This window comes from Hypomesus nipponensis, chromosome 3, assembly GCF_054491055.1.
Source record: "Hypomesus nipponensis isolate SF chromosome 3, ASM5449105v1, whole genome shotgun sequence".
NCBI classification, from domain to species: Eukaryota; Metazoa; Chordata; class Actinopteri; order Osmeriformes; family Osmeridae; genus Hypomesus; species Hypomesus nipponensis.
The window spans coordinates 10,871,994-11,016,172 of NC_140363.1; the positions used below are offsets into that span (position 1 = coordinate 10,871,994).

Below are 144,179 nucleotides of genomic sequence, written 5' to 3' on the forward strand. Positions count from 1 at the left end.
TAATGAAGTCTGGATTTGGATGACGTGCCCCGCGATGGTGTCTCCCCCCTTAGCGCTCTGCTCACTCTTTCACACACACGCGCACACACACCTCCAGTGAGTCTGGCAACCCTCCCTAGACAGGACAAGGGGTAGGGGGGAAGGGGTGACAATGACAAATCGTCACTAAATTACAATAACTCCAGGCAAGAAGGAGAAAAAGACCGAACGGGAAAACCAAGAAAAGGTACGAAGAAAAGGAGAAGTTAACTAAAATTAGAGCTAAAGAAAAGCAAATCACTCATTTGATCTGTTGTGGGGGGATACACCAGAGCATACTGTAGCCGATACTGAACATGAACCCAGCCTCATCCCTCCTTTTCTGCTGAGAGGAGAAAGAGAAAGTAGAGGAAGAAAAGGGTGAGTGGGAGTGTTCATTAAAGGGATACTGCGGTCGTTACCGAGTGACGCACTTACATATTAGAAACCTCATGTCTTCATAATGGAGGAAGAGCTTTTCACAACATTTACACGTCATGGAAAAACCTGTATCCACACTGTGGTGATGGTCAACTTGACAATTAGGCCTTATTCAACCATGATCATAAAATAGGGTTGGTATCGTTCCAATGGAGGTTGTAGGTTTAAAGGACATGCGCTGTAGAATGCTTTGGATGAACGTGTCCAGTAAATGAAAGCATTCCTGTAAAACTATATAAAAAGTGGATATATAACACAATCTTAATACATATTTTAAAGATCAAGATATAATTTGCATGACATGAAAGCATAAAGGGATTTCATTGGAAGAATTACATTAATATCAGTCAGGTGAGGAAATGTTGCCCATACAGTGCAGTGAGCTTGTTTTCCTGAAATAGGTTTTAGTGAGGTCTCTGCGCATGGTTTCCAAGGGGATGGTATCCAGGGCTGGGTCACACATGGGGATGGGGGGGGGGGGAACGGGGGGCCAGAGAGAAAGAGGAATAGAAGACAGAGAAAGGAAGGGAGCAAGAGAGAAATAGAGAGATCACCTCATCAGTCTCGACGCCACCTATTGAACAGAGGAACTAGTTGGACAGGTTGGCATTTTTCACCTTTTTACACATGTAGTCCATAAGCTGGTGAGACTGTGGCGTTGGATGAGCATCTTCCCAGCGGGGCCTTAGGTGGTCCTTCTCCTCACAGGACGGCACTCCTTCACGCGTCAGACACAGAACTGAACCTGCTAATGTGTCAGATCAGCATGTCTATCACATGAAGATGTTATGATGAATATGAGAGGGGTGCGTATGGCCATAGACGGCCAACAGGGGCCACATCAGATGAACTCTATACACCCGAGAAAAGAAACGTATAGGAAGCGTCACGACTCAGTGCTGAGGACAAACAAGTCATGCAAAAAAAATACAGAGAAATCCAGCCCCCGTTTGTTTGACACAATAACCAGTGACACTGAGACACACACATGCAGCGCAAAGGCTTGCTTCAGACATGCAGACAGAGCATATTTGTAGATCAGGCACACAGACAGAGCATATCTTTGGTTCGAGGCCTAGGACAATCGTTCACCCTCTTGCTCCCACCTGCTCCTGCTGCAATATGCGATGCCCTCCAGGTGGATTGCGTGACATGCAATGGACAGTGAAATAGGAAATTCGGGGGGAAATGGGATGCCTGTGGATGGCCTTTCCCGAACCTTTGTGCCCTGCTCTTGACCCTTTGCTAGGGTGCACAGTCTGACTGTTGAATCCATTACCTGTATCCAGCCTCCCTTCTCTCACCTCCTGTCTCAACCTCTCTCTCAACCCCATTCCACCATCGCAGGCTTCTCCCTGGGTGTGTAAGTGGGTTAACACTCCCGGTGTTCTACCTGTGTATACGCTTAATTCTGCGCAACGGAAGTCAGTTGGGGAAGCGCTATATGTTTGAATGACACCGATATTAGTTTAGTACTGTGGGGTTGGGGTGAGTAGGCAAAGGGGGTGGGGGGCAGGGCAGGGGGGTAGAGAGTGGTGAGAGAAAGTGCAGTCCTTCGGACTTGAACTTCAACTTGACCTCTGACCCCCGTTCCCCGGCTTGGATATCAAAACACGGTGCCATCTGGCCCCTGAGTGGCTGTCCCCCTTACCAGGAGGCCAGCGGGAAGCGTGGGGTTAATATCATACGGTTAGGAGAGCGGGGAATAGAGACTGCAATTATCTTCAATTCCTAGACAGAAAATCCCATTATTTGATCCCAGTCTCTCGACAGATGGAGAGGGGGCAGTCACTTCCTTTTTTCCTCGGCCCCCCATTCCTGAGCAAGCCAATCGGAAGGGGGCTGAGGAGGGGGGGGGAGTAGGACACAATGGTGGGAGAGGGCATAAAGGGCAGTTAGGTTGTTGAGGGGAGGGTGGGAGGAGGAGGAAGGGGGGTGCTTGAGACGGGCATGGTAGCGGCTGGTGGAGGGGAGGAGGGGTGGGTGGGGGTGGGGGGCATGAAACCTGAGACCTGGAGAGGTTCGGATCCCCCCCAACACCCTAACCCCCCACTCCCCCTGGCTCTCAGTTCCTCTCGCCTCCTGTGCCCTCCTCCTCCTCCTGCTCCTCCTCCTCTCTGGCCCCTGGCTGTGTCTCAGTCACAATGGGACACTTAGGGTTGTTTGATACCCCCCTCCACCCTCCCTTCTCTCTCAGCTGTTGGAGAGGTGGGAGCGACAGATGAAGACATCCAGTCCGGGGGAAAAAAGGCGGAGGAGGAGAAAAGGAGCAGTGACAGAGAAAGAAAAGAACTAAATCTGACAAGGTTTCTGTGCCGGCTGTATTGCAACTACAGTACTGTATGTCGCGTTACATAAAACTTGATTACATGTGATCATTCGTAAAACATTCTTCCTTTAATCAAGTGTACTTTGGAATCATTTTGAATATTGTCCAGTCATCACGTAAATGCTCATGACAATTTTAAAACACAGAAGCCCCCCTATCAAGTACATCATCGAAATGAATAAATGATAACCATCCCGCTATCCACATCAAAACACAGCTCGTGTACGTCACATAAAGTCACGTGGTAAAATATGGAGATTAAAAGATTAATTAGGCCCCAATCCCTACACCAGTATGGGGCACTGTGAGACACACAGAAGACTCCATCATCTCTGCACACTAAGGCATGTTTTTGTCCCTCCCAGAAATCGAAGCGTACATTCTCAGAGATGAACTTCGATGTAGCGTGGGACCCAGGAGATTGGGTTTTTACAGGCCAACAACCAGTGGCAAACTCATTAAATGACAGTCCATCAGCAGAGTCAGACTGTTCCGATTTTAAGAAAGAAAGTGGGGCAAATCAAACGTGAATGCATTAATGCCCCTGAGTGAGTTAAGATGCATGATAGAATGTTGTTGGATATTGTAGCAACTGTTTATCAGTGGCCACTGAGCAAATAGGAAAATTAGCATTTGGGGAGGCTGATTTGGGAATCAATTAAAAGTGTACAAAGTGGAGATTACCTTATTGTTCACAAACTAGTCCAACTGGAAGGGACACTATAAAGGAATTTCAAGTCCATGCAGCAGGCTAAAAAGAGATAGGTGTCTTCTGGATATGCGTCTCCAGGTTTTCCTGCTGCCAATGAACTCACTGAAGCAGATGCTGCTGGATGGGTCAACAAAGCAGAACAGGCAGGGAAAGCCAGTGACACAGGGCGTTCCTTCCTCAGACCACTCTCTCTGACCACAAGGCTGTTGTGGCAGACCCAGAAAAGGCCTACCGCAACAATGTTCTGTAGCCCATGTGTGGGTACATTGCCCAGGGCAGCCTGCTGGCCCTATGTGTTAGCTGAAAGAGCACAGCTCCACCAACCACCGCCGCCACAGCACTCTATGCCTGGACAGAGAGAGTAGTGCCTGGGGCCAGTCTATAGTACGGACAGTGTTACCACTCCCAGACATCCAGGAGAACAAAACTGGGTTCCAGTCCCTCAGGATCCCCCCTCCCCTTCCTCCCCCAAGATGAAGGAAGGTGGAAAGACAAGGGAACATCTGGAGAATAGCAACCTTGGAAAACTGCGCAAAACGGAGCGGTTTTGCAATCTATGCGCCGGCAATTTGGGAAGATGCCCACGAGTCTATGTTCTAACAGTCCTGTAATGTCAAGTGAATGTTCCCTCTGCCTCCTCGTCTTCACAGCCCTTTCAGTGCAGCCAATCTTGGATTCCAGGCGTCCATGTGCATCGAGAGGAAGGCCAGGAGTAGGAAAACAACAGGAGTCAGCAGCCACACAGTCCAAAAACCTCCCTGATTATCTACTAATAGATGCTTCTCGGCCCCTAAGATGTAAATTGCTTAATAAATATGTCCACATAGGTTTATTTCCTCTTAATGGCGCTCCCAGCGTGATGTCCATTAGACACTGTGACCCAATTTGGGAGCCATCGCTCACCAGTTAGCATCGGGGGCTAGCGTCTCTGTGCTGCCTGATGATGTAGCCTGGGCACTAATGTTGATCCCCGCTGACTACGCCAACCACAAGACAATGATCCAGGGTGGGGTGGGTAGGGGGTTGAGGGGAGAGGGAAGGAGAGTGTGTGTGTGTGTGTGTGTAACATGGGAGAACGCGGGTTTGAGCCTCCTCTCCAGCCCCCCCCCCCCCCCCCCTTTCTTTCAGAGTCCATTAGAACCACGGCCGACACTTCATTAGGACAGCACTCTCTCTCTCTCTCTGCTCGTGTAAGATACGCGTCCCGCGTCAACGTAATTAAGACTGCCCTGTCACGACGCTGCCTCCTGTGTTGACGGCAATGTGCCACTAACATCCCCCCCCCCCGACACCCATCCCCCCTTGCCCTAACCACCACCACTGCGGTTGGCACAGTCTTCAGTTGTCCGAGAGCTTGAGGAAGAGTGAAGGTGGGTGGGGAAGTGGCGGTGAGGTTGGGGAGGAGGGGTCATGGGCGAAAGGGTATTCAGTGAGGGGAAGTGAGGAGGTGGGGGGGTTGGATGTTAAGCACGGACAGCTTGGAGTCAGGCAGCGTGCCGCACACTGATGAACATGTCTTTTTGATGACCGCTAAGCCCACTCAACGCCGCTGCCAGGGCTAAATCGAATTAAAGCCTTTCAAAATTTGGCCTGCGGACCAAGCTCTACTTTCTTCTTGGAGCGACTCTTTCTCCCTGCAGCTTCTGAAGCTCTTAGTGGAGGCAACTCAGCCCTGGTAAACATACAAGTGTTCAAAAAAAGAACACACACACAAACAAAACAAGATTAGAGAGACACAAACAAAAAAGCACCAAACAAAAACACATCTGTTTATTTTGCCGCTTTTTTGGGGGCTCGGGTTGCCTTTTCTCTGTCGTCTCGCCCTCCCTTAAAAACATTGAATTAAGCGTGTATCTACATTTTATCATGTCTGGTATCGCCTTTGAAATTGCAGGTACTGGAGTGTTTAACATTCTCTTGTCAAGCGTTCCCCCGCTGAGACAATAAATGCCTGTCCAGTTTTGCTCACAGCGGCAACTGCAGATTAGAAACAGCAGGAAGAGCGTGTAGTGTGAATACAATACCGATAAGAACGCATGTCTTAGGCCCCTCTCTTTGGCTGGCTTCTCCCAATACGAGGAACCCGCTGATTTCTAATATTTACACACAACTAGAATGCCAAATGTACCGTTACTGCATTGAAAAAGAATCTTTTTTTTTAGGGCTCCCCCTCCTCCAAAACTAGACACCTTCCCCCCCCCCCCCCCCCCCCCCCGCACCTGGAATGTGTGTGTAGTTCCATTGTTCTGTTGGTGTATGCGTGTGATGATGGTTCTGTTTTTGCCTTTTTGGAGTGGTTTGTGTGTAGTGGGTGGGTGGGGGAGTTATCAAGGGGGACAGGAGTGTAAATCGTAACATAATAAGAGTGAAATTTCTGTCATTCCTTTTCATCAGACGCTCGGGCAGAGATCGGTGTGGACGATTACAGTGTAAGCCAAACAAGTGTGTGCAAAGTCTTAAAACAGAGTTGGAGCTCATAATGTGCTCCAAGGGGGACAATGGTATACAGTACAATCACTCACATCTTCAGCACAGAACATTCTGGCTCCTGGGGACATTACCAACATTGTCTTTCATACACTTTGCCATGAAACACAGAATTTGCCACAAAGTCTCACATGAATACATTTTCTTCCGATTCTTTCGATATACCTTGCTCATCGGGAGAAACTAAAACTCATCACAAAAAAAGTTCAACAGGCCAGCTTGGATAAAAACCACTATCGCCTCTGACCTCCATTTAAATGAGTGTGAAAATATGAACACACAAAAGTGGAAACCAACACATTAGTAAATGCAGTACACATCTACAAACATTCAGGCATGCACACGCAAACATTGCAGTGTCTTCTCATACATACAAACCTGTACACGTGCACATACACACAGCAGGCAAACACAAGAAAGGGAATACCTGCGAGGCAGGTTGCACGCTGAAGCACACATCCCGTGTTCCACTTCCTCTGGCATCTGTTCCACGCTACATCAGAGCACACAAACATGCAAATAAACCCTTCACACTCAGATGAAAAATAACACTCGCCTCACCCTTCTCTTCCACTCTCTCTCTGTTCCACTCTTTCGCGGGAAACTTTCAACACACTGCATGAAGCCTTTTTAAACATCGGCCTTGCAGGGCTCTGAAAACTTAGAAACACTTTAGTTTTTTAGCACCAAAATAGTGACAATTGGCACAAACTGCAGGGTCCCTAACGGTGTGCTATTGAGTTTTTGAACGTGGTGGCAGGCTGGGGCAGTTGACATCCATATCATGGTGTCACCCACGGTTTAGGCAGGTGCGCTTAACAGGCCACTGCTGGGAAGCATTCACGCTCCACCGTGCCGCCCTCGGCCCCAGCCTGGTGGGCAAGCAGCAAGCGGGGGTGTACAGCCAGCACACGAGCGCTGGGGGAAAATATTCCGGTCAATCGATGACCGCAGTAGTGGGTCGTGGGTGGAATTATGGCATCTCCCATCGTTTAGTGTGTTGGCCAGGAAGAGGAAACAGGTGGTGGTGTTATGTTTAAGTGCCCTCCTCTGTCCTTCCCTCCCCTGGACCCACCCCCCTCTGATGTGTCTATCATTATGTGCTACTGCCCCCTACTGAGGAGCAATGGCTATGCGCCCCCAAGGTCAGTGTGTGGTTGAGAAGGTGGTGGTGCGCTGGTTGGGTGTATGCTTGTGTGTGTGTGGGCTTCAGGCAGGGGGGCACTTCATGCTCCTGCGGCTGGAGGGATCGATGCCACCTTCAGTCATAGGGGCCCCCCCAAACACAAACATTAGGAGTGCCATCTTCCTGTGTGTGTGTGTGTGTGTCAGAAGCCCCAACAAGTTAATAATGGAGATTAGAGACTTGTGGCCGGCCCTAACAGCAGCATCAGGGTCTGAGGAGTGACGAGGCCTGGGCTCACTGTGACAGTAGGGGCCTCATATACTAAACATGACCGAACCAGGAACACAGACCACAGGCTTAATACAGCCTCTCATCACAGGATAGTTTCCTAAGGATGTTATCAACCAAGAACATTTTAAACCAAGACGACACCAATTTCTATAATGACCCATTTGAACGTCCTAAGACTCGTAGCCAAATATATTTACATACATCATGTGCCCAACTTAATTGTTGTTCAATGTTTGTCAAATGTTTTCCTCTGATACTAATACACAATAGTCCCCTTGACCTACACTTGGCTGGAATCATCCATTTCCAACCGGGTCTTTTAAAGACAAATCGCTCTAATTTGCAGCAGTTTCTCAAATGATGTTGACCAATTTGTGTCCCTACATATCAGCTCCACTGACTTGCCCTGTTTGGCCAGGGGTCTACGGTGGAGGAAGAAGGCGGTGGGGGAGTGGGGGCTGACTTGTCCTGTTTGGCCAGGGGTCTACGGTGGAGGAAGAAGGCGGTGGGGGAGTGGGGGCTGACTTGTCCTGTTTGGCCAGGGGTCTACGGTGGAGGAAGAAGGCGGTGGGGGAGTGGGGGCTGACTTGTCCTGTTTGACCAGGGGTCTACGGTGGAGGAAGAAGGCGGTGGGGGAGTGGGGGCTGACTTGTCCTGTTTGGCCAGGGGTCTACGGTGGAGGAAGAAGGCGGTGGGGGAGTGGGGGCTGACTTGTCCTGTTTGGCCAGGGGTCTACGGTGGAGGAAGAAGGCGGTGGGGGAGTGGGGGCTGACTTGTCCTGTTTGACCAGGGGTCTACGGTGGAGGAAGAAGGCGGTGGGGGAGTGGGGGCTGACTTGTCCTGTTTGACCAGGGGTCTACGGTGGAGGAAGGTGGTGGGGGAGTGGGGGCTGACTTGTCCTGTTTGACCAGGGGTCTACGGTGGAGGAAGGTGGTGGGGGAGTGGGGGCAGCAGGGCCTGAAACAGGGCCACATCACAAGCTCCGGGCCAAACTGTACACCAACAACTTGAATCCCCATCAGACCTTCATTTGGAAATGGTGCTCCAATGAACTTTGCAGTACAGAAAGATGACCAGCTCTACTTAAAACCCTGTTTAAATACTTATGAAACATCTCATCTCCATTCCCAAACACCTCTCTGATGTAACCTGACTGGATAGGGGAAAGAAAGTGCTGCCCAGCTAATATCCACGCTGTCACAGCATGTCAGAGATTCACAGAGGGAGGACAGACGCATTTTTGGAGAACTCAAGAGCAAACTTGAGCTGAAGAGTTTAACCAGACAGTAGGAGTCAAAACCTCCTCTGTATCTTCCCCTCACAGTTGAAATGTCATAACTAAAAAGAGGTAGATAAAACAAGTATAGGTAAATAAATAATACTCACAACAATCATAAAATGTATTTATTATCCAACCAGTGGCAGCATCATCTGATTATTCAGGTGTGCTAATAAAGGCCAATGACAAAAACAACAGCAGAACAGACAGACAGTTACAAACCAGACTTTACAAAAATCCAAAAAAGTACATTTCTTAAAATCAGTGAAAAGAGGTTAGAAGATAGAGAGAGAGAGAGAGAGAGAGAGAGAGAGAGAGAGAGAGAGAGAGAGAAGGAATGGATGAGGGGTAGACTAGGGGTTTTTCTTGGGTCTTCCTCTGCCCTTCTTGACTTGTGGTTCTGGGGACTCTACTTTGGCACTGACAGCAGCTTTCCTCTTGGGAGGGGCCTTCTTTGGACTCACTGCCTCCTCAGCACTGCTGCTGGTACTTTTCTTGACCCCATTGACCGCTGCCATGACAGACAGCAGTTAGGTCTCATGGAGCTCTTTACAGTGCTCCTCCACATTAGTCAAAAAGGATTACATGGAATTGTTCCAAAGGTTGTGGCCCCCCCAGGTCTGGGGTCTATGGGATCAGTGGATTTTGGAACCCTAAAACAGCCTGGCAATTTAAAGAGAACAGAAAAACTAAAAGGAGGAGAAGTTTACCTTTCTTCCTCGCGACAGCCCTTTTCTTGGCTGGCATGCTGTCAGTCTCTTCTTCCTCTTTCGCCACCCCTTTCTTTCGCTTGGTGGTCTTCTGTGAACATGAAGAGAAACAAGAAAGAGTGAACAGATGATCTCAGAGCGATGAAGACGTGATGAAGTCCGAGTTCCCCACTGACTGGGTGGCTTGAAGGAGCCTAGAAGAAGGTGAAGCTAGGTCATCAGGGCTTCCACATTGAAACAAATATGACCCGCTTGTTTGAACGGCTGAAGGCTTGCAACCACTGATGTTCGAGCAGATATAATTATTGCTGTGTAGCAAACAAGGATGGCCCCTTGGCACATCTAAACACATTAAAATGACCCATTAGGACATTTTGACCGGCACAATCTAAATAGCCGCATTTGGCAGAGGATCATTCTGGTGTCTCACAGATGTTGTAAAGACGTCAGGGAGCCGATTTCAGGATTTTTCACCGATTTGAACACTGGAAAAAAAGGTAGACGTATCCTTTTAGCATTTCCATGAAACACAACTTTAATTTGGCTCTCTGAAACGAGAAAAAAAGAAGATAGAAAATAATTCGGCCCTGCGATCATTGCCGCCATCATCCTCATTGTACCAGGGCCTTGCCGTTACAGGAAGGAGAGGTGCACTTAGCGACAGCAATCAAAATCCCTCCCTTTTTCCTTTTTCTTTCTCCCTGTAATGAACCCCCCCACCCCCCCACCTGGACTTGAACTATCGCTCACCCAGCGCCCCCCTCCACCCCCCCCCCCCCCCGCCCCACACACTCCTACCCCCCCCCCCCACACCCCCCCCTACTCTCTCCTCTTTTAGCCGCCTTCCATTTTTGCCCAATTTCTTCCTCATGATTACCATGCGGACCCCGCTGAGGTGAACAGATTGGCTGGATAATTACATACAATAACGGCGGCGGGAGCAGGTAACCCCTCCGCTGGCACGGGCCAGCTCCCCGGTGGCACCTTCCATATGCAGACGTGCGGGCGAGCGCCACTGACGAAGGGCGGGGAGGGAAAGGGAAGGAACGGGAGCGTGACAGAGGTACCGGGCGGAGGGGGGGGGGAGTAAGGGAGAACGAGAGACAATGAGGAGTGGCGGACGGAACGGATGAGGGAAAGAGACAGAGGAGGGGATGGAGGAGAGGAGTTAGGAACAAAAGGAAAAAAGAAAGATGGACGGATGGAGGGAGGGAGGGAGGGGGGACGTTGATTGCGGGAGGTACGGCAGATCTCGTAAGGTTAGCGTGTCAGCACATTTGTGGAACATTAGCCGAGGGATAAACACAGGTAGAGTACCTCGCAGACCTGTCCCAGGGACGGAGGGCAGCGGGAGAGAGAGAGACAGAGAGAGAGGAGAGGGTGAGGTAGAGGGGAGATGGCCAGAGAAAGAAATGGGAGGGAGGAACGCATAGGAAAAAGTGAGACGGCAAAAAGTGAAAGAAGGAGAGGCAGAAGAGGAGAGCATAGAGTTGAGGGGAAAAGGTGGATGATGAAGATGAAGCAGAGACATGTCCGTGACAGTAAGGAAGGAATGGGTAAGGGGTGGCAGACACATCGTGCTCTTGAGCCCTCTCAAACTACCCAGGAGAAAAATGCAACCAGGTCTAGGAACACAAACTGGCCTGACGATTAGGGTAGCCCTCATCGTGTATATGTGTGTGTGTGTGTTTGTGTCATGCATTCGGGGATGGGAGGGGGGGTAACACGTCAATAACAAACGCTCAAGGCATCATCTGTTAAAAGCATTGTGCTTTAATTGTATTTGAAAATCAATGCGCTCTGCGTTGGCTGTGCTAACCTGCTCAATTAGCCGCGGCTCGTGAGCGTGCATTTTTACATTTCAAAATGGCTTCGACAGGTAAACAAATTAAATGGGGTTGAAACCGGATCCTTTTTAAGGGTCTTGGATTAAGATGCAAGGTTTTTGAAAATGTAGAGGCACGTGGGGAAGTGCATGACTGTGTATCATACACACACACACACACCTCTTACAGCTTGGTGTGTGTGTGAGTGTGTGTGGATACTGACCTTGACAGGAGACGAGGGCCCAGCACCGTTGACCTGAGTTGAGAAATCCAGCTTATCATCATCTTTGGCACCAATGGACTTTAGCCCCGCTTGCAGGATGGAACGCAGCTTCTGATAGGCCGGTTTGTCCGTATAGCTCAGGGACTTGACCTCTTCCATAAACCTCTGAAGTTCATCTGATGTTTGAACCAAAATTGCATGGAAAACACAATTAGGCTTTCACGCGTGGTTTCAGAGGTATAATAACACTGAAAGTGATTTCTTGAATTTGAAGATCAAAGACTCTGTTGGGAAAACATCCAATTCATCACACATTCTTTTCTTCTAGTCGCTTCACAGTAAACAGAATGGAAACTCGGAGGGCCCTTAAAGACGCAACAAGCCGCCGCGTGGCGGCGGGCCGGGTTGACGCGTGAACGCAAGCGCTCGCAGCGCCGGTGCTGAACACGCCACATTGTCCCAAAAGCTTTTGCCAAATAAGCTGCTAGTTCCTGTTTGCAATCCCTCTTCATGGCGCCATGCTCGGAAACTGACCCAGGGGCTATGCAGTGAGAGCGCGAGAGAGAAAGAGAGAGAGGTGACGGACAGGGAACGGAAAGAGAAATGTGTGTGTGTGTGTGTGTGTGGGGGGGGGAGGGTGTACACCACATGTGGCGTTTCCTTCCCTCCTTCTGCTCTGACGCTCCTTCTCATCACCCCTTCCCTCTTTCCGTTCCCCCGAAAACCAGACTGTTGTTTACCCTCGCCTGGCACTAAGAGCAGTCGCACCAAACAGAATGAGACATCGTGATGATGACGATGATTAGGATGGCGGCCATGACGGTACAGGTCCATCTCTCCCCTGGCTGATTGCGATGCACGCCGTGACAACAGCCTGTGGCGGTTGTGGCGTCGAATGCGGCCCTTCTGTCACGCTGGCTGCCGGCCGCCAAGCTGAGCAGGAGCGCCGGTGACCGCGTCGGGCGGGTACGGCAGGGTTTGGCGGTACTGTGTGTGTTGTGTGCGTTGTGAAAGCAGGGTTTGGCGGTACGGTGTGTGTTGTGAACGTTGCGAAAGCAGGGAGAGGGATTTCAAATGTACTTTCCAATTTAAAAGCAAAAAGGGTTCAAACTCATGGAACTCTGTCTCACTCTAAAGCAAATCAACTTTGCTCAGCCCCTCTCCCCCCGCTCGCCTGTGCTTTGCGTTAATGCACCCTTCATGGGAGAGGAGTTTGCCGCCTCGCCGCAAAGTTAAAGTGGAAAGTTTTTGGCCGAGGGGAATTAGCAGCGGTGCTAATGAATTAGCGCTCATTACGAGCATGAATCAACAGGTCCCTCTGCTCATTATGAGAGAGAACAGACATTACGAGGTAAAGAAGAAGCGTGCGTGCGCCGTATATGAGCACATGTCAAAATGAGCGCGTGTGCGAGTCAAACCAGGAGGTGCTTCAGTTCAATTAGCGCCCTGGCTGTAAACAGAAGCAGGAGTTTCATCTGTTGGTAACACAGGTGTTTCTCAAGGACCAAATCCACAGCACATCGTTTCACTTGCAAACACTGTGAGGAGCAAGTGTATGAATTTTTTGTTTTTGTTCAATACAAATAATTCTATACATCTATATACGAGTCATGCATTTTCGTTGATGCCCTTACCTGGTTTGTCTTCAGAGGGGAAACATTTGGAGATGAACTCTGAGACATTCTCTTGGTATCTGTTGGAGCAAGTCAACAAGTTAGAATCTCAGCACATCAAATGGAAAGGCAGCACACACACAAACATAACAAGAGCTTGTTTAATGTTGACGGCTTTTACAAGCTCCTTGGGCCTTTCAATGGCATACAGTTAATTACTGGCACATACCATTAACTAATCCTCAGTGTGACATGGTTTACAACTGCTGTCTGTGCGCTGTCACGGACAGCTTCCACGCTGGCTGAAGTTCACACAAACAGCCACGAGGGTAAACAAATATGTCCTGAAATATCTCTTTGGATGTTGTTTTACCCCATTTGTGAGAAGTGTTTGTACTTGTAAGTAGGGGTGTCTGTGTAAGCCCGAGTAAAACAGGAGTTTGTGAGCACACGAATGTGTGTGGTACATGCTCTCTGTGCAGGTTTTCCCGCAGAAGGTTTGTAGGTTCAGGCGTTAGGGTGGGGTTTGCTGTCAGACTGGGGGGGGGGGGGGGGTAATGCGTGTCCCTTCTGCAGAGTAGGGGGACTGGCATTGGTCATGATTTGGAATGGAAGGGAGAAAACAGGACCATGGCAGATATCACTATAATAAAAAAATATTTTTTTTAGGAAGTAGTTAAGGCGTGTGTGCTTAGGCCGCCTTAACTGAAAAGTGCTGCGGAAAACCATGCTGTGTGTGTGTGTGGTATATATTCTCTGTGTGTGTGGTACATGTTCTGTGTGTGTGTGTGTGTGTGTGTGTGTGTGTGTGTGTGGTACATGTTCTCAGGTTGCACGCCTGTGAGTGTGTGTTTGTGTGTGTCATCTCACTTGATCTTGGAGTCCCTGACGTAGACAGGGTCCTGGAGCTTGTCCTCCCAGGGCAGCCGGCCACACAGCCACTGCACCATGCAGTAGCCCAGGATCTCCAGGTCTCCTCTCCTGCACGGGGCTGCAGGGAACCACACACACGGCCTTACACCTTCACCACACACTGAGGCATAGGGGGATCCCTCAGTACCACACACTGAGGCATAGGGGGACCCCTCAGTACCACACACTGAGGCATAGGGGGATCCCTCAGTACCACACACTGAGGCATAGGGGGATCCCTCAGTACCACACACTGAGGCATAGGGGGATCCCTCAGTACCACACACTGAGGCATAGGGGGACCCCTCAGTACCACACACTGAGGCATAGGGGGACCCCTCAGTACCACACACTGAGGCATAGGGGGATCCCTCAGTACCACACACTGAGGCATAGGGGGATCCCTCAGTACCACACACTGAGGCATAGGGGGATCCCTCAGTACCACACACTGAGGCATAGGGGGACCCCTCAGTACCACACACTGAGGCATAGGGGGATCCCTCAGTACCACACACTGAGGCATAGGGGGACCCCTCAGTACCACACACTGAGGCATAGGGGGATCCCTCAGTACCACACACTGAGGCATAGGGGGACCCCTCAGTACCACACACTGAGGCATAGGGGGACCCCTCAGTACCACACACTGCCCTGAGAGTCCTGATCCATGGGAAACATCCTAACAACTGGCTCTGCCGCCGTGTCATGATGGTCCAGTGTGGTACTTACACACTCCTTTGTGTGCGTCGATGCTGGTGAACTCGATGGTGCCGTCGTGGCACCTCTTGGGGTCCTCCTTGTAATCCTTCAGGACGCCCTCGGGACAGTACCTATAGGCTAGTCCATAATCTACTAAGTAAACCTACAGGTTCACAAACAAAACAAGACCAATTCATGCACACACACACGCAAACAGCAAATTCAATTCAAGCTAAAGCATGCCTTAACAATACATCCACCCTATGTGTGTATGCATATGCATACTGTGTATGTATACATATACAAATAAGGTATTGCCTGCAGCCTGCTCCAAAAAGAAAACTTTAATACAATTTCACAATAAATACATCTTTGTGAGTCCCAAACAAGTGTTTCCAATAACTCTGTAGGCCAGTGGCAGAGAGCTAGCGGCCACACTGTACCGCTAACCCCCCTCCAAATCCCCAGGGCTTGATTTTCTAAATTGTAATTTTAAAAATAGCACTTTTAATAACACACCACTGATACATTATTAATCCCCAAATTAAATATTTGCCCCATGTCCCCCCACCTTGTTTGCTCAAAAGAGCTCTTAGCTGCAGTCTAATCTCTCCCTGTGTTTAGAGACACACAATCAAAGCACCCCGCTCGCCTGCCCTGCTCTCCTCCTTCTCACACACACACTTAATTGAATCTAATGAAGCAGCACAAGAGCATTATAATCAAAATAAATATCAAGCCCGTTTTTTTTTTTTCTTTCTTTTTCTTTCTTACATATCTCGGGGTCAAAGAGGCTTGGCTTGTTTTGAGGGTAGGAGGGTGGGTAGGTGGACTTTGTAGGAAAATTTCCCCATTCCACGCAATTCTGTGACATTAATTCAGTTAAGTGTTAACAGTAGCCTAAGCCTTCAATTTTTTTCTGAAATAACTATCTGACCTGCTTCAAATATATGAATGTATCAGGCATGTTGAATTGTTCTGGCAGAGTGGGCCTTGTGATACTGTTTATTTGGGTTGATTGCACTGTGTGAACTAAACCATGCGCTCTTCAAGTTGGGGGGGTGTTTTTCAAATGGCACTTCAACCGGGTTTATGGAGGCTGATGTGTGTGGCGGTGGTTGGTGATTAGTGCCCTCTGAGGGGGAGGGGGTGTACTGACCTGGTCGGGGTTGCTGTGGCTGAGGAGGAGGTTGGACGCTTTGATGTCAGCATGAACATACTCATGCTCGTGGATGTACTCCAGTATATCCAGCTAAGGAAAGGAGGGATTGAAAAATAAAAAAAAATGATATATTATTGGTAAAGCATTGGAACAGAGTTAAAGTTTTTAAAAGTTATTAGCTCTATTAAGTACTGCGAGTCCCAAATTGAGGGACGTGAAGAACACAACTGGCGTGGATTGAAGGAACTATGGTTCATATCTTACGAGTTTCAGCCCAAGCTGTAGGACCAGCTTTCGGGAGAACCTCTTTCCACACTCCTCAAACTTCTTCTGCAGGTCTGTCCCAAAGCGGTCCATCACCATGAACCTATACCTGAGAATACAAGAGAGAGCAGAAATGATTTAGATACCTTTCCTGATGTGTCAGCCAATTTAACGGCATGAGGTATGTTTGGGTGTGGCTAAAGCATGCTAGATATTGTCTGCATAGCTTTGTGCTTGCTGGCTTCACCACAAATGTCGTCTGACTTGGCTTGAAGCAAGTTAATGCTACAAAGAACAAAGCCATCTACCTTAGTGTATGGGAGAAAGATTATTGTCAAGAAATTGGAAAAGCTATCCAATGACTCACCGTCTCCCTCCATTCTCATGAAGACCTGACCCCCAGTACTTTGGAACGCCTAGATACTTTATCTTGTGAGACTTCATCCAGGTTTGAACTAAAATGTCAAAAAGGAGTACTTCAAAACACTAATAATCTAATAGTATCACACTCATTATGGGTAGAACATTAAAAAAAACATACATTTGAATAGCCCTTTTTACAAGCAATGTCACAGATGGCTTCACAGACACCCATAGAACTGCCACTCAGCCAACCTAAACCCTCAAGGAAGACTTGACAGGAAACTCACAGGAAAGCCTATAATATTTAAATTAAGAATTAACTCAAAATGGACACCGAACATTTTCATCCGAATACGATAGAAGTTGAATATGCAAAAAAAGAATCCATTTCTAGGAATACCCTTTCAATACACTCTACATACAATATAGGCTTGATGTTGGTGGAGGTGGTGATGCTCAAAGTAATAAGAGCAGAATTCCATGGGGGGAGACCTGAATGTGTGCGGCCGCGAGCTAATCTGCTGGTGGGACAAATATTTACCAACAACGCGATACTCCCCATGAATAAAATATGAGCCTCTGGTTCCTTAGTAATATAACAGTTAATTGTCAGGGGAGATTGACATTTGGATTGTTATTATATAAAATGCAAAGCTGTGGCCTTGGGGCGAACACCACAGCCACCAAAGGCACTATGTAAGCGAGGAGCCTTCTTCCGTAAGAGGCCCAGAAAGGAACAGACAACCCACAACTTTGTTTTTAATTAAGAAAGTTGATTGTTTGCTCCTTGCTCTGTGTAAAGAGAAAGTGTGTAGGGCTTCCTGCTCGTGGAGGGGGATGTGTATGTGTGAGAGTATAAGTGAGGGTGTGGCAGCATACTTAGATCAGGCTTGGCAGCCCGCATGTAAAACTTGAGTTCAGAAAACAGAGGTCCATTGTCACTTGGTTCCTAAGAAGAAGACATTTTTAGAAAACCCACGTAGTTACAAATTGATGTGATTCCAAACTCTCACTCTAAATGTCACTAATGTGCACAGCATTATACTGATGCTAGATTGTAAAACAGGCTTTCTTGTACAGTATTAAAAAGAAGCTTAATCTGACCATGAAGAACAGAAGGGGAATTCAGAAACCCTGTCAGTTAGAAGAATTATGCAGATGACTCACCACTTTGATGACATATGCAGCATTTGCTCCAACGGGTTTGGGTGTATTTTCATCAGCTGGAGGGCAAACAAAAGGTTAAATTACTTGCTGTGTAAACTGGAGAAGAACAGGTATAGAGTAAAAAAGTTATTACTTTGCTCATTTCTATCTTTCCTCTGCTCTCGAGACGTAATTCTGCTTACCCAAGTACAGCAGTCCAAATCCTCCCTGTCCTATTGGAGCACCCAGTTTCCAGGACTTCTTGCCAGTGTCCGTCAGTATTTCTCCCGGGGGGAACTCCTCAGCCAGCTTCCTTTTTGCAGGTCCTCTGCCCTTCCCTACTGCCTTGGCTTTAGGCGGCATCTGGATTGCGATGTAGAATACAGTCGATAATTAGCTAAATGGCTAATATACATTTCACACAATACATACAGTGTACCATGTCATGTGACCATACTTATTTTCCTCGGGAATTAGGAGATACAGCGTGGAACAACTTGCTAGATAGATGACTACGTACAACAGGATTTAATCTTGTTCCCGTTCAAATCATTTGCAGTGAAACAGACACTAGCTACTTTCCTTGTGGATTGTGCTGCTACAGTAGCAGCTAAAGTAGCTAGCTAGCTGGCTGGTATAATTTCAAGGAACCATGTAGTATTACAGGGCTGCAGACCTAGCAAAACGTCTCTGTGCTTTCTTGAGCTGGTTAGCCAGTTAGCAACGCAGTGCAGCTTGAAAGTACATTACATACAGTAGCTACATGGAATAATAACGAGCTACAGTGTTAACGATTATGGTGGCCTTGCATTCTGCTGCCGTTTTGAAGTGTTGAGAATGAGTCGCTGACTTACGTTAGCTTGCCAAACGTAACATCGTTGAGGAACATTTCACGGTCATTTACGTTATGATGTGCAGAGGCATGCAGAAGTCATTTAATAGTTGTGCAGTTTTTTTAATAAAACATGTCAATATCTACCTTTACTGTTGTTTCCAAAGTTATCCTTGATGCGGCTCTGAACTTCCCGCAAAACTCTCAAACAGGAACGCGATTCACAAATCTGCGCAACCCTATTGGTTAAAATAACTGCGCCACATCTTAAAACTCACAGGGATTCTGGGAAATTGAGTTTTTATACAATTGGTAATATGCAAGTGGGGGAGAAGAGAAAAGAAGAACGATGAAACCAGGACTGGTGGATGATGAGGTGGATGAGGAAGAATATGGGTTGTGAGCATATTATTTTGAAGGTAAGTCATTTGATCTCAGGTTTGACAGATTAGGTTTCACCTACAGTGCAGCACACACATGTGACTCATGAATAAGATATGGACATACTGGTGTCCAGTATCTAAATAGGTAGGCTAATACCAGGCAGCCACAACAGAACTTCAGAGCCAAGGGAATAATTCACGTAGAATTCACATCATCTGTTCCATTGTTGTTGCTATCATTTCGTCCACTACAGCAAGATGTTTGTTGACCTAAAGATCTAACTCTAGGTATACTTTTGTATGGCATTCTAAAGTGAGCTAAACTGTCATCAAACTTCTTCAATTTGAGGTGAACAACGTCTGTTCAAAGTCAGGTCCTTCACCAGAAAGAATATCAGGTTGAATTTATGAAACAGAAACAATGACCAAACGAAGTGACAATGACAGCGACAGTTGTCCGGTGCTAACCCTGCTGCACAAGAAAAGCAAAGGGGAAAAGCATGTGTCTTTTCCTCCAGATGAAGAGATTGTGTCTGGCTTCGCAGAGCACAGGGACCCAGGCAGAGACGGTGAGATCATGCCCTTGGTTTATACTCAGCAAAGGAGTTTTTGGACTTGTTTAACTGTTGTGTAATGTAGGCCCATTCCCTTCTACACGAACATCTTCACATCCATGGTGAGAAATGTGAAATTGCACATACATATAACCAAATCAGTTCTAGTTGGTGGAGCAACCCTTTGTTTAGCTTTAAGTGTGGCCTAATTGGAACGTTTGTGTTTTACAAAGAGCACTAATTTAGTGTTGATGCCTTCTGATCTGTTTCCTTACTTATTCTGCTATTGCCTAGTCTCTCATGCACTGCAATCTATGATCAGAATTTGCATAAACATGCTAACCAACATGTGTTTTGAAATGAATTAATTAATGAGATAACTTTAAATTAATTGTCCAAGATTTTCAATACAGTGATGTATCCGGAGGCATACTGAGAGGGTTTGTAAACACTTTCACAAGTTATTTGTATAGGTTGGGGCTTGTCAGTCTCCGGAAAAAGGGAAATGACTGCAAGGCTAATCCTTCAGTAGTCACTACACTAAGGAAAACCTGTGAATGAATGTGAAAAGTTTCAACAAAGATGTTAAATAAATAGTAAATAGTAGTTTGTTGTAATGTCAGATTTAAGACAGTCTGTCATCAAGTTATGATTGCAAGTAACAAAACAATAAAATAGGAACAGTACTCCAGTCAAGACAATCACAAAATCATATACAAAAACAAACATTCTTCTTCAAAAACAGACATTCTGTTGTCTCCATCCTTCAAATCCTGGAACTGCACAATACATATAGTTTTGTAAGAAGCTCACTCCACATACAATAAAGTGTGTGTAATAAATCTGGTCGCTTGATTGGCTGATTGATAGAGCACACTCATCCTTTCTCTGCCCTTCCCACACCAATGAGTGTCACATCCTCCTTCCCCACAGTCAATCAGACACGTACAGTTTGCCGTATGGCACTTTGAAGTCCCTCTAAGCACTTTTGAATGGGAGCTCCCAGTTCACTGGGACAAGGAGACATTAAAGCTGTAATGACTGTATTCTTCTATTTTAGTTGACAGCCTCACCTTGGCAGAGGTAATTCTGGCCTACAAGAAGAGCTGTGAAAGGCACCAAGTGGAACCCAACCCCAAGATTGTGGAGCAACTGGAGGTAAACTCCAAATAATGGATATTTTTTGCATTCTTATTTTAAACTAAGAACTGCTAAATGGTACAATCCATATGGTTCCCACAACTGGTCTACTTTAAGGGACATTAAGAGACTAATTTGGGAATTTATGAAAAATGTCTTGCTTTGATAAGCATTCTTAACTTTAACTTAATTTATATTGTATCTCCCTTTCAGTTAATTATTTATTATGAGCAGCCAAGTTGGTGAGATGTTACTGTGTTCCAAGAGTTAACAAAATATGTACGTATGACAAGACGAAGACAAGTCTGTTGCTCAGATACTGCTTCAATAGGTAGACATTGGTTCCCCAGAATTTGCAGTGACAGGCACATTGAGAATTCCCATATTGAAATTCCTCTGGTAATTTGAATCAGTTCATTCAATCAGCCTCAATCAACTCCACAAAAATGACAACGTCTCTTGTGCAAACAAGAGGCTAAGAGCAGGTTAACCACCATGTTGGTTTTAAGTTAGTGGGATTGCAAATAATAGCTCAGCTGTAAACATAAACAAATAAACATGAACAAGTGTACACCCACACTTGGTGACAAACACACACACTCACTCACACACACACTTGCTCGAAACACACCCACATACTGTATGTATAATTCATTTTATGTACTTACTTGCTTCACTCATAGCCAGCCATGTTGAGAACATTAGTTTATTCCCTGCATAAATTCATGATTAGATCAAGGAGAATTATTTGTGGAAAATTAGAGACTTAGCAGTGCTTACATTCAGCACACACCCTCTGTATTATCTTGAAGGTACTAATGAACCTACTAGCATTTGAACCGAACGTAGGTGGTCCTTCTAAAAGAGCAAAATATGTATGGTTAAGAGGAGAACTATTTAGCTGAAAGTGCTCCAAGTGCATTCATAATACGTGTATATGCAAAGCAAGACTGTGAGCTTAAAGAGCATATTTATTAAATTAGGTATTTTCAGGAACGGGTAATCCCCAAAGGATGGCCGTGGAAGACTATTTAAAGCTTTTTATTGTACCCTTGGGCTTTCGCGTTTTCTTTGAAATGTTTAAGTGGATAACACAGTATTGCTTTTGGTTATGTCTTCATAGGAATGGCAGACAATAGTTTGTGAACTCAAGGCCCATGGCTGCTGTGTTTAAACACACCAACTCCTGAAATCCAGAGAATGCGCTCTTCTTCATTAGATTTTTGTATAATTACCCCCCCAATTTTTTTTTTTTAAATAATATATATTTTATATATATATATATATATATATATATATAAAATATATATATATATATAACATTTCCCTTTAGCAACAATGCAGGGTGTCAGAGGGTGTCAACTGCACAAGCTGCAACACTCTTTCAGATTCAAAGTGAAACCCTGAACATTGACGCATCGTATAGGTTGACACTTTTGAAGGGTATTTTGAAGGACTGTTTTGTCTTTTAAAGTATGCCATTGAAGTAATAATTTTGACTTTTTGTCCATTTTCAACCATTCCTTTAAATAGCACGTACATTCATTTGAGTGCACTCTAACTATTTTCTATGAATCTTCAAAAAGCATTTTTTATGTTTGGCAGAAAATACAATAGGAATAAAGTCAGGTGTTGACCTCGATTTTAATTGGTATTCTGTCAGAGTTGTATTGGAACCAGGCAGAGTAGGACTAAGCTATGAATTGGTTGCTTGTTGGTGGATGGTCTAGTTAATAGATATTGGGCGTTTCTGTTGCTGATTATTCAGTTGAGTGGACTGAGGAGAAATCGATTACCTCAACATAACTTCCCCCATTTGTTGCTGGGGAATTATCCCTGCACTAAGTCGAGAACATTACATTTCCACTACTCTTCAGGTCACATTCAATTCACAGATATGCTATTTTGGTAGCAAAATCCCTCAAATGAAAAATGAAATCACATATATCTAATCACAAATTAAAGAAAGAGGATTTCTAGTGTATGTTTTTTTACAATCCCAGCTGCTTTTTCGTTTTTTTTTCCTGATTAGCATTAATATTGCTCTGCTATAATGGTGTTACAACATGGGTTGTGACTAGTGCCAGTATGTCTTTCACACCACACACACAAAGATATGTTCTCCTTCCTGGTGTAATTCTAAAGGGAACACATTTTTTAAATTAAATGCATGCTGATTGTTATAGCGGCTCCCCTGGTGTAGAGAACAGTCAGGCACAAGATAAATGTCACTAAGTAAGTGCTGCACTATTTCCTTGAGTGTTGTTAGCGCTTCACATGCAAATAAAAAGGGAAAGGAGATTGGAGTGTTTGCGGCTGAATGCTGCCTTATCGAAAACAGTGGGGAAACCGGACATATGTCTCTCTTCTCATTACAATGATAACAGGGGTGGTTAGTGATGCATTTGAAATGCCATGAAGGCAGCTATAGCAGAGCCTGAAGAGGAGGCTGGCTCAGCTTAGATGGGGGACACAGGAATCTGTGCCCCCTCCGCAGTCATGTCTGTGTGCACTGGCTTAAAGAAAGGATGCAGACCGTCACTTGAGCATCCTGTATTTAGAGGCGGCTGACATTGAACAACTCAACGCATAAACCTTCAGTACACTTCTATAGACCACTGATATTAATTACACACTGTGTTTGTTCGTGCCTAATATGCATACGATTAAAATACTAAATAGATAAAAATACAAATTTGACTAAACTGTTAGACATGTACATATGCTGGATATGTACAAGAAATATTGTAATTACGGCAGTATGATTTTCTGGTGTGAATTTTCCACAGTACAGACAGTAGTAAGGATTTGTGTTGTAAGTACATGTCATTAAAATAAATTGAAATGTTCATGGTTGGTTAGACATACAAGCAGCTTATGTAAGTAGTTTTAGTTAACTGCTTTATGGGTTGGTAGTAGTGTTGGCAACATACTTTAGCATTATCTGCACTTAGAATTGAAGTTAAATTAAAAGTATCATCTGGAAAACACACAATTGAGGTGAATTTTCTTCCAGAGGTTTTGGGGGTTTTCAATCCTAGCAGTGTAACCTTTAAGTCAGTTCTGTTGTTTGTGCCTCTTCCTCTCTCCTTTGCTCCTTCATGCTTCTCCCACTTTCCTTAGCCTGCTCCCTAGTATTCATCAGTAAGCCACTGTGTCTCTGATATGCAATAAACGTGTACTTGGCTTTAGGAAGAAGCATTCTGACTCTGTATCTAAACATCATCAAGTATAAATCACGTCCTCACTTTTAAACTTTATTGCGTAGCACCCCCTCTGGTCTTTGCTGATGCACTGATTAGGGGGACTAACTACCATGGAGGGTATGTGTGCTGTTCATACTGCTGACACATACACACACACACAGCCACACACACACACACATACATATAAAGAGAAATGCATGCATGCAGACATATAAAACATGTACACACAACAGACATACACATGATGACATAAACAACCGATCAAGCAAGTTGAGTATAAAATGTTGTTTTGACACCAACCTTTAAGGAAACAATATATTTTACATGAAGACTAATTAATTATTTTACCAAGTGTACTATCATGAATTTCAAAATCATTACAGATGAACAAAGAGAGACAGTGGGAAATATTTTAAAAGTCAATTAGAATTTTGTGTACGTTTTTATTTTTTTATGATAAATTAAGTTACTAATTTTGTCTATGCTCTTTCTAGACACTGCAGGTTTAATTGCTAATTGTTAACTGGGAATGAATATATTTGCATATTAATTAGCTCCCAATTTACATTTTTAATTTGCCGCCTTCAAAGGGTGTGAGATAAAAGGTCGTGTTATTTTAAATAATTTATCCTTTATTGCAGAAAAGATGCTGAAAGGAAAATGTGCTGGTGACTTTAACCCCTAAGAGCCTTAAATGTTGCTCTGAAAATTATATTTTTTTCCAACTAATTAAATGGGACTGAAAAAAAGCCCTTTTAAAAGAAATACAGAGCCACCCAGAGAGTCAGACAGTACGCAGTTTGTCACGAAGAGGACAGTGTGAAGAATGACAAATGCACCAGAGAGGACTTCTGCAGAAGTCAAGTTTATAAACCATATCCCCTCTCTGCCTGGGAGAGAAATAGCTTTTCTTTTTATCACTCCATTTTGTCCCTTTCCCTCCTGACACATCAATAGATTTGGCGCTCGGCTCCTATGTTCCTCTCCTTCGCTAGGCAGCAAGGAGCGCCACATCTCCCCGCTGCAGCACAAGGGGGGAGAAGGGGCCCGCAAGTTTGGAAATTCATTAAGAACAAGAAACTGCAACCACTGTACTTGTGTGTGTATGTGTTTCTATGTCAACCTTTTACACCGACATGTGTTGTACTCTAGCTGTAGGCTTAGTGTTGAGTCTTGGTCTTATGACCATCAATACAGTTTTTTGGCACCAACTAATAGTTATTTATCAATAAGATGGATGGATACTGAAGACTATCTTATCATTGAGAGATACACTTAGGTTACATTCAAGAAGGGAATGTGTTGACTGTGAGTGTGTGTGCTTGTGTGTAGGAGTTTGTAACAGTGTGTGTGTGTGTGTGTGTGTGTGTGTGTGTGTGTGTGTGTGTGTGTGTGTGTGTGTGTGTGTGTGTGAGTGTGTGTGTGTGTGTGTGAGAGAGAGACAGAGATACGTGTCTTATTTGTTTTTTATAAACCTTATATACCTTCATTACTAGTGTCATGTTTAGCCCGTTTAATTGTAATCACAAGGTCTATTTCCTATCTTAATCACTATCTGGAAATACATGCAATAACATATGATACAATTTGTGTTGATGTGTCATGTTCATTTGCCCATTCAAAATTAAAATGTTATAGTTAGTATGAATTAAACACCCATTCCATGTAAACAGTAAAATACGGGAATGGTAATTCATGTTGAATCAATCATTTGAAAGTGACATTTTTCCAGAAGATATGCTCATATTTTTGACTCATCTCTCAGACAACATGAGGAAAGAGTACATGATTAGAAGTCTTTCTGAATTCTAATTTATTTTGAACAATGAATCAGAAGGATGAAAGACAACGGGCCATATAGGAAACAAGACGCTAGCATGGGATTTACCAAAACGAAAGCACTGTGTTTCTTCACTTGATACAAGGACAGCCAAAATGATAACCGAGGGACTGTCTCTTTCCCTCATCTCTTTTCAACATTTCTTCATCAAGAAGAGAAGAGGAGGGAGGGATTTACAATTCCTGTTCTCTATTCTGGCTGTTGGAAAAAAGAAAATATTTTTTTTTTTTATCCACTATCCACGCAATTATGTCGCCTTCTGTGATTGATGCAGTCAAATTAGATGTATGTGGAACAGTGGCTTGGCAAATGAACACATCAACAGATGACCAGCTGTTTCTAATTAATATACACTGGTTAATTAGGACGTGGTGTTGCCATCAACAGTAAACTGTGTGAAATTCATAATTCATGCTCTGGAGTGGCAGGAGCCAGAGCTCTGAACAAACAAGGCAGAGGAATGGACTAGTATCAGGGTGTGAGGGGAGGCAATGTACAGTACACATTTTTCTTTCTCATCTTCTCTCTCCTCTCGTCCTTTTCTATCGTTCTCTTCCTCTTTAACGCTCATCCTCTCCATGTCTCGTTTGATTTGTCTCCTGTGTTCTCTACTCGTCTCTGTTTCTCTATTGCACACTGACTCTGCCCGTGTCTCTCCCTTTCTCTTGCTCTGCGTCTCCATCATCAGCTGGCGACGTGTGTGAAGGGTACACTCAGATGTCTGGATTTAGAAGGTAAGATGATTGCTCAGCACGGTATGTATGTAATATTGGGATGTATACACCAACTCAAAATAGTAACATTGGTTATCAGTAATGTCAATAAAAGGTCATGTATACAGTGACTCTACAGAGGAGGCTTTGATTTTTAAAGGGTGGAATTTCACATCTTAGCTAATGAATTACATGGGAACCATATCACTTGTATTTTGATCAATTATACATCTATGACATAAAGTACAGTACTCGTATTTACTTAGATCCAAGTAGTCAAGTAAAATTGACAAAACTTCAAGATAGGTCAGATTGTTACAATGACAGAAGACCACAAATGTTCAGAGCTGTTCCTTTATCCGAGGAACTTTTCTATACTGTTCCATCCTCCACTGTTGAAAAATGGGAGGGGCCCCAGAATCCAGACCGTTTATGGAGGGTCTAAACAGTCATGGCTGCATGGGATTCCTACATGGGGTCACTGTGCTCCCCCAATCCCCTATCACCTTGTCACGCTCTGATGACATCTGACTAGGGGTGACACCCCCTTCCCATTATCAGTCCAACGCAGAGAGGATTAGAAGAATTGATGCCTCTCCACCCCCCTTTTCCGACAGTAGAGTTAAGTGATTATTGTGAAAAGCAAATGATTATGCTAATTATGAATGAATTATCATATTTCCCGCCCCCACCAGCACTACCCCAGTGGAGCCCTCTACCCCCCCCCCTTCCCTCCACGGTCAGAGAGAGATAAGAGGATCCCGAGGGGAAGGGGTTTGTCAGTGGCAAGGAACTGTTGTGACCATCAACATGTTTCTTCAAGGCTTTGTTTGAAAGTCCTCAGATATTAGGAACTTGACCTTGCATGACAATAAAGGGCTCCAAGTGTCCAACAGTGAGGAGATACAATATATGTATAGTTACTCATGAACTCAAATACTTTTTATTTAACTTTTTTTTCACAAAACAGTTGGGAAGATAAACAGATTAGAAGCAATTTTTTTCTTTGTTAGCCACAAGGAGGGAGGAGGGGGGGTTGTTGTGTTCAGGGTTACCTAAATTTCCAATCACTGCAACAACAACAACAAAAAAGAAAGAAAAAGCATACTCACATAGACTCCTGAGTGGAGACATGCAATTTTGGCTGTTAGCAAACAGCTCCAATTATGTTTGGTTTGATTGCTGGTGTTTCTCTCAGGTGAGCGATTAGAATCCAGCTCTTGCGAGTCTCTGGAAATCCTACTGAAATCACTGCACTTTGATTTCATCAATCTGCGGGCGACGAAACTGGAGGAAAATGTGAGTTTTATGAGGCAAAACTTTTACCCCTTTTCTTACCTACCTCGTCACTCCAATACTTTAATATTCAGCTGTCCCTGAGTATCTGATTTGATTTTCCATCAAAAGGTAAAACGTTGTTATTGCATCTAGGTAGAATTTAAGCCTTGCTCCCACTTTCTTTTTTCTTCAAGGGAGCATCGTCATTGCTGGATATGATTTTATACTATGAACCTACAACACGTCTTGACATCTCTGACAACACCAGTATGGGGATATCGGGCTGGAGGGCCCTCTCTCATTTGATCAAGCAGGTACAGTACATTGTACTTCAGTGTAATCTGTTTGTTTGTGTATGAATTCGGAATATGAAAGTATACCGTCAACTTTTCAAGAGGCACAGTTTGAGCATTCTTGGGTTAGATTGGAAATAGAGTGCACAGTAGATGTATTTTGGGATAGAAAAGTTGAGAAGTTGAGAAGTTGCCTGAGATGCTATTTGGCTTGTGTCGGCTAGATGTACCGGTGTATGACCACTCTCTCGCACGCGCACACTAAACACACAGTCACCAACACACACCACAGAGGGGAAAAAAGTGATCCCGTCGATCCGGAATGTCATTTCTGACAAGCTACCCCAAATCCTCCAGGCAAGTAAAAGAGTCCCCTGAGTCGGACCCAAGGAGTAAAAAACCTTCCCAGGATTCTTAGCTGCACACACCAAGAACTCCCACATGCAGGCGGGGATTGTGTTTGAAAGACAGACAGATGAGGCAGGAGTCATTTGCTCATGACAAAATAAGCCAAATGACAAACCACTGCTTTTCCGGGGTTTGAGAGTGCAGGATCCTGGCACGGTGAATTCACTCCCGCGTCGGGTCAATTAGCCGCATAGCGCCAAGATGAAAGAGAGGTGAGGCTGCGCTCTCTGCACTGAAATGGACTTCAAGGGTGAGACCGAAAGCAAGCTCTTAGGCAGTATTACACCAGATCAATCAGAATCACCTGGCTGTTTAAGAGGAAGAGGAGGAGGAGGATGGAAAAAAAAATCTGGACACGTTTGATGTGCTGGACGTAGGGAGGGAGGGATGGAGACTAACAATGGCCCCCAGACCTGCCGCTATCCCTCCGTCACTCAGGAAGTGTTTTCTACTCATTTCTGACGTTTGTTTGATGGGAAGAAGTGAGCGATAGGGGCCAGTCCACACCAGGGGCACAGCCCGGACCTTCTGTCTTCCACTCTCCATCTCTCTACCACTCTCGTTTTATTCCTTTCTCTCTCTCCCTTTGTCAGTCAAGGTTGTTTTGCCCCGCTCGCATTTCTCCACAGACAAGCCAGTGTTTGATGCTGGATGGATGCAGGATGCAGACCAGTCCAGACTTAGGGCACTGCCTAGCAAGCCCTTCGTTCTCTTTTTTTCTCTCCTTCTCCATCCTTCTCACACTCTGTCAGTCATCTGACTCATCAGTCTTTGATGAGGGCGGTGACGTACAGGACAAAGACTTGTCCATACTGCCTCTACAGCCATTCAGCTTCTCTCTCTCGTTCTCTCTCTCTCTCATCATGTGTACCAGAGTGTATATGTGTGTCTGATGATACTGTGCTGTTTGTGTATCTCTGCAGAGTGGTTGTCTATTGAGGCTGGATGCCTGTAAGGTGTCCATGCATGGCTATCCTGCCCAGGCCCTGGCTAAAGCTCTGCCCAGCAGCCGGCTGGCCGTGCTCAGCCTCCACGGTTGCTACCTCAGCGGCAGGCCCCTCTTCACACTTGGTATGACCCCACACACACACACACACACACACACCCACAGCCCGGCAAGTATGCATCAAGAGCAAGACATCTACTTTATATCAGTCTAGCTTTCGAGTGTAGACATGTGTGTGTCTGTGTGTGTGTGTGTGTGTGTCAGAGCGTTGTCCGCACACGGCCCCGGCCAGCAGGAACAGATGATGGAGGACAGGGAGAGGAGTGGCAGATTTTGGCCCGGCGACCCTCACAGTGGGACTGGCCTGGGATTAGATGTCCTAATCTTCAGCCTGTCACTTTACACACCGCTGCACCGATCCACTCTGGCACCGCGGCCAGGAACACACACACACACACGCCGTACTGCACTAGCCAGGGCTTGAGACACTGCCCTTATATCCATCATTACAGTAACTAATTACCTTCAAGGATACACTAAAGGACATTACATAACAGAGTTACTTGCATATTCTCTCCAATCGCCATAGTTCCGTTCCTGTACCACAAATGTAAAAAAATTTCAAGCATTTATAGATCATCTTTATGCGAACATACTGACTTGAGACCTTTCAAAGCACTACACGGTATAGGTCCTCTCTTCAATGTATTGTGGAAGCTTAGGTCACTGTTGAGATGCAGAAACGATACAGTGCATCTCCTCCAACAGAATGTTGTCTTCAAGGACAGCCTCCAATATCCTGCTGAGGGAAAATACAATCCTACAGTCATATTCACCAACATTGGTTTTAGATTGTATTTATATATTTGACTGTTAGAGACTTGCCAACTGTCAACTGAGGGCAAAAAGGTGTAAAGATAAGAGATTTCCCCCATGCTCCGGCCCCAACACTTCCTCTTGTGGGCTCGAGTCCCAGTGTCCTTGGTAACCTTCATTGATTGGCTGGTGTTTCATCTCCAAGACGTAACCGTGGCGACCGAGGTGGCCTCCTTTTGGAGCAGCGGGGGTCTGGGCTTGTGGACAGGAGCGATCGGGATGGGGGTGGAGGAGGGGGAGGTGACTTGACCTGCAAATGAGATGGAGGTAGAGACTTCTCTGTGGAGGTAGACATTTACACACTCTGTACTGTATGCACACACACACACTTGTTTAAACGTGCAGAGAGTGGAAAACTTGCATAAATAAACCAGGGAGACACATACTCACACACACACACACAGGGGGGCTGTGTGCACTGAAAGACACATGGACACGCACACTAACTGTCCTTGTCTCTCAAATGTTTTGGAGGGTTAGAAGACAAACCAAAGACGGAACATACTTTAAACTACAAAGAGAAAGTCAGGCTAACTTCCGACACGCCAGACTGCTGTGACACAGTGTGCTCTTCCATTTCCTCGCCACGTAGACAGGGACCCTGTCCCTTTAAAGCCTCTTGGATCTATTTTATATATTTAAGGGCTGTGTGTTTTGCTTCAGTCCTCCCTCCCCAGCCCCTTGTGAGCCCCCCCCATGCCCTCCCCTGTCCCCCTCCCACTCGGCAGGGGGCCCAGCTGCAGATCATTGCCTTCGATCGGAGGGGCCCTGATTGCGGGTCTGGGGCGCTGGTGCTCACCGTGGAGTCCTCCAGATCAATCCCACCGATCCCTCTATTTGGTTCCCACTGTGACTGATGACAATGTTGGCATTCGGCATGCAGCCCAAAGGGCCTGATCAAATCTACTGCATCGATCTGGCCGGGATGGGCCACGTGAGCCCCAACACTTAGACAATCTGATAAACTGGGGCTGCCACACACACATGTACTGGACACACACCCTCTTTCTGTCTCTCTCACGCACACACACACACACACACACAATGACATACACATATTCACATGCACACTTACACACAATTGGTCTCCCTGTAAAGCACAATGATACACACAATAACACATGTACTCTCTAACACACACACACACACACACACACACAAGCTTTCACATGCCAGGCTCCCAATCATAGAACAGAGCTCTATACAATAATGACAGTGAAGCGATAATGTTATAATGTCAAAATTATGTGTGTGTGTTGGGCATTGGATTGGAGATTTGGCCTCGCTCTGACGAAAAAAGCATGACTATGATTCTCTACAAATCATTCATCGTACAATGGGTAAGAAGTGCCACTTGATCTTTACCACTGTAATCGAGCGTGAGAGTCTACGCCGCACTTCTCTCTCTTCCAACAATACTGCAACTCCGGGTCTCACAAATTACTTTCAAATAGACCAAGTACAGTGCGCTCTGCTCAACTGTCGAACAAACTTGACTGACACAATAGCTTTGCTCCTGTCTCTGTTCCTGTAGTTGGGGCGTTGAAGACCAACAGAGGCCTTCAGGAGCTGTACCTAGCTAGCAACAAGCTCAACAGTTACCAGGACGCCATGCAGTTAGGCGATCTCCTCAGATACAACAGCACCCTCCGTGTACTGGACCTTGGCGCCAACGCTATTGCTGACGCAGGTATTCAACTGTCTTCAACCTTGGGTACTACATCTGTACACTGTAGTCATGCACCAGTGCACCAAAGTGTGCCTTAAATAATGTATTGGTTAAGTTAGGAAAATTAGTCCTCAAAATCTTGTGAATTTGTACTCCGTTAAAGCATACATTTACATAATTGATGATGTTTTTAAGCTGAAATGTATGTAACAGTTCACGCCTTGTTTGTGCATGCTGTGTGTTTATAAGAGTGTGTGTTTAAAACTTGTTTACTACTGTTTTTTTGTAATCCTGGCTCTTGGTTGTCTGGTATAGGTCTGGAGGAGATCTGTGAAGGTCTGAAAATGCAGACTGCTGGTCTGAGGGTCCTCATGCTGAACAGCAACATGATCACTTACAATGGTCTGGTGTATCTTGCCAAAGTTCTGGTGAGTAACTACTACCATAGCTTTGACGCACTGACAAACACGAGCATCATATTATTCATTCTGCACTGTTTGGTTGTTAGATTTATGTAGCTACATTTGCCATGCAATAATAAGTCAACTTCATTATACACAACCAGCAAAGGAGCTCTGTTGTCCAGGACACAGGAAATGACTGGACCCAATGTGACACTCACCGGTTCACGGCAGGCTCCTCCACTTCTCTGCTGCATATCACACCGTATAATCCCTAATAATATCCACTGGCTCTTTCAGCCGCTCCAAATGGCAGCCTAAACCCCACCTTTATGTTGTGTGGTGATTGCGTGGAATCAAAAGAGTCTAAATTAAAGGGCTGCCTCATTCCGACAAGGCCAACAGGCATTCTGAAAGACAGCCCACCAAGACCACAAACACAGCCCCCCACTGACACCACCCTCAACTGGCCTCCATTTCAACACCGAAACAGGAACAGTTTGATTAAATAATAGATATGTGTTTGGGAGGGCCACTCATGCCGCCTGCCATTAACAAGGATAAGAAGATGTGCTCCTCGCCCCTAATGATGATAATTAGGCCGCTGGCTGCTTATGTCGAATATGATGCAGGAAGAGCTGTTATTAACCTTTCTGTTTAGTTGTATCTGCTTCTCCCTCGTTTATGTCCTCCATGGGTTTGTCTAGCCTGCTGAGGAAGTGAGGAAAGAGGAAACTGAGGCTGAGAGGGAGGCAGATCTAGACCAGACACAACCGATTCCGTGTTACTGACGATCAGGGTGGAGACGATTGAATGTAGATTGCCTGAATATATTTGGTTCTTGTTTGTGGTGGCATACACATTTGTAGTGACTGCTGAGGTATTCAAACGTAATAGCGCCAGTTTCATATAAAATCGAAAAGTTAAAGTCTAAAATTAAGAGGTTATTTTAGTATCTACAGCTCATGAAATTCATTCATGGAGTTAATATGAGACCAGAAAAACATGTCTATTCTTGTGCCTTAATGTGTTTTACATTGTTGTTTTTTCTGTACATTTTCCTGGATGGTTTTTAGGTGTCATTCAGGTGTTCCTTAGTTTATATCCCTCTCTCCTCAGAAAACTTCCAACCTGTTGTTTCATTTATGTTGAGTTTCAACTCAGGTCCCATATCCTGGCTTTCCCCCAGTCACAAATCTACTGTGGTTTATATTGGACAGGCTTCATCCATGCTTTACTCTTAAAGCTCAACCCTCCAGTCATGTCTTTAATTGGCCAGTATTATTTGTTGCGTTCCCCTATGCTTTCATATCCGGGAGTGATTTCAGTTGTCCAACGTACGTGAAAAAGGCGCCCTTGAGGATCAACGTCCTCCATCCTCTATCAAGGCTCAGCAATGGGGCTCTGGAGTGCGTTCTTTGTCACTGTGGTACACATGAGCTCGGAACAGCCATCTTCCTCAGGTCGGTTGCCTCTGTTGGCATGCTGCTTCATGTTCCCGCCTCCGCTCTCCCCTCAGCGGGTGACCAAAGTGAAGGAGTGGAACGAGGGCGGCGAGGAGGCGTGGAGGAGTGTGGGACGCTCCTCGCACTATCGGGCAACATGTAGCTTCCCACGTACAGCCCTCGACACCCCCAGGGTTGTACGTGTGCTTATCAAGCTTCAACGCTAATTTCACTCTGGAGGATCAAAACAGAAGTTCTCCGGAGTGGTTCGGCGCAGATGAAACGTTTTGAAATTCCTTGTAAAAGCCAAACATTAGGCTGCGGTAAAAACATCTTCAGTCTGGTCTTCTTCTGAGAATCTCTAAAGAGCAAAAGTGGTTTAAAATGTCTTCACTCAACTGTTTTCTTCTCTGACTGCAATGAATGTTGGATTTAAGTAGGAACTAAGTTAAACATTGTGTTGATGTGGATATGTTTTATTGGTTTGTGACCTTTTACCTTTTGTCTGTGTCATGTTATTTTCCAGCCTGTACTGAAGACACTAGAGATTTTGAACTTGGGGGAAAACAAGCTACAGAACCGAGGGATCCACACACTGAAGGAACCTCTGATGATGAACCAGTCGTTACTACACCTAGCTCTGGAACAGACCCACATCACCTGTGAAGGTACCATCACCTTCACATTGTACATATGGTATCATAAAATACACTCACCATCCCATTATGCCTACTGTCGTGCGACATGGCTTAAACGATGTGTCACTAAGCAAAATGATCAAGTGAAGTGGAGGTTTCTCTGTTATAGTAGGTGTGGGCTGAGGTGAAAGGTTCCCTCTGTCACACAGGAGCCGTGGCGTTGGCTGAGTTCATTGCTGAGAGCCGTCTGATCCAGCACCTGGACCTTCGTGAGAATGAGGTAAGGGCCGGCGGGCTCATGGCCTTGTCACTGGCCTTGCGGATCAACAGCTCTGTCACCACACTGCAGCTGGACCACAAAGAGGAACAGGTCAGTCTGAGCACAAACGCTGACGAGAATTTATAGGAACCTTGAAACAGAGATATCTGACTTGTAGCGCCTGTAAAACATGGGCAAGGAAAGATTTTTATCAAATTTGTCATTGTCTAGTTTGACATATCTGGGGAAAACAACAAGTCTAACTCAGAAAAATATTGATGAACTACATGAACATATGCTATGGAGTATAGTTAGTCTTATTAGTTGAGTGGAAGTTGGTAGTCGTAGGAAGACGCAAGCAAGTCATTGATTACGATTACTTTTCTCCAATATGTGAGGCTCTCTTTTTTCTTCCCTGTGTGACTGAGAGGGCCTGAGGAAAATTATGCCACAACTTTAATACATGCCCCTGCTGGATTCACAAAATAATTACCCGCGCTTGCCATCTGTTTGTCATGATTTTATCTCCGCTAACCTATTTGCATATTAAAGCATTAATTAAAATCTCCAAGGAGCAAAATGCTTACTTTCAAATTAACTCTTAAGGCAATCCATGTGCGACTCCACTCGAAACTTGTTTTATTTTTGTATGCAGTGATTTTGTTTGTCTACTTTGCTGTTTACTCGATTAATTCAGATTTTCATGAAATTTCTCCCCTGGCAAAAGTCAAAGATACTGAAAATACCAGAACATTGAAAAACAACTGGTTGAAATTAAACATAGGCTAACATACTGCAAATGTGTCTGCAAACGATATACCTGTATGGCTTCCTCTTTAACAGGCATGGCAAAAACGACTGGGTTTGAGAAGAACATTTCATGCTGGCGTGAGACTCAGAGCCATATGATTAACATTTCCATTGTGTGGGGCTTCAGTGGTGGCCTGTTTTTAAGGGATGGTAATCAGGGAATATTGGAGCTCCGTCAGGTTTTGGAGTCACACAGCTGGGATTTGTCTTGGCATGGCATAGCCAGGTGGGGAGAGAGACGATTGTATTAAAAAGCAAATCTTTCCATCAGAAAACAGCGGGGGGCCAGATCAAGTGTTCTCACTCAGTGTCGCTGTATTCCCCGGGTCGCGCAGAAATGTGAAAATTCCATTTTTCGAAAAGAAAAACGAGTGTGGGTATGCATGTGAGTGACAGAGAATGAGTGTGTGATGATGGTGGCAGTGGTGGGCCCCAAGTGAGCGCGTGCGTGTCAGTGTGTGTTTTTGTGCATGTGTGTGCATTTACATGCGTGTGTTTGTGTGTGTGTGTGTGTGTGTGTGTGTGTGTGTGTGTGTGTGAATGTGTGTGAATGTGTGCATCGTGTGTGCGATTACGTGTGTGTGTGGTTTTATTTGTACATGGAAGGGGGTGTTGTCAATGCGCATATTTAAAAGGGAAAGAAGTTGGTTTGGAAGAAATCTGGGGCCTGGCTGTCTTTGTTTACAACCGTCAGATTTTTTATGTCTGTTGCTGCACTGCTCCATTTGATCATTGGCCTGTTTGGACGTTAATTATTAATTATTTACCCATCTAAAATATTCATAGAGCCCAGCCCAAGAAGAGAAGCAACATTCAGAGGGGGCGAGTTATCTGTAGCTGTTGCAAGGTGGAAGCTGTTTACCCCCCTTATCAGTGGACTCTGTCAACCTCACTAATGATCTACAAGTCCCAATGATCTACACCCACTACTTAATAACAAGCATGGAGTGGAACATGTAGTGTTTGCTTGTTTGCTGTTTAAACATTGGTTCAGAGTTGGTCAATGTCGTGCTCCTCAGGGGAAGTGGAAGGGCGCCGTGATGCAGAAGTTAAATACAATTCTCCCCTTCAAACATGTCATTCCTCACAGTGAGGTGTCATCATGGAAGTACACTTCCCCTCACAGAGTGATAATTAAGATGGCAGGAAGGGGGGCAGAGAACAGGAAGGGGGGCTGCTTACTTATTTTGGGCCCCTTGTGGAGGAGGAAGAGGAGGAGGGGGAGCTGGGGATGTTTGTCGTCGAGCAAAGTTGAGAACAAAGGTACTTTAACAACTGCTGGGAAGTGATCAGACTTGGATTGGACTGTTGGAGGACAATGAGCATGAGAGACGAACCACAGTGGAAAAGAACTCTGTGAAAGAGTTTGCTGTCTTGAATGTGTCCTTCTGTCAGGCTTCTGAGGATGCGAACGAAAGGAAAGTCAAGGTATGCGAAGGAGATGCCTCGAAGGCCCACGCACTGCGTTATGTCTTGAGAGAAGCTTCTGACATACTAAAGTAGCTACTAAAGTAGCTTCCACACAGCTTGAATTAGAAGCTGGAATAAAGGAGGCGTCTTAGTAGTGTGTGTGTTTGTGTGTGTGTGTTTTGATGGGGGGGTGGTGCACCAATATTTTGTTTGTTATGGCGGGTGGAGGGGCCTCTTCAGTTGATGTGGGTCAGTCTCGGTGGCTGACCAGCTGACGATCAGTCAGGTGACAGGTTGGCCATGCATGTAGTCAGCACTCGGGTTCACGCTCAGGGGGGTGATGGCTCGCGTCATCACGCCTCCGCTCTGGAGGGCCCCCTCGCCACGGGCACCCGTCAAACCGTCTTGAACCTCAGAGACGCCTCAGAGAACTGTGGGAGATGCCCCAGAGAGCCCTGGAAGAACCAGGGTTCATCCTGCCTCTCCAGCTCTTCTGCCTCTCCTGTTCTACTGCCTCTGCGTCTCCATTGCCTCTCCGGTTCAACTGCCTCTCCAGCTCTGCATACTCTGCATCTATATTGCCTCTCTAGTTCTACTGCTTCTGTGTCTCTATTGCCTCTAAAGTTCTACTGCCTCCCCAGGTCTATTGCCTTTCTATTTCAACTGCCTCTTCAGCTCCACTGCCTCTCCAGTTCTACTGCCTTGCCAGCTCTACTGCCTTGCCAACTCTACTGTCGCTACAGCTCAGCTGCCTCTGTCTTAGGCTGTACCTTTGCAGACCTTTAACCAGTTACAAGTGTAGCAACCAGTGGATTTAATGCACGGCTTTTACAAATTGAAGGCTTCCACTATTCAACAACTGTGCCTCTGGATTGTGACCGTGTTGATGTCCCAACTAGGCCTGTCTGTCTCCAGGTACTACAACTTGTACAACATTACTACATAAAGTGATACACCGGCATTACCCAAGATACATCAACAAAGGGGACATTAGTGTGGAGAGAGAGAGAGAGAGAGAGAGAGAGAGAGAGAGAGAGAGAGAGAGAGAGAGAGAGAGAGAGAGAGAGAGAGAGAGAGAGAAAGAGAGAGAGAGAGTGAGAGAGGAAAAGAGGGAGGAAAAAAAAACAAACAAGAGAAAACAATCCCTTGTCTTTCTGCAAACACAACAACAGCACACTCCTCACTGCTCTCCTGATGTATTTTCAGGCGAAAACAGGCATATTTGCCAGCTGTGTAATTTACTGCGGCTCTCATTTGCATATTAAAGCCTTAATTAGCCCCTCTGAGCGAGTGTGTGTATTTGTGTATTTGTGTGTGTGTTTGTGTGTGTGTGTTGTGAAGTGGGGTGGGGGGTTGGTGGTGTTGGGAGGGCGGTGTGTAGGTTATGTGTGTGTGTGCATGGTGGGAGTTGGGGGGTGTAATCATTGGATGTGTAGTAGTCACCGGGGGATACTTCCGTGTTTGGGGGTTGGGGGTCCTGGGAAAGAGGCGGAGGGACCGGTGGGGGTCTGAAAACTAAATTGAGAGCAGGCCAGAGTTTTGAAGGGGGAAGGGGGGTGAGGGACGGGGTGCACCTTGTCAATCATGTGTTTTGTTTGTTTTACACTGTTTAGATCTTAGATCAGGTTTGATGCTGGGATGCAAGGGGACTAACTGTATATAGTGAGGGTACATTTCTCAGTTTGAGATCCCGACGCGAGGGCCTTTTTGCAGTCACACTCAGTCTGTTTGGATGTCATTCTAATTGCTGCTGCTCTTGTCTGCACCTCTCCTTTCCTCTGCAGTTAGACGTGTGACCCACACTTTCACAGGAAGTTGAGACTTGATATTTGTGTTTTCTGTGGTGTGTTTTTGGCATTCGTTTCATTGAGGATATGGGGGGAGAGGGGTTTATGGTGGGGGAGGGGAGTTGAAAGGAGTTGGGATAAACAAAATGAAGTGCAATGTCTTTTACTGTCAAACTCAGGAATGCTTTTCTTTAATCAATGCTTTCTTAAACGTTAAACGTGGCATATTCAGCCACTTTCTTCCATTTCAAAAATATTCCTTTTAGTCATTATTCACAAATATTATGGTGCATATGTGCATAATTCACGTATACAAATAGTTTTGTTCAGTTATGACACATGACTGAATAGAAAAGAGTTTAACAGCTTAACATTTGTGAAGGCCAACTGATTTTTCAGTTTGAATGTGTTTGCTACTGCTGTTGTGACCCAGTAAGCACATTCAAACATGCATGCTCTTTACTCAAAAAACGTTGTATAATGGCCAAGTTGTGCAATGGATATGACCCTGTTTGCATAAGTGGGGGCATATGTATATATGCCATGCATAAGTGAGGGTATCGGATCGTAGCGCTGTCTCAGTGGGCATGTCCTGTGGTGCCACGCTCAGATGCCCCCAAGTCACCCTTCAACAGAGCTGAGAAAGCCTGGACCCCCCTCATCTAAATACCATGAAGGCCTGTCCTCTCCTCTCTCTCTCTCTCTCTCTCTCTCTCTCTCTCTCTCTCTCTCTCTCTCTCTCTCTCTCTCTCTCTCTCTCTCTCTGTCTCTGTCTCCATCTGGGAATGTCTTTTCTGTGTCTCTGCCTCTCTGCCTCTCCATCAAACTTTCTCTCTCTCTCTCTCTCTCTCTCTCTCTCTCTCTCTCTCTCTCTCTCTCTCTTTCTCTCTTCCATCTCTTCTCCCTTCTATCTATCAAGCTCCCTCCATCCTCCGAGAACCAAGCCACATCCCTTTTACTTTCAAATGGCAGGCTGACGGCTTGAAATTGCCCTGTCCACCAGGCCGAGGATTTGGGATATAAATATGGAATATCCTATGAAGTCTTCAACCCAATAGATAGTGAGAGCTCCACCGTTTTGACACACACACACACACACACACTCACACACACACACACCCTGTCTGTGCTTCTGTCACGGAGTGGAGCGACGGACGACCTTCGCGGGTGGGCGCTGGAGTGGCATAGGAGACACGCGTGCCCGAGCGCTCGTGGGTCGGCAGAGAGAGGAAATGAGTTGAGACACCTCCAGCAGGGTGGAAGAAGAGGTGGGGAAGAGGAGGGGTTGGGGGAGGATGAGGTATTGGAGGTGAGGGAAGAGTGGGATGGAAGGGGGGGTGTCAGTTTGGCAGGTGTTCTCCCTCGGTGTCCTTCCTTTGTCTTCCGACCCTCCCTCCCCCCTGGCAAAAATATGACCATCCCCCCTCCACCAATCCACCAGCACACCCCCAACCAGAGGGTAGCGAAGCTCTCCCCTCACCTTCACCTTGGCCTGTGCTGGAATAGCTTTCCCGATCAGCAATCAATACTAGCCCCCTTTGTGATCAGCACTTAACATGTCCTATCCCCCTTCCCATCCACTTCAGCCAATTTGTTTATGGAGATTTAATTGAGTTAATGTTAAAGAACAGGGTGCTTCACACTCTGAAAGCCAGCCATCAACTGATTGCCTTTGGGCTCTTCATCTCACCATTATCCCCATTTTGTATGGAAATAAAGTTGCAAACTGGTCAGGACAGCATTGAAACACGTCCAGGGGCGCTACAGCACAACCCTGTCTACATCTGGTGGGTTTCCACCTGTGAAAGATTCGATGGATCATCAAATAATAAAAGTCCTTTTTATTTAAAAAAAGGTGACCTCTACGTATGGCTGACGGTAGGAGACGACTTTGAAACTATTCTCGTGACGCAATTGTTTGACAGCCATCGAGGCAGAGAGGGGCTGGTCTCTAGCATGTGTTTCACCAGATCTTTCTCACATAGACAGACTGTTCTAATACTGCTCACAGCCCACCATTGTCAATAATATCTGAGAAAGACACTGAGAATTAGCGATGGCGCCTTTCGGCAAAGGCTTTGTTAGTGTGATACTGTTGTTCCTGCCATTCCCTCTCTAAGTTTTTCACCAAGCATCTTGTTCTCACACTTTCTCATCAGTGTGGTTTGTCTTTCTCTCTTTTCTCGCCCTCTCTCTCTTTCATTCTCATTCTCCCATCCATCCATCCTCCCTTCCTCACTTTCTTCCTTCCTTCCGCGATTCCTTCCTTTTTTTTCTTCTCCCTCTATTTTTCCCATTGGCCAACATCAATACCCCCCTCTACCTGTCGCCCTATTCTACAAGCCCCCCTCGAACCGGACTGTACCTTCTGCCCATCCCTCCTTCGCTCCTCTGCCTCGTCCTTCGTCCGTCCACCCCAGCCCCCTTCTCCTCGGCCCCGCGTCCCCGTCAACGCGATCAGACCCCCCCCCTCCCCTCCTCAAACCTGGGCGCCATGGAGGGGAGATAATTGGATTTGTTGTCACCTCCGGTGGCTGCCAGGGCCCAAGCCCAGGCGTCTGCTCCGCTTAGCGATGAAGACATCAGTGTGACAGCGACCCTGGGAGAGGATCAGCTGGTGTCCTGGGCACCACTAATAAAGTGCTGGCCGTGCCACGGCCAAGGGGACAGGCAGGATGCACAGGGCCAGCTGTTACACACACAGACACACGCTTGCGAGGATGTGGACACACACACACACTCTTAGACGGCCCCTCACACGTGAGTCCTGAGAGAGCAGGGTGTGACTAGATGGTATGTGTGTGTGTGTGTGTGACAGGGGATGCGGAGGGTGGTAAGTGGGCAGGCTTCATCAGAACAGATGCCAGGCCCCCAGACGACGGACACTGCTGATGGAGAGAGGTCACCGAATGCTCGCATCCCCCCCCCAACACCCTTCTGGGATTCTGGGGCAAGGTTGGCGAGAACAGTGTCCAGGCATCCAGCCCTCCACCCAGCCTTCACACACCGTCTGACTGACTGAGGTGACTTCACTGAGAAGACATGGGAGTCATTGATCACCTCCGACATCCTCGTCCGCTGTTTGACCTTTCTGTCATAGAGATGGTGCGGGTTACCTCAGTTGTTCTGCACCACCAGAGTTGGTTTGCAGTGTGGCAGTGTGTGTGTGTGGCTACAACTGTGGCTGTGTGTGTGTGTATGAGTATGTGGACACGTATTGCCTATACTCGTGTGTGGGTGTGTATTACAGCAACAGTCTGTTCAGCGTGTATCTGGGTGTGTTTCTGCACTCGTGCAGTAAAGGGAAGGCAGGGGGCAGGGAGGGAGGGAGGGAGGCAGGGAGGGAGGGAGGGAGGGAGGCAGGGGGCAGGGAGGGAGGGAGGCAGGGAGGGAGGCAGGGGGCAGGGAGGGAGGGAGGGAGGGAGGCAGGGAGGGAGGGAGGGAGGGAGGCAGGGGGCAGGGAGGGAGGGAGGCAGGGAGGGAGGGAGGCAGGGAGGGAGGCAGGGGGCAGGGAGGGAGGGAGGCAGGGGGCAGGGAGGGAGGCGTTGAGGGGGAGCTGGGGGGTCCCTGGCAGGTCCGTGGCGGTGCAGTGTGGCTGGGCAGACGAGCGTGGCGGACGCTCTGCGGTGGCACCTGTTTGGCGCCGGGCGGGCGGTAATGACGAGCGTGCAGGTGAGCAGCCCCAGAGGTAGTCAGTAATTAACACACGGGTGCTCCATCATGGCCGCCCCGCGCCTGAACCCGGCAGGGACCGCCGTGCCCTGCTGTCAACACCCCCGTTATTAAATTCTTCCTGGGAGAGGGAGGTGATGCGAATGAGACTGCGCAGGGGTAGGCAGGTTGAGCCGGGGCCCAGGCCGGCTGCTGGGCCGTGAACATGAGGAATGGCGGCGGCCATTTTAGCTCGGCGTGGGAGGAGTGTCTCTCTCATCGGTGGCTGTGATGGTGGCTGTCAGGGTGACATATTATCTCACAGGGATTCCTGTGGTACTCTGGCCTGCGTGCTTCAAGTTTACATTGTATTTTGGAGTAGGGTTTAGCGTAAGAGCTGGTAAATATACTGTGGCTAGGTGTCAATAGCCTCAATGTTAAATATCCTGTAGGAACCATTTCAACGAGTTTAGACATGTATATGACATTTAAGTGGTACAACAGCAGCAAACTGACAATAAGTTCCTGGAGGAGTAATGTATCAGATGATTCAAACACAAAATGGAACTTCAACACACTTAGTCAGTGATGGAAGCTGACATGCTGAGCGTGCAGAATACTGTCAATGTTACATACTGTAACTGTTAACGTATCTGTCACCATGTGGACCTCTCCTCTGATCCACACATGCTGTGTTTTACGGGACTGCGTGAGTGTGTTTGTGTTTGTGTGTGTGCATTTGCAGGTGCCTGCCTGTGTGCATGTGTGTTTGTTAAGAGACTGGAGGGGGGGAGGGCTCCTCTGGCCTTCTCAGCATGTCTCTGGGGATCAATTAAAGAGGAGCTGGTTGCTGCTCCCGGGATCTGGTCACTCCAGAGATGGTGCAGGAGAAACCCTCACCTCATCACAAGCTATTTCTATCTGCTTAGGATGACATTTTGGGAAATGTTGGGAAGTGTGTGTCCCCCCCCCCCCGCCCCCCAAAAAGAGGGCAGACAAAGTGGGACACACGGTACAGTGTGTTCAGAGGGTACCTTTACAGGACGCAGGTCATAGAATATGTTGATTCTACACTTTTTTCTATTGTGGGAAAAGTTTTATACTGTTATGAATAGTCTAATTGGTACTTTGATATTAAATGACATGATATGTAAAGTAACATAATGTAACTCATCAGTGTGGTCTGTCTTTCTCTGTTTTCTCGCCCTCTCTCTCTTTCATTCTCATTCTCCCATCCATCCTCCCTTCCTCACTCAAATCATCTCTCCCTTCTGTGATTTTTGCGCCTTATGAGACCAGTTAGCATTGCAAGGAATTATAATGTGAACAGATTCACAGAGTACATACCCATGTACACAGTGTCTATGGGGTCTCCACATGCATTCCAACACTCCAAGTAAAAAGCAAGCAAACTGTAAAAAGTGAGACTTTTTTATTCGCACATTACACATAGCTTTAGGCAATTATCTCACCTGATTACCTGGTGAGGACTAAGGTCCACATGACCGCAGCATAGCAACTCTCTCCTAATGGGTTCTGTGACACATACAGAATGGAGAAATATGTGTCTGTGTGTGTGTGTGTGTGTGTGTGTGTGTGTGTGTGAGTGTGAGAAAGAGAAAGAGAGAGACTTATTTTCTCAAGTGTGATTCATTCTTTAGAGTGTGAAGTAAAAGCCGGCCATTCTGTTCCAAGAAGGACTGTCATTAGTCACTTAGTCTTTGAAGGTGTGCGCTCAACGTTAGTGTCCACCGTCTGCAGAGTTGACCCCCGTGGGAAAGAGTCACACGGCATGCACTCTGGAACAATAACAGACGACAAATTAGGACTCTGTCACCTTTGATATTGCTGATGCTGTTCTATATTCTTGGACGTTGTCGTAATTTGTTTAAAAGGTTTCGAAAAGAGAATAGAATATAACTACATAGAGTGTAATTGGGCTCCCTATTTGCCTCAATTACCTACTTAGATCGTCCAAGTTCAAATGCCAAAAAAAGGAGAATGGCTGGCTGGCTAGGACTAGTGCTCAAAAACATTTCTGTCTTTGTCACTGCATAGGTCAATGGTATTGCTTAAAGCACTTTGAGGTTAGTTAGTTAGAAAGGCCCAGTTGGGTGTGTGAGCAATCGTGACACACACACACACACAGATGGATGGTGATGTTTCCTCCCTATGAGTGATGAGCTGGCCTGTCCTAGGTGTCAGTGACTTGGTGCCCCTCAACATACACACACACTCACGTCCCATTGCAAGGCTCTCGCTCCCACTTCCCAGTGTGCCGGTTCTCACACCTGCAGCGAACGGAGCCCCTGCCATCCGTCTCCACGACAACCTGCGCTGGGTGGATTAAGGCGGCTGCCACGCGCCTGTTACAGATGGCGTCTTAGCGCGGCGATAGCGCCCGGTGGAGTGACTCATTAGAAACAGGCAGGCCAGGATGATGTGAGTGGTCGGCAAACACAACCAGAGGAGCCAGTCCTCTATCCTTTCCCTCTTTCCCCCCCCCTCTCTCTCTCTCTCTCTCTCTCTCTCTCTCTCTCTCTCTCTCTCTCTCAATCTTGCTGTACTGTACACTGTATATACTGAATATCCCTCTCTCACTTTTCCTCTATTCCTGTATCCCTTTCTCATTCACGCATTCTCTTTGTCTCTGCATCACAAAGAGGATGACATCACACTTTCTTAAAAAAATCTCCCCCCTTTCTTTTTCCCTCCTTATTTTCTATCCCTCTCTTTTTTGTCATAGAGACACACATGCACAAATACACTCACACACACTTCCTTATGATATAGAGAACACTGTGAGGCATTATGCCCCTATACACAACATGCAGGCCTTAAAACATGTTTAAATAATATGAGTTGCATGATTTTTGTCCTTCCTCTCGTCATTTCACAGTTGTATCTTTCTCAGTATCAATACCACACATGGGTAGTGGTGGACCCTCGTCAGACTAGCTGAAAGGGCCATGATGAAAACAGTCTTCTTTCGTTCTTTCTAACTCTAAATATAATGCCACAGTACGTAATACAGGAAATATTCTGTTGTGTATGAATAAGACTTTTAAAGTGCCCTGTAATTCAACTTTCTTTTTCCAAATCAGAGACAGACAAAACTAATGGAAAGGCATTTGGCAAAGTTTTCCCTCAGGGAGTCCATTTGGAAATGTCACGGAGCATTTAAAGAGGCTCATGATGCAAATTCACCTGTGCCCCCCAAAAAGAAAAAGAAATATGAATCACAAGAACCAAAACCCGTAACTCAAATTATTTAAGGGCCACGGAAAAGTGAGTGTTTCCCCAAAATCTGAGACACTGTAGGAGTCATGAGTCACAAACGTCAGTGTAGAGTCAGAGCCTGACAGAGAAGTTACTGGAACGATTGTATCATCCAGGGTTTGGAAAACCGGCATGGCAAAGAATATGACTAATAATATACCTCTCCACACCTCGCATTGCTTCAGCACATTAGCCCCCCCTTCACATGCACACACATGCTCACACACGTCCATCTCTCCATTCTCCACCCGCAGATCATTTTATAACAGTGCTGGTATTTAAATGTTGTAAGAGAGACAGAAACAGAGAGAGAGAGAGAGATAGAGAGAGAGAGAGATCAATTAAATTAGCCCTGGTTGCGGCCCTGGCAGTGCCGGAGCATGGCCCCAGGTCACAGCGGTAGTCTGGCTGGATAATCACTAGGAATCAAGACCCTCTTCAGCCCAGGGGCCGTCCCTAATTACAGGTGTGAAAGCAAGATCGCACACTGCTGCTAAAGAGTGGATAAAAAAGTACATTTGGTAATAAAGTGCCGTGAGTAGAAGAGAGTGAGACGGTAAGACTGTCAGTGTGTGCAGAGGGAATGAATGTGTGTGCGTGTGCGTGTGTGAGAGAGAGAGAGAGAGAGAGAGAGAGAGAGAGAGAGATTGAGAGAGACAGAGAGAGAGAGAGACAGACAGACAGAGAGACAGCAAAAGGAAGGAAAAGAGGTATGGAGACAGGAGGGTAGTTATGTGGCATTGGTAGCAGTGCTGGAGCTTAACCTATAGCACTCTGAAGTACTTTTGTTGAAGTGGTGTGTGTGAGTAGGCGTGTTTGTGTTTGTGTGTGTGTGTGTGTGTTTGTGTGTGTGTGTGTGTGAGAGAGAGAAAGAGAATGTGAGAATGTGTGTGAAAGAGAGAGAGAATAAGAGGAAAGGGAGTAACAGTCAGGGAGAGTGGGTAGATGTTGATTTGCGTGATTGATTCCGTCGGCTTACAGTTCGGCAGAAACAGTAATTTCTTCCGCTTTAACGCATGTTTATGTTTGTGTGTCTGTGCACAGGATAATATTAGAGAATCAGGCTCATGTTTTTATTTCGACACCTCTATTTTGATATACCATTGCATCTTTTTTTGCTTCTTGAATATCCTCAATATAATTTTCGTATCACAACAGCCCAAATATGTTGATGCTATAATTAAGAAACAGGGATAGAATACACTAGAACACCAAATGCTGAACTTAAACATAATTGTGTGACTACCATTCAGCTTTTGCACACTATACGCATCATTTTGATAATGACTATAATGAATGTCTTGGCACTAGAATACGGGCCTCATTGGAAGCCTCTGTTTTACTCCACCCTTGCAATACTTGTTAAGTATAATACGTAGCTTCAAGGGATCATCATTACTCTAAATGCAGCTACCTCTGTGCAGACCTAGGTTTTTAAACTATATATATCATCAGCAGGGATCTTGTGTTTCACCAGCACAGTAACTCAATCAATATGGAATGATCTGGACAGGAAATGTACAGAAAGAATACTTGTTTCAATTTGTCTGTCATTGTCAATGAACACCTTTGAATGATTTTGACACATAATCATGTTTCATTATTAGACTTGATGATTAAACCAGCACTGATACTTATTATAAACTAGCAAATACAAAATAAGCTCATCTAAATTATTTTTTGTTTGTTTTATTCATGTCAAAAATTCTTTGGAGCTTGGATGGTGGTGATGACAATAAGTTTACAGTGTGACGATGGGTTTTGACTATCTTTGCATCGAAAACTTCTAACAGTACAGCCTAATATTGTTTTGACCAATTCCATTATAGAACACTAAAAACTGAATATAGTACAGAGAACATGCAAACACACTGTTTTGTAGAATATCTAACTCTCCATGCCTCTCACTGTATGTGGTGTCAGAGCATCCATTCTGTATACAATAGTGACATCTTCAGTTGAGCTTGGAAAAGGCCAGGGAGAGACAGCTCCCTCACAGGAGAGGGAGTAGAGGGAAACAATAGAAAACAAGCTTAAAGCACCTCAGTGATGTTCTCTCCCTAGAGGCAGAGGGGAGGGAAAAAACTGAATGCACCGGTAATTATAGCAATTTATGTTAAGAGAAAAGGGCCTTGTAAGATGCTTAAAGTGCATTCATTAACATTTACTTAACGGCAAACGTTATTCCCTCTTTCAAAGAATAAAAGAGCAATTGCGCAACACAGTCGACTTCGAACGACTAAAGTTGACTGAAGTGCAGTAGATGTGCTTGAGGAAATACAAGTAAAAACTAAAAAGTAATGCAATGAAAGTCAAGTAGTGTGTTGGTAAAAATTCTGTTTTAACTTGTGTGTTTTGTCAACGATGGAAAAGAAAAAAGACAGTAAGAAAGATAAAAACTGTTTTTCCTGTCACGTCTGGCACATTTCTCTCTCAATTTCTCTCTCTCAATTCAGAATCTGTGAAATGTTGTTTCATAGATAGTTTTAGTTCATAGTTCATAGATAGCTATGCTTTTTATAAAGTTTTTATAAATACAACTATTCAGGTAAGTGTAACTGTTTGAGAGTAGTCTTGCCATGTTCCTATAGCCACAGCAGTTCCCATACAAAAATGAACCCAGAAAAGAAGAATGCTCAGGCCTCAGAATTTTAAGCATTTACTTTTGTTGATCTGCCTAAGAATATTACTTTAAATAAAATACGATACACTGCTTGCATATACTTGTAACAGGCATCTGAAATGTTTAGTCATTTACATATATTAGCATATAAAGTAATTGGCACAGATGCCAAGGAAGCAGTGGCAAACAGATTAATTGTCATCCGGCAGTCGCAGTGACATAGTTAAAAATGAGCCCCTTTTAAGAAGCCAATTATCAGAGAATTTCCAAAGTAGCCTTTTTTTCATCAGTGATTCTCTCCGTAGTCTTGTTCGCACCCACACACAAACACATGCCACACGCCACGCGCACACGCCATACACACATGCCATACACACACGCCATACACATACACACACACGTAAAATCACCACGACACACTTAAAATGTATAAAATTGAAAATAAGCTGCCTCTTCTCTCAAGTTCCGCCTTTGAAATCTTTCTCTGCAGCGTCAGTGTTTGAAAACAAACACCTATGCCTTTGTTTAAAGACAGGAAAGAACACACAGTGAATTCACACACATGTTTATAGTGAGAATGTATAATGAGGTTCTAGAGATAGAGTAGAGGCGTAGGAATACAGCTAGTGGGGATTATTCTGTTTTTATAAACGCTATTAACATGCTGTAAAGCTTTTGATCCCGGCTAACATTTTGTAATGCTTGTTTATTTAGTCTAAGAATTAAGATGCTTTTTTCACGCTTTTCCCTGCATCAAATAAAGACCATTATCTTAAGTTACTCCTTTCTATTTACCTTTGGCCCATAACTATCAGATAGTACAGATCATTACAAAAACACTAAAGTTCTTTCATAATACCACTGATATAAATCAAGATAGATGCAGTCGACATACAGGCCTAATGTAAATTCCTCAAAGCCAATAAATGGGTACATGGAGAATTGTATCATTTGCTTCTTGCTATATGGTTGTGGTTGCAAAAGCAGTTCAATGCTCTGGTAATTTGTGATTTTTATTGTGGTTAGTCATAGCTTCTAGTTTGATCCCCTGCAATAACTGGATAGGGCCTCCATTTGCAAGGCTGTCTAAGAGAATGCAGCAGCTAACAAATGAGCTGGTTGAGTTGCCAAGACCACTGTTTAGGGAGAAAGGCTTAAACGGCTCGCATTCTCAACACCATTGTGAACCGACCATCTTAAATAATATTGAGATTACACAAGGGACACTCCAAAAAACACAGCCATTGAGAATTCTTTTGTGGTGAGACAGACGTGTGAGAAGCAGAACAATGCGTTGAGAGTGACGAGTTACCATCACGTTTCTGACATTGTGGAGGCACAATAACGCATGGACAATAGAGTGACGTGTGGGATTTTTGTGAAGCGGGTTATGTTCGATTTTTTTCATATATGATGGAAAGATGGTGTGTGAGGGATGTGAGTGTTTCTGTGTTTGTGTGTTTTTTGTTGTATGACCACCCCATTACACGCACACAAACAAAGTCATCGGGACTAAGAATACAACCTCTGCCCAACTTTTCGGCCAAATTCGGTATATGCGTGTCTACTTAAGTATGTGTGTGTCTGCGTGTGTGTATTTGTATTCCTTAATAACTTTATAATTCCAGGCCAGCAGGACCCTGCCTTCATGTCTATTAGTTTAGTAGCCTGGCAAACAAAGGGAGTCTGTGCCCATGGCACCATGCCAGCCCAAGCTTCAGTCATAAAAGCACTTGTCCATCTGTGTCTTTTACTTCTCACACTTGCTCTCTCTCTCTCTCTCTCTCTCTCTCTCTCTCTCTCTCTCTCTCTCTCTCGCTCTCCTCCTTCTTCTCATTTTCTTTTCCTCTTCTTCCTCCTCCTTGTTCTTCTTTTCGGATGTGTCAAACCTTTTTGACAGTTTGGTGGAGAGAGAGAGAGAGAGAGAGAGAGAGAGAGAGAGAGAGAGAGAGAGAGAGAGAGAGAGAGAGAGAGAGAGAGAGAGAGAGAGAGAGAGAGAGAGAGAGAGAGAGAGAGAGAGGGAGGGAGGGAGGGAGGGAGGGAGGGAGGGAGGGAGGGAGGGAGGGAGGGAGGGAGGGAGGGAGGGAGGGAGGGAGGGAGGGAGGGAGGGAGGGAGGGAGAGAGAGAGAGAGAGAGAGAGAGAGAGAGAGAAGGAAGAACAGCCACATCTTTATACTGGCACCAGTGATCCGCTCACACAACCTGAAGGCTATCGATCTTTCAATTGCCCGATTGAGTGCAAAAACAGTATTTACTGGGATAAGAGAGAGATATAGACATATACACAGACTATAGGGTAAGTGATAAGTCATGCATTGCATTATGGGTAATGATATTCAGAATAGTGCACAATTAGTCCAGAATCACAACACACATCATGAATACTGTTGGTATGCAGATTATCTGAGGATTTGTATTTGATCCAAAATAGAAAAGTTCCTACTGTAGCAAGCTGTACAATCTTGACAAAATAATAATCATACCACAGTCATCTCTTACCTCATGGAAATACTTTGCATTGTTACACTGATGTGCAGTTGCATTGCTGTATGTGATGATGATGGCTTGGCTTTCAGAATGTGTGTGTGTGTGTATGTGTGTGTGGGCCTACTGTATACTCTTGTAATGACATTAACATGTCAAAGACTTCCCCTAAGGGATCTATACAGTGTGGTGGTCATGCTGCTTCTTTGTGTTCAAACGTTTGTTCAACGTTTTCAGGCTCATTATATAGCATATGGCCATTACCGCCGTTAGGGGACATTAATTGTCAGATTGGTTTGAGCCTGAGTTTTTACCGAGCTCTGCTAAACAGTCAAACTTTAGGCTGCAAGTTATTTGTGTTATTAATCTATTTATTTTCATTGTACAATCTTTGGTATTTTTCTGAACAGGAAAGTATTAACAAATGTGTCTAACTCGTTACATATTCATATTTCAGGTCAAGTCAGTGTAAACTTTAATTTCTAGATGTTTATGGCGTAGCAATTTTATGGAGAGTATACTTGCTCAGGACAAACTAAGGCGAAGGTGTCTTTATATGTCAGATAAACATTGTGGTACAACACAAACAGAAGGTAGTCTCACTAGCATGGCAGGTCGACAGTTTCAGGTTTCATCCTCTCTTTCTTTCACTTCATCTCTCTCTCTCAGTCTTTCTCCCTCTCTCTCTCTCTCTCTCTCTCTCTCTCTCTCTCTCTCTCTCTCTCTTTCTCTCTCTCTCTTTGTTATCCATGGCACTGGCCATATCAGGGAGACCGTTGTATATTTTTACTCTGAGGCTTGTTTTGATCTCTCCTTCCAAGACAGGGAGCAGCTTTTCCTTTCCTCCTTCTTTTCCCCCCCACCCCCCCCCTTTCTTTCCTCCCTTCATCCCGCGTCTCTTTTGCATGCATTGTCTTTGAACAATACGCTGTTTGAACAGGGGGACTGCCATGCAACGAAAAAAACATTGTACAAGAAGGAAAAAAGAAAAGAAAAGAAAAAAAAACAAGGGAGGAGGAAGTGAAGGGAGAGGCGACGGAAGGGTTCACTTTTATCACCTGCGCTGATGCCATTAGTAGCAGAGTTTCATTATGAAAGAGGGGGTTGGTGTTTGGGGGTGGGGTGGGGGTATGCAACGTTGGACAGACAGGCAGGCAGGATGGCAGGGCAGGCGAGTGTTGGATGAGGAGACAGACAGGCCCCCAACTTCAAAGAGAGTCAGGTGGTAGGAGCTGTGTTGCACGGCGACAGCCTTCAGGAGGGGGAACGACACCGGGAGCGCCGAGCGAGCCGTGTGTGTGTGGAAAGTGGGGGTGCCTGGGTGTACCTGTGTGCTCCTCAATCATTAATTAGGTGTGTGTGTGTGTGTGTGTAATGCTGCTAGGCTCTCATCTCACCTATCATGGAAGTGGGTACACTGATGCAGGGGGTTGAATAGAAATGTACTATTGAGGTCTGTAGGTTTTTGGTCACGTTATACCAGAAATGGTGGATTAAAATTCAGAATTTCGGAATGTTCTGTCGACACATAACATAAAATTTAGGTAAACGTAAGGGATTGTTGACTTCGGAGTGTGTGTGTGTGTGTGTGTGTATGTGTGTGTGTGCGCCTACATCTGAATAATGCACATATGCCCTAGCATGTGCGCGGGCCCATGTGTTTCTGTGTGTTCTTGTGCTTCTTGTGACCTCTCTGGCAGCACAGTATGTCGTCACTGGCATGCCTCCCTCCCATCTATCCCTCTCTCTCTCCCTCCATCTCTCCCTCTCTCTCTCTCCCTCTCTCTCTCCCTCTCTCCCTCCCTCTCTCCCTCTCTCCCTCTCTCCCTCTCTCCCTCTCTCCCTCTCTCCCTCTCTCCCTCCAGAAGGCAGCGGCTGTGAACTCTGACTCCTCCACTCTGGCAGGAGAGTCACCAGCCGCTGATCCCGCACTCTCTCTCTCTCTCTCTCTCTCTCTCTCTCTCTCTCTCTCTCTCTCTCTCTCTCTCTCTCTCTCTCTCTCTCTCTCTCTCTCTCTCTCTCTCTCTCTCTCTCTCTCTCTCTCTCTCTCCCCATCTCTCTCTCTCTGTGTCCCTTTCTCCCTCTCTCTCTCCCTCCCTCCTCTCATCCCTCCGTCCTCACCCACCCTCCCAACCCCCCCTCTGCCCTCCCACCAGAAGGCTGGAATCTGTGTAGACCCCCACCCACCACATCCCCGCCCCAACTCTCTCACCCCCTGCCGACCCACACACACACACACACCCTCTGCGCTGGCACGTGGGGGTGTGTGAGGGGCGGAGGGGGTGGTGGTTGGGTGTTGGGCACGGGACGGCGCCAGGGCCGGCTGCTGTGCGGCGAGCGTGCCCTCTGTCGCTCACGCAGAGCCGGCGCTGTCCACCTGTCACTTCCCGACGGCCCCGTCATCAATCTCTTTATTAACTGCTCTGCTGCAGACCCGCCACCGCCGCGAAACGGGGGGAGAGGACGGGGGAGGAGAGAGCAGGAAAGGAGGAAAGGATGGAGGGAGGTAGAGAGAGAGAGAGAGAGAGAGAGAGAGAGAGAGAGAGAGAGAGAGAGAGAAAGAGAGAGATAGAGAGAGAGAGGTGTATTGCCTTTTGCTGAAAGTGTGCATCCTCAGGGTCTTCGGGGTGGGGCGGGGAGAACGGCTGTGAGCGTTGAAGGAGAGAGAAAGATACAATGGGAGACAATGGGAAAGGTAGATAGAAGGAAGGAGACAAAAGGAGAGGAAGAGGGAAGAAAGGAAGGAGACAAAAGGAGGCAAAGAGAGAGGGAAGGACACCAAAAGAGAGGAAGACACGTTGGGAGGGAGTGAAGGATGAAATGACCCCATGATTCCGCTTTTTCTGAAGAAGCTGCAAGGTGGGAGGTGGGCACAAAGAGAACGCGGAAAGAGAGTTGATGGAAAAGTAATAGAAAGGATGAGTAGAGGTCTGTTTTGATGCCTCTGCAGTGGACTGTCACACAGAAACCTATAGGGCCTACACTGGGTTCAGTTGTGGTTTTGGGTGGCATTGTGTGTATGTGTGAATGTGTGTGTGTGTGTGGGGGGGGGTGTGCTGGGGGGGCACACACTGGGCGCATGTCGGGTACCGCGGGCAGGGGATCCATCCTCTCTCCAATCGCTGACAGGATTGCACCGGTGCGCCGAAGGGGCCTCACGTCGTCACGCCGATAATTTATGAGGCGGGAAAGCGCATCGCTAATGCTGACCGCCAGCCAGCTCACTCTGGCGGAGCCAGGTCGCACCGCATGGGTGTCACGGCATGATGTCACGGCTCTCCTTCTTCTCCCTCCACACTCCTCCTTATCTCCCTCCTCTGCTGTCCCTCTTGTTTTCTCTCTCTCTCTCTTCCTCTTCCTCCCACTCCCGTTTCCCCTCTCCCTTTCTCTCCCTCCGTCTTTATCTCTCCCGCATGTCTCCTCCACCTCCTCAAAGGCAACACAGCAGCCAGTGAGAAGCATCTGTGTTTGTGCTCTCTCTTTACTTTTAAGATCCTCTCTCCATGTAATGAAGAAGAACTCAAAGCAGCACAGAGGGACCGGATAGATTCATAAATAACTAGGAATCTGATGGAATGGGAGAGGCAGAACTGTATTCCATGAAAAATGCATATTGTCGTCCTCCTCTGAACCTACACTATGCTCAACATCTTTCTTTCTCTGGGTTTCTTATCTCTCTCAGGAGGAGTTTCTGATGGAGACCCAGGAGAGACTGCTCGGGGAGATCAGTGATCTCTGTGTCGCCAACGCAGGCAATGCTGGCATCGCCGCGGCAACCGATCAGCGGCCGACTCTTCGGAAGCCTGGACCAGAGGAGGCGACCACATGACCCGAGATGGACACACACACACACACATCTATACAGCACACACACACGCACACACACACACATGAATCTGTATAGCACCAGCACACACAAAAGTACACCCATACACACACTTATCCAACTGCAAATAATCCACACGGGCGCAGGCCCTGTCCCAAAGTCTTGGTCCAAAGAGCTGACTCATAGATCTATTCGAATAATAATTTGATCGCAAATAATGATAACCATAAAACTCTAAATCCCTGGTAATAAAGCTGGCGTGGGGCTCCCTAATGAAACAGCAGCCACCCCGCTGTTTCCCCGCTAATGGACCCGCCGGGGCTTTCGCCACTTTCCATAAAGCAATTTTGCGAGCCCACTCCAAACGTGAATCACCTCGAAATGAAGCGAACGGTATCCTCCCTTCCGTCTCATCCCTCTCCCTGCCAGGCTTCCCACCCGCCCCCCCAGAGAGAGCCACGCAGTCTAAAGCTCAGTTGATGCGGATGTGTGTCGCTGTTTGTTTGTTCAAACGTGTGTTTGTCAGCGTCGGCGCGTGTGTGTGCGCGTGTGTGGGTGTGCCTGTTGTAAATCCTTGTTTTGTTGTGTTCCATCATTGCTAATGTTCACACTGATGCGCTGAGGGATGTTCCTTTGTGTCGCTGTGTGTGTGTGTGTGTGTGTACGCACTGATGTAGTGTAGCTTCATTGCTGTGACAGAAACAGCAGCCCTGAACTTATATCCAAACACATCAGTTGAAGAACATGTTCAGAGACACAATAGCAGCAACACAAAGGTCTACTGTTGTGGCCGCGTGTTTGTAAATAACCATAAATATCAAGTCCGTCGTGTGTTTTGTTTTCGGTCTTTCCGTTTCTCCCCTCACTCTTACAACTTGGCCTACCGTTTCAGTTTGTCATTCCTGAAATGATCCTATAAAAAGCGTCATTGAAATGTGATGTGTTCGATGTACTGCATTTGTTTGATTTAGTCAAAGTTACACCACTTCTTTATGTGAGGAAATGGACATTAATAAATGTGTTGACCTACTAAAGGTCCTCTCTCCCTCTTTATCTCTCTACTGAAGCCCTCCATTTCTGAAAGCTTCGCTGAGTGACAGATGAGTGCAGAGAGGCATATTTAGCAGGGGGACTGGGAAAGGTGTGAACTGGGATTCACACTAGATAGCCCCCTCTCCTCCTGAGCTCCACCAACACAACCACAACACCCCCTGCCCACCTTCCCCACACCCCTGGTGGCCTCCCACCTCCCTCCCTGTCTCAGCTTAGGGCAGCGGGGAATGGGGGGGGGGGGGGGTTGGCGTCATTGGGGGTTGGGGGGGTGGAAGGGCAGATTGACAGAACAGCATGAGCCCTAGCCACCCCCCACCCCCCCTCCCACCCAACGCACACACACTCCACCTGATGTTTTTCAACCAGGGTCCACATTCACCAGAACCCCCCCACACTCCCCCCCCCCACCCACACACACACTCCCAGTCACATGCCCGGGTATGGCTACCTCCCAACCCCCCTACTCCAGGCAACCATTCAGGCAGCCAGGACCCCAGCTCCAGCCAAACCCCAAGCCCCTGTCTGAGCCAAGCCCAACCCCACATCCAGCCACCCTCCAACCACGTTCCAAGCACCCTCCAGATATCCTGGAAGCAGTGGAGGAGACCTGATGGTGAGGAGTGGCAGGGAGGGAGGCAGATGTCCAGGCGCTGGGAGAGCTGGCCCTGGGCACACCTTGGCTGCTGGGGCATTCTGGGAGAGAGACCCACACACTTCATCACCAGTTCAGGCTTAGGGCGAGGCAGCAAGGCAGCAATGTACAGTTCAGTAAGGTCAAGCCCTTCGAAGGACACAGCAAACAAGGTCCCCTTGTTCTACTTAACATGTCACAACAATTTAGGGATTTCAAAACGGTGAAGAGATTTTGTCATCCTTACCAGTGAAGTCCTTTGCAACAAAAAAAAAACACTTCCAACTTTATTTTTTATTTTACACAAACAACACACATATTCCACACTTTTCACACATAAGAACCTTGAGGAAATCTATGGAGAGGCTTCATGTATACTCTCACTGAACAGAGGGAGAGTACTGTGCTACATGTCCAGGTTACAGTAGAAACCCCCCAAAAAAGAGTAGAAACCAAAAACTGTGGGGCGATGTATCTTCATGAACCACTGTGCCACAACAGATGCAGAACATGTTAATGTCCCACTTATCCACTCGGAGAACATAAAGTAGTAAAGTTGCAACGTTAGGGGAATGTTGAGCTCTGACGTTGAGGATAGGGCAGAGGGGGTTGCATAATTCATCCTACCCTGACATTGTGGCTACGCAATTAGGCAGGACAGTAGCATACATTACTAATGAACAATGCTCTCTAACTAAGGCACATTCAACACTCCCATCCATCATGGAGAAATATCCCTGACTTTCCAAAGGGATGGGACAGGGGTGCGCACACACACACAGACACACACACGCATACACACTCCTTCAAACACACACAGGCACTCACGCCTCAAAACACACGCGGACGCACACACGGCAAGCAGCGACTCCAGAGCCTGCTGCTGCAGCGCGGGCTCTTGGAAGGTGTTCCCTTGGTTTGATGAATATCCGGCCGCTGCTCCCAGCATCCCTGCTGTACGTGTGGCTGCCTCTCCTCCGTTCCTCCTTCCCCCTGTCAACACCATCCCTTTGTCGATCCGTCGTGAGTCCGGGGCACGGCGGGGGGTGTTCCGCCCCTTGCGGCGTCCTCTGGGCGCTCTCGTGGCCCCCTCTTGTGCCCCCCCACCCACCCCCCCACCCGCCCTCCCCAACACACACAGCTCACCGTGCCTGTTGTCTGCTTCCGGAAAAGTATGCTGGGAGGGCCTGAGCTGGAAGAGTGCGATCGTTCCGTCCCTATACCCCCCCCCCTCCCACACACACACAAACCTCCGCTCTCTCTCTCCTTCTGCCCCCAAATCATTTCCTTTTCTTACTTATCGGAGGCACGTTAATGACTTCTCTACCGTCGCCATTCCAAGAGGCATAAACTTCAGAGAGAGAAGAGGAACGAAAGATGGAGAGAGGGAAAAAGGGAACGGAGGAAGCTCTAACTCTGAGCTCGCTCTCTTGTACTAATGAGAGAGCTGTTTCTTGGCTTAGTCAAAGGGGAGGATGTTCAGGGTTCAGCCAGTTAGTGCCTAGAGCTGGATAACTCTGGGCTGTTGGTGTGTGAGGTGGGAGTTTTCACACACTGGGGGATAAATATAAATGTACGCTACAGAAAGATGATTAAATGTCAAGTGTGTTTTCACAAGATGGTGGGAGTGGGAGGTTGGTACCGTTGGATGTTTTATGGAGAAAAACAATAATGGGCCAATATCTGTGCGAGGATCATTTGTTGGGGATTTTGTTTTTAGGAAAAGGAGCTTGATGATTATAAGCATGTACAATAGGTGACACGGTTATTTTGGGTTCCTCTGTGGATCTTAAATTCCACCTGTCTCTAGATGTGGTGATCGAACTGATCGGCAAAGTAGCACTGTTTAGAAATCCTCCACCTTCCAGCAGAGGTATTCTTCTTCTGGTAAATATGCAATAAACCAGGTGACATGTCTGTCTGGCGCCAGAGTCTGCCTAGCACCCCCTGTTTAATCAATGAAAGCAGTTTTCCAGGCCTCTTGAGAGTGAGCGAAGCCGACGATAAATATTGGCAGAAAAGAAAAATGTGTCGTCCTCCCCAATCTAGGGGGACATAATGATATTCACAAAGAGACCCCCTGCTAAGACAGAAGGCAAACTGTTCCTAAGCAACAAAACACATTTTCTTTTTCTAAGCGTCGATGAAGCTTGAGGTTTTTCAGGGGGTACATTCCCCCTGCCGGATGAAGTCCACAGCTCTGTGTGTGTGTCTGTGTGTGTGTGTGTCACATCCCACCGTGGCTTAAGGTGGCTTTGAAAAGCAGTGACCAGCATCCCCCACACTGGATTCCAGACACCTGAGGCTCAGATTGACCAGACCTCAGGTGAGACAGTAAGCCTTCCCCGCTTATACTGTGCAATGGGCTGCATTGCTTTATGATAAAGATGAATTGAATGATTAAATATAAGAATGAGAATACTCGTAGGCCTTAATATATGATGCTTGCCATTAAGGCCTTGATTCTGATGTCACTCGAGTAGGGGGTATTTCACAATGGTATAAAAATGAGGTAAGACTGCCATCTAGTGTTTTACTTTTGACACTTGCGCAAAAACTAAATCGATTCAATTCTGAAGTTCATTGTGGATGTTAATGTAATGACTGTAAAAAATAATATGGTTGTCTATGTTTCACTGTAGAACACAAATATATCGATGGTCTAGTGACAAGACAGACTAGATTGACTAGACTCGAGTCATTCACTGATGATGATTAATGATATAGTAATTCTTAACTGACAATCACCCCTGAAGTTAAATGCTTGGCAGCCAAAATCAAAGGAAATAATTTTCATCAGTCAGTTGTTGTATTGTTTCAGGTAGCTGGTGCTTCTACTTGAATAGCCGATAACCACCCGAGCGTTCAAGACTCCCATGTCTGGACATGAGTCCCTCTGGTGGAGAATATGAGACATTACAGTAGATTACAATCAATCCAATACAAGTCCCTTTATTTATCCCACATTCATTGATCCTTCATTTTTCTTCTGCCAGTCAAAACATCACTATCTTAAACAAACTCACATATGACTGCTGGGACGCAGTACCTGACTTACTGAACTGCCCTATGTGTTGATGAGTTTAAACACAAGTTTACCTGTGCATGTGACAAAACACAATTTGTCTTTTGACTGTATGTAGTTTACTTGACCGTGTATATACTTAGAGCATAGCTGACACACAAATAAATTACCACATATTTTGATTGTTTGTGTCTACAATGTTCCCAAACAAACTCTAATTTCCCCAACGTAATGATTAAGTATGTACAATGAAATAATTTTGTGTTCCACAGCAACCAATTATGTACACTTAGAGTGGTGAGTGGCGCCACGAGAGAGTGACGCAAATTAGCCGCCATTTGTAACATTTATCCTTTGAAATCACAAGCCAAGTCAAAGCAATTATGAGCTGGCCATGTCTGCTTCAGTTACAGAGAGTACAGGAGTTCATTACGCAAATTAACTTTTTAATTAGCTGTTGGCTTTACGCAAGCTTTTTATTCTGTTCATTTCATTTTTGGAAAAGGGGTGGTGGTGGTGGTGGTGGTGGTGGTGGGGCGGGGGGGTGTTAGGTAATGGTCTGCATAAGCACGCAAACAATGCTGTGTCTAATACAATGGTGCAGAGAATGACACACTTCTGAATGAACCTAATCAAAGTTCACAGCAGGGAAACTGTGAGATACACTCTCAAAGTCGCTAGTAGTTTTACAGTTAAGCCCACTCCAAACAATACAACTTTTGAGACTTGGTCTGCATGGTTTTATCTTATCACAGTAAATAGAAACTTAACAACATATTAACAAAGAAACACAAACAAATGTGTGAATGTTTAACATTTTAAAAAGGATCACCGAGGACATTTCAAGTTGTGTTGAATCCTCATCATCACTCGACTTGGGGGTTGCTTTTAAAGAGATACTCAGCCTGAAAAGGGAACCCAAACAGACAGTTGGACATTACTGTAACACACTTTCTTCTGCTTTGCAACCTAACATGCATTGAACATCAGTTTTATTTGAATATTTATTTGTATCTGTATTGGTATTCAACGGCACTTAGGAATGCTAGACTGGACCTGATGTTAGTTTCCTCCAGGATCACAATGACTTTTATTGAGAGACTTGTTGCTCTTGTAAGTTAGTTATAACAACGTTAACTCTTGAACTCTTGTACTCGCTGTGAACTATTTTACTGTTGATTGTTCTTCTACATGTACTGTCTTGCACTTTTTGGGTTTCATGTTGTTTTAATTTGTAACTTGTATAACTGCATGCTCTTATGGGTCTTCCCTTTGGCACTTGTTTAGTTTTTCATAATGTATGCTTCATGTTTTGGCTGCTTGCAATGTTTGGGACTACCTCGTTGTTATGATCAGTGACCTATGCTCTTTTTGTAAAGCACTCTCTTGGAAGTCGCTTTGGATAAAAAGCGTCTGCTAAATGTAATGTAATGTAAATGTATCAACAACAAGTCAGTAGCCAATTTGGTGTTACCAGGAAGTCGACAGGGTCTTCAGGCCTGGTTTTGCAACACTGGATGAGGCCCTGGGTGAGAGTGGGCATGACGTTCTCCATCAGGTAGCTCCTCAGAGGGACCGACTGAGCTTCCAGGAGATCGTGCTCCTGCTTCTTCACCTCCTCCAGACGCTTACACTGGAAACAGGTATACACACACACACAGTAGGTTAACAGCTCACCCTCTCCTCTCCTCCCAGCTCACTCCCTCCTCCCTCCCAGCTCACTCCCTCCTCCCTCCCACCTCACCCACTCCTCCCTCCCACCTCACTCCCTCCTCCCTCCCACCTCACCCACTCCTCCCTCCCACCTCACTCCCTCCTCCCTCCCAGCTCACCCACTCCTCCCTCCCAGCTCACTCCCTCCTCCCTCCCAGCTCACTCCCTCCTCCCTCCCACCTCACTCCCTCCTCCCTCCCAGCTCACCCACTCCTCCCTCCCAGCTCACTCCCTCCTCCCTCCCAGCTCACTCCCTCCTCCCTCCCACCTCACCCACTCCTCCCTCCCACCTCACTCCCTCCTCCCTCCCAGCTCACTCCCTCCTCCCTCCCAGCTCACCCACTCCTCCCTCCCAGCTCACTCCCTCCCAGCTCACTCCCTCCTCCCTCCCACCTCACCCACTCCTCCCTCCCACCTCACTCCCTCCTCCCTCACCCACTCCTCCCTCCCAGCTCACTCCCTCCTCCCTCCCAGCTCACCCACTCCTCCCTCCCAGCTCACTCTCTCCTCCCTCCCAGCTCACTCCCTCCTCCCTCCCACCTCACTCCCTCCTCCCTCCCAGCTCACTCCCTCCTCCCTGCCACCTCACCCACTCCTCCCTCCCACCTCACTCCCTCCTCCCTCCCAGCTCACTCCCTCCTCCCTCCCAGCTCACCCACTCCTCCCTCCCAGCTCACTCCCTCCCAGCTCACTCCCTCCTCCCTCCCACCTCACCCACTCCTCCCTCCCACCTCACTCCTCCCTCCCACCTCACCCACTCCTCCCTCCCAGCTCACTCCCTCCTCCCTCCCAGCTCACCCACTCCTCCCTCCCAGCTCACTCCCTCCTCCCTCCCAGCTCACTCCCTCCTCCCTCCCAGCTCACCCACTCCTCCCAGCTCTTGGCCCTCTGCTCAGCCTCCTCTGCCTCCTTCCTCTCCTCCTCAGCACTCTGCTGTTCCTGCTGGCTGAGTCTGGTCTCAGCACTCCTCCTCTCCTCTTCCTCCAGCTCCTGGCTGGTGGGGCCATAGTTCTTGGGCTTGCCTACTATGTTGATGATCTTCTCCATCACCACCAGATACTCCCGGTCATCGCTGCTGGTGATCTCTAGGGGTGAGGCCCACACACACAAACACACACACAAACAAACACTCCTCAACACAAATGTACCAAAATAAATCACTAAACTGTATGTTCTAGAACCCCCCTAACAGTAACGAAACAGCTCCAGGTCCTGTGTGGATTCACCTATGTGAACGGGGCGGATATCCAGCTCGTCAAAGTAGTTGAGCACAGTCTCGTCCTCCACGTTGCTCTCTCGGAAGCTGGCCAGGCGGCGGAGGAACTGCTCCTGGGAGTAGGAGGTTCCCTCCACCACGCTCTCAGGGAGGTCGAGAACCCGGCTCTTCAGAAAGTCATCGGAGGCGTCAAGGGATAAAACAAAGTCTGGAATCGAGAGGGATGTTTTTTTCAACAGCGGCTCAACGTTCTGTGATGACAGATGAGTCATTGAATGAGGGTGTGGTCTTGGCTGCTATAGTAACAGGACAGAGGCATTCAGTGACAGTACTGACTTTGGGCACTTTGGACAGTAATTTGACAACTGAGAAGGGAAGGGAAGCTTAGAGTATTTGAATCTCCACCTGGAGTGATCTTCTTGTTATAAGGCGGAATCTTGGACTTAATGTCTTCGGGTTCATCGTCATCAGCTGAAAAGGGAAGTCCATTTTGTAGGGTTATGATCATATTTAGTTCAAACAAAGTAACCATATGTATTTGTGTTTATGTATATCTGTCTGCGTGCCTGTGTACATTATTTATGCATCTCACCACAGAAGAGCTCCTTTGCCTGTTCGTAGGTCTTAGGAAAACTGTCCAGGACAAAGCCCTGGTTTGTGCAGGGTTTAGATTTCAGTTTGTTTCTCATGATACGGATGACGTACTGGTCATCCAGTCGACCTGGTGGAACACATAGGAGAGATTTCTCAAACATTTGCTTGGGCCAAAGTGTCAAAATCAAACAAAAAGACATTGGTGAAATTCAGCACAAACATATAAAGAGAACATTCAAGGGTTTGAAATGAACTTGAATGAAGTGGGGGGGGAAGCCCAAACAGTTGTGTCGTACTGTAGGTCATCCCATCCATAAAGTGGAGTATGAAGGTTCACAGTAGAGGCTGAACACCTCCACCAGTACAACTGAATCTGAGACAGAAACACCAGGGTGAAACTCTTCCCTGGTGGAGCTCACTACCTCCATTCTGATCCATGTTCTCCCTCAGGGTGTCCAGGAAGTCTTGCGCTCCACCAGCCGAGTCATCCGCCTCCGCGGGGCCCTCCTCGACGTGGGTGAGAGACTCCTGGGAAGCAACCAACAAGGGCTTAGACACCTACTGCACCGGCTGAGGAGAGATGACCGTGAACTGTGTGAAAGCCTTCTGTGGTTAGCGCCAAGGCCAGACATCCACCACCATGTCAAAAGCATAACTGTATTGAAGAAAATGATTCGGATAATGAATAATGAGTGATTTTAATGAGTCACTTTGCTATTCACTTCGATTCGACTGACACCAAGTTTGTGTGCGTGTGTGCGTGTGTGTGTGTGGGCTACTGACCAGGTGTGCGAGGGTCTCGTTGATGGCAGCCTTCAGGCTGATGTGGTGCACCTTATAGTGCTTGCAGATCCTCTCTGCCACAATGCTCTTCCCCACAGCTGGTGGGCCCAAGATACACAGGCGGATGGGCTAGCGAAACAAAGCAACAGACTACAACAACAAGTCCTTAACAAAAATGGACAAACAACTTGTGAGGCTGTGTCTGGGATGGAAAGGTGATGTCTCGTAAAAGAGCACTTTGAACATGTTTGAATGACTGACAAGACACCACAATAACGTACACTATCATACTGTACATGTGCACGGTTTAGTGTACAGTAGTCAGGAGGTTTGGTGTACAGTAGTCAGGAGGTTTGGTGTACAGTAGTCAGGAGGTTTGGTGTACAGTAGTCAGGAGGTTTAGTGTACAGTAGTCAGGAGGTTTAGTGTACAGTAGTCAGGAGGTTTGGTGTACAGTAGTCAGGAGGTTTGGTGTACATTAGTCAGGAGGTTTAGTGTACAGTAGTCAGGAGGTTTGGTATACAGTAGTCAGGAGGTTTAGTGTACTCACCAGCAGTTCCCTAGTTTGCTTGTATTCCTCCACTACACGCTCAATGTTTTCAACGAGACCCGATTCGCACACCCAGTGGATGTTGAATTTGTCTTTAAGGTAGACGGCCTCCATCCGCAGGTAGACCAAGAGAGCATCTATGTCCCTTTGCTGTGGAGACATGGAAAGTCTACATTTGCTGTCTGGATTGACGAAACAGCAAGTGCTTTTTGATTGGATGTTGCCACGTACTTGCAGGTCGCAGATGAGGAAAGCATCTTCTTTGGGAAGTTGATGGATTTTGCCTGGACCTAGCACAACTGCTATCGCCTGACCAAAGAAGTTAACTCGTCCTTCATTTATTGTCTCGGAATAGGCTACACGATGAATAACACATAATACCTGTACCTTTAAAAGTCAGTGATTCACACACCTTGACAATGTCTTCAATGGTGTTCTTGGAGTCATCCACAGCCACTAGGTAGTTCAGTTTTGGTTTGTGGTCAATCACATTTTGGATCACACTATAAAACAATTCAGTCTGAATGAAGGACAATGTAGATGGATCACTGTCCTGGTGGAGTCGACTCACAGGGTGTTTCAGTTCAATTGAAAGGTGAGAACAGTAAAAGGTGAGAACGGTAAAAGGTGAGAACAGTAAAAGGTGAGAACAGCAGTCAGTCTAGAGTACATGGATGTCATGTTTTAAAGAGACATTGAGAAGGACTAACCCTGCAAGGTCATTGATGTGAATGGTCGGAATGATGTTGTTGCCTTCTCCAAAGACAGGGATTTTAGGCAAATCTCCCAACCAGGATGTCTGATGAAAAGGGAAACAGAAAAACGTCAGCATATAATAATCTGTTAATTCATAAGGATTGGCTTTAAAAAGGCTAAAGCTGTTGTGATGGTGTACCTTGAAAAAGAAATGGAATATTTTCTCTCCCATTCCATACTGGAGTCCCGATGCCACAACGTATGTTGAAAAGAATGCTCTCCTCTGAGATGGCAATTGAACAAAGTACATTTGTAGCCAGTTATTTTCTAGTCCCATTCAAAAGTATTTACAACTTTGCTATGGTGAACAACACAATGAACCCACGCAAACTAGAAACACTGCAAACAAACAAACCGTTTTTCCCATCTTGACCACAAGCTTCTCTAAGCAAATGTGCTCTTTGAAGTTGGGGTGGGCCTTCCTTCTCCTGTAGTCTTCCTCGGTGAAAGGAATCTGTGGATCATCCTAAGGTGGGACCCAAAGGTGATCCAGTGATAGTGTGAACGTAAATGAAGTAAGGGAGCAGGCACACCAAGATATGTGGACCAGAGACAGAGAGTGAGACAGAGATATGGAGAGTGAGAGATAAGAGGAGAGGGAGAAAGAGAGAGAATCCTGCCCACTCACAGGATCCACCGGCTTGCTGAGTGCCCAGGTCATCACAGTGGACAAAAGGATGAACATCTTTGGATCACCAAACTGGACCATCTCAGAATGGAGAGCTGAAAATATACATGCTACCGTGGACATGTGCTCTTCAACCTCATCAACAATTATTCCTACTACCGACAGATATAGCTCAGTGAGCCTTTAACTGGCGATCAATGGGTGGCAGATTTAAATCCCCTCTGTACGTCACTTTGGATAAAAGCATCTGTTTCATTCAGAGATATAGATATAGGGTATACAGTACACATTATACCTGATACAGCCCACGAGGCCTCTTCTACTTGGTCAGCCTGTTCTGTGATGTTGTAAATGATGACATCACACTCCAACAAGTGCTGAAGGAGCGCCTCCCTTTCCAGTTGCTGATGACAAATGAATACAGTTAATATGGATATAAGATAAGATATACCTTTATTTGTCCCACAATGGTGAAATTCAGGTATTGCAGCAGCAAAGTGGACAGAAGTATACATCAATTTACAAAGTAAGTACGAGATATTATAGAAACGATAACACCAGTTGCATATGGGGATCAAATATAAATAAACAAATATAAATATTGCAGAGAATCATATTTGCTCCCATTTGAAAATCCTGGTTATAGCTAGGTTATCTCATCCATGGTCTCAATTTTAACATATTTTTCTGTGAACTCACATAATACTCTTCCAACACATACGGCCTCTTCTCTTCAGACTTGTTGGTAATAGTACCCACTATCTGAAAGGTGCCCTCCTTGACTTTGGCGTGTTCATCTTGGGACGTCTTCTCCTCCTCCTCTTCCACCTCTCCGGAGTCCACCAGGGACGCACCAACCACACAGGCTGACAAGAACTGCCGTACAAAAAAAAACATTACCAAAGCACATAGTTAGGCTAGCCTAATATACTTTAGCTATAGGTACAAAGTTAGCTAGACAATCTTGACAATCATGTGATAACCTACTGTAGAGCTTCACTGATGGGTCAGCTACTTGCAAGGTATTAGATGGTAACATGATTTGTTGAAAGCGTAATTAAGGGCTGTCATTGTCAATGTGCACAGTAGCTTACTAGTACTGTAACTACTAGCACTAGCACTGTTCTGTACTAGCAAGCTAGGCTAGCCATCAAGCCAACTTTGTAACTCTGCAAAGCAGTACAAATGAGCAGACGATTATGAAATTAACCATCGAAGTATCTTACTTTTGCAATACATTTAGAAGCATACGAGTCAAGGTTATTGATAAAAACACGTTTAGTGCGATGGATAGTCTTCTCAATTTCCTCAGCCATCCTGTGTTGAAGTCTCGGTTGGCGTCTCTCCGGTTGCTACGCAACAGTGTTTATCCACTAGGGGTGTTATTTTGTGCCCCCTTGCTCATATAGGCTACACCAGAGCAATTTTTTTTCTATGGCTCTGGGCTAACACACTTAACACATTCTTAAAATCTAAATTAAAAAAAGATTCACACTTATAACTTCAATGTATCAAAATTTGCTCAATTGCATGTTCGTTTCAAGGTAGTGTAGAATAAAAAATATTTATTGAAAAGTTCTAAATCACAGTAGTAAACCTTTACATTTGGAAGATGTCACTGTCCATCTCAATTACATGAATTGAAAGTATTCAGGGAATACAAGTTGCAGTCTAGTCATTGCAGGCAAAAATTATCAAGAACGTAATATTTGTATATTTCCACTTATTCAAAAGAATCATAAAATGTATTTCCCTTTCAATATGACACTCATGTACCAATCATTTAGACCTCAAAGAATGATGCAAATGATGTAAAGTAAAATTATCCATATTTACACAATCACATTTATGGGGTTAAAAGTGTCATCATTGTGTCAATAAATTATTCTCACAGGCAAAGCAAACAGACCACATCAGTGGCAATTGAGCGATGTCACTCTGCCTTCACAGCAAAGTTGTCAAACTGTGCCAGCTCAAAGGCATGTGTCCCTACTGCAGCCCAGCCATTCTTGGGTGCCAATACCACTGCATCCTTCCATAGTGTGTATCCATTCAGCATTCCTGATGCATATTCACCCTAAAAAGAAATGCATGGAATCAGTTAATTTGCTAGTTGATAATCAACACACTGTGCCTACTGTAAAGAATTAATTGAGTTATAGAATGAATAGAATGCCCCACAATACTGGATATTAATATGGTAGAAAACAGCCATTCTTCATAGGTTACTAATTTAGGGGTGTAGGCAGATTAGAACTATATGGGTACTGTACTGCACCACACCTTGAGAACTGAAAGGACAAAAAAGTAGGCATTTCACATTCAAATAGAGAAGTTAAAATTGACCAAACCTTGACAATGAGAGTTAATGTGTGCCAACCAAATGCTCTGGTTCCCGACTGTCCCTCTGCAAGCACAGTCTGACCAGCTTGAAAACAAAAGACAAGACTTAAGTCAACAGCAGTTGAACAGACATGCTTGCTAATGAGCATGTTTATAGCCAAATTCAACAAAAATACTAGGTATAACAGTATTTACCAAGGTCATTCGTGACTTTGTAAGTGCCGTCTGCAAACACCCAAAAGAACAACCCCCTGGTACTGCGAACGTCGCCCCCTCCCTTGTTCACCCTGGCTGCGACATAGACACCTCCGGTCTTCACTGTTTCCATAAAGATGTCACAGGTGACTGTCAGGTTCTCCCTTCAAAAAGCAAAACAACACCTCAGTTACATTACTTCGTATTTTTTCATTTTCAAAGAGCATCATGGAAAAAAAAAACTAGTTACAATGCGTCATCAAAATGTGGAGTTGCATAGGGCTTCTTGGTTCCTCACCATTGGTAGTCTCCAATGACGCTGATGGTCTGGTCTGCATCCGCCGCCCAGGTGACTGGTCTCTGGGTGACCACCTGGCGCATGGTGAAGAGGTGGGGGCCAGGGTCTGTCAGGTTCATGTAGTACTCAAATACGCCTGTCTGGTCGGCAAAGTTGGGCGCTTCAGAGAAGGGATGGATTGCTGAGAGTTGAGGATGAAGAGGAAGGGGATGAGAAAGGGAAAAGACAATGAGTGAGAGAACATTCAATTAACAAATTAAATTCTTCAAAAAAGCCTCCATGTGATTGTTTAGTTGAGTAGTGTTGCTTGCAGGTTGCTTTACTAGTTTGATATACTAAAACAGCAGGAGTATATTCACACACACAATGTCCTGTATAGATTGGAGATTGGATCAGCACACTTACGGATGTTAAAGTCATCCTGGTAAACTTTAGGGAATGGTGCAGAGGGAGGTGGATCTGGATACGTCCCTTTCTGTCCAGTGGTTATGGTAGTTATTGTGTAGACTTCATCAATATCCAGGGTCAGGGTGAATGAACTGTCAGTGATCTGTCGGGACCCATAAACTTAAAACATAAAACACCTCAAATGTCACAGGGTGGATTATCACGCAAAGTGAGATCTGCTGGAAAGAAAGATCTAAAACACAGAGAATGTCACCCTGTCAAATGGCATCATGTCACATACTTTCAAGGACAGTGTTCTGTCACAACCAAATTCACAGAGAAGTGTAAGAGAGTAGAGAAGTGTCTTTGTAAAAGAACAGTTGAATGTTTACCTTCAGAGGGCTGAGCTTCTTGAAAAAAAAAGGCTTATTTGTCTTGAAGTCAAACCTGGAATGCCACACTTGCAGTTCCTTGATGTGGTTCTAGAACAAAGGAAATGCCTACATAGTCAGTGTGTCAATCATTATCTTAGTGTATGTTTATCACATGTCTTAAGAGGATCATAATAGCACTCACGAAAGATCCTTTCAGCTGGAAAGTTGCATTCTGGGAAGTGACATTGTAGGGCAGCAGTGGGGGCCTTATGCACACAGAGTGATCATGAGTCTGACAAAGAGAATTGGCAACAGTCAAATATCATGTCAGTCGAAAGGTATTTCACCTTTTACAAACGAGCCCTAGAAATTATGTGATAAAACAGGTTTGTACATTACCTTGTACCCGATGTTGTGGACTTAAAGGGTAGACTGGCATGAATTAATATTGTTATCTAATCAAACATCTAATAAATGACTCTCTAACCATGGTTTCTATGATGACAGTAAGGTTTCCTTTGTCGTCGATCAGGGCGACATAACTTCCTCCATGCGCCAGGTGACCCACAGTCTGCAGGTAGCTCCAGCCTGGCTGGGTAAACTGGGTGGTGTGGGCTAGGAGGCAAACAGGTTAATGTTAACTGAAACGGACGCTTCTCACTTCAACCAAGTCTTTCCATGTGGAAAGACTGCAAACTCTGTGTGGAGTTTTGACTTGAAACTGGATGTGCGGCCTATTTGTCCCTTTAAAATGTACCAGAGATCCAAATGGGAGACTCTACAACATAGTTCCCACTCCAGGGCTCCTCTGCTGTCATCAGCCCGTCTCGTCCAAAAGGCAGGTCTGAGTAGTAGCTAGCTACCAGGTTCCATGATATAGTGCTGAAGAAAGACAAAAAAGGAAATACTCTCATAACTCGCTGAATGGTTTTCACATCATTTGGAGTAGACTCATTTAAGTTCCAGAAGGTATGACGCCAGCCACCACATAGAAGCCAACCATACACTTTTGTTATTGACGTATGAAGAGTTTATGGATCTACTCCAAGGTGGGACGTTTCAGTGTGAAAGGTCCTCCTTGATGGGGCTAACCCGTAGGAGGTAAACAAATGACAAAACCACAAGGCATTCAACCAGTGTGCTATCTGTGTGTACGTACGCGGTCATCATCCCATTCACATAGTTCTGGTTGAGGATGCGGGCCCAGCAGCCACCTCCCACTTCATTGTTGAAGGTGGAGTAGTCCTCAGACGACCACAACCTTTTCTGGGTCTTCAGAGCCTCCATAACAGTGTTGGTGCCAGGGTAGTGGGCCCTGCAAGTTCACACACACACGTGAAATATAAATTTATTAATTTCCCCTACAAAAATGTAGTCATTTTTGAACTCTTCAACAGATGCACACCCAAACAGAATACATATAGCATGTGAAAGAACTGCATGCAGGAGTGTTAGTGGTCTTTGTCAGACATTCCCCAACATGAGGAACAATTTACTCTAAAAACGTGCTCATTGTCACTCTGAGATCTAATGACAGGATTTGGCACGACCAAGCATACAGATATAAAGACACTTCAGTTCATGATGTAAACATTCAGTAAACGCTCCTACCCTAGGACGTCTACCGCTTTGTTCAGCTCTTCATCAAGCTGCACTGACAAGGTTATGGGCTGCCATTGGTTATCACTGGCTATGATTTTTACCCTCTCCAAACCACTCTTATCCAGAGTGTACCGAAGAAGCTATGTGGTGACGATGAGGAAAAAGAGGGTGAGTGAGATAGATTATACGAAACGAGGATAGGAACTGTTAGCCATGACAGTTGACTTTTGCTTGTTTTTAACTGTTTTACTTGCGCTGTTTTTAATTGATTTGAGTCACAGTGTCATGCAAAACACGCATAAAGTTTTCCTGCATGCTCGTGCTCTTGCGATCAGTAAAATAGTCCCAATCATGTTAAATGACTTAATAACTCGTCATTCAAAGAAAAAAAAGAAAAGAAAAAAGAAACAGCCACCAACATTATATCGCAAAAGAAGAGTGATGTTAAGGCATAATCCATGCCTGGAAACAAAACCGACCACCATTTTTGTCAAAATGCTTGTTGAGTTTTGAACGACGAGATAAAGGAAAGCGTGCACCAACTAGGGAAGCAAAGCCGGAAAGTGAGTGATTATGCATTGCTTCATCATCGTACGTATACTGGAATTCAGTCTTCAGACCCATTTGATGTGACTGAAATGACCCGTGTCTCAAAAAAATCGGGTTGAACTGAACTGACTGGGTTGACTGCCCTACTGTGAGTCAAACACCATGCAATGCTCAAAAGATGTAATTTGAAATGCAGCAGAATTATTTAAATTATCTTGGAGTGGGCACCTTCAGACATCAGTCAGTCAAGCTCCTGAAACTTGCTGATGACACCACCCTCATTGGGTGAATACAGGTGGGAGATTGACCATATGGTGTCCTGGAATGGCCCCAAAAACTTGGAGCTGAATGCTCTAAAGACAGTGGAGATGGTTGTGGACTTCAGAAAGAACCCAGCACCACTCGCCTCCATCACCCTGAGTGACCACAGTCAACACTGTGGAGTCCTTCCACTTCAGGCACCATCATCACCCAGGACTTTTAGTGGGAGCTCACCAAGAAGGAATAGGAGAGGATGTACTGCCTGTGGCGCGCTATATAACCTGCCAAAGCCAGTGCACTTCAACACCGCCTCCATTGAGTCTATCCTCACCTCCTCCATCACCATCTGGAGCGCTGCTGTCACCGCCAAGGACAAGGGCAGACTGCAGCGTTTCATTCGCTATGCTGAAAGGGTGTTTTTGGCACTTCAAAGAGTTTGTAGCCAGGGTGGGAGGGGATGGCTGTCATCCTTCCTGCCCGCCCTCAGGGCCCTTGATGCGTACAGGAAAGATTGTGGACGACCCCTCCCACCCTGGTCACAAACTCTTTGAATCACTCCATAAACAAATAATCATGTTTATATATTACGCCCCATCAGGGGCGAAACTATATGTTATGCCCCATCAGGCCACAGCAAATTCCTTGCATGTGAGAACCTACTTGGTCATCAACCTGTTTCTGACTTTGATTCTGAAATGCCACTGCAGATTATGCCATTTTATGCCCACTTACCCTATCACCTCAACAGCATCGTTGAGGTACGGGTCTACACCCAAGGCTTTTGAGATGCCCCAGTCCCCATCTGCGGCGATGATACCAAGATCGGTTAGGCCGACCTTATCCAACATGTCTCGGAGCACCTTAATGACAAACGATATGCTCTCAGACACTAACAGCTGATCTGTGGAATTGTCCTATGTTGTGTTATAAAACGCAATGTTGGTGGCTGATTTTTCTTAATTGTCTTTTTCATTTTTTAGACATGGTATAAAACAAAGTAAGTGTAGTCCGCAGTCTGTCTGCTGTGTAAATCCCCAAATAATTGTCTTTCCTCACCTTGATGTACTTGCTGTCAAAGTTGCGCTCATTCCAAATCTAGGAGCAGAAAGTTAGACTCACAAACACACATTCTTATAAATAATATATCAAAATGATCCACCGTGTCCTCATGAACCACTTATATAATGGTTACAAATAGTTAAGAGAACATACCCCAACATAATCAATGTCAAGGTCATGGTACTGTTTTGCTCCGATAATCCAGGACACCACATAGGATGCGGTAATGTCAGGAAAGTCGTAGGGCCAGTTTTTTCCATTTCCAACCCAACCAGGAAAGGCCCATGGTAACCCTGTGGACACACCATAGATATACAAAACAAGTCTTATTTGCTCAATCGAATCCAATCATCAAAATGTAAGGTTGATGCAGTCACTATTGTGTGTCTGAGGTAGTGTGTGCAGCTTCTGTTCCTCACCAATGAGAGTGATGTTGGGATTCCTCCTCTTGGCCTCTTTCATCAGCCACCACTCGTAACCGCGAAAGAAGTTCTCATCGTTTTCATAATGCTTGTGTGATGGCTCTGTTCCATCTTGAAGAAATCAGCATAACGCAGTTATGTAGGCCAGAAGCCAAAACTAGTAACCCGCTTTGAGAAAGTAATTCATAAAAGTAACATGAACAAAAGGTGTGGTACACAACGTCATAGCTATCACATGATTCTAAGTTTTCACAAGATGTATGCCTAATATGTGACAGGTGCCGTGACAGAGCATTTAATTGCACTGAATGACTTGTAATATACTGTGCATTTGACAAATACATCTAACCTATTTAACTTTGACCATGTTGTTCCTTCATTAAACAGGATTGTGTAAGTCTCATAAATAGCTGGTGTCCTACCTGTCGTCTGAGCATCACCTCCAATTTCCACTTTAAGGATGTGCAGAGAAGCTCCGAAGTTTGGCTGCAGAAGATTAAAATAAAATCGTATCATTCTTCACCACATTTATAACATGAAGCTTTACCTGAATTTGGTTTAAGAACATAACAACCATTGCACCTTGAAGAGGTAGTCCAGTATCTGGCTGCGGTATGGCTCTGCATAATTTACAAGCAGTCGAGATGTAGCCTGGCAGTAATAAAAAAATAAAGATAAAGTAAGTAGGACATTTGGCACAAAATGAGAGTGTTCCAGTAAGAGGAAGTTGACCGACAAGCAGCTCAAAACTTACCCCTCCGCCGCTTAACCCTCCAATACCGTCAAATACTCTTCCTAATCCAATTTTATCGTCCAACACATAGCTTTCAGACGTACATATATCAAAAATCAAACAACTGCATAAACTTAGAACTAATATGGGGAGCATTTTAAGTACGCATATGCTTTGACAAGCTAGTGTTGTTCTCACGAGTTCACATTTAGTATGACAGCGCTTCTTTCTGGGTCATGTGATACTCTAAATGTCCAATCCCCTAACTTCGTATATCTTTATGCATCTCAATGCAGTAGCAACCTTTTGCCACATGATGTCAGTGCTGGTTAAGAAATTTAATGAATAATTTTGGGATGACACATTAATTCATCCTCCCTTTTTTACACCATCCATGTGCTTTGTAAAAAAAAATATGGTTGTTCATCATGATGCAGACACACAAACACACAGAAACACACACAGCTACAAATAGTTAAATAGAGCAAGAGAGTGCATTATAATACTTGCTGATTTGATTGAGTAAAAACAACGCATAATTACATATTACATTGAGAAAAAAAACACAGAGGTCTCCATCTAACAATAACAATTGAAATGCGTGTCACTTGTTTTAGGGTGTAAAATGTGGACAGTCTTAATTCAATTTCAAAGGCTTTGTCTTTGTCTTTGTGATACTATTTACTTAGCAATGTGCAAAATAAAAGATTGGCAGCTGCCTGAAATACATTTAATTTGGACAGTGCTTTGGTCCATTGCCTGTCACTTATTAGTATAGCTGCCAAACGAAGGATTTAGATTTAGGCTGTCCTCTCTATTGGGCTGCTAAGCACCAGACCTGAATCCAAATGATGTTCTTTGTAAAATACATCTAAACTTCTCTGTAAATTACAATGAATTATATTACTACAGTAATTAGTGTATTTGTGTGTGAGTAATCTGTAGCTTTTAAAGTGTTTAAAAGGTGTGTTGAAAAGTGTTGAAAAGGTTTAAGAGCAGTTAGTAAGAATTCATAGTCAATTTGCATATGGGGACATTTTGGAAAAGAGAATTTGGGAAGTGGAAAAGCAAGGATGCATTAGTGGAAGTATATTGCATGCTTATGTTACCATGTGTGTTTTCTGCAGTGTTGACCAAATACAATGAATATATATTATAAAACATACACACATGCAGATGACTACACACCCACACAAACCCACAAATAAACAAACACACACTACCTAACCCCTAATGATTATGCTACATTGATTGAGTCAAGGTATATATTAATTTCCTAAGTCACACAACCAAGCGACACCACAACCACTCAGCGTTTTTACACCCCCTGGCTCTGAACAATATGGTAGAGTCTGCTGATATCAATGGAAGACCATCTATTCCACAGTGAGAAAAGCCATTGTGGACCCACAAGGACTTGTTAACTGGTCCATACGCAGCTAACAAGTACTAGGATGTGGCCAAGTGAAGCGAGATGAAGTTGTTTGGGCGGATAGGGAAGAGTTTCTGGCCAAGAGACAGACAGTGATCATGACCTCAAAGAGCTCTACTTCTCTCTATATACATCTGTATGCGTTTTTCTTACATATTCCACATACATGCAAACTCTAGACCCCTGCTGTCCGGAAAGGGACGCTCTCCACTCTACCCTTCTCCCCAAAGTGTCTACACTGCCAAACGTATTCGTACTGTACTACTCCCCTGGGTCCATCCTCTTGTTTGTCCTCCCATCTCCAGTACAGTATGTGCCCTTTTCAAATGTTAACGTGCACAATGGTGGAGATGCAGTATCATAAACCAGCTAGGCCGAGCCAGAAATACACACTGTCTGGTGTCACTTGGGCCAGCTAGATCGTCCTATGACAACAAACAAATGTGCCCAAGTTGTATATTGTGATATCAACTTTGGCAAAGCATATGTTATCACATTATCTTGTGAAGACTAGAGTTTGAAAGCAGAAACTTCTTCTCATTACTGTCTTGATGTAGTCCAGCTACATTTTACAAACTTGAACACAGAAATAAACATTATGCTAGACTGTATCATGTGGCTTGTTCAAAGAATGAGGTAAAGTGGTATATTTTCTCTCTGAATGACACAAAACAAGGGTGGGAATGGACAACGGACAACACTCTAGTTCAGATTTGCAGAATGGATTCAGGATTAAAATGCTATGCAATATGCCACGTCGAGAGGAGCCAGCTGAGGTGGCTCGGGCATCTGATCAGGATGCTTCCTGGACGCCTCCCGGTTGAGGTGTTCTGGGAACGTCCCACTGGGAAGAGGCCCCGGGAAAGACCCAGGACACGCTGGAGGGACTATGTCTCTCGGCTGGCCTGGGAACGCCTCTGGGTCCCCAGGAAGAGCTGGTGGAAGTGGCCGGGAGAGGGAAGTCTGGGCCTCCCTGCTTAGGTTGCTGCCCCCGCGACCCGATCCCCGGACAAGCAGTAGATGATGACATGATGACATGATGATGACATGCTATGCAATGAGATGAATTTGAACACTGGAAGGTTCACACCCTGTGGTGTGAGTTAGTGATTGAGTGAGTGTATGTTTGTTTTTGTTTGTGTCAGTGTGTGTGTGTGTGTGTGTGTGTGTGTGTGTGTGTGTGTGTGTGTGTGTGTGTGTGTGTGGGTGTGGGTGTGGGTTTACTGGAAATGTCATTCTTTTATGGATCAGAAAAGAGCACATGTTGAGGTGAAAAAGCAAATCATGTGACGTCTTGGACAGTCCCATATCCAAAGAATCCTGCAAATCCCACATATTGACCCTGAAATGTGAGATGCTGTGTCTACACTGTGTACACCACTGTGGAACATGGCTATTGATTACTATGTAATTAGTACAGTAGTGGCCTTGATCTGGGTGAACCCATAAGTAATTCATGATATGAGGAATCGATTTGAAGATGACCCCAAGAAATGTTTACGTTTACTTAATTTATGTTTGTGGATTTGGAATTGCCTCCAGCACCGTTCTATCCTCTTCAGACCCATACTGTATCTCTCTGACATACTTGTTTTGAAGGGAGAATTTCAAGGACGGGTGGAAACCGGTGTGCGGTAAACAAACTACGTGACGTCAACATTTGGGACCTTGCTTACTGAAACAGCTATAGCACAAGCAGCTACACACTGCTGTATGAGGCAACAATAATAAGGGCTGAACCCCTAAGATGTAGTATGGGATTATAAACTAAACAACCAAGCTTGAGTTTAAACAAGGGTCATCTAATCATCAAAGTAAATCTTTCAGAAAGAGATCTGAATTGAACCTACTCGCAAGTCAAGTAGCTAACATTCACATCAATAGTAGCTCATATTGCAAACTGCATTGCCATTAGAAGACTTGGCTTACAGTACTATGTGAGTCAATGGCAGTAGGTGTAGGTTGTGCTCATCAATACAAAACTCATTAAATGCTGATACCTGGATAAGAGGGTGATGCAAGCGGGGATAGTTAAACAGTGAGGGCTGGCTGCAGGCAGGATTAGCACCATATCGGCTCTCATTTATTGGCATCCTATGCTTCGGAGATCTCCAGTGAGATTGTTTCGAGCTAAATGCCCTCAACTCGCCATCAGCCTCAGCTCTGTGACTCTGCTCTTCCTGGAAGCCGTAATCTATAGACCAATGCTTATCAGAGTCATTCCCTATCCCGCTTCTCAGCTGCGCTCCGGGCCGCCAGTCTGAGCTGAAACTCTGAGACTGGTAATACCATGTATCCATGTCTAATGACAACAGCATGAGAAGGATTTTAAGCCAATAGCGAGCTTGGTACATGCCTTGGTTTTCTATAGATTTCTCTCCATCTCCCTCAACCTGTCCCTCAATCTCGTTCCCTCACTTTCTCTTTCCCTTACATCTGTTTCTACTCCTTATCTCTGTCTCTGTCCTTTGCCTGTGTGTGTCCCATGTATAACTCATTTTTCATTGACATGAACCTTATTCTCTCTTCTCCTGTGTAATCTCTACGTCTTGGAACAAAGACACTTGAAATGCTGTAAGAAAATTTAAGGCAGAGGTTTACAATGTAAGCTTCTGAAAATCCTAAGGGTCTGAAAGCAACACATTCACATTGTATCTTATTGCAGCAAACCTAAATATTTTCCCTTAAGACATAAAAAAAAAAAAAAAGTTTTTAACATTTGTACATTTTACTTCACACAAATGTTTGGGTTTGGCTCATATCCCAAACACATATCCCTGACAGTCAACTTAAGTGAATTGTTGGATCTCAGGAAGATATGATGTACTCAACCTCACCCTTATTTGAACACAAACATACAAGTGGAATGCTGAAATATAACTATGCAAATACAAATGTTGAATTACCTGGACCTGGTAATGTATTTGTAAGTCTTGGCTTTGGTAGAGGAAAAATCACTGGTTTGATACATGTTGACAAAGAAAAGTGGCAAATTCTGCAAGGAAGGTTTATAACTACAAATGTGCTCTAGTTTTTTTTTTTTTTTTTTGATAACTTTGAATAATGTTCCCTACTCCTAGTCTACAAGGATAGGAAATGAGGTTAAGGTCACATGCTCAGAGCTAACTGGATTTTCAGCATCTTTCTTGCATGGTATTCTCTTTAACTAACTGGTAAGAAGGTTGGTAATTCCATCTCCCACCAATTTGTGTGTCTACTGATAAGCAGTAGGGAAGAGTGCCACATTACCAGCTTGGGGTTAAAAAATAAACAAACACAACCAACAACAACAACAAGGGAAAAAAAGGAATGCACTAAAATGTTGTCCTGGGCAACATGACATTACTTTTTTTCATCCCATGGCTAATTCAATATTTAAAATATTGTCTGGTTATGATTTATAAGTGTGTCATTAAAATGTGATGAAAAGAGAAGGACAAGAAGGAAGCGGGTGAGAAAGAGGGCTGGACGGAGAAAAAGGGAATGATGTATGGAAATGTAAGCAACAACACAATACAACCACCCACAGTCACTTCATTTGTCCATCAAACAAACACAAACATATTAAATATACTATGAAAGTGGTTGACACAGTTGGTGGCCGAGGCTGGTGGGCTCTTTGTCGTAAATTGCTTTACAGATCAATACTCATGGCAGTCTGAGATCAGAATCGATCACGCCTTAAAGTTTTACCTCTGTTTTGTACGCCAAGTTAACCAGACAAGAAAAGTAACACTTTTGAAACAACAACAGTAACAAGAGAAGATGGCTGCAATTTATCACCACATAATTCAGTTTCCCCCCCCCCCCCACCTCCTCCTGAATTCTTAAAGATCCTCTGGACAAAACGTGATGGCAGAAATCCATTCGTTCTTGGCTGTCGCGGAAGTATGTAGGACAGTGGACCCGGGGGGATGAAATGGAGCCAACGACAGGGTCACCACAGGTCTTTTCCCATCTTCACCTGCACTACAGTGGGCACAGGATCAATTAGAGATGGCTGATACGAAAACTACTCTCTCCGAATCACTGTAGAGGTGTAGAGATGGATTTTAAAGTATATTCACAAAATGTACCATTTTAGTATATATTCCGCTCAATCAATTATCCAAAGTTGGACAAGTCATTCTAATTTATAATGCTTATCAAACAAGTTAGAGCCACAACACAATGTCTGACTCATCTTGAATCATTTCCCTTCGATCATAAGAAGTGGACCAGCCAAAGGAACTGGGGGTGCTTCCACTCTCGTTGCAGTTACAAGGTTCTCCTGGGATCACCTTGGGCTTTCAAATGACTCAGAGCTAGTCACATCAACCATCTGGACTTCTCTTGACTCTTCTTGCTTCATCTAATTCTCACCTCAGGACGAGCCAGCGGTGATACAACACAGGCCTCGCCATATCAGAGCGGCAGAGCTTGCCAGCGAGTCAATTAGATGGCCAGCCAGGCCTAACATCTAACAATGGGACCTGGCAATGCGAAATTCACCTTGAACAACAAAACTATAGCTTTGAAGTATAGCTTCTGAGGTTGGAAAGAGAAAGTCCTTCATGAGGGAAATGAGAGCAAGTCCACAGTGTATCAGTACGGTATTTTCCCTGCTGACTGTGGTTATGTGGTGGGACTTTTTCTTATCCTTTACAGGCGTGTCTTTGCTTGATATATTTTCTGACAGAATGATGGAATAAAAATGTTAAACTGTAAAGAATACCAGATTTTCTATTACATATTTGTCACATAGTCTGTTAGATATCTGAAGTGGAATATTTGGGACAGAGATCCTTAACCCTTTCACATTCATTTTGTGTAGACATACCTAAAGTAGCAGACAAACGCACATTCACACATGGGTGCACTGGTGTAACTACTGACGGTGGGGGCAAGAGGATATCAGACAGGGGCAGTGTTGGGGCCAGTGTTGTGAATACGTAATATGTTGTGAAAACGTAATATGTTGTGCACGTTGTGTTTTGTACCGGAAGTGATGCCACAACGAACACGTTGAGTCCATAGTAAAATATGATTTAATCCATTAATCAAGAAATTAATTAGTCTATGATGCTGTCCAGTAAACAACAAGCAGTCGGTCTACGGCTCCTACGAAACACAATCCTGGCCTTATCATACCGATATGACTTTGACCAAGTCAAGAGCACCGATCAATCTCTTGTGTCAAGATGGCGAGCATAGCGTGAGTTCATGCAAAAGAAGAATGAAATGCCACTTCGATTAACTTTGCGAAGATGAAAGGCTTTGTGACGGCGAGATCCATTTCAGAACTATGACTTCCGCGCCAGCATTGACATGCGTGAAACTAACGAACTGTTGCAACACATCCACCCTGGCAGAATGATATCATTCAAAAGACCTTTTCCAAGACAAACAGCGCGTCGTGAACCACTAGAGCAGGGATTTATCCCGAGTTTTCCCGACCAACACCTTGCGTTCAGAGCCTGGTTTAAATATAAAATGGCAAAAGCGCCAACTGTGAAGGATCTGTCAAGATTGTCATTGGGGACAGCTCTATGACAGCAGCATTCAGTGATGTTTGTGTTGTTAGCCTATGGCCTACTCACCATACTGGTGGCCTACCTGTCACTGTTGCAACCGCAGATCGCTCATTCTCCAAGCTCTAGTTGAAAATAAAGTCCTAAAAGATGTAGCATGGGACAATACTGAATGAATTGGATACTCAGTCAGTATACTCTCTAAAGAGAACTGCAGAGACAGGAATTTGACTTGAGGAGCATTGTCAATGAAGTTGCTGTCCGGAAGGCCCAGTCTGGGATACACTTGGGTGAGTACATGTTTCTCATTGTTATCGAGTGTGAGCAGGGCTTTAATGTCATTGTTACCTTGCATAGGCCTATGTGTGATAGTATTTGGCTTCTGTTAGGACAAATAATTACACTGACTGGGGCACAGCACAACTTAGTTACTATGAATACACAGACACTTGCACACAAACTGCATACTTCATCTGGCATCCTTTGCCTTTGGTGTTTCAAAACCCATGAACACTGTATGACTATGTTTAGCCTGTGTTCCGCTACTCTCTCTCACCAAACGTCTCTGGAGGAAGGGATCCCTCTCTGAATTGCTCCTCCCAAGGTTTCTTCCATTTTTTCTCCTGTTGGGAGTTTTTCTGGGAGTTTTTCCTTGTCTTCCTTGAGGGTTTAGGTTGGTTGAGGGGCAGTTCTATGGGAGTATGTGAAGCCTTCTGTGACATGCTTTTGTGTAAAAAGGGCTATATAAATACATTTGATTTGCTAGAACACACACCCCTGAGAAACATGTGTTGTGCATAAAACTAATATTTTTTTATCAGCAAACACCCATACCCCAAAGCATGAATTTGATTAGGTATAATATGATGATGAACAGAAGGACATGTTTCCTTCTACATCCCACTAACAGTTTAACTACTGACCTCATTTGTTTTGAGATAATGAAGCCTCTTATAGATAGGCTAGTCCAATCTTTGTAGTCAAATCATTAAAAACAAAACCGCAAAAACAATTTTCACCGTAAGAGTTTCTAAATGGTGTTCCATGACCATTGAAGAAGTTAGTTTTATTGATGGATTGGGGTCTATGATTACATTGCATGCAGTTTTAACTTTAAAAACCTTGGAACAAAAGAAGAACATTCCTTAAATAGAAAAAAAAGACATCTAGAGAAACAATTTAAATATATTCTAATGATGTCCAATCGGCTCAGTGACAACAGGGCAGCTGAGCAATGAAGGACTTTTAATACTCAAGTACCTTTTCAATTAGAAGACGTGTGGGTGTGTGTGCATGTGTGTGGTGAGTTATATGGTGGAGTTGCTATAGAGGAAATTAACTTGACTTTAATTACCACACTTCAGACGACATCAGGATTTCCACTCAGTACGAAAAGAGGACATGCAGCTAAATTAAAACACTTCCATTTGGCTTAATTGGATACAGAGTAGTGACATACTGCATTCTTAGTGTCTATAATAGTAATTTTGAAGATAAAAATGCGGTCACATTCAGATACAATTCCTTGTTGTTCCATAAAAATGTATACCAGCACGTTTATTCCTATTCATCTTATGCCATTTTGTCTATAAGACCAATACTTCAATGCAATTGAAGTATTTCCTCGAGGCAGATGGCAGAGCAGTGTTCATTCCACATGGTTCACGTGGGAATTTTGCATTCAAAATTTGTGTCACAAGTTTTATACTATAAATTTGCCACCACAGATCACACCAGTAAAGGAAATTATTTTGTTCATTCACAGCAGTTATTATATCTTACTATCATTTTTCATGATGTGGGTAATTGCTAATTTTAGCAAGGAACCTGTCGTGACTTTTTTTTGCCAGGTTTTCAGTGCCGTGTATGACTGTGTAGGGAGTGCATAGTCTAGCAGGGGATCCACTGATGAAAGATGAGTACGCCAGGCATCCCAGGAAGCCTCAGCGGTAATAAGCATTTTCATTTAAAATAAAGTATGTTATTAATCTCTCTACCACACTCTCCAACTGTTCCAATGAACATAATATATTACATGTGCAAATTATGTGAACAAACTAGAAAGAAATGTGTTGGGAAAATGGGAACTTTTTCCTTATTAGTTTAAAAATAGCAATGCATATTTATTTACTCTAATTATTTCTGGACCTCTTCCCAAGGTTTACAGATATCTTGGCATATGATTCGTATCATTAGTCTATCCAGTATCCAATGGAATTACCATGCATTTGTAAACAAGGCTCGGTACTTTTTAGTGAATAAGGTCTAGATGAGGTTCAGCTTTACCTGAGGTCCGCTTTAAAGAAGTAGCAGCAGCACCGCATTGTTTATATTCACGCTAGTCTACTCTGCAGTTTTGTCAGTTTTGGAGGGACTCTAGTCTTGGTGATTGAAAGTAAAGTTTGCGTTGGCCAGATGTTGTTTGAGGTTACTGATCACTCTATGGTAAACATAGCACTTCCTTCCAATTGTCATCATGATGTCATACTTTAAGGGTCTTGGCAACTACTGTATGTGTTATAATAAGCCTTTACTGGTTGTTTTTCAGTTCACTGCAGAAATCCTTCCTCTTTCTTACATTTCCTTTAAATATAGATGAAAAAGGAGTAATTTGGATGAACGTGTCAAGGTTTTTTTGGCAAATAGTGAGATTAGAATTGATCATGTTGTGACAACCAACTCATAAGGGAAACACCATCTTGCAGCTTTTTCAAAAGCCATGAGCTTCCCCTCACTTTTTTCCAACATCATTAATGGCCAGCTTTTGTGTTTAATGTTCTGCTTAACTACCCCATTGAATGCTTTTGACGCTTGCAATTTAATAGGCGTAAGGAAATAATCCATTTCATTTCAGACTAAATGCATTATTCCATTAATGCAATGACTGGGGGAAGAAAAATTAAGGGATTACCTCAATGTCCAATCCTCATTAAGACGTCTCGCAGATAATGTTTAATTTCAAGTTTGTGCTAAAAGAGATGTGGACTAGTTTGCCCAGCCCACTTAGAAACGGCATGATTAGATTAATCAGGAGAATACTCACAAAACCAATACAACTATACCTTGACCTGAAAACAAATTGTTTGAATTTATTCTGAAAATGTGCTGACCAAATAATGCACAGTATTGGCATGTGATACTGCAAATTGCACCCCAAAAAAATACATTGTTCTAAAATCCAATAATAAAATACAAATTGCTGCTCATTAAGTGTTTAAAGTTCCAACTCTAATCGGGCGCAAATTATACAGATGATTATGAGAGTTCAGGCACTTGGATTACGTTGGGGTGCCATTTCCTGCACTTCTGCCACAATAAATGCATTTTATGACCCTTATAAAGTATTCATGGGGCATGGGTGATTGTGCCAGTGTTGCGGGCAAGCCAAAGCACTCACAGAGAAACTGAACTGTGCATTAATGGAGGGGCAAGACAGACTTGAGATGCTTATAAGGATATGTGTCTGATACTTCAACAGTTTATGGTCATTTACCATGTCATTTAGACAAGGTAAAAAAGAAGGGTTGTTTTTTTCCCCCTTGAAGGTTCTAGCTGCTTCCTTTGTCCTGTTGCACAAAACATGCTTTAATTGTGATTCTCTTGACGAATGCTACCTATTGCGCATTGAATTCCTTTCATTTAGAAGTCATAGGCTTCTATATTTAAGTCTTCAAGGTGGAACCTTTGGAGGTAAAGGAATGGTTTCACTACCAGTGTAAAAAAATTGAGCAAATCGTCTTTTTGCCTGAAGTGACAGGATGTGATGATCTGTCTCCCTTCCACCACTCTCATTAATGTTAAAACATGCAAAACTCTGGTCTCGACACTCAATCGGGAACAATAGCACTGTGTCAGCTTTCTGGGATAATGCCATGACAGTTACGCAAGTGCTTCATGTTTCACTTCCAAATCCCTTCTGGAAAGGAGGAAGCTCTGACGTGTTTGCCATGGAACATATCTGATTTGAACGCTCTGCAGAATTTAAAACCCCTACTCTTTCTTTTCAACCCTTGCAAAATTGAGTTTAATCATTGCAAGACTACAGAATACAAACTTGATGTTATGGGTTGCAAGGTACTTAACTAGAAGCAAGCAAGCTGTGATGTGATAAGAAATGTTATGTTAGTCTCTCATTTTATTACAAATGTATGTGATATGGCTGTGCCTTCAACAGTCATACCCATAGGCCATCTTTAAGAAAGGGAGAAAGGGAAAGAGACACCATCCATGTGTTAAGAAAATGGATAAGAAAACTGAACACTGTCAGAGAGTTTTATATATATTTCATTATTATTTAATCTTTTTACCTGTGTCGTGCCAGAGATTTTTTTTCATTTCCCAGGAGTTTTGGCAGGCTTGTGAGCCTGGGATTTGGCACGCATTTGTTCATAAATAAAGCGTCTGGCCAGAAGAAAATGTTAATTACTAATTACACGGAGAGAGGAGCCAACATAGAGAAAATCAGTCTCGGAAGGCGAAGCAGACTACCAAGCTTGTGCTTAAGATCCAAGTACTTAGAACGTACGATCCAGGTGTGAGGCATTCATGAGCTCTTCTGACAGCTAAAAATTATCTTGTACCTCATTTTATTTACTGTATGCACCTGCCCACCAAAATAAATTCCTCGTTTGTGAACACTTACTTGTTGATTAAACACAATTCTGATCTAATATTTAATACAATTATATATTTTAACCTTGTGTATTTGACTTTGCCCAATCAATCTTCTTATTTCTTATTCTTATTTTGGTTATTATATCAACTTGGAGTCTGCGGTATGCTACTTTATGTTGCAAAAGCATCCATTGTAAACTGCTTGTTTAGAATCCAACACTATTGATCAGAAGCTTTATTTTCTCTAAGAGCAGTGCTGACCAAAAATATTGCCCCATGAGGTGGAGGGTGGCTGAAGAATCAAAGGAATATTTCTCTCTGTCCTTCATGCTGGATGTGGTGAAGAGCGCCCACACTGTGACATTGTTAGCATCCCAGAGATAATGCTCCTGCTTTTACTCCATACTTCCTTAGTTATATGCAGAGAATCAAGAATTGAGATAGAGGCGAAAGAGCTGAACCTCAACCTCCCACTGTAACACATTTATTAACACGAGGGACCTTATTTAGATCTCCTTCCATTGATCTAACTTCCTTCATCACTCAATCAATATGAGTTGATCGCAGTGCAGACAGGGTCAGTCTCTGACTCATGCATGTGTGGATGGAAGCGCCATTCTGTCCACGATTTGGGTCCTTTTAATGTAGTTGGCAGCTCTTGAATCTGCTAGAGTATGAAAAGTAGAGAGAGATGGTGAGGTGGTGACCTCTGATATGTATATTTATAGTCAATGGAGGAACTTTCCCTTGGATCTCACTGTGTTTCCAGATTCTTGTAGATAGATATCCTATGGATCATGACACTAGGCACTGCCTACCCTGCCAAAATTCAAACGTAAACTTTTTTATTAAATCATTTTATTTAATAAACTTGTATATGTATTTTTACTGATTATTCTTGTGATTTATATATGCAACATGTATGAAATTCCAATTGTTTAGCCGTTACGATGACAAATGTAGCAGTTACACATAATCACATAAAAATGGTAGAATAAGCAGTGCTTTTACTGTCCATTCATTGCGGACGACAAGCGGGATGCGCACTTCGATCCTGTATTTTTCAACATGTATGTCGAAAGGCACAACTCTTCTGTGCATGTGCACGTACATATGTTACGCCAGTAATCATCTACGATACGTATCAAACATGGACCAATTAAAATATGACTTGACATTTGTGCAGCTAACGTTATTATACTTGCTACGTTGTAATTGTAATCCGATGTTTATTACTGATATTCCCAAATTATCCTTGTTTTTTGTATAAACAACATTACGATAACTAAAGTAAAATAACAATGTGTCAGTGAAACCCTGGATTTGGAAACATTCAGATATTCATATTGTTGTTGAAGCAGGTACAGAATGGAAGGTACTTGTAAACAACATTTGTGTCAACACTGTTTCTGCTTTTAGCATGTTAACTTTTAGCATGTTAGACATAATGTTAGTTGTTTTTATAATTTTTGTCAGCAAGTCAGCAACAGGAACAAATACGGTTATAACCACTGGCAACAGTTGTAGAGAAAGATCAGGATATCAACATAAAAAAAATGGGTAAATGAACAGTTACCTCGCTGTGCTATGCATAATTGTCTTGTCTGGTCCCCCCCCCCCCCCCCCCCCATGAGGTGCTGTGTAATGGCAGAGGGCAAAGCTGTACAGTACACTGTAGAGCACTCAGAGGTGTAAAGATGATCTGAGGCCACAGTGCCGTCACCTTCCCCCCAGCCTTAAGTTATTCCCCCTCAGGCAGTTGCATATGAAAACGAATTCTGGGGCGAGATCATAACGCTTATTAAATATTTACCACCTTCCCCTCTCCCAGCATCTCCTCATGCTTGCAAGGGTGTTGCTGGGCGTGCTGCTAAGTTACTCAGGGAGGGAGTATGATAGGACATGGCTGGTGATGTTTAGTGGGAATGTTCTATTCCCCCCCACACCCCTCATCCTACAGGTAAGGAAGTATTCCAAAGCTCACAAAGCCTCCCATACTTAAAACAAAAACTTAAAGTTAATATGTAAAAACAAACAGTAAACTTAAAGGTCTGGGATGTCCAATACTAATGATATATTTTTTTGACAAACCTACAGCCCACTCCAGACACACATTTCTACATCCACAGCCAAGAACTTTAAATGTTATCAGAAAGTTGTTTTTGCATTCCTGCCACCCCCTGGAGGTCTCCGAGCAGTCAATAAATACTGTGGGTTCCAGGCCTTCTTGTTGGTGCATACTGTAGGAAAATCTGATCCAGAAATAAATGCAGAAATGAGGAGGTGGAGAGTGAGCATACATCAAATCGGTTCCGTCAGATCTGTGACAGAGAAATACAGTGGTGGTTTGGGTATTGACGGGCAGCGGACAGCCTAGCCGTACAACAGGAGCGAACGCTCATGGAACAGGTCAGCAGAGTTGCAACATTGCCTGAGGGCTGAGGATGTGATGGCTCCTGAGGGATACTAGAAATGGAGAGAGTTTTTTAAAAGCTTCAGCTGGAGAAAAAAAAATCCCTGGTTCCATTGTTATCATTGTAGACCAGAACACAAACATAATATTAGCTTTCGGTAAAACCAACTGGGAACAAGTGTCTGTGCAAATGAAGCCATTCGAAGGTGTTGCTGCTAAACTGATGAAAGCACCACATGAAGACGGCTTATTTTATGGTGGGCCATTGGATTTCAAAGTCATGTTTGAAGGAGGTACAGCTTGTTTAAATGAAAAGGATCTGGGGCTTTATAGGCAATAGCAATATTGTTAATTTCCGGATGCCAACCAACTGTTTTATGAGATCATATCATGGAAGTATGTCCGATCGTACTGTTTTGAGGCATTCTCAGTCGGCCACCAGACTGTACTGTAGCCACGCTAACCTGCCAACCTGACTCAGTAGCCAGCATGCACATTATAATTTTTAATTGAGAAAACATCTGAAATACAAAATCAAGTCCATCCATGGATAGGCAGAGGTTACTAGCTTCTGTAAAGACTGCAGCATTCCAGGAGTGAAAGAACACTTTGAAAAGTGCCAACATGACTCAAGCAAACAATATCCACTTGGAGACTTTTACCTATGCTCAATGACTCACACTTGTACGGTCACCCCACTCAATCCTAAAACAAGTGACTTCTCTGTTATTGTGATTCCATAGACTCCTCTGATTCACTGAGGTAAGCACATCCCGGCTTTTACGACCCAGAGAGCAGCCTCTCGCTTATCCCTGTAAATCCCTTCAAAAAGTAGACATCATAAATATGGAACATTTCCTCTCTTAGTACGCAAAAGGTCTTCCATGACATGTCTTTAAATTGCCCACAAAACTCAGTGTCAAGGAGGAATTACTCTTGACCTTTATTCCCTACAACTTGGGATGAGACTTGTAAGAAGCAGTTACTGTACCCCATATGAAGAGGTTAAAGTATGTAGCAAATGCTTTTTTCATTCTCAAGTTTGTGACTTTAGCTTTTGAATGTCCTTACAACCTTTTTACGCACCAGTTGATGTTTGACAGTCCATATAACGATGATGGCTGACGCCTGCTAAAACAAGTATGAGTAGAAACTTCTGTAAGTCAATGTGTCTGACTTCGTTACAGGATGTGTGCAAAAAATCTTACAATGATAGGAAGGCTTAAACTCTCCTTTTTATTAATTACTGACAGATGAACCTCTGTCACCTTATGTTTGACAACAAAATGTGTCCCCAAGGCCTGGCCTACATTACATATGCTTGGTGATCAAAACTCACCTCAAAATAAATGTTTTAAGACAGGTCCTACTCATTGGAATCACTGTATTCCATATAATGTTTTGATCCTCCTGAACTTTGCAAACTTGAAATGTGTTGTTTCACAGCCACTTAGTGGAATCTAGTGAGTCAGCTGTGTATGATTGGCACTGTAGTTGCTGCAGTTGTTGGTTTATTAGTTCATAGTGAGTCTCGATGACGCTTGATTAGTAATGCCATGCCTTAGGTTCAGTCTACCATTTGATCATGTAAATAGAATCATTTTTAAAGTTGTGATGCTTTAGTTTGGGCCTTAAACATTTGGATAGACGCATATTTTGAAACAGATCCTACCACATACTTTGATGTTCCTGCTTTGCTTTACCGCAGACTATTTGTGATTTTGAAGTTGAAGTGGGAATATCCTGATGTGCAAACTGTACAATTTGAAGCAACTCAGTTTCACGGTCAGCAAGCCTGCTGCTGAAGTACTATTTTAAAGGAGTGCAGTGGAGACACCTACAGAATAAAAAAAGTGCTTTGTTACACCTATTGAGATCCTGTCATTATCACCCATGTGTAAATTGCATCCGGGTATTTCGGACCATGAACAATTTTAATCTCCATTGTCAAAGGTACCTCAAAGGTAATGTATTTTCTACTGCACAGTTCCTTTGGAATTTTTGTTTCTTTCTTTTCTTTTGTGAAGTTGTGCATGTGTGTGTGAGAGAAAGAGACTGTGTTTAGCAAGATTAAATTCTGTGTTACATTTATTTTCATTGGTTGTATTAATCAGCCTGTAAGACATTGCTTGTGACATTCTGATATCCCCATTATAATTGTGTGTGTGTGTAGCCTAATATAACTTGTTGGAATGTGTTTGCATGCACAATCAGATTGTGCTGTGACATAACATATTTAAATAACTTATTCTTAAACCCTTGTGCTGTATGTGGGTCATTGTGACCCACCTTTTGCACCACGACAGTGGGGCACAAGGACCCGAAGGAAGCCTGCACACTCAATCCCCCTACATTCACAGTTGGTTTTTAATCCTGTGATCCTGCAAATAGCTACTGCTAGGTCGTGCTGACATTTCAAGTATGTACCTAATATTTATTTTCCAAATTTGTTTTTGCAAGGGCAAGTCTCTTGAAACTCTGCTATGAGAAAAATGTTCCATATTCCTAAATATCTCAGAGGCACTATAATCTTATCAAAATAGCTTAATCTTTTCTATCTACATTAATATTGTAACCGTCCAAATAGTGTTGTCTGCATGTGAGTCGTTAGTATGAATAATATTGTTTTTATTAGATTTACGTTTACTGTACGTTTAGAATACATGTCTATGGTCGGAATACATGTAGGATACAAAAGACACAAGGAGAAAAGGAAGTAAGAGGCAGGTTACGCTACGACACGGCAGGCTGGCTTTAATTGCTGAGCGGCAGCATATCCGCAGCGGGCAGGTCAGTGCTTTGAGATGATAATGTGGTGTGATCGAGTGGCTCGACAAGCATAACTCTGCCTGGGGCGTTTTCCTCCTCCGCCTCCTCCTAAGAGCGCCCTCCCCCCAGCATGCCTCAGCGGGGTAATTTGGAGCAGGAGAGAAGTTGCTCATTACGGTGGCCTCGCTAGGCATCCCAACAGGCAGAGTGGCCATAGCTCAGCGGTCAGCTCCTGCCAGGGAAGGAAGAGAAGGAGCTGGCTATTGATCCGCTGCCAGTATGCCTAATTTAGACCCCCACGGGCTAACGCCACTGCCGCCCTGTATATATCATCCCGAAAACGGTCCTCAAGGTCTGAGTCTTTGCACACATTATATTTGCTATCTTTTTTTTTTTTAACAGATATTTTTAATAGGCGACACCTGGCGCTGTCCTTTAAACCCCTTCTAATTACCGTGCACGTGCTAAAGCCCTCCCCGCCTGCACTCTCACACTTACCCTTTTGCTCCTGTGTTCCAGCCTTTTCTTTGCCCTCTTGAAGGCTTTTTCCACAACCAAGAGCATTCAACCAGCTAATAACATAGAAGGGACATAATCCCCTCTGTGGCCCGATGGGGGCCAAGAGTTAAAATGGAGAGCCTGTGCATGGTAGAAGAAATGGTGTCAAGAGCCTTGGTGGCTCTGTGGTTGGTGCCAGGTTGACACAGGGACGTGTACTGGTAATTAGGGGGGAAATTACAGAGCCATTACTTCAAGATGTCGGCCCGTGTGTTTCGAATTTGGAAGCCCTGCATTTTAATAGCAATGCCAATCTTCTCCATACTTCGCACAGAGCTAGGGGTTGCTGTTCCAAATTATATCAGGTTTACTGTGTTGTTATTGAATAGAGCTGCTGGATATTTGCTGAGTGACAAGCCAGTGTCTCTTTCCATAAAATGTTGCGTGAAAGAGATAGAGAGGCAGAGGGAGAGAGAAAGAGTTTAAGGGACTCCAAACAGGCCTCTTGACCGATGGACACATTGCCAGAATGCGAGTCTATGTGTGTAGTGTAGCTTCTGGGCCGTGACAGGTAGTTCTGGAAACTGACCAGGGGAAAGCAGCCAAAACCATTAGCATTATCAAGCACTCTGCCAAATGGATGCCTTTCATATGTCCCCTGACAGAACAGACAGAGACATATGCTCCCCACATTTCAACACTGGGCCACTTTCATTGAAATACTGGACATGATGTGATAATAAAAGTTTGCAGTTTTTTAACCTATGTGCATGTATACTGCTTTTGACCATAGACGGAAACTGGGCCAAAATATCTCTTTGATGCCACACTCAGGTTCTTGACAAAGAACCAAAATAGTTCAGGAGTTAACTAGGGCATCTTTTTAAGTTGTCTTAGATGAATGTTGCCGTCGAGTCTCTAGCTGAAAAGGTTAGTCATTTTATTTCGAATGAGTGAATCTAATGAATTTGCATAGTGTATTGTACCTTCTCTGCCAACTTCACTCCCGTCTCCATTGTGTAGTTTTATTTCTTTAAAGTCAGGCAGAAAAAGGCCACCTCATTACGCTGTGATAAATTGTCAAACGAAAAACTGCCAAAGGTTGTGTAGAAAGGGCCAGCCCTCTTTTGGTCAACTCAGATTTATGAAGTTGTAACTCAAGACTAACTAGCACATTTGTCAACATCTATGGTGAATTGTACCCACATCTTCATTATGATACCTTGTGGCCTCTCACATAAGCCATCAACCGCTGTGCTTAAACAAGCAAGCTTGGATGCTTTAATGAGAACAGATAATTGGCAATCATTTCTATACTCTTACCCGTTTCTGACCCCACTCTCTACATTTCCTGTCAGAATGCCTTGTTTAATGCATATGTTTTTAATGAATCATTCATGTAACCTTATTTCTTTTGTCTTTTCATCTCTTTTTACTCGCTACAGGAGGCTTTGTTTGCACGGTGTCTCACTTTTATTTCCTGTAAAACAGTGAATAATTCAACTACATGATTCAAATTTCTATCGGTTTTCAGTAAGGCTCGACAGTGACTGTCATTCCTTTTATCACAGGCCCATTATGTATGTCATTACACAAGTTTTGTTCATCTATCCCAGGGGTTCTTAGAATTCCATTTGGACCCAATATTATCCTTTGAAAAGTGCAGCCACCATAAATACAGAACTAACAGATGAAAATATACATTAATAAATAAAGTAAAGCCCTTATATTGATTAAAGTCTATCAATGGTTTTCAAAGACAACGTATGATCCTTGCATTTAATTGAGATATTGGGAGATATTATCAACTGCCAGCTTTTCAACAATACAAGTCGAAACAAAAAATTATGTAGTAGTTGTCTTGATGCTTTCCAATGAGGTGCCTTTAGTCAAGCCTTTTCTGAATTCATGGTCTAGTTGAGGTATCTCTGCGTTGTCTAAAGGACAGAGCTTTCATGCTATAGTAAACGCCACATATTTAAAACTGCTCCCATCCCATTTTCTGCATCGCTGAACAGCTGAGAAGGAATAATATGGAGAATTATTTGTTTAAGCAAAACGTGTTGGTGCGTGAATTGTTGCTGAATTGCCAGCAACGGGTTGCATCACGATTTGTGTTACAGATACAGTATTCTGCACAGGTAGTGCTGTTTAGTTACTCCTCAGGTTTAATTAAACATAACAACAAAAATACATGTTCTAGATATTAAATACGCCAGAAAGGTGGATCTGTGCCAACTTAGTATGAATTTGGAGCTTAGTTTGAACTGCTTGGGGTAATCTTTCCCTGAAATGTGGTACAGGGAGGGAAAATATTTTGATTAAACAAAGCCACATTATTGTTTAAATGTAAAGGTTCGGAACACTGATCAGAAATTCTGGATATCCGTGTTTCAACATCCAGTTGAACATTTGATTCTCTACTCTTGATGCATGACAGTGTTCAGCCTATGGTCTGCAGTTCTCTGTGTCACTGACCAAGTCTGGAAGAGGAGATCCCTCTCTGAGTTTTCCTGAGAGATTTTCCTTGGCTTCCTAGAGGATTTAGGTTGGTTTAGGTGAAGTTCAATACATTTGGGCATATCTGGTTATCTCATAAAGATACAGCAGGTTACAGAGGGTTTCAGTTTGACAGCACTATGTCACCAAGCCAAATCAGTGGTGACTTTCTTTCATTTTTAGCACTGAGAACTTCTCACACACTATGTGGATTTTATGTGACTGAACTCACTCATTTTTGCTGCGCTACAGAGGTGAGTGAGTAGGGACGTTGACAAAGATTAGTGAGCTTTCAGTCACTGACATTTAAAATAAAGGACATAATTGACCAACATGGAGGGAAGACCCTGGGAAGCATAGTTTTTAAAGAACCAGGTACATAATATTTCTGTGAAACACCATGCAAGGGTGAACACTAATGGGAGTAAGGCAATGTAATGTCAAAGATAACCTTTCTGCTATATTATGTTTTATGAATGGGACAGTTTCACCAGTATGGTGTCCTAACTATGAAAGTAACTATGGACCTTGACTTTACAAACCTGAATTTAATCTAGTCTCAGCCTAAACCTCACATTTTATTTGCCTCAACTCTGGACACCCAACTTGATCTTTAACAACAGATAGAGAATTCCAAAGGTATTGTGCTTTAGCTACATTTTGAAAAATAAAACCCTATAATCCACAGAAACATTGAGTGATTTCCTGGTCATTTGACCACATACACCTCTGAAAAACACACACACACAGTAGTCATTTCAATCTGCTCTAGCTTTATAGGGTTGACTTTTAAATCTTGCCTCTGTGGTTTGGAGCTTGTGAAAGGCTTCAAATAAATGGACTACCTCTCCCGGAAACAATGAGAATTTCTTCAGCTCTGACAAGATCAATCTTGCCCTCAAGCTAGAGAAGCATACTCTTGTTTGCCAGCTGGGTGCAAGGCACTCTGTTTTCCATCGCAAACCATGGACCTTTATAGACACACACACAAAATCTCAGTTTTAACATATTCTCTCTCCTTATGTTTCTGTTTCCCCCCACGCACAGTATGCATATCACTTTCACAGTGGATTTAGTTGGGGATCAATGTTCACTGGGTGTTCATGTCATTTGTAAGCATGGATTGCATGTAGTATTCCCTGTGACTTGCAGATGGTAGCAATAGAGTGACTTGTCCAAATCCCATTTATACAATCCCCAAAACATGCTGAGGTAGCAAAGCATTCATACGAGGCTGTGACAAACAACATGGTTCCAAAGAATCCAGCATTATACTGATATTTGAACATGATTGTGTCCACTGCCTTATAATTGTATTCCTATCAGACAGTTAGGCATGGCATTTTTGTGAATGTGAAATGTCAAAAGGTACCCAACAATTTAAGCTTCTTATAACTGCAGCAATAGAGCAACTTTGTAAATAGTGCTCGCTTCTCACAGCCAAATTTACTGTCAAAGCAAATTACCACCAGAAACTGTCACCAGGGCACTCACATTTTTTTGGCCTTCACCTCAAAAAATACAAAAAAATACATTAGTCCAGACTGAGGCAAAGTAACTAGGACTAAATTGCCCAAATCAAATGCCGAAAAGGCTTTTTATAAGTGAGAAACTTTTACTTTAGTTCTCCCTTTGGAGCACAAACACCAGGGGAGCAATACATTTGACACCTGCAAAAGTATAGACATTTTTACTAAAAGCTAGAAGGCCAACAGCATGTTGTTGTTTATATCTATTATGAAATGCCATTTTTCACTTGTTTTTCATGTTGCTCTGGTATAGTCATATCTATAAATACAGACCATATATCTTCTATACCCTTGCTTTGAACTGAATGTATATAGGATGTCTCTTAATAGCTTTGTGCTGTAAACTAGCTTTTTGTCCACTGAGAGCATGACTGGATTTTAGTTCCGGGGGGGGGGGGGGGGGGGGGGGGGGCTTAATGGTGGTTCTGGTTTCTAACAGTATTTAGCATCGGAGTGCAAAGATTCATAGGGATTGCTAGGCTGTCAGTGTGCAGAGAGCGTGGAGGTGTGAATTCAGTATAAGAATGAGACACAGTGCCAAAGAAATGGCCATGTGGTGGTTCTCTACTTAACAAGTTCAAAATGCCTCTATTTTCAATTTTAAAATCCTTTAGTGAAGTTGCTGGTGAAGTGCATTCCAGCTGGTTCAGTTTTGACAGATGTTGGAATTGTCAAATGGGTGAAATGGGGCTATGCTATGTTAGCAGAACCAAACAACCAAACATTTTTCATGAACTTCCAGTCACTCTTCTACAATTGTAATAAATGGAAAGCTTTTCTTTTTTTCTAATAGATTTTTCTCTTCAGATGATATTTTTTCTTTCCAATCACATCATTTCAGATTCATACTTTTCTAGAGTAAAATAAATGCAATCAAGTAATCATCCAGAAATGGAGAGGTGTGCTTCATGCCTTTAGAGATGTATTGGAACAGTCCCAATTATACATGTAAAAAGTAAATGGATGATTCATTTCAAACATCACTAATGAAATATAGCAAATATTTTTTGCTGTTATAAGTCAATATTTTAATTATTACAGTTATGTGTCCAGACCTAGTTTATCACCAATGAAACATTGTAATCTCAATCATTTGAAGTAAAAAAAGTATTATGTTGAGATGATGGAGATTTTTTTAAAATAGAGATTGTGAACAAAGATTTTAAAGTTTGGTATTTAAGTAGTGACTCATCATAACAGAACAAGTACTACAGGTATTACTCAAAGACATCACAGCTCACACACACATCTGTTGACCCTCAGTGGCTGTATAAGCCCCATGAAAGGCATTAGGCTTCCAGACCTCAAAAGTGACACATTTAACACAAAGCCTTGTGACAGCAAAAAGGATTGAGGTATCCAAACCAAAGTGAACTATGTTTAGCTTCAAACATAATCTTAACAGCTTTTTGTACTTTTAACATTTGCTCCCAAATGTTTCAAGCCTGTTTACCTATTGGTTGACCTCCTGGTGCAGTTTTTTTCCCAACTGTTGTTTTAATTGATATGGAATGCCTTCACTGCATTAAATCTACCAGTGATGTAAAGTATGTCTGACCAACCATAGAATTGGCACAGATAACAAAACAGGACATTGGTATGGGCAGGGTACTGGCCAGTGCACTTTTTCTACTTTGTAAAACTTTAATTAAAAGATATGATCTTTATTCTAAGCCCTCTTCCACTTTTGCTGCTCTAAGTCAGTAGGTTATCTTTGGTAGCTGCTCCGAGAAGAACATGGCAATGAGCCTGAGCCCCCAGGCTCCAGGCTCCATGTGACCAACTCTATTTGGTTTGGGTCTACAGTGAAGACACTCAACCCTGGTCACTAACTCATACTGTGTGTCCTATTAGTTGGTTCATCAACATAGTAGAGGTAGATGTCTTTTGTGTAAACGAGTTATGTAAGTGTGTTCATCGTGTTCTTAATTCAGCACCTTGGACAGCTCCAAACAGATGCATGGTAATGCCAGGGTCCCACCACCACACACGTTTGCCATCTTCTAATTACACAATAAATGCTGAAATTCAAACAGAGGGCAAATTCACCCCATGCACTTTTATCCTTAACCATAGTGAGAAGATAATCCAGATATACTCTAAATGCCTTCTTTTTTTCCACAAAGAACTCCCAATATCCACACATGACTGCAATTTATAGTCAGAAGTTGCTTGTCCTTGATTTGTGTTTCATCGCTGTGGCAATACAGCCTAAATCTTTCAATTGATCACAACCCAATGCCTCACTCTGAATAAATTGTCTCTGTGTTTTATTTCTGGAGAGTCATAATCACAGCTCTTCTGTGGGGGGAGGAAATAGAGGGAGAAAGGACTTTTGCACGAGTTCAATGCATGGCTCCAAGCCACGTATTTTTTCAGAGGAACAAGGTTAACTGGAAGGACGTGGGCTACAGATGGGCAGTAGACCCTTATTGCTGTTATAATCGATACTCAGATTCGACTGAACATCATTGATCAACTGTTGATTAATGGCATTGCAAGTGTTATATTAAGACTCAGCCACTTCAATTTGAAATCAATCCTAATTTTCAGGACTGACGTCAAATTCAAATATCAGTGTACTATATGTACTGTATATGCACCTCAAAATTAAGTGATCTTACTAATCTTTTTGTGTGGGTAATATATTTTTAGTCTCATGAAATAATGTTTAGAATTTTTAGCATTTCCATGAGGTATCAGGCATTTCCATGACATTACTCATAATAAGATAAAGGAACATTATTGCTTTCCTGCGTTGTATGACTCCAAATGAAGATATTTGTCACAATTAATCTTCTTCTTACACAGCTCAAACAAGCAGGTCAATATGGACCCAATGTGTTTGTAAATTGTCATCATGGAGGCTAAGGTACAAGTCACCTGTGTTTCACAATAAACATGAAATGGGTGTTTTTACAGACCAACTTGATGAGCTATGAAACATTATTATTATGTTGAGTCACAACACAACAAATCTTATTAAAATGTTTCATACTATGTCTGCTCTTACAGGTTGACTGAAAGGTTAGCACAATGTTCATGTCATATCTGTCTTCTTCTGCAGACATTGTGCTCCTCATCAGATTGTTGGAGACTACAGACCAACTCGTTAACACATTCTCCACCCATCCAGGGAACAGTTTTTGTTTGTTTGTAGAAATGCAGGTTAACACTGAAAGAACCTCCTTAAGAACCAGAAACCATTGATTTCACCTTTTACTTGCAAAGAATACCCTAACTCCTCTTTGTACGATTTGTTTGCATAACCTACATCCATTTTCCACACTTCAAGGCTTGGCTATTGAGGTCAGTGCGGTACAATAATTTCCAAAGAAAATAGTATCCAATCTATCCAACCAACATCACGTTGATTGAATTCCTGGAGAGAAGTATACATGGCTTTGACTTAAATGAAAAACCAACGGAGTGGGAGTGTGGCCAGTCTAGAAGGTCCTGCATGAAGGATTTTTATAAGATGCCATGTGAGGCAATACAATAAGATTTAATCACCTGGCAAGCAGAGGGCCCAGGCACAGCTATGGGATTCTGTTACACGCCACTAGAACCCTGTTAATTAAGTGCATTAGGGGAGTATTGACAGGACTGGGACTTGATGCATGGAGGCGTGCATGAAGGTAATTAACTTTGGATGTTGTTATTAAAATTGCTCATACTCACACCCTGAAGGAGTATAGATTACTTGAGTGCATTGAAAACATCGAACATTATGTTCTATCTGTAAAAAATAAATAACATAAAAACATTATTGGATGGAGATTTTCCTGTAAAAAAAAGAAAAGTGACCATGGTTTTCTAATCTTGTGCTATGCTCAGAATGTGTAATAAAGGTGTTAGGTTTTAAGATTGAATTCTATGGATGTAGGCTGTGAAACTTAACAGCTTAATGCAGTGCAGAGCTGTTTTAGCCAATGTCTCTAGCCAAAGGCTCTGAACCCTACATGATCTTTGTAGACAAAATCACAATTAAAAACAATATGCTAATCTAAAACAATGCACCTTAAACAATTAGAGAGGGTTAAATGCAGAAACCTCCAACAAAGGCATTGGCATTTAGTATAAAAGCTGACACACCTCTTAACGTGGAATTGGTTGAACATGAAATGCTGAGCAGTCTTTGAATTTCCCAACAACAAAAGTGTTACATAAAACATGAGGAAGCAGTATGAGGCGTCAAAGAAGGAAACAGGAAGCTCAACATCCTCCCTCAGAAGTTATGATGAAGCATAACGCACTTTGGGAAAAGGGGCATAAATGTGTAATATGTTTGCTTAAATTAGGGTAGTGTTGAGCAGGGATCATCTCAACTAAACCCTGATGGTTGTGTTTCAACAGGAACCCCTTTGCACACCAAAGTCTAATCTCAGTTTTCAGTTATGCATGCTGTGTCAAGCTGAATGCACACATCATAACAAAAAACACCAATATGAGGTATTGGTCTCATTCGAGAGCAACATCACATTTAAAAAGGATAAGAGCATTGCAAGATGCAAGCCTGTTCATGGTGTACAGTGAAATATTCATTTCATCATCCCTTTCATCATGCTACGTTTGTTGAAGGAATTATGTTGCTTTGCCGGCATGATTCTTGACAGTTGTTTGCAGTCAGTTAACATGGCTGGGGTTGAATCTTTGAAAACGTAGGCCAGACAAGGAAGAAAGACACAAGACAGACAACAACGCAGCCATCACCATACAGAAACCTACTCTGATAGATTCAAGTGTTGAATGTTGACCGGGGACCATCTCAATGAACACATCTGTATCCCCACTGTGGCAGTCTGATTCTTTAGGGAGATACAGTATCGTTGAGAGTTTGATTCTAGCTAAGAGACGAACGGGATGAGGAGGAAGCCTGGGGTAGAGATATTCTTTTAACAACACACATGCGTATTGATAACTTTAATCCAGTTCTAAGGAAATATCTTACAAGCCAAACCAAGCCCACTCTTGGGAATTTTTCCCAGTTAGTACGTCATCCCTTTTGTAATTACTTATTGAGTGAGATTCTCTTCAAAGGCCAGCCAGAGTTAGATTGGTTAGAAGCTAGCAAATTGATATGAAGATCTGGGTGCTTATCTTGGGTGTATACCACATTTTATTATTGAGTCTACTGCACCTGGCATATTATAGGCAAAAAACAATTAATATAATTTAGTATTTGCCAAACAACCAAAACTACTCCTATGTTTGAAGGAAGACATTAAACAAATAATGCCAATACCAATGACATTTGAGTTATTTGAGTCTATTGGATAAATCATAGCAAGAATGGTCCAAGTAAGGTTAAATTAAGTTCATTTGCATAACATTGCAAATGACTTAAATCTATTACATAGCAATCTTACAAAATAAAGGTTTTAAATCTTACCTACTCTACCATGATTATTGTAAATCAGAGAGTGAAAGCAAGAGATGAGGAAGAAGAAGGAGTAGGAGAAGCCAGAGCTGAGGAGAAGCCATTAGCAGATTCAGAATCTAAAGAACAATGCTTCACAATTCTCTTTATACCCAACTATTATCTGTAGAACAGACAGAGCACATCTTGAACCTTACTTATCAACATATGACTAGCAATGCGACAGTTAGTTACACAATGAGGCGTGAGACTCGAGTAGAGACTCCATCCAGCAATTCCAGATTTTAGCATCTGAGAGGTAGGGGCAGGGTGACACCCAGCCTTACAAGGTAAATGCCACTCATACATTTGTTGTACAATTAATCAAGCCGTGAGTGTTCCCAGATCCACACCATATTTGAGGGTTAGATCAAAGAGAGCCAATAGACCAATGCCTCTCTTGATGACAAAGCCTGACTAATGAACTTGACATACTATCTCACTATCTCACTCTATCAACACATTTTTAATCTTACTTGATTGTTTACACTTCATTAAAAAAAGAAGAAAAAAAAGATGGTATTGTTGAAACCAGTACAAAACTGCATTCTTGATCGGTAGTATATTAAGAGTTTGAGCACTGTATTTCATAGAGTGGCATCACTTCAGATACCACCTAAACCTTTGGCCACAAAAGTGTGTGAATGTTGCACATTGCTGTGGTTAGATGTCAGGTGAAAATTGGATTTGAACATTATTCAAACCAACGTATTTGATATACCCATTAGCAGCTGTAAGACAGTCACAACATAAGGGCTTTGGTTTATCCCAGGAGAACAAAAAGGTGTACCTAAAATGTGCAGAATGCAAATTAAAAAGGGAATTCTTGAGCCACATCCTGCCATTTCAAAAATTAACAGTGCTTTACAGATGGAGTTGTTTTTGCCTGTGGGGACACCAGACACAACCCCCTTGGTGCTAACAGTCAGTCTTGAAGCCCCACAGGCCACTCCAGAAATGAAAGCTGTTAAATAGGTTTCCCTTGTGAAATACATATTTTGTCTTTTGTTCATAATCTTAGTCAATTGCATGACAAATAACTACAGAATAGTCAAGCTCTTGACTAGTGAATACATTTGAAGTGAGCAGTGGGCCACGTTTTAAAGATGGACACATTTGCCATATGTGATTACTTTAGGATGTCATGTGGGTAAGTCTTAATCAAACAAATTGGATCTTTGTTCTGATTATTCTGTCAAGAATTCTAACAAAGCAATATAGAACTTAACTATCAACATTTTCTTTGAACCATTATCAATAAATGCCATGTTAAATGACTATACATGAAACTTAGACTGGAACCCATATTTGAGAGTGATTCAAGTGATTCTATTTCATGGGAGCTTTTGCCTGACACTGAAAGGACACTTATCACATCATAGGTGTGTGAGAGTGATGGTGAATATTGACCTCAAAATCATTGTAATACTGTATATTATCAATCTCCAGTCAAGCATCCTCCCTGTGAAATTATTCGGCACCTTTTCAACAACTTACTCCATCCTCTTCAATGAAGAATATATTACCCATAATGAATTAACCAGGTCTGAACAACCTGACACTGCAGTGTTATTAATGAAACTCTACAAGGGTGTAGAAGCAATGGCATCATTTTTTAAGCAGAAAAACTGGTCTTTTATTGAACATGCGCCAAGGCCTCCTGCCTAGTTTATCATCTCTGACAGGCACTGGCTCACTCGTGACAAAAGAGCAGGCGCCCCCGCGCTTCGGTCTGCGTGTGTTACCACTGACCTTTGGATTCCTTAACCTCCGTCACTGCGGCAGTCTGCCAGACGAACAGGAAGAGAAATGGCACCGTCCTGGAGCAGGTCATGATCAGCCCAGGTGTGACTTTTAAAGGCGGTGCTTTTTGTGTGTGTGGCTTTTAAATAACCTCGTAATGGCAAAACACTGATCGGAAAGGAACACATTTAGAGACGCGGGAAGAGGGGATCCCGGGGAACAATGCAATACAATAAATAAAACTGTTAAAGTTGCTTTTACAAGATAAACAACTAGATAGCTGCTTTTATGAAAGCTCCTTTGGTTTGAACAATGCAGATCATAGATCCACAAATCATGTTGGGGTTTATGATGTTATTGTTGGACACCTAATGGATTTTGCAGAGAAGTGACTAGAAATATACTTCACGCTATGCCAATTGTAGAACATACTGGAAAGAGTGAAAAATGCTAAGAACAGATCAACTGCATAGTCGATCTGTTGAAGGCCACTACTGTTACAAACACACACACAGACATTTTATAAATAGTTTAAAAAGGATGTGAGTAGAGCATCATCTCAACTTTGAGGCCTGTGGTTCTTGTGTCTGGCAGCTTTGACTCTCCCTACACGGTACTCAGCATGGAGACACTCTGAGTAATCGTGTCCTTGAAACAAAACAACAGCAGCAACACAGAGCACCAAGGTGGTCTTTGACTAGCTGTCGATACCCACCTCCCTCCAGAGGCTGTATGTGTTCCTGTTTGGCACAGGAGCTCTGTCTAACAGCTGTTTCGGCCTGCTGAGCTGTTTTGCACCACAAAAAAACAACAACAAAAAATACATGCAAAAACGAACAGATTGATGCAAAACCAAAGGAAGAATGGCATTGAACATCAACGTTGGGTCAGTTGATCTCTGGTGCATTGTTTATACTACAGCTGTTACATTTTTGCATGTGATTCTCTCAGTATATTGAAATTATAGTCTTAAACAGTTCACTGGCACAAAGTAGCTAGTGATAAAGAGACACATGTCTATACTTTATTTCTGGAAAGAACCATTATTGAAATAACAAGAATGTAACATGACTTATGAACCCATTGTTTACAAATCATTTACTTCCTAATGGGTACTTTTGTGGTTAAATGATTTCTCACAACTGCATGTGATACTGTCATTACTGCAATACCACAGTGTTTTCCATTCCAACTTAGACAATTATTAAACCGGACATACTGCAACAGACATGCATATCAAGACCACATAGAATACGTACCCTGTTTTAATCTCCACTTGCCTAAAACTATGGGTAACACCATATTGCTTCCTTCAGCACAACCTAGTGGGCTTACATTATGCAAATTGACTCATGGTTCTATAAACCATATGTAAATTGATAACATAGACATCCCTGGGCTAAATTACACTCATACAACTGATAAAGAATGCACTAATGGGCTCATTGGGAAGCTAATATCAACTCCTTTTTTGTCTGGCTACTGACATTAAGTTTGATTGCAGAGGTGGCATGTTTATTGATCAAGATGGATAAGAAATTAAAAGCAACACTGACAATTAATATTGTCTGGAGGCATACAGTATGAGTGTCTACGGTAACTTATTCTAATCAATCCTGCATGACTGTTGGGACTTGTATTCTACAGATTCTACAAGCATTTTCCTCATCAGGAATGTGTGTTAGTTCCTCTTTTAGTCTTTTGGGCAAAACATCATAATCATGCTACTATTATTGATTTGCAATTATTACTAGGTGGTTGTTATATTAGTCAACGTGTATATTGTCAGCTATCAGCACAGAGATCAGTTGCAGGAATGAAACAAGCAAGGTGAAAAATGATGACCATTTTCCGGATAGCGTAGCTCCGACTTCAAGCGTTTGATAACAAATGACTTCCCCGTGCAATTAACCTGACAGAGGCCTTCCCTTAGGTTGGAGCCCACAGAGCAAGCCAGTGACAGTGGAAAATAAGTTGACGACGCAAGCAGGGCATCAGCAAAATGGGCCTCCAGAGAGCGTAGATCTCTGATTCGCCAGCAGCAAGCGTGCTGACTAAATGACCTTTTCCTTCTGCACCGTAGTACCTGAACTGAAGTTGAGACTGGAGGGAGCATGGCCCCTGGGGTGGGTGAAGCAGAGACGGTTGTTTAGAGACAGGGAAAGGATGCTGCATGGACCTCTCTGACAACCCTGTCTTTGTTTTAGACTGACAAACTTGATATTGGGTGTTATGTTAAATGGGCACCACTACCTTAAGGTTGCATGTACTACCATGCACAATAACTCCTGTCCATAGCCTATAGTGACCACATTATTGGTAGATAGGAATTGGTATGTCATGGTGTTAGGTGATAGTGGTACAGGTTATTACAAAAGAAGAAGGCACGATATAGGGGAAGGGTAAGGGGGTAAGGGGATATCGTAGGTAAACAAGATACATCCACTGACCCCTGGAAAGCCCAATCTCCCCCGTACCAAGTTTCACTTGTGTAGAAACTTGTACTGCAAAACATTCATGAAGTGTAACTACATAGCAATTTCTACTGTATGAAACTACAGTATACATGGTGTTAATGTAACCTTATTGTAAAGTTCTGCTATGTAGGCCAGTTACGAAGTAGGTAATGTCACCTTAATTTTGCCATAAAAACTCTTGTAATTTTCCATTGCAACATGCATGTTCTATATTTAAACTATCACCGTATGATAGTGACAGAAAACATTGATTATATAAACACAGGTTAAGTTGAAAAAAATTGCAGACTGACACTGTCAAAGTGATGTTAATTAACACTTTAATACCACCAAACAATCACATGTGAATATATTTTTCCATTTACATTTAAAATAGTAAATGTTACACTCAAGGGTAATTTATCTTTACACATTAAAACTGAACTCCTATTTTTAATGAATTTGAGGATTGCTGAAAGAATACAAAATAATTTACAAGAATCTGTAAGTGTGTTGAGTACTATGATCATTTTCCTGTGGGGTTGTCCCCGTGCAATTATTTAACACACGATTCTTCACATCGTTTCTACTGATCGATCATTTCATCCACAAGCTCACAATCCCCTCACTATTACAGCTTCAAATCACATTTTTAATAGAACGCTGGGTTTAATTTAAGATGCATGCTCAGGTAAACCTGGGAGTCATTTATTCATAGAATGCCCCAAAGCTTTGGCAGACCATTGTTAATTGAGATGGAGAAAAGCAGGGTTCCAGATTGTTCTTTGAGCCACCTATTTGTAGTGTGTACTGGGTTTCAGACATTCATCTCCAGGGCTCTAAGATGCCATATGGTAGTTGAAAAGTCAGAAATAATAACAGCAAATACTATCTGTTCATCAGATGTGTAGCAGGCCGTTTTGCAATGTGGCTTTGTGTTTTGTACTCAAGGCAGCCAAGTCATTGTGACCCTTATGAAACTGTTGTAGAATCACCAATACTTCAAAAAGCTACAGAGCACATTAATATGAAGTAGAGTATACAGTAATATATCACCTATCCTCGGAGACATCCATTTTTTCACCTCCATTCAATAGGTTATTTTAGCTCAAAATAACTGGCATTTGCGTTTAGGTCTTATGTACCTTATTGAACAAAGATCTTATCGTCGGACTGGGGTAATAAATACAAATATGTATTTTCTGGATAAAAAAGTCCCTTTGGGTTATATCTACATATCTCTCTATGCTTACTCTTTTCTATTCTTCATCATCTGCATATTGAAAATAAATCCTCATTATCTTTTGCTATGCTTTGTCACACTAGCACTGGCAATGCCAAGCAACAATATTGATTGTTATTGCTATGGCATTATCAACATTTCTAGGTCACAGCATACTTTGTTGTTCCCTGTTATTTCCAAAGCAGACTTGATGTCAGTGCAAATCTAAGGAGTTGTAAGAGTGATACAAGGGTATTGAAAGCAGAAGGAGATGAAGACATCCATGGGAAAGAGTATGCGTACATAAAGTTACTGCTTGATTTTTCAGTGATGAGAATGTGGGAGGTAATAACAAAATAGCTGAAATCTAGTGAATAGAAAGACAAATCAAATAATAATACTGTGTACTAAGACATTGCAATACTGATTGTATTGTCCGGACTTGTGTTCACTGTCCTGACCACCCCACTTTTTCCATTTTCTGACCTTCTTGCGTAATTATTTTTTCAAACTATGTTGTAGGTTAAATGAAACACACATCCTGGTCTTAAGATCTAGATTTCATGCAACAACAAAAAAAAGCTTTTAGTAGTAATGAAGACCCCTTTTTAGTTCAACACTGCCATTGTAATTTGTGACATAGGAAGCAACTTTTGCTAGGTATTCAGTCCTAGAGGATGAGAGAAGCTGCCGTCCATGTGTCATGACTGAAGAGTCATGACTTCACCTGGAAACATTGTTTAAGTATGGAACTTGATATACTGCTGCCCAAATGTAACCAAATACCTAGAATAATTTGAGGATACTTTCATAAAATACTGAAAGGTCTAGCAATCGTTATTTTATTTTCCAGTGCCTTTAAAGAGCTAGAACACTCATGCCAAGAACAACACATCTCCACACACACATGAAAGATGCAATACAGCACTGAGTATCTTCCTGTTCCATCCCACTTTTCCCATGGGGAAACAACAGACAGCTAGTAATGGTTCCTAAAAGCATGATTGATGAGCACCTCAATACAGTAGCTTTTGCACTTCTTCACCTTGGAAACAGAAATTCTTACACACACACGTACACACTTTCATAAGCATAGTAACACATACAGGCATACTTCCTGGTGTACACACACACACATGCACACTGTCATTTTGGCAAGCTAGCCATTGTCCATCTTGGAATGTTCTTTCTCTTGGCAAGGGATCTGTGGCAAGACGGGCGTGAGTAAAGATATCTCAAGGGCAAACAGAAGTTAATCATATAGAAGTTGTAAAGTTTTCAACCCCTTAGAGCCAATTTTCTGGGTACTAGAAAACTGTAAAACAGTCAACTGTCTTCAAAAGAAATCTTTTCATTTCAGTATTGCAAGTAGACAGCCTGGGAAAAACCCAAAACATTCTTATTTCTGTTATGCAACAGAACAGTGTTCACATACAAATCTACATAGTGTTTCAAAAACCCTACTTTAACAAGTGATTATGACGCTAGAAGAAGCTTGAACAATGTTTTGTTTGACTTGCAGAGATGGGGGTCAAATGGAATTTGACCTCTGGGTTACTCTCCGGTGTGTGTGTGTGATAATTGCTGAGGGACACAGCCTTCCAGAGAACACATGTATCGATCGGGATGTTAGGTGAAAGGGTTTCCTTTCAGTGAGCAGCTTCTCAGGTACGCCTATGAGGTTACGTTCATTTTCTTTTTGGAACTTAGATAATTGAAAACCAAACTTACATTTATTGTACATTTCAGTGATGCAAGTGACAATGCTTTGAGGTCTCTCGCTTAGGGAAATCTGATGAATGATTTTCCCCTCGTTAACAAGAGGAGAAAAAGGGAGACCATCTTGGGTTAGAGGTTATATCCAAAGAATAATTAATCTAATGAAAGAGATTCCTTCATGTATTAATGTCATTGCACCTGCACTGAAGGGCTGTTGAAAATGGGACCAGAGAGAAGGAGAAACAGAGAAGGAAGATGTCAACCTGTAGAACAAATATTTTCAGCTGAATATATTTATTTTTATAATAATAAAATAACAGTATCTAATTTGCAGGGACTTCGTCAACTCCAATGTCTTCACACTAGTGAATACATTTAATACATTTGATTAATAAAATATAGTACAAATATAAAGGTTGTTTTAAGTCCATCAAGATGTGATCACATTCAACCTGCACAGACTCTCGACTGAATGCCTAAAACACTTTGTTTTAAACTTCCGTATCTATCCCATCTTTTCCTGCCCCAGCTGTGAAACCACTGTTCCAGTCATTATGGAAGAGACCAAAAGAGCCAAAGCTAGTGTGAGAGCATTTATCTTAGCTGGACTCACTTCCATTCAGCAGCTCGCCATCTTCCATCCTGCAGGGTGATGGATCTCGTGGGCAACCGAGGCTGGCACAGCATTCATAGCGGAATCTGTTCCACACCACCCCAATGCAGACATTCAGCAACTTGTTCAGCATGTGGTTTATTTAGACTTACCCTTTCACATGGAATTCCATTTGACACAGCTGCTTTGTTATCTCTAGGTCCTGATAAAACATCAGGTTTGCTGATTATTTTATATATATATATATATACATTCTTAGTTTAACTATATATTTTTAAATGCAACTTAATATGCTACTACCAGTTAGAAAGCTTTTTTTCATCACTGTTCCACAAAGCAGGGTGTCAGGTACATACACTCTTAAACACAAACAGACACATAATGTACATAACCCAACACAAACATCAACATCACAAACATCTACATCCTTGTTCCTCAAGTCCCTCGAGACCCCACTTGTGTCAGCTACACATCATTGTGTTGTGCAGAGATACCATCGGCCTCCAGACCCCAAATAATGATTTCTGGGGCACGACTTGGTGCTGAGTGAGGGCTTTCAGCAGGCTTGTGTCCCAGCTCTGTGTAACCCCAGACAGGGGAAGAGAAAGGGAACGTCGAGGACGGACACCAGCAGACAGACGGCCTGTCTGGAGCCTGTGGTTATCGGCCCCTCATTGATTGAGACAGATGCACGGGTGAGCTGAGGGACGGCTTTACAAATGGAAGTTGAGAAGCGGCGAGAGTGACCGCAGTAGGAGGTGAGGCAGACACGGGGCGGCGCGCCTCTACATTGATTGTCAGTTTGGACGTTTTGGTTTGATGTTCTCACCCCTAGCATGCTGTGTTCAGCACATGTCCACACAACAAGGTGTCTCTCTTGACTCATATAGCAATGGGCAAGATATTTTTAGCCTGGAGGGAATACACAACCACAATTACTTTCTTACTAAGACTTGGTCTTTTTGTAGCTAATTTTCATCCATCTAAAGCTAAATGTCAACACAATAATTTGCTAACGTTTTATTTTATTATATATATACAGTGGGACAAAAAAGTATTTAGTCAGCCACCAATTGAGCAAGTTTGTAATTTTCATCATAGGTATACCTCAACTATGAGAGATAAAATGAGAAGAAAAAAATCCAGAAAATCACATTGTAGGATTTGTTATCAATTAATTGGTAAATTCCTCTGTAAAATAAGTATTTGGTCACCAACAAACAAGCAAGATTTCTGGCTCTCACAGACCGGTAATTTCTTCTTTAAAAGGCTCTTCTGTCCTCCACTCGTTACCTGTATTAATGGCACCTGTTTGAACTTGTTATCAGTATAAAAGACACCTGTCCACAACCTCAAACAGTCACACTCCAAACTCCACTATGGCCAAGACCAAAGAGCTGTCAAAGGACACCAGGAACAAAATTGTAGACCTGCACCAGGCTGGGAAGACTGAATCTGCAATAGGTAAGCAGCTTGGTGTGAAGAAATCAACTGTGGGAGCAATTATTAGAAAATGGAAGACATACAAGACCACTGATAGTCTCCCTCGATCTCACCCCGTGGGGTCAAAATGATCACAAGAATGGTGAACAAAAATCCCAAAACCACACGGGGGGACCTAGTGAATGACCTGCAGAGACCTGGGACCAACGTAACAAAGGCTACCATCAGTAGCCAACACACTACGCCGCCAGGGACTCAAATCCTGCAGTGCCAGACGTGTCCCCCTGCTTAAGCCAGTACATGTCCAGGCCCGTCTGACGTTTTGCTAGAGAGCATTTGGATGATCCAGAAGAGGATTGGGAGAATGTCACATGGTCAGATGAAACCAAAATAGAACTTTTTGGTAAAAACTCAACTTGTCGTGTTTGGAGGAGAAAGAATGCCAAGTTGCAGCCAAAGAACACCATACCTACTGTGAAGCATTGGGGTGGAAACATCATGCTTTGGGGATGTTTTTCTGCAAGGGGACCAGGACGACCTATCTGTGTAAAGGAAAGAATGAATGGGGCCATGTATCGTGAGATAGAGTGAAAACTTTCTTCCATCAGCAAGGGCATTGAAGATGAAACGTGGCTGGGTCTTTCAGCATGACAATGATCCCAAACACACCGCCCGGGCAACGAAGGAGTGGCTTCGTAAAAAGCATTTCAAGGTCCTGGAGTGGCCCAGCCAGTCTTCAGATCTCAACCCCATAGAAAATCTGTGGAGGGAGTTGAAAGTCTGTGTTGCCCAGCGACAGCCCCAAAACATCACTGCTCTAGAGAAGATCTGCATGGAGGAATGGGCCAAAATACCAGCAACAGTGTATGAAAAGCTTGTTAAGACTTACAGAAACCGTTTGACCTCTGTCATTGCCAACAAAGGGTACATAAAAAAGTATTGAGATGAACTTGTTATTGACCAAATACTTATTTTCCATCGTAATTTGCAAATGAATTCTTTAAAAATCAGACAGTGAATTTCTGGATTTTTTTCTTCTCATTTTGTCTCTCAGAGTTGAGGTATACCTATTAAAATTACAGGCCTCATCTTTTTAAGTGGGAGAACTTGCACAATTGGTGGCTGACTAAATACTTTTTTGCACCACTGAATATATACATATTATTTTTTTTGTGGGGTTTCCCCGAATTGGATACTGTAGATTTATCTCCTGAAAAACACTGATACTTTGGTCCTCCAACCAGTTAACATTGATCACCCTTCGATCTCAGGAGCATGTGTTCCCAATTTCTCACTGGTAGCGACACGACTGTACAGAAGAGGCCTTGTTTTCCCACCTCCAAATGCAGCCATATTTATATTTAATTCATTTAGCAGATACTTTCATCCAAAGAAAGGTAAGCGTAGTATACAGTGAAAAGTACAGTAGAAGATCAAACATCAGAAGTGAAAGTTTTTAACGACAGTGCAACATCTGTAGTTTTAGCCTATATGCAGCTGAAGATTTAAGGCGTCTCCTCTAGGCTGACTACTTGTGTCATTAAGAGATCCCTTCCTAGGTTCTCTACTTTTCTTGTACAACCCCGTGGGTGATCTGCTTTCATCCACCACCTTTTTACCCTTCAATCAACCAGCAAGATAAGGCATAAAGAGCCTGGCAGCCTGTGATTGGAAAATAGACATCATCTGCAAGGTGATTTGGAACATGTCTCTTTATGGACACAGAAGCAAATTTAACAGTGACATTTTACATATGGACGCACCTCATAAATTCTCTAATGAACATTGTCTTTTAAAAATACATTGGGGAGCCAAAGTGTTAAACAGAGTCCTGACGCGACTGAAATTAATCATTTTAGACCCAAAGGTTTGGTAATAAAATGTAAACGTCTTCTGTGCGCTCTTGTGAGTTTGACAGGTACCGTATAAGAAAAGCCTTGCGAAAGGTTCTGTGCCTGTGCAGTAGGTGAGGTTGAGGGATTTACAAAGTTTTCCATGCTAATGTGTCTTATTTACATGTATCAATCCTATTGTATCTTTTTGTGATCACAACCCATTCATGAAAGTGTGCATGGGTATGGAGTTGAAGTAGGTGTTCAGGTAACTGGGACATACCTTTAATATGAAATGTAATAAGCACATTAACGTTTAAGGACAGATTATTCCTATATTGTAAATTATTAAGTACCTCATTTGGCATTACATTAGAATACTTTTTAATAATAATTATATATATATATATATATATATATATATATATATATATATATATATATATATATGTATATGTATGTATGTATATTTGATCATTAAACAAGTAGAATATGAAGAACTAGACCTGCCTTGTAGTTTTTGGGAATAGTTCTCTTTTTTGAGAGGCATTTTTTCTGGTCAAAAGCAGCACCCTCCTTAAAGTGATATTTTACCATCATCCAGATGTTCATTATAGGAGGAAATATGGGGTAACAATTGTCCCATCCATAAAGCATGGGCCACTGAGGACTTGGGAGGTTTTAGAGATTTTGCAAAGAAAGGTATCTCTGGGTTGAGATCCAGTCATAGCAAATTATGTATTTGAAGGCTTTTCAATAGATTTTTGAAAGCCAATGTTTTTCTAGCTTTATGGCAGGAGGTCCAAACTTTTCAGTCAAAGAAAATACCAATATCTTGAGATGGTATTGTTGGTCAGTTATTTTGGACAGTGTTCCACTGCTTATTATCATGTTGAAAAGCTTTTTTTAATGCTGTTTGCTATCGTTATTTTTATTAATAAATAAATCACGGATTTACATTTGACATTTTCACTTAAATAGTACATTTTGACCAATTTATTTGCAATTGAGCAAGCACTAGCCTAATTGTTTATTTATCCGCAACTATATTCATCTTTGAATTAAAATCTAATTGCATCACATTAAAGTGGCAACATTTAATTTACACATGAATATACTGTCATTCACAATTATACTCCCAACAATTTGCATAAACCATGTCCATTAAATAATACCAGCTGCTAATTGTTGTTGTTTGACTAGTCAGTCCACAAATTACATTCTTGTGGTAACTTTCAGGGCGTTTGTTTAATTTAGTTACATATAAATGTTAAGTTCATGAGGCAAAATGTAATGTGTCATGGAAACATCTAGTTTGACATGCAGCCGTTTTCTGCGTGGGCATGTGGTTTAAGCCTTAAGGTGACTCCAAGGTTCCTTTGAGGCGTTAATTCTCCAGACCACCGATGTAATCAGACTGTCGCTTCTGATTAGCAAACACACCAATCACATGCCTCTGGGGTCACGGGGAATGCTGGCCTGCAGGGGTAAAACAACCAATCAAGACTTATCCCACTGAGTCTGTCTCTTTGAGAATGCAGGGGCTAGAATATTGTTACTGTAAACTAAATCTTGTACCTTTAATAAACCTGTCGCTGTGTTTATGCCTATTTCATAGGTGTCTGAATGACAATTGTCTTGCACAGATCTGAAGCTACAGCCAATACATTTGAATGTCTTTCTCTTCATTAGAAGAAAAACCTGCACAGTTTATAATTTTTTTTTCTCAGGAAGTTAAGAAGAAAAATATTTCCTGGTGCGGCACAAAATATGATATAACCTGTTTAGTCTAGGAGCAAGGATGCAATCAGTTGATACTGGTCTCTGAGAACAAGTTATATCAACAATACTATCTTGATGCTTTATAAAATAATTAGTTGTCACCTTCAGGAACCCCATAACAGTATATTTTCAAGGTGACTTGTGATAGAATGTATTCATGATTATTTGAATACTTTATGTATTAAAAAGGCCATGAGGAAACACTTTGCTGATTGGGCACATCCACAGGTGAGCTTGGGATTCCGTCACAAATAGATGGTCTGGTTCATTAAACATGGCACAAAAACAGGGCAATTTTTTTTTCTCCAATCAACCTGCCCTTTGTGTAGCTCAGCAAAAAGGGTTCCATGATTCTCAGAGAAGAAGTAGGTCGCCCTGTACAGTAACAAAGCTTTAATTTAAAAGATTTGTGTACATGTCACAACGTCCAAGACAACCTATGAATCTTTGCTCTTGTGTCTTTGTGAGGTGAGAGTGGCGGAGGGGGCAGTGAGGGGTAGTGAGGGGCATTGAGGGGTAGTGAGGGTGGGGTTGCTGGTGATGGTGCGTGGTGGTGGTGGGGTCTCTTTGGTGTGCGCTAGCATCATCAGTGGCAGAAGATGCCTCGGAGCTGCAATCAATGAGTCACCAGACTCTGATAGACATACTTGTCTTCTTCAGAGAAAAATACGGAGTGGGAGAGGCGAGAAATATTGCTCCTTATTATATCCAGAGGGAAATTAGAGACCTCCTTGATGGATGGCATATTTCCGTTTGATTGTGAGTTATAGTACAGCTGGTGCGTAAACCAGTCATTTGACTCAGTGGGGTGCATGAAGCATAGTATCAATCACCGGCCCATTCCTTCAGAATCAGGAATCAGAGACATTATTCCGGTGGTTAACCTTCAGGAATAATGGGGAAGTTTGGAAGACTGAAATGCATGACCTCTGCTGGCTCCCTATCATAAACTTAGCCACAGTGTCACATGCTAGGTTAATTAATATGTATTTATTATGAAACAGTTGCGTGTCTGGAGATGTGTGGTTATTTCTGAATATGCCATGTATTATCCCTGTAATGATTGATGGACATTAATGCAAATCTAATTTTAGAAATAACATACTGTATAGACTTATGAATACATCAGGCATCTACCTAGAACATGTAATAATGCTTTTAGGTATGTGGAAATGTGAAATAAATAAAAAAATCATTGTTCCAAAAATAAACATTGAAGGGGAAAATCCAAATAAGACCCACTTGATAGATTGATGTCACAAGGCACATTACTGCATCACACGAGGGCTACTTCTATCAAAAGGCCATGAATTATAGATGGTGCCATATGGGCCGTCTTTCTACTCAACACTCTAATTATGTGAAAGTCAAGAAAAATCCAATTTGCTATTTTGCATTATTAAGTAACCAGAATTGCACATGCACATGGCTTCAGAAGTCACCTCAGGACCTCAGTAAGACCACCTGTAACTCTCAAAAAGTATTTCAAAGCCATTTTGTAGCCCTTACGCCATTTAGAAATGAGTAAACACCACAGACACACATATTTTATATTTCTTCTAAAAAATAAAAAATAAAAATAAAATTCTATGAATAAAGGTACATTTTAAATATTGTTTCGGTATTAAACTAGATTACAGCATAAAAACACACTGTCTCAAAAATAAGCTTTTTAAAAACCTGTGTAATATCTTCAGCTGCTTACCATTCAGTTATACTAAACTACTATGAATTACGGAATGCATTTAGGCACTATAAATCGGAGAATGTATGAAGTCATTATGGAATTGAATTATATCCATATCATAGAAACAAAGGTTTCTATACTGGTGCCGCCGTGGGTCTCTCCTGGATCTGGTTCTGCAATCCTGCCGACAACGCCAATTGATGAAGAAAGTGTTTTGTCTGTCTCTTCATAAACGGAGTGACTAAGTTCAATTGAGTTCTGGATTTATCAATCTGCAGATTGGGAGAGAAAACCAGACCTCTGACAATAAATGACAACACAACCCCAGGCTTAGGTCTCAATCATGTCTCTCTCCGCTCTGAAGGCCGGAGGACCATCTTTTATAGGGCACAAGAATGTAAACATAGATAGTGACAGTCAGGCAGTAATGACGTTACAACAGTCTCAGAGAAAGAGATTCACAGCTCCCAACACATGACCACTCAGGCTAAAGAGTTCATAGTTGGAGCTCTCCTTGTAGTCATGACAAGGAACATTTAGCCAGTACTTTCTCCTGATCTCAAACATCTATTAACCTTGACACATAGACACAATCTACTCTTATTAATAGCAAGCTTACATGAGAACATACTAACTAGTATCCAATGACTAGTTCTCTTGATTAGTAAATAATGTGAGCACACAGGAAATCTAAATTTCTTCCACAGTTTCTAATAAAGAAAATAGTTAGAAAGTAGATCTACACTCAAATGGGTGAATAAGAAGGAAGAAGGGCAAAGCCAACACTGCAGATATTGAGCTTAGCCCCTTGGAAGTTAGTGCCAAACACAACTCGAAGACTATATAGCTATTACTTCTGTTTTGGTGGCATGCAATTTATATGGTAGCCCCTGGGGAAATTAACTGTGTGGTGACAACTCACAAGATCAACAATTCTGAAAGAAATACAGGCCATTCCTTTACAAAGATAAGGTGGACTACTCCTTGAACTTTGGACCCTCTGAAGGAAAGATCTCAAAGCTGTTCTCAATGGGACTAGTTTTGCATTTGTTTTATATGAGCGCATCACTATTCATTTATGTATTTATTGATACAGTATTTATTGATCAGTTATTGCATTTTTATATTTTTATTAACAGGTGATTAAGTATAAGAATAACAAAACAAAATCCGTTTTGAATATCTGTTGACACGTTCTTCAGACATGTACAGTAGACTTTTTAATGTATCCTCATACAATGAATGCATGCCATCCCTCCCCTTCTCAACATATCAGAGTTGAATATCCAGCTAAGGGAATAGTGCAACGTTATTAGAAATTAGTGAGCCAATGATTATGCGCCGTCTGTGTTAAGAGCCAGGGAATATCAATCAACTCAGGATATACCAGTGCTGAGAGGCAGTTTGCCAGATAATGGGCTTAGAGAGTCTGGGTATGAAACAGTTTCTGCTGTCTTGTAGGCTAAAGTCAAAACAGAGTACATTCTGTACATACAATTATTTTTGCTGAAGAAGGTCAGTATGTGCATTTTTCTAAATGGTACCAATGAGTGCAGTAACCTTATTTCATACTGTGTACTCAATTATTTATAAGTCCATAATGTATTGTGCAGGCAATTAAGCACTGGAATAAAGGACTACAATACCACAAAAATAACAGTGAGGATTTTTTTGAAACCCAGGTTCCAAGAAAGACATAAAGCCTTTAGTCCTTCCATTATTTTTTTCATTTAACCCTGTTGCCAAATGCAACGGTTCACTTGGTTACTCATGTACAGCGAGGGACAAGTGTTTGGAAGAAGCAAACAGACTGTACAACCCAGTCCCCAGTCCCTTTGCATCTGTCATCTTGACCCTCTCTTTCTGTCTTTCTCTCTGTTTCTGGGTTGCTGCCCAGCTCCGGAACACATCATCAAGATTCCATCTTTACACAGCGCTCGAGTTTCCCAGGGTGCCTCTCTCTGCACTGGACTGTGACTGGCTTCATTCTATGGACTGTGTTCTCAAAGAGGACAACTATTAGAAGTTACCCAGGTGGTTTGATATCTCCCTTTGTTAAGTTTACTTGACAGCAAATTGATTTGCTCTATCCATTTTTCATTTCCTGTGTGTGCTTCCCTTGGGAGAGGTCGCGAGTGACTTGCCTTTGTCAGCCCATCACCCAGCTCTGCGACTCAGGAAATGGCTGATGTCTTTAGAAGGGATACTAAGACATCTCTTTGACTTGACAGGACTGTTGCCACTATACCCAGGCTTGGCATTCAAATTAGAAAAGTTGTCATGAGAAGTGAAACATAATTTAAGCAGATCCCATTAAGTTTACATCAATATCTATGGTCATGGTCAACTTAAAATGTAAGTCTGAAAATTATACGGGCAAGAGGCATAAAAAATACCTTTATTTTATATCTTTGTTACAAATTGCATTTGGATTCATCCTCCATGTTGCCATCTAAATCAAGCAAACTTATCTTTTTGAGTCAGACATTCATTGAGTAAATTGTTTCACTGCCATTTCTGAAAAACAAACATAGCTGTTTAAATTCTGGGGCAGAATAGATAAGAGTTTCCAGCCCTGACACAGTTATTTTTGTTCTGTTGATACATAGTGAGGCACTGGTTGATGGCTTACATGAAGAGTGGATACAGATTGGATGAGACTTGGCTGTAATTTACTATGATAGTCAATATTTTGCCAATTTGTTCCTTTTTGGATTCAGTTGTGAAAAACACTTTCCGTCATAAAAAAGTACTATAGTTCTATGTCGTATAGAGTAAACAATTTAACAAATGTGTCAAAGTAAATACTTTTCTCTTTCTGTCAAATTGGGCTACATGAATCATAAATAGCTTACTTTTGAGCTAACTGAAGACATTTCAGAGGAATGGTTCCAAACATGGTTTTGTAGAGTATAAAGTACACTCAGATATCAACCTATAATCAATTTGCATACGATAATTTATTTTATCAGTGTCCCAATGACACTGTAAAGTGGTCATCAACATATGTAATCTCTGAGAGTCAGGACCACACAACAGAGATTGCCACAAAAGTGGATGTGACAGTGTTCCTTTATTTCCAGATCAAGACTCAAACCTTCAACTTCAAAGCAAAATAACCTTACAGCCCTTCAGATATCTGAGGAGAGAGGGAGAGAGGAAAGAGGGGGAAACATGAAGAAAGGTTGACGATTTAGCTCTAATGCCTTCTGACACCAGCGAAGGCTTTCTGAAGGAAATAAACTACATTACACAAGCAATGTGTCTCAGCTCTAATCCCCTTTCTAACCTAATTTAGGATCAGACAGTGCCGCAAAGCAGCCAGGACTACCACTCAAAGGCCTCCAAAACAGGTGATGAGGACCAGATGCCATAACGATGACACAGCCACTTTCCTATGAGTGATGTGATACGTGGTACATTCCCCAAAACCACAGACCACATGCATAAGGATCGATCAACGATGCCATCAACTCTTTGTTGACCTTTCACTTTCTAAGGGCTGCGAAAAGCATCCACCCTTGCTATGTCACAGTTGACACAGGAGGTGCTTTAGTAACCTCGGATGACCCCTGTGTCTATTTTGTTTTTGTATGAGGTTTAAATATTTATCGGTGATTCATTTGCAAGATGAGGGGGTCCTGAACAAACAGAAAACTCTGCATCTGGTGTCTGCCCAGAATGATCACACTGCATATCTCGTTTGTAATCAGAAATTAAACAGTCAGAGAGATGGAAGCTCCTACCTTGGGTGACTTTCATACCTCTCCCCCTCCATCCCATTCTGTCTTTTGTCCTTCGCTTTCCCTGTCTTTTTTCTTTCAGTCTTTCTGTTTTGTGGTTCTGTTTACAATGCCTAATCTGATTACATTGTTGAATGACTACACTTTTAGGTTTGTCAGTAATTATATTGAGAGTTTCCCTTTGAAAGATAAAGGAACACTGATTATTGACAGCTTCCTCAGTAAAGACAGATTCAATATGTAATGCTGGTGAAGCAATTAGCTTAGTTTAATTGGTTAAATGTACATTGTTTGTGCCAACCCTCCAGGGGCAAAGAGGGAAGAGTTTGCTCTTTAGGTGCTCGTTATCTCGAGTAATTAATTCATGTTTGGTTGTATGAAATCACAGCTACCTACTCTTGGTTGTTTGTGCAATGGCTTTGAGGTGAATATGAAATCAAATCACCAGCAGTGCTGGTTGGTTTTAGACATAATTGTGAAATACTACAACTGAAGGAGCCTTTTGTTACCATGTTCCCTAGTCATGTCTTATGGTACATTGTTAGACATTGATTTGTGGACACTACTATATACCAGTTGGCTTCTCCTCTTTGTCTCTTTTCCTTTCAACGTGAAGTACTAGAAAATCAAAATGGAATAGTTGCCTGTCTCACCAATGACAGAGTGCTTTATCCATATCTGGAGATGCCAACTTGAAAAGCTTGATAAATGCCATTCTCTGTAAAGCCTCTGTTCCATTATCATTTCATCCCAAGCTGTGCTTCCTTCAGCGCTCAACAGACGAAGAACACATTTACAAAGTGCAACATGAATCACGTTGAAGGGTCACCATAAACCTATCAATTACATCTTCTCGACTCAGCCTTGCTTTAATTGACTACAGTACCGTTCTTTGTTGGAAAACTCTTCCAAGTCTGCCTTGGAGGGCCTTTAATGGGATTGATCCGGTAAAAAAAAAAAAAACTCACCTATTATCCTGAGAATGTGGAATGAACTGTAAATAATTTACTTCTTTTGAATAGACGCTGCTCTGTTGTGCGAGATGGGTCCACCGTTGACCTTCACAGAATGTAAATGAGCTCTAGGGTGGCATCACTGCTCTTCTGCTGGCCTATGCAGATTCTAGCTGAGATGTTTTGACAGGGGTGCATGGGGTTGGATCCTAAAAAAAGACACGCCACACACACAGAAGAGTAGGAGTCATGGGAAAATAATGAATATGTTGAAATCCGACAAAATCAAAGATACATTTCATCAGAGAATGAAATATAGGTTTTACTCTTGCGCTCATGCTGTGGTAATATCACTGCTGGCCAACATGTTTGAAATGACCAGAACACCAAGCTTTAAAAACTCAGAAACCTATTGAAAGACCACAGCAGCAGCACAGAAGACATGAGAAATCCTCAGCAAGATTGAAGATGACATTTTTATCAGGAAGGCAGGAAGGGTCTGCATCGCAGGACCAGCTCGCCCAGCTCAGGCCATCTAGTCAGTCTGATCCCAAGCTGTTGAAAGCAAGGTCAGAGGGGGGATTGGGTGAGGGGGTGGGGGGTAGGGGTGCCTAATCTGATTGGCAAGAAACATTTTTTCTCTCTTCTGTAATTATTACAGGAATATAACGGCAGTGTCAGGAAGCCATTGTGTTTAATCTACGGTTTTGCCTTTTCTGCACTTCGTTTAAAATGTCCGGGGAACATGAAAGGTCATGGCAGCATTGAAATTGCCTTTATGCATGCAGAGATGGAAGCATCAATGTATGCATGCAAGTGGGCCTCTGTCACATGAATCCGCTTGCTATGCATTGTTGACCGCCAAGGGTTTGTATGGCATGGTCATTGTGTTTTGCTGCATGTTTTGCTTTAACCTTCTTTAAAGCTTTATTATTCCTTGTTGCTGTATTTTATTACTGTTTGTCCCCTGGGGATATGTAATGAAATAATCAAAAATATTATGGACAAGTTGTTTATTAAATTATGCAGCGTCGAATGTTGTTTCAAAAGGAACTCTGCAGGTCTCTGATGTTTATAAGTCTTTGTACTACTTGCATGTTTTGCTATTATGTTAGTTACTCATGAGTTTGTACCTTGACAATGTGTTCTGCCAGTGACTAATTAATACATTAATTTACCTCATGTTGAGACAGTTGAGGGGGTCACCATGATTAGAAAATGGTAAGAGAAGAGAGTAGAACTTTCAAGCTGTGTAAATCACCTTTGGTTCGAATAGAACAAATTTATAACTGATAATAATTTAGAGGAAATGCATTTCTTTTCAGCTGTTGGTGGCACGTCCACGTACATCAAATTGTCCATGTTCAGTTATAAAATGTACAACTAGTACAGCTAAATACATTTTACTTAAAAATGTCAAATATATATTTTCCCATGTTAATTCACAGAATCAGCCTCTTCAGTGTTATGGACAGTAGGTTTTACCTTTAGAACCGTTAAGCTAGCTGAACATCAAACCAAAACATGGCCATGTGTCAGATCAAAACCACCTCAACTTCAAACCATCGCAACCCCCACTAGGACAAGTACAGGTTTTTCACCCATCTGTTTAGAAAAGCATATTAGCAATTTGCAAACGCCTAGTGTAAGCCTCTGCATGCCACTAATAGCATCCAGCTGGGAAGTTGGGACTACACCAAAGATGCTTCTTTGGTTCTCTCTTGCTCCATTTAAATCTTGATATAGAAAATTCATTGGGATTTTCTGTCACATTCTACAGTTGAATTCCCTCCAGACAGTTTGAAGGTATATTGCCTCAATCAATAGCCATCATTTAAATGAATCCCATAACCCTTTTCTTAACTCACAGAAGTTGGCAGGATCGAGTGAATTATAAAAGCTGTCATTTAAGGAACTCAAATGTTTAGCCTTGCACTCCCAAAGAAGAATGGTATTGTCTAAAATTACCACCCGAGAGTGAACATTTTCATATTTGACTTAATACTGCTAGTGAATTTGACATTCTTTACCTATTTCTTTTACATTAAATAATCACGAAAAATGATCTACATACATCAGTGTCTCCTGCCTAATAGCCCAATCCTAAAAGATATGTATACTTCATATTTATTTAATATGACTAAGGTCTCTGCCCATAGTTGTCTAACCAACTAAGATATTCTTGATAAACATTTACAATACATGCGCAGGCAAATACACAATGTATCAGACCACAGTGTAAAGTAGGAAATACCAGCTCAGAATACTCATTGAAAATTGATTGGATCCAAATGACTTTTTTTCCCCTGACACCACCCTGTAACAGTTTCTCATTAGTTGTGAGCCAGATGAACGATATGTGAGTTGTAGAGAGGGTTGGCCTTGTTGTGCGCATGCATGTGTGTGTTTGTGCGGGTGTGTACAAGTAGGGAGAAATCAAAGCACTCATTATTGTTTTAGATAAACCGGCTACACTTTACACTAAGGTCCAATGAACTACATGTACTACATACACATATCTACAGTAACAACATTGTAGTTTCATGTTTACATAACCCTAATTTAAAGGTAAAAAACTAAGCAGTTTCTATGTAGCAAAATGTTGTAAATATAGGTAGAGTATTGCATGTAGTCACATAGTATTTCATGTAACATTAATGTAAGTTAATGTAAATGTTGTACCCATTCAGCACTAAAATGGTTTTGTAAGAGTGCATAGTTTAGATGCCATGTAGGACCCCTCTCAACTCATTAAGAGTTATTATCGACAACCACAGGGGTGTGGGACAGCTCTATTTATAGTGTCAATAATGTATGTTGTGGAGATCTCTCAAAGGGGACTGGACAAGGCCATTAACTATTGATTGTCACATCAGCAACCCACCAAGCAGGGGAGGGGCCAATCATAAAATCATAGCAGAAGCCCTGCTATCCACTCACTCAGTGGACTAATGGAAGATAGGTATCTAATGAAAATAAAATGTAAATATGCAATTCTGATCCATATCTATCAGGCCCAACTCAATATGTGGGAGTGTGTCGGCAAGGTAATGCACATTTGATTGGGAATCAATTTCCAGGCCAGGATAAATTCGTCCCGGACATGTCTAATGCTTACCTGCGCTTCTCTTTAACATTAAGGTCATCACGGAATGTTTATAAACAGCATGTTGCTTTTCTAGTGGTTTCTCTATCATGTTAATTTATCTGGAGCGATAGATAAATGGCATTCATTTTGACACCTTCAACTTTAAAACATTTTCAAGTCAATTGGGATGTGCTGGGGTGCTCTTACAATAAAATATATTACTACATTTACATTTGAACACTGCACTCTTAAGCCACATACATGCTGAACCTAGACAAGCAGACATGACGTGCCTTATGAAAAACTCCTGAAACTGCCGTGTCATGTGCTTACCCCAAACTACTGTCTGTATGGTCGTGTGAAAAATTTGAAGTTGAATGTATATTTAATTCTAATTTAAGTAGGGGACAAAGTACAACCCTATTCACTTTTGGAAGAAAGGGTTTCTAAGCCTTGCTCTCTCCCAGCAGGGCCAAGAAGGATCGAAATGATGAGGCTGCATGAGTGCACTGTTTAAAATCCTTGCTGAAGTCTGAGCTCAATTTGTCATTAAGTGAAGGCTGCAATAACGGCAGTGATAATGAAGGGAGGGCTGAGACTTGGATTTTTGCCAACGTCATGAGTAATGTGGCCCCCCGGTCGGTTATGTTCAGAATAATAGGACTTACTGTAAGGCAGCATCCTGTAACTAACTTCTAGTCTGCATTAGCACACACATACCTACCTACAGGTACAGGAATGCAGATACATATATGTGGGCACACTCACATTTTCACATGGTTAGACAAACATACACACATACATCTGGTAGCAATGGCCACTGTTTCACTGTGGGAGCTTATTAGAAGAGAAGGCTGAACAGAGAATGGTGTCAAGGTCAAATGGAGTCAAACCAAACTCTCTGTGGTCACTAACCTGTGCAACAACAGAAGTAATGAGGACTTTTGACAATACAATGCAATGTATCAATGTCAGCAGTGCACAACGCATTCTTAACCTTGTTAGTGAGAAGCAAAATCTAAAGTAGCTCCATAAATCAAAGCGTTAAACTACTAAAAACAGCAGATACATTGAAATGCATTTCAAACTGCCAGTCAACGTTTCTCAATCAAATGCAATTTTCATTGGTGAATTGTGCGGATTTCTCTGTGATTTCCTGTCAGATAAGGCAGACCTGTCCTCCTTAATGATGATTGTCAGTGTGTGTTTTTGATTGACTTGCATGCTAACTGACGCCGATTATGAACTCACAGTACTGTGCAGTACATCCAACGGTAACTCCAACAGTCCTTTACTAAAGATGTAGCCTTTTTCATTGTGGAATAAACACATTTCCAATATAACGGGAAAAGCTTACAGACTACATTTGCCACTAGTTTCCACTGCCCATCTTTCACCTTGTGTTATCTAATAGTCCATCTTGGCAGGAATATCATTAAGGCTGTTGGACATTTTTCATAATCCAATGGTGATCTCAAGATCAATATTTATGTGTGAACTTGTCTCTGTGTGGGAGTCATTTGAAGTTCTTAGTGACTCTGTAATGCAATTTAATAGAAGCTGACCATGGTAATAATGTTGAGAAAGAGGGTGCACGTGTTCGAAGTAAAAAAGAGTCATTTTACCCACCATCCAGGTCTAAGTGACAGTTTGCAGGAAGCCTGTGAAATGTCTCCAGATAAATGTTATCACAAAAAGACAATTCATTGAAGTTAAAACAGATCTCAGAACTCTTACAGCTATTGGAAAATGACCAATTTTGAAGAAAAGATTTGCTCCCCTCGACTGTCCTCAAATGGCTACTGATCACAAGCCCCCTGGCAGGAAAATAACACCTTACAAACAGCCTTTTTGATACCAAAGTGATCTGACCAGCAGAGGAGTAAACCTTTTCAGACCCACAGGCCTTTCCTGTGTAAAGTCACGGCAATGTATGTTCAATTGATCCCTACCTTCTTCATACCCCAACATTTTCCCTCAACCCCATCTCCCCCTAGCCTACACCTTCTCTCCCCCACCCTCCCCTTGCTTTGGAAAGAGGAAGCCTACCATGTCAACTGTGTTGGATTTTACCCTGCAGTGACCCTGGCTGTAGAGCTTCACTAGAAGAGGGATAAACCTGGGAGCCCACTTGAGACAGGCTGTCAGGATGTTGGGTTAAAACTTGCCCGGCTATTTGCTGCCTGACCTGCACAGTTAGAAGTTCATGGACAATTGTCTGTCCTCTGATGCCATTGCCACACTGAAGCATGCCCATACAGTGTAAGATGGAACTGCAGAGCAATTGACAACAATAAGAAAAGAAAAAAAACCTTCTTAATCAAGTATTTATGGCGCAAGATTTAGATCAACACACACTCAAAACAATGCACAATAATCATCTGAAATTAAAGGTATACTCCTTCCAATTATAGCCCATGCTGGGCATTCAGTTTTCATCAGCAGTGAGCTCAAGACATGGTACCACAACATAATTTTTGTTTGTTTGTTAGTTTGGTGAAACATAGTTTTGGAGGACCTTAGTCAATGGGTTTAATGGCTGTCAACTGTTTTTGTATATCACAGTGGAGGGCAAAGGTCAGAAATTGCGTATTATTCTATACAACTGCTGTTGTACGTTACACAACCTTTATTTTCTTCCTCACCATGGAACTATAGACTGTATGTACACAGCACAAAACGAATGTTCAAAATAGTTCAATAAAGTCCTGGACATCTACAAGCCCTCGACAGTCCCCCGTATTAAGGACAGTTCAGAGGCACACTGACCTGAAAAAAAGAAAATAATAAAAATAGATAAAACAAAGTAGCCACCTAAGTGAACAAATGTGGACATATATAGGCCTACATCTAGTGCAATTGAACATCTCAAGGATAAAATGTGTGACATATATGTTTTGTAAATGTGGAAAGTGGATGTCATTATTAACCATGTCCAATCTGGGATCCAGTTCATATGGATCATAAGTGTGATTTATAAACAAGGAGCGAGTGTGATTTTATAAGTAATAATGAAGTACAATGTCATAATTTTTTGTTCAACAACAATTCAATTGTATATATACAGTACACATTTGTGCAAAAACATAGATTCAAAATACTTTACATTGTAAGCTGATAATTTCAAGGCACATATACTGTATTACCATAACCTTATTTTCTGCTGATTAAAATCTAAAATAATTGGTTCCCATTCTGCTGAATAGGTGTCAGATGTGCTTGTTACAGTATATTCCCCTACAAGTTACACTCATGGTTCAAACTTAACTATCACACAACACATACTGTAGTTATTAAACTGTATTTCTAGTTTGGAAAGCAAACATGTGACCTGTGTATAATCCAGAAAAAAATACTTTAATCAATAAATTATGTAAATAGCCCAAATCTACAATAAACAGTAAGTGTCATATTTGAATTGTCAATTGTTTATCAGACATAAGTTATCACCGGACAAATAAAAAATATTTACTTGTTTAAATGTAATACTTGTATCAGGAATTCAGCTAAAACGTTCATGTATAAATTGCCATTGCAGCATAACTGCAAAGCCACAGCTACTGGATGTATTAAAGTTTGCAAAACTCTGCTCTCTTGTGGTACAATTTATAAGCAGTTTCTCTTTCTTTCCACCTCCACCCATTTTACAAAATACCCTTTTTACATTTTTATTCTCATGGCCAAATTGTGCATCATGTCTTATGGCTACTATTCATGTGGGTTATTTCACTTGTTTAGTAGATCTAATTTGTTTTTACACTTGCTATCTGTGACTTCAAATATATGTGGCAATCACATACAAACCTAACATCTTGTATATGCTAATGATTGAGTTCTGATTGTACAAGTCTGCCCAAACAGAACTTTGTACAGCAGCACAACTTTGAGAAACACCAATAACTTACAAATAAATCAAGATTGTACTAAAGAATATTAAAAAAGCATTGCTGAATACAATATTATTGTCCAGCCGTTGTATAAATTACATTGTTGACAGAGGTCTTTGAAATATATACTGTACAATGTCCTGTAAGTGTAGGATATTTCTTAATACAAAGGATTCTCTAGTCTTTTTTCTTTATCCAAAACCATCATGTACGGCAGAAGTCTGCATCCTGAACATTATTCTTGCAGTACACTGTGCTGTTGTTCCCCAGGGGGCAGTCTCTGAAGCCTATGCCCCCATTAGGGGTGTAAATAGGCTGGATGCGAAAATCTCCCTTGAGGAGCTGCTCATTGTTAAGCGAGACAATCTGGAAGCTGGTTTCAGTCATTTCCAAGATGGAGTTATCTTTTTTGGTGCCCGCTTCGCAGTAATCGTCTTTTCTCCTGCCTCGGTTGTATTTCCAGTTGGTGGAGGATGACCTGCCTGTCTTGTGCATGTGCCAGCAGAATATGCTTAGTAGCAGCACAAGGACTACAATCACTGCCCCACCGATGAGACCAGCTAGTAAGAAGGGAGAGCTGGGGTCCTGTTGTGTGGCCTGCTCCGGACCGGACGGTCCTTTGTTATCAGGGTTGAAGGAAGCTGGTGTGGTGATAGCCTCTGTGCACACTGTGTCATCTTTGGGACGGTAGTTATTGAAAGCATCCAGTGGGATGACACAGATGCGATAGGTGGACTTAGGCTCCAGGTTAGCCAGTCGGATGCCCCGGTGCTCCCCACCCACCATCCTCTCCCGAACCGTGTCCCCGTTGAGACTGGGTCCCATCCTTGCCCACGTGACCTTGTAGGCCGTGACGGGGAAGGCCGCCATCCAGCTGACATGGATCGCAGAGCCATTGAGGACAGCGAAGGTGACTTGCAGCGTCTCCCTTCGAGGGTCCAGGGGCTTCTTAGTTCTATGTTCCCTGTCTTTGGGTGGGTAGGTGGGCAGTAGGGGTGTTTGTGCCGGGGGAGAGGGTTTTTTGGAGGTGTAATCAGGGAATTGAGTAGCCGTGGGGTGTTCCAATGTTGAGGGGGCATTGGAGAGGGTGCTGTGCCCTGCGGAGGTGGGCAGGTGGGTGGGCAACGGTGCTGCCGGCGTGCTGTGGGGGCACTGGATGAGCTCGTCGTTGAGCTCCCTGATCACCATCCCCCGGACCGTCTCTGGCTTTTGGCACATGAAACCGCGCACGTTGAGCGAGGCTGGCAACGACTTTAACCACACTACCACCCATTTAATGCTGCAGTCACACAGCCAAAGGTTGTTCCGAACAGTGAGCTGTCTCAAGCTGATGAGACCGTCAAAGACCCCCTGTGTCAGCGACTGCAGCTGGTTGCTGGAGATATCCAGCCTCTCCAACTTTTTTAACCCCCAAAACGCTGCCACAGGGATCTTATTCATCTGATTCTCCTGGAAATTCAGCTTCGCCAGGACCTCGCCCGGGAGCAGTGAGGGCGGGTATGTAAGGGAGTTACGGGCCAAAGAGAGCTCGCGAAGGGTCGTCAGGTCCTGGAAGGTTCCGGGGGCAATGCCCTCATCTGTCAGAAGGTTCCCGTCCAACAGGAGGCGCTCTAGGCGAGTAACATTCCTGAACGCCTCCTCGGCAATGACAGCAATACGGTTCTCGTCCAATCGCAGTTCCTTCAGGTCCTCAGGCAGACCAATGGGCACGCTGCTCAGGTGGTTCTTGGTGAGGAAAAGCATCTTAAGGCTCACAGCCTCCCGGAACGCCCCTTCCTCCACCCCTACAGTCGATATAGAGTTGTCATCCAGGTGTAGCTCTTCCAGCCACAGCAGCTGTGCCAGAGCTGCTCGTGAGATGGTCTGGATGTTGTTTTCCTGGAGGTGGAGCACCCGCACATTCTTGGGCAGGTTAATGGGGAACTCGTCCAGCTGGTTGCCATAGAGGTACACGTTCTCCACGGAGGCGACGTGGTGAAGCTCCAGAGGAAAGCCAGCATTGTTGATTTGGTTGTTGTGGAGGTAGAGGGTTTTGTAGCCCTCGCCGATCCCCAGAGGCACAGAGGTCAAGCTCCTCTCGTTGCAGTAAACAAAGGTACGGTCGCAGCGACACTCCTCAGGGCAGTTGGTGGCCCGGGAGAATTGAAGGTGGAGGCCTAGCAGTATGGGTATCCATGGCCTGAGAAAAGAGGCCCAGTCTTTATTCCACAATCGCAATTGTATCTCCATTGTGAAAGGCAAGTTGAGAGTCTTGTCAGAAAAGCAATTAACAAAACCACCTCCTTTGATTTAGAGAGGACGCTTAAAAACAAGTAGCAATCCACACAGGAGGGTTCTTTGACTTTCCCCAGTGTGCTTATAGGGTTGCTTAGTTCAATTTGCCTGTAAATGTGCACTGTCGTTGGAGGAGGCTACTGGTAATCCTTCTGTAATTGGCTGTCCCAAGCCTCCCAGCACAAGAGCAATGGTCTCATTAAACAATGTGCCTCCTTCATCGGCATCCATCCACACTCGTATAGGGGACAATAGCAACGCTCATCACATTTTTCCTTCTCCTTGCAGTGGTGGGATTGGGGGTGGAGGATATTTAAAATGGCAGACAACTCAGACCCATGCAAGCTAGATCCGGGGTTATCATTGGAAAGACCCTTTCTTCGTCTTGCTGTCTTTCTTTCGCTCTCCCTCTCTCTTTGTCACGTCACTAGCTGCTGGGCCCAGAGAGATTTTGCCTCCCTTGGACTTGACATTTGGATCCAGAGACCTATTCCAATGAAGGAAATATAGAAATCAGCGTGTTTCTTTTTTTAAAGAGGCATGCTTTTTAAAAGTAAATAAACCATCCTTCAATTTGAATTCCTACAATACAAAGTGAGGCATTGCTAATTGTGTAAAACCGACTTTGGTGTAAAATGGGAGACATATAGTACTTGTTTAAAGTCAAAACTGTGCAGGAATGAATGTTACAAAGTATAATTAGTTGTGTGTAAAACAATGAATTAGTGCTACTGAATAAGTAATTTGGTAGGCTTATTCTTAAATTAGTTATCTGTGTTTAGATCTAAGTGAGAGAAAACATTGGAGAATATGGCTACAGTTTATGGTGACACAAGCAGTCCATGTAAGCTATGCAAATTCCAATATGAGCTACAACCCGAGTTTCCCTTCAGGGAAAAGACAGATGAAAAGATGTGTGCCAGCTAAAATGTAAAACTATATTCATAGAACACAATGTACAATACACTTTTTGCTGATGTTGGCAAGTAATGCTAAATTATAAAACACAATACAGAGAGAAATAGTCAAATAAATATATCCATAATCAAATAGACAGGTGAATAAATGAATTAGAAAGTGAGCCATGCATGGGAACAAAGAAATGCATCTAGGTGCAGTGATCTGTGAAGTGAGTGATCCTGAGGAGATCACTTGCTCGGCGCTCACAAACTTGTAGAGGGCATTGAGGTGTTTAATCTGTCAAATGCCATGGTGATGGACAGAGGTACTCCAGCACTCTCACAGGAAGAACAGTCCTCACATTTGAATGATTCTAGGAGGGGGGAGGGGTTGGGCAGAGAGAGATGCATGTCTCTCAAACCAACACTTATGTACACAATCAGACTTAAACGCACATGAACACACATGCAGATACACACAGAGCACATGCCGTCCATGTGTACATCAAGAGAGACAGAAAGACGGGTAGTGAATGTCTCTCTAAATCGTGAACACTTCTTGGCCTGGTTTCCCAGATTCGTTAAGAAGAGAGCGCTCTTAGAACGTTCCTAAGAATATCTTAGCGTTAAGAGCTTCTTAACAAATATGGGAAACCCGGCCCTTATATGTAATCCAGGAGAGAGACAACAAGAGGAGAGACGCAAATCTGTAGTGGATGCACACATAACCCCCCGTCCCACCTCACACAAACCACAATACAACCATCCATCCACACACACACAAACCATAATACAACCATCCATCCACACACACACACAAACACAAACCACAATACAACCATCCATCCACACACACACAAACCACAATACAACCATCCACACACACACACACACACACACACAAACCACAATACAACCATCCATCCACACACACACAAACCACAATACAACCATCCATCCACACACACACAAACCACAATACAACCATCCATCCATTCATCCACACACACACACACACACACCATATTACAATCATCCACACACACACACAAACAAACACAAACCACAATACAACCATCCATCCATCCACCCACACACACACAAACCACAATACCATCCACACACACACACAAACCACAATACAACCATCCATCCACACACACACAAACCACAATACAACCATCCATCCACACACACAAACCACAACACAAACACCCCTCACAGGATTACTCAAACATCACTCCTATTTAATTCAAAATGTAGTGATTCAGTTGTTTTAGCAAGCAGGGAGGAATAGCAAGTTAAGCTAAACCTGGACATGATGAACACAGGCTGTCAGCAGAGATAAGAGTGGACAAATTCCAGCACTCAGGAAGAAACTAAGATCGATGTGGACTACTTCTAAAGAGAAAGGTGCTGTGTGCACAAGGTCAGGACATTTGAATAAAGTTGACTAATTTAGCCAGCGTTGTCTGTACAATAGCTATACAAAGGTTAAGAAGGGTTCACACACTATAAATACAAATATAATACAATCTACAATAATAATGCTACTCAATGGTCAAAAGAAGCATGCACGTACACATTTGAAAGTAATGTCTAACTTCTACAGTATACTCTCAGTTTATTTGCAAACACAAACAGATTTCAGCTCCAGTGATAAGCTATATGCTGTCAAGATAAATGTGATGTTGTGATCTGACAGGGATAGCCAGTGAAATGACTTCAGTCTTGCTTAGTGCCCTTTGAGAGACATCAACAGTGGCATCACACAGGACAAAACTATATAACCCTTTCACGGTGCTATCAGAAAGGGACAGTTTATTCGGTTAACATGACGATCAGCGGTGAAGGCAACGCAACTGGGGATTTGCAAAACGTTTTAACAATTTTACTGTTGCCGGTTAGGGGGTTGTGGTTCTAGACAAAGTTGCCACTCGTTGACATTTGCATGGTGCGGAGGTGCATAGTTTTATAAGGATGCGTACAAAAAAATGCCTTTAATGCTGTTTTGATTTCAACCTATTTACGGGATGATTTTACTGCTCTGGATGTGGATCTACTCTAAGTGAAGAAACAATGACAACAAAATATATCCACAGCGTAAAGTTCCTGAACGCAAACTCCATTAATTGTGTGGGTGGATATGAATATATCTTTGCTGAGTGGGAAACGAGTAATTTCACAAAGCATAACCAAAGCTGAGAGTGATACATTTAAAGCAAAACATTTAAAGCCTACTTCACCTTTTTGGGTGAGGACGAAAGTCTTGAAACCGCATATCCACTAAACATCATAGATCTATCCCTGGTTTGGTGCCGCAGAAGCGCTTGATTTACGCGCTCATGCAAGACACAAAGTCCATTTCATGACTGGTGATGCTACTTCGTAGTCCACGCATCTCGACCAGATTCTCCTCCGAGATTATTAGGGTTGCGCTCGACATTGTGGCAAGGGAAAGTCCGGGCAACAATTCAGCTTCTCCGCAGTACACTCCACATCCCCTTGCCGGCACCCCAATCCTTGGTCCACTGGGATAGTTCAGGGGCGCCCCTGAGTTCCAGGCTAGCTTCACCAGATTAAAGGATTACATTAGGCATAGCAGTTTGCTTCAACCCTTTCACTGTGTAGCTCACAAAAAGCACCAGTATTTCACAAGAAAGCGGTGGGATCTCCAATCCATAATGATGACTTACATCGAATTGTTTGTTGCTAATGCAAGTATAGTCTTTCCCCCTTTGCAAACCCGTGGGAGACGTTGACTGTAATGTATTCGGTTAATAGCGATCTCTTCCCACTGCTATCGCTCTCTCTCTTTTCCTCTCTTGCGCGCTCGAGCCCCACCTCTGCCATACACGCATTCCTTCCTACCACACACACACACACCTACACACACACACACAGACACACACACGCACACTCTCTCTCTCTCTCTCTCTCTCTCTCTCTCTCTCTCTCTCTCTCTCTCTCTCTCTCTCTCTCTCTCTCTCTCTCTCTCTCTCTGAATATTTGTCAGCCTTTCCCTGGGGAGAATCAGTTTATGTACTAAACCTGTCATTACTAAGGCATCGGTTCTAGCAAAAGGCTATAATAAACATAGCACATGTTATTAAACTGTAGATTGAAAAGGGGTGGCAAGTTAAACTCGTGCAAAACTAGGCAATAAGGCTATCCTAATGGTTTACATTTGTATACTTTGCCAATATTTGCGCAAAATATGTGTGTTTTTATTTTTTTGGAGACCATGTCTTACGACGAAATCATACAATTAATGGCTATTGATATTTCCTGGCAAGATTGCAGGCAGTTACAGCAGGACAGGCGACCGGAAAAGCGCAATCAACGAGTGAGCCCGTGTACGTTCCCAGCGCGAGCGCTCCAGCACCAGAAAGACAATCCACCGCTGACATGAAACGCGCTCATTATGTTGGCTTGGAAGCTCCAGGATCTAAGTAAGATCCACGTGTCCATCGTTCAGTTGGATAAAGAAAGTTATCTACAATAAACGATAAAAAAAAAGAAAATATGGTTTTGGAGCCTGTAGGCGACTGCTTTAAGTGGTGGAAGGACAACAAGACTGCAATTAATTCCAGTATTTTCTGTGGATAGCCTACTAGGAGAGGTTCTATACCATTTCAACTGGGGCGAGGGGGGGAGCGGTAAACCAGGGCCAGTTGTACTGTTAAAGTACAACTGTACTTACTGTACAATCAGTCAATCCAGTAATTGAATAGACTCCCGATGTCAGTCTCCCTCCCTTATCATACACATTGACTGGGAGAGGTGTGGAATCAAACACCCTTTTTAGCCAACCACTCTCTTTTTTAATTTGATCTCGTAGTAAATAAATATACTTCAACTGTATGATTGATCCTGAGGGGATATTTCTGAAGAAATTGCATCACCTATAGCAACAAGGGGCATGGCCTCATCTTCTGATAACATACAAATTCATATACCCTTCACTTATGTTTTCATTTGCCTTAACTCTGAACAATTCACAGCAACAGTGTCCGGTCCAACCGTGACTACCTCACCAGAACAATTAGCATCCCCTTAGTTGTGGCTGACTGTTGCTTACACAGCGAGGACACATTTGTTCAAATAAGCCTTTGCTTTGTGCTTCAGTGGCATAAGACTGAGGGATACTGTGGTTGTTTGAATATAATGTACTGCCATGCACTCTCTTTCTCTTATCACAACGGTTAATGCCACTATCCAGGACTGTTTGGACTCAAGTTCCCTTGCCAAAGACCACATCTGCTGCCTGGTCACTATCCCCATCTCCCAAATTACTTTTCAGACAAATCTGGTTGACTGTGGTTTATTAATAGGATGATAGGCCATATCAAGAGCATGGCAACAATACGCATCTTTATTCAACAAAGCTGGCTTGGACACACTTGTTTGGGGTGTGGGTGTGTGTGTGTGTGTTGATATAATCTGTGTTATGAGATTATATGCATCCGGAAGCATGATAAACCCAGGCAGCTGCTTGGCACAGTGAGATGACTCTGCTTGACAGAGCCCGCATCATCTGAAACTGTGGTATGGCTACATTGAAATAGATAGCTCCTGTACTCAAACAACAAGCCTAATAATTGTGTGGGATACCACAAGTAAAGTATGAGTGTTGGTTTATGGATAATGCTCTATGGGGTAAGATGTATTATGAAAAGAAAGAGAGTGGTACGTCGACATGTCTGCTTTTGCCTAAAAGTGTCTCGGCCTGTGTAATCAGGTAGTGCAAGTTCAACACACCATATCAAGGTGGCAGTAGTGTACAGGATTGTACCATTCAGACTGGATAGGGAAAACCATGGCATGTCCCGTATGAAACACACCGCATCAGAGGCTCAGCCCCTATGATTGTAGAGCAAACCTCTGTACTCTGTAAAACATACACTTGGTGTACACACACACATATGAACACAGACATACTCATACACACAGACGCACAAACACACACTTATGCCCTGAATGGTGTTTTGTGAAATAAGATTGTGTTTGGCCTCAGGCAAAGTTAATAGGCTAGTACCGAAAAGCATTTCAGTCTAGATGAACATATTGTTAGTTCAGAATATCTCGTATAGAACAAATGTGGGTGTGACCTTTTGTCGTGAATGGACAAATGGACGTTCTCCCTCTCATGGTTATCCCTGTCACCATCCCAGCCAGCCGAGGATGACACTCACTAACAGGATTAAGGACGTGCGCCTCAGTGTCTGACTGGTGTCACGGTCTGTCTACATGTTAGACGTCACCGCTCCACACTTCTTTCTAGATGAACAGACAGGCGTGTTAGAAGGCCGCCTCATCAACAAATGACAGACCAACTTTTGCAGAGAGAAAGGATGACAGCGTTCAATCGGTCGGCTTCTTCTTTTTTTTCTTGTTATTTCTAGAGGCAAATTATTGAAGCTGAAAATTCTAGTTGATCCGTCTAGTTGTGTGTCACGTTGATTTTGTTCTGTGATTCAGTCCCGCATTTGTGATTCAGTCCTATATTTGTGTCTTGTGCGTCATTGCACATTGTGAAATGTACACTGGGAGCAAAACATGGCCCACTGACGACCCCATGGAAAGAAGGGAATTGTAGGGTTAAATGACAGAGCTGTTCTAATGGCTTGGAAAGCTGTCTTTGTCTTTCTCTCTAGTTCTACCCACTGTTGTTGTTCTTCAAGGTAGAGACATTCGGAGAAATGTGAAGTGAAATGGGAGGGTAAATCATGAGTGGTGTTGCTTCAGCAGTGTCACTCTCTCTCTCACGCCCTCTCTTCCTTTTCTTCTCAAATTTTGAATGTATTTGATTCTATACTGGGCTTTTCATAGCATCCCCCATGTGCCCAGCTTGTTTCCTCTCTTGCTATCTCTTGTCCCCCCCCCCCCCTTCTCCTCTTGCTCTGACAAACTTCCTCAGTGACAAACGTTCTCTTACTCCGCACTTCTAACTCTCTACCCATATCGTTGACTCATATAAATTCAAATGATTACCCTGTATTAATCTGCGCTCCCTTTAAAACAATCTCAACTTTCCCCTTTTCTCTCTGCCATTTCTTATCATGACCACTCACTATCATATTAGTTGTCATATAAGTTCTCCTATCATATTACGTTGAAAAGAATCCTTTGTAGTCTAGTCAGCACTGTCCTAGCTCAATTCTCCTTTTGCTGATTGTCACATTTACACAGTTTATCATTTTGACATCAGCAGATATCAAAGGTGTTCCACTCTGCGCTTCTTGTACAGGAACTTACTGTTGCATTACGTGGATTTTGATTGAGTGATTGATCGGAATGTCATAGAGTACATAGTACTTGTGGATGTTGAAACAACTTCTTATTATAGAGGGAGAAGCAGCAACATCCCTTTAAAGGGTCAACCCATTTTACCAATACCTCCAGGCTGTGCTAAGGGCACGAATGTTCTGTCACAGCATACAAGATTCCCTCACCCCAATCTAACTGTCATTTGACCCCTCTTGAAATGTTAATAAGCAATATCAGTGGTAGATATTCTTTGAAAGTAGGGTATCATGATATATAGCCATTAGATGAAAAGTGTGCCGTGCTTTTTGAAGGCTGGGTTAATAAATGTCTACGGCAGCGGGACATGACGAAAAGGTTGATTCGTATACAAACAAAATGCAATTTTGGATCTATTGCACTCATTCCCTCTTTCTCTCTCTTTCTTTCTCTCTCTTTCTCTTTCCCTCCTTCCCTCCTTCCCTCTCCTTCTCCCTCTGTCTCCCAACCACTACTCCCACCCCTCTCTTTGTCTCTCTCGTTGTTACTCTCTGTCTCTGTTGTTCCTTCTCTCTCTCCACACACCTCCCCATCTTCTCTGTATTCCTCCCCATGCTCTGGAGCCAGGTACGAGAAGGGGCCATTCTGCAGAGGAATGACCAGATGGCCAGAGATATGGCCCTGGAGATGAGGAAGACTCCCCAAACCAGAAAGAGAGAGAAACAGAAGGAAAAACAGGGAAAGAGAGGGAGGGTCAGGGACGAGGTCTGAGAGGGAGAATAAGAAAGAAGGAGAAGGGGAGAAAGACAGAGGTTTCCATCTACTGGGGCGATCTTTGCTTGATCTTAGCCCGTTGCCCATACAAGACATGTGCGCAAGAGATGGTGGTGGAGCAGAGAGGGCAAAGCGACAGACAGCGCTGGCAAATGTGAGTTCGAAAACCGTAGAGATAGACAGCATCTACTGAGAAGGTTGCTGTAGACACTGAATACAAATTGGGTTGGAGCAGGTAGCTCACCCACACAATCAAGTTTGTGAAAGAAGACAGAGAAGACATATAATACAAAGAAGGAAAAATAAAACAGTACGGGAAGACAAAAAGGTTTTGAAATATAAATTGACTGAAAGATAAGAATAGAGTGTTTGTAAAAAGAAAGGAAGGGGGAACAGAGGGGTGAAAGGAGCGCCCCCCACAGAGTCAGACAGCGGTTATCTGGCCAGTTGTGAGCCTGAAGGGCAGCAGAGGTTCCCAAGCCTTGGTATCTGACGCTTTTCCTCAGAGTGCACATACCTCTATTTGAAGGGGAAAAAGCAGCGATGATGGCTGAGAGAAATGTGACAGGGCAAGGCAGAAAAGTGGAGAAAATGTGTAAAAAAAAAGAGAGAGAGAGAGAGATACTGTAGGTCAGAGACTTAGACTTAGAAAGTAGCATGTAGAAATAGAGAGAGAGAGACAGAGACAGAGACAGACAGAGAGAGAGACCCAACGGACAGTCTCACACACACACAAACCACCCCAAGGCAAGCTTTACTGGCCTGCTGCATGGTGTTTTTATAAGGGAGGACTTGTGCAGTGCAGATCCCTAATAGTAATGGGCAACTTACTCCTCATCTAACACTATTGCTTGGACCACCAAGTGCTAACAGTTAAAGGAAATACTCTGCCTCAAGCCCTCATTCTCATCAAATTATAAAATAGGATGCTAGAGTGAAGGTATGCTATTTACTACACGTGCAAACACTTCATAGAATAATTTAAAAATAAAAGTGAATTTCACTGTCACAAAGAGACAGGGCTACATTGATCTTCGGCACGCTACACAACACCTTCCTCTCTGCTGACTCATCATCAGTGGCCGCATCTTTCTCTCTCACACCTCTGTGGAGACTGGAGAGCTGTGTGGTACCTTACAGTAAGTAGACCCGTGACGGATGATAATGTAAGCTAAAGCTATATTAATGAGTGGGGGTGTCACATTCTGCTCCAATTCTTTAGCAGCGGGTCGGCCCCGCGGAGAGATAATTCTTCCCCGGGTGGCGTGGGGGGCCATGCACTGGCGGCTGGCACCCACCCACTCGCAGATTAATGGACGAGCACCGGCCCAAATGAATCACATATGGTGCGTATCATTCTGCTCTGATGGGGCCGGGAAGGAGGTCTGTTTTGCTATCACATACTAGAGGACTGTCTCTCTCAGTCTGTTTCTGGAGAGAGAGAGACAGAGAGAGAGAGAGAGAGGGACGGAGAGAGACGGAGAGAGAGATAGATACTGCGTTTCAGAATGACAGAATGAGTGTGTGTGTGTGTGTGGGTGTGTGTGTGCATGCACATGCCTGCTTGTGTGTATTTGCCCTGAAGTATGCCTCAGTGTGCGTGTCCATTGTTTGAACCCCGCCAAGTGAGATTTTAAGCGTTGTATAATTCATGCCTTTCGGCCTCTACCTGTGCCTTTGGGGTTCATCACATGACATGCTAGATTAATTGCGTCGCCGGCGGGAAGCTGAGGAGCCAGCACCTGTCCCGTCACAGCCATACATCAGCATTAGGAAATCAGGCCTCTGTGATCATTATTTATCAAGCCTGCTAAATGCCCCTAAGGCCCCTTAACACTGCATGGGCCAGGAAAGAGAGGAAGAGCGAGGGGTGGAGAGGGAGAGAGAGAGAAAGAGAGAGAGAGAATGAGACAATGAGAGGGAGGTGAAGAGGGAAGTGGAGGAATGGTAAGAGGGAGAGATAGAGACAGAAAGGGAGGGCGAGAGTGAAAGACAGGGATAGAAAGGACCATTTAAATGTGTATTTAACAGACTTGGCCTTGGGCCCATTGGGGTTTCTGGAGAGAAAAGAGCCGATTCTGCTCAGGGTTGTAGTTGCTCCTAACCACAGTGATAGCTCCAAATTACTCCATGCCCAACTGTGGGGGGTAAAAGAAATACCAGATCCAATATTACTTGGCCCAACTCATCAGGCTATAGGATTTTATTAACTTTTCTTCAATGGATTTGAAAATGTAAAATGATTTTATTGGAATGTATTGTAAAAATTATTATTCGATTGTACTTCTCTGAAGCAATTGACCAGCAGAGAAACTTTAAGGATCATGCTGTTACATTGGAATTACTTATCCAGAGTAACTTCCTTTTTTGAACATATTATTCCATTTAGAATGTGCTGGGTGAATTAATCAACAAGACTTTTAACCTGGAACGGCAACTTGTCAAACACGGACAGACCAAGGCCAACACACAGGCACACATGCATCAAGACAACCAGGACCTCTCAGGTTTTCATAGTGAAATGGATCTATAAATCTACACATGCAGTTCCTTTCCTTCCATGCGTTATAATCAGATACGGGCAGGGATGTGTGGAAAACAACTTCAGTCTCCACTAACTGTGTGGTTTCAGTCTAGGTTTTAGAGTTTATAGGCATTCATCAGTCAGCTGAGTGGAGATAAGAGTAACACCAGACAAGAAATAGGACTCAAGAATAATGAATAGATTAGAATAAAAAGACACGGAAATGGTCTGCTGCAAAGTCTGTCTGAGGTGCATAGGTCAGACCAACACAAAAAAGAAAACGAAAAAGGGAATTCAAGGATAATAGAACTATAACTGCAGGCAATTTCACAAAATAAGTCAAACTGAATCACCAACAAGACAGTTATCATGTATCAGTCCAACTCAACCTATGAGAATGTCTTCTCCATCCATGGTTCCCCCAGACCCCTAGCCCTAGTCACCAGGTTCTGTCCTGCAAGCCCTAGTCACCAGGTTGTGTACTGCTAGCCCTAGTCACCAGGTTGTGTACTGCTAGCCCTAGTCACCAGGTTGTGTACTGCTAGCCCTAGTCACCAGGTTGTGTACTGCTAGCCCTAGTCACCAGGTTGTGTACTGCTAGCCCTAGTCACCAGGTTGTGTACTGCTAGCCCTAGTCACCAGGTTCTGTCCTGCTAGCCCTAGTCACCAGGTTGTGTACTGCTAGCCCTAGTCACCAGGTTCTGTCCTGCTTTTTACCATGCTTAGGACATGATGTCCTCCACAACTGTCTTTCCACGATTAAAGTGACTTGATACAGAGAAATACAAGGCATAACTAGGAATATAAACAACAAATTATATAATCTAGGATTCTAATGAAGTTGGGTTTGTACAAATTCTTGAGATAACATAGACAAATGGTAAATCCTTCCATTTATTCCACAGTTTTAAAGAACAAGTCATGTTCAGAAACAAAAGCCGCATACAAAGCTTAGAGGGCACTGACCGACGTTCCGACAGTAGACACACTTCATTTGGGGTACACGGTGACTCCCACATTCTCAGCCGACACACTTGCATTCCTCTGACTGGGGTTAAAAAAAACCCACAGGAGGTTGTCTTCTGGCTCCCATCCAGCCGGTGTGATAGGATCCCTAACAAGAAGGAGTTGTTGTGATGAATGGGCCCTTTCTTGTAATCTTCTGCATACCGAGCTGGGGGGGAACATGCAGTTCGGGCTGCTTGACAGTCAAGCCTCCCAAAGCTCATAGCCTGTCAACCTGGGCTCTACCCTGTCTTTCCAACATACAGCACATATCAACACTGCTGCCCTTCCCTCCTCCCAAACACACCAAGGTTGTTTTGGTCAGCCTGCCATGTGTTGGAGAACCTGCACATGTATCCTAACTGACCCAAGGACTGTTGTCTGTAGGAAGGTTGGGGCAAGGGAGGGGTGGAGGAGGCGAGGGAAAAGGGGAATATGGTGGGGGATGAGAAGGAGGGATATAAATACTGGTCCCTGTTGGCTATTGTTGGAAGTAATTTACCCTCCCACCACCACCACGAAGTACACGATGGTTGTCTTTCAACAGCCTACACTAATGAACTGTTTTGCATGACAGCGCGCATTTATAGAATAGTCACTCTGGCACTCTTTCCCCTTCTCACTCCCTTGCCCATCCATTTGACTCTCTTTCCAATAAACTGAACACTCCATCCACATGAGAGAGCTCTCCACCTCACCCCGTCCCCAATTAGTCATTCATACATAAATATAAGATAAAATAATCTCTCAAAATGCCCTTGACAAGTTGGTCATGTAAGTAAAACGTTTTTCTTGCCATGTTTCATACACTCACATGTACATGTATCAGTCTGTGTATGGCACTATGGAAACTTCCTCCCACTAAGTGCCAGTGTTTTTGACATAGAGTATTCCAAACACCTCTTTCACAATTCCCCCAAACCTCCGCTGCTGCTTGTTCCCATGACAGACAGAGAAACACTGCATGTTTGCTGTCTTGCCATTGCAACTACAATAGAATCCCGCTGATATGTTAATGATATGTTAAACTCTACAGTAATCCAGATGTACAAAATTATGTTCTCTTTTGTCAAGAACACAATTAGAGTTGTGCCACTTTTGATTAACTTGAAAGTACGTGGAAGACATTTGGTATGTAGCAGTAATTTGTGTTAGTGAATGATTGCTTTCATGTGGCAAAGGTAAAACATGACACAATTAAGCACTCTGTGCTTCTAGTTTAAACAGCAAAACTTTAGCGATTCAGTTTAGTGAGGCACAGTAGCCTATAGTGCATAGACTCAGAAACAAACTTGTAAGTGGTTGAAAAATAATTTTTTTAAATCCACATTCCTTATGACTGTTTTAGGGGAAAATTCTGTCTTGTGCCCTTGAGGCTCTCCAATCTCATTTGCTTATTTAAAAACAGCCGCTGACCTTACGCCGCACAGCCCACTCCAAACACAACACAGATATGAAACATGCTTGTGCTCAGGCCCACCAATACATATACGCACCAAATGCATGCTCAAACACCACCCAACCTTACCCCATCACTCTTGCATAGAAGCATAGACACAGACACGCACACATACCCCACCCTACATCCCATTACCCATCACACATATGTACACCACCCTATACCAACTGACCCCACACTGCACTATTCTGGAGTGAGTATCCTTCCCTTTGCACACAGTTAGGGAATAGGATAGATGATCATGCTGTTTACAGAGTCAGGCGAGTGGTCGGGTGGATTCCTAATGACCGCACATTCTAGCTCTCGCTCGCAGAGACTTCCCAGCAGTTCAAGGCCCATTGCCAAAGCCCGGGCCTCATCAGTATGCTGTGCGGCGGTGCAGACAAAACGCTTTCATCACCATGCAGAAGACGAGAAGATGGTACTTTTGAAAAAGTCTGTTTTCCCTGAGAAGGTGGAAGATGATGAGAGTCAACACTTTCCCTGTTTGTCGGTTGATATGTTGGTTCGCTTGTCTGTCTGTCTTTCTTTCTTTCTCCCTCTCTCTCTCCTTCTGTCTGTCACTCTCTCTCTCTACCTCATTCTAAATCGTATTTCTTATTAAGGATATGAACATTATTTTAGCACTACGAATTGCAACACATTGTAAAGACAAATCAAGTTAAATAATGCCCCTACTATCAAATCAAATACGATACAAACACAAAAATAAGTTATGTTTGACACAAATATTCCAGAGGGAAACAAAAAAAACTGTTTAGATTTTGGGCCAATATAAGAGAAATGTACAACTTCTTCCCTGATCTCTCTAAAATGAGACAATTGAGCACACTCCTGGAGCAAGTGAAGTGCCGACATATTATGAAGCATAAATAGGATGAATCATAAGACATGACACATTATACAAAAAAAATCTAAATAAAAATACTACAACTATCAAACAATTCAGCACATAACATTTTTGTCTTGATTAAATATATCTTAGGCATTACTCATATGCTGCCAAAATCACTGAACATTTTATAATAATAAAATAAAATTGGATCTTAATTTGTAAAGCCTAACCTTCCCTTATAATGTACCAAACTGTAAATAAGCAGAGCTAACGTTTTATATAACTACATTGTTGTCTGCAGTGTTGCCATCAATTGTAACAATACATGCTACTAGTGATTTCTGAAAGTTGTTTGCATGTCACGCTAGCAATCATTATTCAGTGAAGAGGTGTTGTGTTGCTGTAGGCACAATCAAAAAACATAGAATATTTTGTGCAATACACACGTCAGTCTTCCTCAATCAGTTCAAATGTAACTGTCAAAACCTTTCCACCTATATTGGCAGACACATTGTCTGCCTGTCGAAATGTTCTCTCAAACTTTTTTCCAAGGTTATGCCGTTGGTTAGAGGAAGCAAAAGAGGCTCAAGTGGACTGAGTGGTGTGCCACAGTAGCTAGCTCATTTCTGTGAGTGTACATTACCTGTATATAAAACGGCTGGCCTCGTGCCCCCCCCCCCCCTCCCCCCATGTCATAATTTACAACGCAGTCAGTAAAGCTGGGCTAATGGGAACACTCCCCCTAAAGGACTGAGCCCTGCTAAGTCCATCGTACATCATGTCACACTGACTGTGCCTTGTCCACTCTCTCCACCAGCAGGAAAAGGCACCACAGAAAAAAAGGGGTGAAAAAATACATTGAACAAATGACATTAACAGGAGCACTTTCCGCCTAGCAATAAATAGAGGGGGCCCATTTTGCCTTGGCTCCCCAATGCACTTCACTCTGCCACTCCGGCACAGTGGGTATTTTTCAAGGCTGCATTATGATTGACAACAGCTTGTAACTGGCAGTCAAAAGCCTCCTGGACTCCCCCCTCCCCCCCCCCCCCTCCCCCCCCCCCCCCTCCCCCCCCCCCCCCCTCCCCCCCCCCCCCCCCCCGGAGCAGTGGAGTCTCACAGCCACAGTACATGTGTTTGGAGCTTTTTGTAGAGCTGTATGTCTGTTTTAAAATACATCACTGACTTGTAGGGGATCCAAGACCAAGGTTAGCGACATACATATGAGTCAAATAGTTGGGATGAATTCACCAAAAACCATTCCGGGGAATTAAAGAGGATTTACTGAAACTAAATTATTTTATCGAACAAAATCTCCCAAATCACCCATGTCCAACATAGTGGTTCACGTGAGTGTTGTAGTCAGAACCCCCCACACCTTCAACTGCATAGAAGACCCATCTGATAACCTGTCCTGGAAAGTCGGGTCAGATTACAGGCTCCACTGACATGACCAATCATTCTTTGATCCCTGTCGACCTTGTCTTTTGTGGACTGTCACTCTCAACTGGAGCTCTAGTAAACAAGTGCAAATCATCCCCGAGCTATGGTATCACAAAAAAATACATATCTTATGAATTAAAATTGTTTTAAGCGGCCGGTAAAGTTCAAGGGGGTGTATACAAGCACCTTGCGTAGGGAAGCAGAGGGGTGAACGATGAGGGAGTTGTTGGTGTGGAAGCAACATTGCCGTGCCAACACAAATTGACTCACTTCTTGGAATCTTTCAATTTTCAACAATAAATCATGAAGGGGAGCAGAGGGCCAGCCAATCTACAGAGGGTC

At 43.3% G+C, this 144,179-nt stretch overlaps 5 protein-coding genes across 9 annotated transcripts in view; 1 reads left to right on the forward strand and 4 right to left on the reverse strand.

The window, feature by feature from the left end:
- Positions 1 to 8,963: 8,963 nt before the first annotated feature.
- vrk1 (VRK serine/threonine kinase 1) lies at positions 8,964 to 18,700 on the reverse strand. Of its 3 annotated transcripts, none has more exons than XM_084675815.1 (13): positions 18,584 to 18,700; positions 17,808 to 17,967; positions 17,626 to 17,681; positions 17,338 to 17,407; positions 16,463 to 16,550; positions 16,096 to 16,204; positions 15,829 to 15,921; positions 14,700 to 14,832; positions 13,926 to 14,046; positions 13,077 to 13,135; positions 11,443 to 11,618; positions 9,394 to 9,484; positions 8,964 to 9,194 (listed from the first exon to the last, which is right to left on the reverse strand). In XM_084675815.1, the coding sequence occupies exons 2-13, from the start codon at positions 17,965 to 17,967 to the stop codon at positions 9,037 to 9,039; spliced, it is 1,314 nt and encodes a 437-aa protein (XP_084531941.1). In that variant the 5' UTR covers positions 18,584 to 18,700; the 3' UTR covers positions 8,964 to 9,036. The 3 variants fall into 3 exon arrangements, with proteins under 3 accessions (XP_084531941.1, XP_084531949.1, XP_084531959.1); XM_084675823.1 differs by having other exon boundaries at positions 18,459 to 18,584; XM_084675833.1 differs by lacking the exon at positions 18,584 to 18,700 and adding an exon at positions 18,062 to 18,155.
- A 53-nt stretch (positions 18,701 to 18,753) lies between these two features.
- On the forward strand, positions 18,754 to 55,390 carry LOC146299773 (protein phosphatase 1 regulatory subunit 37). 2 transcript variants are annotated; one of them, XM_084675793.1, is made up of 12 exons: positions 18,754 to 18,855; positions 19,169 to 19,388; positions 20,434 to 20,531; positions 26,248 to 26,293; positions 27,471 to 27,571; positions 27,745 to 27,864; positions 29,175 to 29,322; positions 31,608 to 31,763; positions 32,058 to 32,170; positions 34,115 to 34,256; positions 34,436 to 34,596; positions 54,212 to 55,390. In XM_084675793.1, the coding sequence occupies exons 2-12, from the start codon at positions 19,241 to 19,243 to the stop codon at positions 54,356 to 54,358; spliced, it is 1,380 nt and encodes a 459-aa protein (XP_084531919.1). In that variant the 5' UTR covers positions 18,754 to 18,855; positions 19,169 to 19,240; the 3' UTR covers positions 54,359 to 55,390. The 2 variants fall into 2 exon arrangements, with proteins under 2 accessions (XP_084531919.1, XP_084531928.1); XM_084675802.1 differs by lacking the exon at positions 18,754 to 18,855 and having other exon boundaries at positions 18,862 to 19,388.
- Positions 55,391 to 59,867: 4,477 nt separating this feature from the next.
- ak7b (adenylate kinase 7b) lies at positions 59,868 to 66,678 on the reverse strand. The gene is made up of 18 exons (XM_084675845.1): positions 66,531 to 66,678; positions 66,004 to 66,180; positions 65,600 to 65,708; positions 65,305 to 65,399; positions 65,032 to 65,142; positions 64,816 to 64,899; positions 64,631 to 64,719; positions 64,333 to 64,423; positions 64,152 to 64,229; positions 63,921 to 64,070; positions 63,371 to 63,499; positions 63,010 to 63,115; positions 62,586 to 62,714; positions 62,399 to 62,464; positions 62,004 to 62,201; positions 61,642 to 61,862; positions 60,539 to 60,697; positions 59,868 to 59,969 (listed from the first exon to the last, which is right to left on the reverse strand). Exons 1-18 carry the CDS (start codon positions 66,618 to 66,620, stop codon positions 59,931 to 59,933), a joined length of 2,121 nt encoding a protein of 706 aa, XP_084531971.1. The 5' UTR covers positions 66,621 to 66,678; the 3' UTR covers positions 59,868 to 59,930.
- A 176-nt stretch (positions 66,679 to 66,854) lies between these two features.
- Positions 66,855 to 73,751, reverse strand: galcb (galactosylceramidase b). 2 transcript variants are annotated; one of them, XM_084675857.1, is made up of 17 exons: positions 73,549 to 73,751; positions 73,377 to 73,445; positions 73,217 to 73,280; positions 72,792 to 72,905; positions 72,526 to 72,665; positions 72,370 to 72,408; positions 70,513 to 70,643; positions 70,061 to 70,216; positions 69,659 to 69,783; positions 69,389 to 69,516; positions 69,104 to 69,193; positions 68,920 to 69,009; positions 68,546 to 68,690; positions 68,141 to 68,321; positions 67,843 to 68,006; positions 67,656 to 67,732; positions 66,855 to 67,381 (listed from the first exon to the last, which is right to left on the reverse strand). In XM_084675857.1, the coding sequence occupies exons 1-17, from the start codon at positions 73,681 to 73,683 to the stop codon at positions 67,238 to 67,240; spliced, it is 1,992 nt and encodes a 663-aa protein (XP_084531983.1). In that variant the 5' UTR covers positions 73,684 to 73,751; the 3' UTR covers positions 66,855 to 67,237. The 2 variants fall into 2 exon arrangements, with proteins under 2 accessions (XP_084531983.1, XP_084531992.1); XM_084675866.1 differs by lacking the exon at positions 70,513 to 70,643 and adding an exon at positions 72,046 to 72,173.
- Positions 73,752 to 125,903: 52,152 nt separating this feature from the next.
- LOC146299776 (leucine-rich repeat transmembrane protein FLRT2) overlaps positions 125,904 to 144,179 on the reverse strand; it is a 23,974-nt gene continuing 5,698 nt past the window's right edge. Inside the window, exon 2 of the mRNA XM_084675878.1 lies at positions 125,904 to 129,139. Within this exon, the coding sequence (XP_084532004.1) occupies positions 126,583 to 128,607 (2,025 nt within the window). The 5' untranslated portion in view covers positions 128,608 to 129,139 and the 3' untranslated portion in view covers positions 125,904 to 126,582. The remainder of the gene's footprint in view (positions 129,140 to 144,179) is intronic.

What these genes read in the sequence shown, in the direction of transcription:
- vrk1 (XM_084675815.1), bottom strand. Translation starts at nt 17,967, where the DNA reads ATGCCGCCTAAAGCCAAGGCAGTAGGGAAGGGCAGAGGACCTGCAAAA. An exon ending in CTGCATATGTCATCAAAGTG is followed by an intron (nt 17,408 to 17,625) that starts GTGAGTCATCTG and finishes TCTTCTTCTTAG; the next exon opens with GAACCAAGTGACAATGGACC. An exon ending in CATGAGAATGGAGGGAGACG is followed by an intron (nt 16,205 to 16,462) that starts GTGAGTCATTGG and finishes TTGTATTCTCAG; the next exon opens with GTATAGGTTCATGGTGATGG.
- LOC146299773 (XM_084675793.1), top strand. Translation starts at nt 19,241, where the DNA reads ATGACCAAACGAAGTGACAATGACAGCGACAGTTGTCCGGTGCTAACC. An exon ending in CAGATGTCTGGATTTAGAAG is followed by an intron (nt 26,294 to 27,470) that starts GTAAGATGATTG and finishes TGTTTCTCTCAG; the next exon opens with GTGAGCGATTAGAATCCAGC. An exon ending in CAGGCCCCTCTTCACACTTG is followed by an intron (nt 29,323 to 31,607) that starts GTATGACCCCAC and finishes CTGTTCCTGTAG; the next exon opens with TTGGGGCGTTGAAGACCAAC.
- ak7b (XM_084675845.1), bottom strand. Translation starts at nt 66,620, where the DNA reads ATGGCTGAGGAAATTGAGAAGACTATCCATCGCACTAAACGTGTTTTT. An exon ending in TATTCCATTTCTTTTTCAAG is followed by an intron (nt 64,720 to 64,815) that starts GTACACCATCAC and finishes CCTTTTCATCAG; the next exon opens with ACATCCTGGTTGGGAGATTT. An exon ending in GAACATGGATCAGAATGGAG is followed by an intron (nt 62,715 to 63,009) that starts GTAGTGAGCTCC and finishes GTGTTCCACCAG; the next exon opens with GTCGACTGGATGACCAGTAC.
- galcb (XM_084675857.1), bottom strand. Translation starts at nt 73,683, where the DNA reads ATGCTCCCCATATTAGTTCTAAGTTTATGCAGTTGTTTGATTTTTGAT. An exon ending in TTGACATTGATTATGTTGGG is followed by an intron (nt 72,409 to 72,525) that starts GTATGTTCTCTT and finishes TTCTGCTCCTAG; the next exon opens with ATTTGGAATGAGCGCAACTT. An exon ending in AGAAGCTCAGCCCTCTGAAG is followed by an intron (nt 68,691 to 68,919) that starts GTAAACATTCAA and finishes GGGTCCCGACAG; the next exon opens with ATCACTGACAGTTCATTCAC.